This window comes from Oncorhynchus gorbuscha, linkage group LG03 (assembly GCF_021184085.1).
Source record: "Oncorhynchus gorbuscha isolate QuinsamMale2020 ecotype Even-year linkage group LG03, OgorEven_v1.0, whole genome shotgun sequence".
NCBI classification, from domain to species: domain Eukaryota; kingdom Metazoa; phylum Chordata; class Actinopteri; order Salmoniformes; family Salmonidae; genus Oncorhynchus; species Oncorhynchus gorbuscha.
In genome coordinates, this window is record NC_060175.1 from 50914984 (window position 1) to 51059162 (window position 144179).

Below are 144179 nucleotides of genomic sequence, written 5' to 3' on the forward strand. Positions count from 1 at the left end.
CAATGGACCACACTGAATAATGCTATGTTTCAGGACAACTTTCTCTTTGCCCCATTTGTACTTTCGTTTAATCTGTCTGGTAGGCTGACGCTGTTTTATTGACACCAGCATTTAAGCATGAAATATGAAATAGATTGGAAACCTTTGAAGTCCCTTTCAGACAGACAGACACACATCACATTGCTTTACAAAGAGTGCAGTGACATTTGACTTTGGGCATATAGACTCATCTCTGGTGAAAAGTGACATTTTGCCAGGAGACAAAAAAAAAGCCCACTCTTCCTCTCTGGCCTATTTCCCGAGAATAACTTGTCGGTGACCTGTCTGACTTTCAATCAAAACCCTCAATACAGCATGTCATCGAACTAAAATTTCACAATGCCATATTTCGCCTTTGAATGTGAAAAATAATGAAAATGAGTAGGCTTTCAAATCTCCACCCTCAGAAGACTCAAAGTCAGTCTTGTAACGTCCCTTACAGGAAATACCCAGACAGCATTATGCACAACTATATATTGTTCATATATATCTAATCTGCAGGTCACTCGCTTACTGCACTGTACTGCTCCAAAGGAGAGTGTTCACCAAACTTCCTAGATTTGGTCCACGTTTATACCTACATCTCTTAGAGGAACGGGACAACAAACCGCTTGAACTTTCAGAGCACCTCCCATAGTGTTTTATGTGTATTCATTAAAGATCTCTGTTGGGAGTGACAGCAGTGTAGCCTCATTGTGTCAGTGCACAGCAGCACACTGAACTGGGAAGTTGCTGAGTGAATCAGACAGTTTTCAGTCCTCATTAGAACAAAACGTTTACATTCATACCTTTGTACGTTTGAGTGTCTCCGACAGAAAGAAAGAAAAAACTTTTTCAGAAGACTGTGGATGTGGGTCATCGTATGATACAAGAACCTGGTAGATTTAGATGCTCTGCAACACCAGGTCACTGCTCCCCTTGTCGCGTTGTATTGTCTCAGTGATGGTTGGTATTACCTGGGGAAAGAGCACACCCTCTGGGTGAAACAGCACTTACCAACACCACTCACAATCTTAGTAGACACTGCCATGGGGAATGTTCCCACTCCTAGGGTCAATAGCTATTGTATAGAGTCTGTTGAAACATAGTACACGAAAAATGAACAAATTGTTTTCATGCCTCAAGCATTCCTTGACTACCCAAGTGGAAATACTTAGCATCTCTTTCTGCCCCTGGAGACACTAGAGGATTTTGTAAGTTTCTCCACATTATTGTCTCACTAAGAATTTCCAAGGAAATGCTTAGTCACTTACTAAACAACTTTCCATTAGTATGACCAAGTAGGCGACAACATGTATTATGTAGTTGTAGGCTAACTAGGCTAGCTCATTCAAATTAGCATGGGTGATATACAGTAGATAGGGTTCATCACATTGTCTTGTATCAAAACAGATATACAGTCGTGGCCAAACGTTTTCACAAAGTCTGCTGCCTCAGTGTCTTTAGATATTTTTGTCAGATGTTACTATGGAATTCTGAAGTATAATTTCAAGCATTTTGTGAGTGTCAAAGGCTTTTATTGACAATTACATGAAGTTGATGCAAAGAGTCAATATTTGCAGTGTTGACCCTTCAATACGCCCTGGCATGCTGTCAATTAACTTCTGGGCCACATCCTGACTGATGGCAGCCCATTCTTGCATAATCAATGCTTGGAGTTTGTCAGAATCTGTGGGTTTTTGTTTGTCCACCCGCCTCTTGAAGATTGACCTCAAGTTCTCAATGGGATTAAGGTCTGGGAGATTCCTGGCCATGGACTCAAAATATCAATGTTTTGTTCCCCAAGCCTCTTACTTTTGCCTTATGGCAAGGTGCTCCATCATTCTGGAAAAAGGCATTGTTCGTCACCAAACTGTTCCTGGATGGTTGGGAGGAGTTGCTCTCGGAGGATGTGTTGGTACCATTCTTTATTAATGGCTGTGTTCTTAGGCAAAATTGTGAGTGAGCCCACTCCCTTGGCTGAGAAGCAACCCCACACATGAATGGTCTCAGGATGCTTTACTGTTGGCATGACACAGGACTGATGGTAGAGCTCACCTTGTCTTCTCCAGACAAGCTTTTTTCCGAATGCTCCAAACAATCGTAAAGGGGATTCATCAGAGAAAATGACTTTACCCCAGTCCTCACACCTGCCTGCTGCCAATCCTGAGCAAGCTCTGTACTGGTGGTGCCCCGATCCCGCAGCTGAATCAATTTTAGGAGATGGTCCTGGCGCTTGCTGGACATTCTTGGGTGCCCTGAAGCCTTCGTCACAACAATTGAACCGCTCTCCTTGAAGTTCTTGATGATCCGATAAATGGTTGATTTAGGTGCAATCTTACTGGCAGCAATATCCTTGCCTATGAAGCCCTTTTTTCCTTGCAGGAAACCATGGTTGAACAAGGAAGAACAATGATTCCAAGCACCACCCTCCTTTTGAAGCTTCCAGTCTGTTATTCAAACTCAATCAGCATGACAGAGTGATCTCCAGACTTGTCCTCGTCAACACTCACACCTGTGTTAACGAGAGAATCACTGACATGATGTCAGCTGGTCCTTTTGTGGCAGGGCTGAAATGCAGTGGAAATGTTTTTTTGAGATTCAGTTCATTTGCATGGCAAAGAGGAACTTTGTAATTAATTGCAATTCATCTGATCACTCTTCATAATCTTCTGGAGTATATGCAAATTGCCATCATACAAACTGAGGCAGCAGACTTTGTGAAAATTAACATTTGTGTCATTCTCAAAACTTTTGGCCACGACTGTATTTGCCTTCTGCTTTTGTGGTCCGCTTTTAAAAATGGGAGACTTTGGGGTTAATATGTAAGACTAAATAAATGTATGTAACAATTCTTTAAATGTATTATGGCATTTCATATTTTCTCCTTCTTTACACAATGACTATACACAGTAGAGAGAGGTCAGGTGTGTGCGCTTGTGTTGGAGTAGCATCTATTTCTGACCATCTCTGCGCTTGACGTTAATAATTCATTGCAGCTCCATGTTTCCACTCCACAGGCCTCAAACTAAAGCCAAGGTACAAAGATCAGGTTTAGTTCTAGAGCCAGTGAATTCTGTGTCAGTGATTCATATGTGGTGGCTAGGGACTGTTTCATATACAGAATGAATGGCTGTGCTATTCAGCACCACTCCTCCTGAATCCCACGGCCCTCTCCGGCTTGGCAGTAGACTTCAGACTTGAACAGACATATTGACAGAGATTGAAAAATGAAAGATATTTATGGGGGAAAGTCAAAGTGGTGTGGGTTAATAAGATTTGATGCTGCTGCTGTGTCAAAACAGAACGCTGGTTAGAGGAGTAATGTGACTAACTTAAATGAAGTAGCCTAATCTAGTTTTATGAAAAATAACACATGTGGAGTTTAGAAAACAGGATCAATCTGGTAGATATTTGATCGATTTACTTTTGTGATGGATATCCATCATAGGGGTGAGTTCATTCAATCCAAATGGAGTCAGGAGGCTGAAGATCTTGTCCTTACTGGCAGCCAAGCAGGACAGCTTCCAGAGGACAGAACCACACAATGGCCTGGATAAGCCTATAGCTCAGTATCTATCCTGGACATACGACATGTGCAGGAAGGACACTGTATGTCTGCTTGGAACAAACAACACATTGTTTCCACAGCAGCAAACCATAATCATAACATCTGTAAATGCCATGATTGAAAAATAGCGTAAAGTCTGTAGGTGGGTGGCTAGGAGTTGCCACAATGGAGAGGGTATAGCCTTTTATTGAATATAAGTTGTATCTTTGATCTTTGTAGGCTTCAGACCGCATAACAGGTAACGGATGATGGTTCAAATAAGGTACAAACAGAAACAAGACACTGTTAGTAGAAAGCAGTTACAACTGTTACTAAGTGCTACACAAATAGCAGTCTGCACCGCAACAACAATGGGCTTTGAATACAGCCTTCAATTAGCAGTAAATCACATAGTATTAATAGTTAATATACAGGGTGAATACAATAGGATTTGAATATAGCCTTCAATTACTGTAGCACTCTAAATCATACAGTATTAATAGTTAATATAGAGGGTGAATACAATGGGCTTTGAATACAGCCTTCAATTAGCAGTAAATCACACAGTATTAATAGTTAATTTTCCACGGTGAATACAACCAATGTATACACACTAAAGGGATACAATTTAACTGCCACATACCACATGCAGACAATACTCACTGTCAGTAACAGGTTCCATCTGAGCATATTCCTAGAACCATATTCGTAGAACCATATACATAATACAATACAATATTCCCCGAATTCAAATCAAATCAAATCAAATCAAATGGTATTGGTCACATACACATGGTTAGCAGTTGTTAAGGCGAGTGTAGCGAAATGCTTCTGCTTCTAGTTCCAACAGTGCAGCAATATCTAACAACTCATCTAACAATTTCCAACAACTACCTAATACACACAAATCGAACAAGTAATCTAACAATTCCCCAACAACCACCTAATACACACAAATCTAAAGGGGTGAATGAGAATATGTACATAAATATATGGATGAGCGATGGCTGAGCGGCATAGACAAGGTGCAATAGATGGTATAAAATACAGTATATCCATGTGATATGAGTAATGTAAGTTATGTAGACATGATTAAAGTGGCATTATTTAAAGTGTCATTGTTTAAAGTGACTAGTGATCCATTTATTAAAGTGTCCAGTGACTGGGTCTCAATACAATATATACATGTGATATGAGCAATGTAAGATATGTAGACATGATTAAAGTGGCATTATTGAAGTGGCATTAACTAGAGTGGCATTGTTTAAAGTTTAGAATTGGGATAACACTAAAATGTTCAAATTCAATGCTAGTTACACTGAGGCACAACTAAAAGGCAATGTGGTATTTTCTGTTGTTTTAAAAGTGTCCCACAACTCCTTGTAATGTAGAACAATCTCAGAACATAAAGCCAACTCTAACCTTTATTGGTGTGCAGAAAAGTACTCTGTGCCACTTTCCCAGTAAATGTAGATCACACTATATTGGATTGGAAACGGATAGGAACAGGCTGTGTGGGAGTGTTTGCCTCAGACAACATGCCAATAGTAAAGACTTGTGTTTCTAACTAATGAGATTATAGCATATCAGCTATAGGCATGCTTCTCTCACCCCTCTACCTCCACGGGGCTCTTAGAGCAATCCTGATTACGCGCAGTAAGACAGATAGGATTCTCCATACCGCACATATTCACATTCTCTCGCTCTCCCTCCTCTCCCTCACTTTACAGATCCGTCCCTTGTGTAATGCACACACACTTAGACTCATTTCTTTGCAGTCAACCCACAGCATTTACAAAATCCGGCAGCAAAGCAACTCGGCCGAGCTCATCACACAGATAACTACTCTTTCAATTGATGTTCCTACATGAGCACCATATAGTGGGCATATGCCTGGCTGGCCCATTTCCATTCGAACAAATAGGCTTGCATGAACACATGTCGTGGAACTGAATCCAAGAAATGACGACCATGACCTGTTTGGAACCACTTAATGTTTACTGTAAATGGAAGCATATTAAATGCTTTGAACTTCAATGCTACACAATGACATCCATCCGGGGCACACTGAAATACATGGAGCAAACAGCAACGGAAAGCGAAGAGCCTACACTATCTATCCATACGGATTTGAGCTGGGTCTGTCAAGGACTGGTGCTTCTTTTATATTTCTACCTTCAGTCCTATGAGTCTGGTATATTGTGTGGGGCTCCGTTGGCAGTAGTTTGGTGTCTGTGTGGGCATGTGAACTTGGCAGGGCAGGGGGTGAGAGAATGCACAGCCTGATACCATTGTTTCTTCACTCCCAAGACTGTGCTCGGCGGTTCAGCTTGGGTGGTATGTGTTTCTAAGCTCTGCTGTGTACTTATCATCCGAAGGCAGGATTAGAGAAGAACATGCAACCGGATTTGGATTTCTTTGAATGGCTCATTTTCCTATATCTCTTAGACCAAGACATCAGTCCCAGGGTTCATTACAAGGCACAGAGAACAAATATACACATTGATTCCTGGGGACTTGTCTATCCCACAGGGATTGTTTTTGGAATATATATTTATTTGGCACTGTAGCCTATACTGTAGGCTACTTAAGCTTGACAACAATATTTGTCAAAGAAAAGTGTGTTTTCAAGATGCCGATACAGTATGCCCATTGATTTATGTCCTCCCAGAATCATTGCTCAAATGTATTAGCACTTACAGAAATATGAGAGGGATATAAAACATGCATAGACTAGAAACAACTCCAAAGAGAACCTGGGTTCATTACTCCCATTGTGGGGTTTTTCACACGTGTGTGTCAACCAGCCAGGCTACACAGAGTTACTGTAGCCTACGTACTGCACAACAACTCTGGGATAGATCAGGGGCAAGGGGGATGGGGGGGACGGACTGATGTACACGAGGCTCCTTCAGGTCTCCGTAATTCACATTGTCAGCTGAAGAGCCAGTACCCAGCGCCAACCCCTAGCTGTCTCTCATCATCACACACAGTCAAGGGCCTGGCCTGTCGCTGCAGATGAAGCCACCAGCTCACCACTGTCCAGGAACATTGAGCCCTATTTTACATTCTCGTGTAGAGACAGGGCTCACTAAGTCCAGGCCCTGCCACAAAGCACATACACTGGATCAGGGATCCCACATACAAGCCTAGAGACCCAAATAACTAACTTGATTAGCAATGATCAACTGTATTGGCAGTGTTCAAGTGATAATTCAAATGTATGCTCAGATGTTTTTTTTGTTGTGTATTCAGTATGCATACATGCATACATTCTCCCCCATATATCCATTGTACATGCATACATTCTCCCATATCCATTGTACATGCATACATTCTCCCCCATATATCCATTGTACATGCATACATTCTCCCCCATATATCCATTGTACATGCATACATTCTCCCATATAAATCCATTGAACATGCATACATTCTCCCACATATATATATATACATTGCATATGCATACATTCTCCCACATATATACATTGCACATGCATACATTCTCCCGCATATATACATTGCACATGCATACATTCTCCCACATATATACATTGCACATGCATACATTCTCCCACATATATACATTGCACATGCATACATTCTCCCACATATATACATTGCACATGCATACATTCTCCCGCATATATACATTGAGCGTCCCAGAAAAAAAGGCATTTCAGTTCAAATGCATGAGTCCAATGCATAGTCTCACTGTAATAAATGTATCTGCTCACGCTCATGCAAACTATCTTTAGAAGTCTTTAGGTTATTAAAACAATACGGAGCGTAACACACTGCAGCATATGCTCTATGGTCTACAGTGGCACAAGGTCATGTGACGTACTGTCGCTGAATCTCAGAAAATGATCTACAGCACCAGCTTGAAAAGCCATCAAAGCCCCAAGCCCTTCATACTACCTGAAGTCCTGTGAGTATATTTTTTCAGAATCCCAGTCCACAGCAGCAGTTACACTACCATTCAAAAGTTTGGGGTCACTTAGAAATGTCCTTGTTTTTGAAAAGAAAAGCTTTTTTTTTTTGTCCATTAAAATAACATCAAATTGATCAGAAATACAGTATTCGAACCCACAAATGCTGATGCTCCAGATACTCAACAAGTCTAAAGATGGCCAATTTTACTGCTTCTTTAATCAGGACAACAGTTTTCAGCTGTGCTAGCATAATTGCAAAAGGGTTTTCTAATGATCAATTAGCCTTTTAAAATGATAAACTTTGATTAGCTAACACAAGGTACCATTGGAACACAGGAGTGATGGTTGCTGATAACGGGCCTCTGTACGCCTATGTAGATATTCCATTAAAAATCTGTCGTTTCCAGCTACAATGGTCATTTACAACATTAACAATGTCTACACTGTATTTCTGATCAATTTGATGTTATTTTAATGGACAAAAAAAGTGCTTTTCTTTCAAAAACAAGGACATTTCTAAGTGACCCCAAACGTTTGAATGGTAGTGTACATCATAGTGATCAGCATTCACGATCCACATTTGCTTTTAATGGCTTAATGAAGCCACAATGAAAGGCAACATCCAGCCCAGGGAGTCATGGTGCCCAGAGCCACAACTCATTCACACCACCGAGCTCCAGCTCCTCCATATGAATGGCACATCACACTGTGCTGTAAGCACAGCTCATCATTACAAAGGCGTGCGACACCACCACCAGACAAAATAAATATAATCTGTGATAAATGTTTTATTTCACTCTGTGACACTATGAACGGAAGAAGATCCCTAACTACACAACAACTACCGAAAACACATGGAATGGCCCTCTGTCAGATTATGGTAATGTCACTGGACAACATTTTGTGTTGGACATACGTGACCTTTATAGAACTCTGAATGAAACGGGTTCGTGTGGACGACCGACATTATTCTCCTTGAAATGCTGTGGTTGATGACTCCATGTGGCAGTGGGGCATGAATGTTAATAACCTCACAATTCATTGCTTTATTTTCCTCCTAATACACATGTATAATTCAAGTGCAAGTTTAATTTGCTTGAGGGTTATGTGCAGAATAGCAGATTAGAGTGTAGCCAAAGAATATATTAACATATGTCATCCCCTAGGCCACAGGTTTTATGCTATTCATTTAAATGTGGTGGCCTAGTATTCCCTTCAATTCACAACAAACACTAATTGTCCTGCCTGTTTACATCCATTGGACACTTTAAATGCATCTGCAGCATTTAACCATGTTTAGCACCTAGGTCCAAAGAACAGTTGAAGGTGGGAGGTTGATTATTTGATTTTTGGAGCACGCCACTGAGAGCATTTTTAACAGGAAACTGTTATGGGCAAATTCATGAAATTAGCACATTTCCTGTAACACCCCTTCTACCAATGTCTTGGACGGCACCGAGTTCCTTCTAATTCTTAATTATGTGTCAGTAATGCCATAGGGATGTATGAGAATGACTGCAAACTTTTAAATTAAAAAAAGATTTGCTGAAATGTCATTTGCTGAAAAACCTCTCCCCAGTTGCAAAAACCTAAAATAGGTTGTTAGGAATGGCAGATTTTTTTATTACCCCACTCATTATTAAAGGGAAGAGAACAGCTGCTGTTGCTAACACCCTGAAGTCCTACATAGAAGAGCTGATACTAACTCCACTGGGACTGAAAGAAAAAGTTGGCTTTTTAACAAAATATTTAAATGCTTGTGCTAAGCAATTGAAAATGTAAGTAGCTAAGCCAAACCTGCTTGCTTTAAAATTGAACGCAAGATATTGGGTTGTGGTGTTCGAATGACACGTTTGTACATCTGGGGTCTCCAACCCTGGTCCTGGAGATCTATCCTCCTGTAGGTTTTTCGCTCCAACCCCAGTTGTAACCAACCTGGTTCAGCTGATCAACCAGCTAACTACTAGAATCAGGCGCGCTAGATTAGGTTTGGAGTGGAAACCTACAGGACGGTAGCTCTCCAGGAACACGGTTGGCGAGCTCTGTTGTAGATGATGTCTATTGGTGGAGATTTTACTGGATCAACTCAACTGTTGTTACGCATGTAAAGGATGGCACACTGCTTGCTTAGCGAGTACCGCTTCCTCTTGATTCCGCTCATACTTGGGCTCAAACCCAGGACCTCTGCCTCGCAGAACACACCTGACGCCCCCCCTGAAGCACCTCACCCAGTCGCACAACCAGAAAGCTAGCTATTCGAAAGCGGAAGTGGAGACACTTCAGGCTGAGATCCCAATCTGCTACACAGATAAGGTCATCAGCTGATGTTGGAAACAGAGCCGGTTGGTTGTTTGACAGGAGTTTACGAAGATACTCTATAAGGTCACGTTTTGGAGTATATTCAAATCCAGCTGCATCTATCAGTCAACGAAAGTTTTCAAGGTGGAATGTTGAAAGAGTGCATCTGTTGGCCTTTGATGCCTCCCCCATGACAATGTCTTCTGTAACACCAGATTATTATGAATAGTGTTCAGTGCTGTTATTATTATTGAATTCTCCCAGACACAACACTTCCACAATCACACTTCAAAGCAGCCAGATAAATGGCAACTTCTGTGAAGAAGGTGATACTACCGTCTACTAAATACACTTCTTCTAAATTCCCGGCAGAACAGCCATATTATATATTCCTAGCCTGCAGTGATGAATCAATAACCCCCAGCATGATGTTTTCGTATTGCTGCACTAATCACATTGTTTATCCATTGCTAACTGGCAGAAGACTTTTGTAACATCGAAAGATTCAAGAAGTCCTAATATGAACCCACTCACTGATGAAGACATAAAAAAGAAAAAATGCAAAATCACTACTTGTAAAGCAAATAGACCCATCTCAGGGACAGGTGCATTTTTAATAATTCACTGGCAAAAACAAACAGCAAAGAAAAAGGGTTGGCAAACTGCTGAGGGCTCTTGAATATACGAGGCTGATCCAATTTGTGACTTATCGATGTGCATATTCCCTCTCTGGCACAATGCTTTCGTTTTTTATCGATCCATGATTTGGATACGTTCCCTTAAGGTCATAGATATGTCAAATTCCGCCATAATTTGACTCGTAGCCTACGACTCAGTGCCAAGGGCTCAATATTCACTGTCAAAAGCTTCTTTGTTCCACATTACATTTCGCTCTTTATTCAAGTTACCATGACGTGCAACACCTATCTGTCTGACCACAATGATTTTGTTGAAGAGAAGCAGTAAAAATGTATTACAATGCCAATGCTAGTATAAAGCCAACAGTTCTTCATAAAAGTGGTCTTTATTTGTCTTGTCATAGAGGGTCAGAGAAGTCCTTTGTTGTACTGCACGTCAAATGCAGTGTTCTGTTTTGTCCTATGATACTGTAGCTCACATTATAACACAAACATAATAGTATTCGGTGTAGATGTTAAGTGATCCTTATGTTCTACATGGCCCAAAGGCATTTGAACAGTCATGTGCTCAACATGGGATTATTATTATTATTTTTTTTACAGTTCTATAAAACACATCATTCATGATGACTGATTCAGTTGGAATACCAACTTCATACAATCATTGTTTGTTGAGAGTGCTCGTATTTATCAGTTTTGACATGCCCCTCAAGAGCTGGGTTTACCTCATCACCCATATGGGTTCCGGGGCACCTGAGCAATCAAACACATTAATCTTAAGTCGACTAGAAGCTCCACAACCCTACCTTAGAGGTGAATGCTACAGGCAACAGTTTAAAGTGGGTATCATAAGTATTCACCCCCATTGGATTTCTTCATATGTGATTGTTTTACAAAATGGGGTTAAACTGTATTTCATTGTGTGTTCTTTTTATACACAAAATACTCTGTAATAATCTGTAAAAAAAAATAATTAGATAAGTATTCGCCCCCCTGAGTCAATACATGTTAGAAACACCTTTGCCAGCGATTACAGTTGTGAGTCTTCTTGAGTTAGTCTGTAACAGCTTTGCACACCTGAATTGTGCAATATTTTCCCAGTATTCATTTAAAAATTCTTCAAGCTCTGTGAAAGTGTTGTGTGTCAAGGTTACACAGCAATTTCCAAGTCTTGCCATAGATTTTCAAGATGATTTAAGTCAAAACTGTACCTCGGCCACTCCGGAACATTCACTGTCTCCTTGGTAAGTAACTCTGGTGTAGATTTGGCCTTGTGCTTTTGGTTATGGTCCTTCTGGAAGTTGAATTAATCTCCCAGTGTCCGGTGTAAAGCAGACTGTGAAGCAGGTTTTCCTCTAGGATTTTGCCTGTGCTTAGCTCCATCTCATTTATTTTTATAGTGAAAAACTCCCCAGTCTTTGCTGATGTCAAGCATACCAATACCATGATGCAGCCACCACCAAGCTTGATAATAAAGAGGCAGTTATGCAGTGACGTCTTGTGTTTGATTTGTTTTGTCTTGTTGCATACAGGATGCACGTTTTGTAGTAGTATTATTCTGTATATTCGCGTTCTTATTTTCACCCTGTCATCTAAATCATTACTGTGGAGTAACTACAATGTTGTTGAGCCATACTCTGCTTGATATTCAGCACTTGACTGAGGGACTTTATAGATGTTGTATGTACAGGGGGACAGAAGAAGGGTAGTCATTAAAAGATCATGTCAATCCCAAGTTATTTACAGTCCGTGTGATTTGATTTGTAAAGCCAAATGTTACTCCTGGTTTTGCAGACTATATTTGAGTTTTTACATTTTGTATTACTTTGAAAACTTTGACATTACGGAGTATTTTTGCGTAGATCAATGACAACAACAAAAAATCACAATGAAATCCATTTCATTCCAACTTTGTAACGCAACAAAATTCGAAGAAAGAAAATCAAGAGGGGTGAAAGTGTATTTATACCCACTGGATAGGCATCTGTGAGGGTTCCTGTCAAAATGCCACTCAAACTAGTCACAAGGACAAACAGAGAAAAAGCCTGTGCTTACTAAGATCACAGAGCCACAGTTATTGCAAAGAACTACATAAAATGAGCAGTCTGCTAGAATAATTTGGTTCCATCAGGTCTGCAGAGCAATGAGGTATTGAGTACCTTCCACACTTAATCAGCTGAGACATGTCCTTGGACTGTTTTATTGAGTTAGGTCTTTGCATGTCATTGTTAAGGACAAAAACATGTTGCATGCTGTGTAACTGCCCCATTGGTTTTATCCATTGAGTATCACACCTGGAACATCACATTTTCAGAACATGAATTAAGGACCGGCATATAGCCACATAAGGACACTATCACAGTTAGGTCATTAAATAATCATTTGAATATCAAATTTGACCCCTGTTTAGTTGTAATCTATTTGGAGATGGGTGACATATTAGAATAGTAGAACAAATAAACTCAAATAAAAATGGAAAAAAACAAAAAGTAAAAGTAAAGTAAAAAATCATTTTTCCAGGATTTGTCGACCTCATCGATGTAGCCTAGTTATGGTGTAAATGAAATTCATACAGCACTATATTGATTTATTAGTGCCTGGATGCTGTAAGCGGGAAAGGGAATCAGGAGTCCTGTGGAAGGCAGTCTCAGACAAAATGATCCTGGTTTGGAAGTGACATTGTTCTCAGTATGTTAAACTGCCTACACACATCAAGAGAAATCACAGAAAAAGTGTCCACTGAAAGAAGATGGAATTCAACTAGGGACACGTGCTCATTGTGTACATCGGAATCAAACTACTGCCTGTGGAACTGTTTTACTTGTTATAATAGTTCATGTTATTGTTCTTAATATGACTCACAGCCTTAATGAGCTGACCACGTACTGTAGACCCCCCCCCCCTCTTAATTAACATAATTGTATTACCATTACCTGCAAGTGCAGCGTGAAGATTGATACCTTCACTTATAAAATGTATGTCTTTCAAATCGACCTCATTGTCTTTAATTATGTACTGTATGTGTTACGTACATACCTCGTTGTACTTTATCTGTACTTTATCTATCTTAGGCACACATTGACTCTGTACCGGTACCCTCCTGTATGTCGTCTCACTCTTGTTATTTCACTGCTGCTCTTTAATTACTTGTTACTTTTATTTCTTATTCTTATTCGTATTTTTCCTCTTTATTTTTACTGCATTGTTGGTTATTGGGCTCGTAAGTAAGCATTTCACTGTAAGGTTGTATTCGGCGCATGTGACTAATAACATTTGATTTGATTTGATTTTGACCTAGTGAGCTCCCGAGTGGTGCTGCAGTCTAAGGCACCGCATCTCAGTGCGAGAGGTGTCACTACAGTCTCTGGTTCGAAACTGAGCTGTATCACAACCGGCTGTGATTGGCCCAGTGTCTTCCAGGTTTGGCCGGGGTAGGAAATCACTGTAAATAGAGCTCCCGAGTGACTTAAAAATAACTGATGCATACCTATTTGAGATCCATAACTGGGTTCAATATTTATTCCATTCTTCAGTTCCCACAAATAACGATGGTTTCCAAAAGCCGGGCCCAATTGATGTCTACAGTTTAGCCCATGATTGATGGAGCTAGCCTCTGATAGTTCACGTCTCATATTGTTGTCTGGCGATACGGAGCACATTCCCTATTAATAAACCCGAGTGATTAATTGCAAAACCTCCCTCCTGTCTCCCCTCCCTTGTCATGTGTTGAAAAGGTGCCCTCCTAATTAGTCAAGCCTGATGGAGTGTCCATCCTCCCAGGGTCAAAACCAAGGATTCATATTCAGCCTTTTGTGTCAGGAAAATTGTCTATTCAAACGAGAGGGAAATGCAGGGAACTCAAATCAAATCCAATCAAATTTGAGTTGTCACATACACATGGTTAGCAGATGTTAATTGGAGTGTAGCGAAATGCTTGTGCTTCTAGTTCCGACAGTGCGGTAATATCTAACAAGTAATCTAACAGATTCCCAACTACCTTATACACACAAATGTTAAGGGATGGGCGACGGCCGTCTGGCAAAGGCAAGATGCAATAAATGGTATGAAATACAGTATATACATATGAGATGAGTAATGTAGGATATGTAAACATTATTAAAGTGGCATAACTTAAAGTGACTAGTGATACCTTTGTTAAATCCATTTACTAAAATGGCCAGTGATTTGGGTCTATTTGTTGGCTGCAGCCTCTCTATGTTAGTGATGGCTGTTTACATTTACATTACATTTACATTTAAGTCATTTAGCAGACGCTCTTATCCAGAGCGACTTACAAATTGGTGCATTCACCTTAAGACATCCAGTGGAACAGTCACTTTACAATAGTGCATCTAAATCTTAAAGGGGGGGGGGGGGGGGTGAGAGGGATACTTATCCTATCCTAGGTATTCCTTAAAGAGGTGGGGTTTCAGGTGTCTCCGGAAGGTGGTGATTGACTCCGCTGTCCTGGCGTCGTGAGGGAGTTTGTTCCACCATTGGGGGGGCCAGAGCAGCGAACAGTTTTGGTGGATGAACGCAGTGCCCTTGTTTGGGTGTAGGGCCTGATCAGAGCCTGGAGGTACTGAGGTGCCGTTCCCCTCACAGCTCCGTAGGCAAGCACCATGGTCTTGTAGCGGATGCGAGCTTCAACTGGAAGCCAGTGGGGAGAGCGGAGGAGCGGGGTGACGTGAGAGAACTTGGGAAGGTTGAACACCAGACGGGCTGCGGCGTTCTAGATGAGTTGTAGGGGTTTAATGGCACAGGCAGGGAGCCCAGCCAACAGCGAGTTGCAGTAATCCAGACGGGAGATGACAAGTGCCTGGATTAGGACCTGCGCCGCTTCCTGTGTGAGGCAGTCTGATTGCCTTGAGATAGCTGTTTTTCAGTCTCTTAGTCCTAGCTTTGATGCACCTGTACTGACCTCGCCTTCTGGATGAAAGTGGGGTGAACAGGCAGTGGCTTGGGTGGTTGTTGTCCTTGATGTCCTTTATGGCCTTCCTGTGATATCAGGTGCTGTAGATGTCCTGGAGGGCATGTAGTTTGCCCAGGTGATGCATTGTGCAGACCGCACTACCCTCTGGAGAGCCTTGTGGTTGAGGGTGGTGCAGTTGATACAGCCCGACAGGATACTCTTGATTGTGCATCTGTAAAAGTTTGTGAGGGTTTTAGGTGACAAGCCAAATTTCTTCAGCCCCTTCGTCACCCTTCGTGGCCACGCAGTCATGGGTGAACAGGGAGCCCCAGTGTTGAGGATCAGCGAAGTGGAGATGCTGTTTCATACCTTCACCACCTGGGGGGGCGTTAGAAAGTCCAGGACCCAATTGTCCCAGGCGAGGTTGAGACCAAGGGCCTTAAGCTTAATGGTGAGCTTGAAGGGTACTATGATGTTGAATGCTGAGCTGTAGTCAGTGAACAGCATTCTTACATAGGTATTCCTCTTGTACCGATGGAATAAAGCAGTGTGCAGTGTGATTGAGATTGCATCATCTGTGGACCTGTTGTGGCGGCAGCCTTACGAGGGTTAACACGTTTAAATGTCTTACTCACGTCGGCCAAGGAGAAGGAGAGGGGGAGCCTGAGGTCCTTGATAGTGGGCCGCGTCAGTGGAACTGTGTTGTCCTCAAAGCGGGTGTTTAGCTTGTCTGCAAATCACGGATAAACCAGATTTGTAATTTAACTAGTTTAAGTTATAACTAGTATAATACTGCCTAGCTAATGTTTTAACAACCTATCTACAGTACATGGCAATATGCTGGGAAAGTCCCGCCTATTTCCTGGATCATGTCCTGTATGGTTTTTGAATGGGCTTCAAGATTAAATAATTCAATTGAAAAAACGGTCATTTGAGATGTACAGTATGTGAAAATCTATTCATAATTGTGGATTAATTGACTTCACCTGATGCCTTTCATAAAGGTTTCTGATTGCCTTGTCTTTTTCGTAATCGAAAACCTTCATAAAGGTTGAATACAAATACAATTTTACATATATCTTTTTGTCACGCCCTGACCTTAGAGAGCCTTTTTTATTCCCTATTTGGTTAGGTCAGGGTGTGACTTGGGTGGGGAAATCTATGTGTTTATTTCTTTGTTGGCCTGGTATGGTTCCCAATCAGAGGCAGCTGTCTATCGTTGTCTCTGATTGGGGATCATACTTAGGCAGCCTGTTTTCCACCTGAGTTTGTGGGATTTTGTTTTTGTTAGTTGCTGTATAGCCTGCAGAACTTTACGGTCATTTTGTCTTTTGGTGTCCAGCCAATTAAAGAAAGATGTACGCTTACCACACTGTGCCTTGGTCTCAATCTAACGATGGACGTGACACTTTTAAAAGGACTTTCCCAGCATATTAGTCTTAGATAATGTAAGCAGACGTGATCTATGAGAAAATGTTAGCTAGATGCTGCTAAAAATACTAGCTAGTTAGCTAAGTTCAGTTAGTCAGCTAGATGTGCCTGTATAACTAAAGTTGCCTGTATAACTGCCAAATCAGGAAAAAATGTAGTTTTAGCAAGCCAAAACTACTTTATAGTCACTTTCTCAGACAGCTCTCCAATTCTTAGTTCGTTAGTTGTCAGTTCATCCATTGCACAATCATGTCTGTTGGCACCAAAATCAAAACAACCTTTGAAGTGCGAGCCCGCTCACAGCTCCATCGCTATTGGTCGATAGATCAATCAATCAATCAGAAAATAAATAAGCCAAACAATCAAACATGTGCCCTTACAAAGTACCAATCAGTATGATGAGAGATTCCATGTGTACTTCTGTAAAACATTATGTATACCTTTTACATTTTCATACCCAGGGAACAGTCTTGTGTTGACATTAAATTAAGATAAAACAGAATAATTCTAAATAAATTGCTTATGCCATAAGCGAAAGCTAAAGCTAAAGCTAAAGCTGTGAACATGTCTGTGTGAAGAAATGAGAGGCTCACTTAACTTTACTGACAATGTTTACAAATAGAAGCAGTTGTTGGCATTCAGACTCTACGTTGGCCACTGTCTGACGAGCTTGGCATTTCTACTTAATTAGGAAAATGCACAGTGCCTACCTCTAATTACACAATATTGAGAGGAAGCACAGGCTGCCAATATTAATGACCTGATCCCAAGCCCAGTTCAAAATTGTCTGGAATCTCCCAAAGCCCTCGAAATGTCACAGGGAAAACAATGCACCAAATTCTAATTTTCACAATCAAGTGCAAGCTTTTTTTTGGAACTGTGGTTAAATGTACCGACAGTATGTCAGAACAGCAATGATCAAATGCCTTAAATATGTTTGCAGAATGTCAGATCATTTTCTAACCTTTGTACCTTGATTGCATATCTTAGACCAACTTTTCAGAAGCGTTAATTAAATACAATTGTCATCAATGAATACAAAATTCACTCAACGTAAAGTGTTTTGTTCACCGAACATCAACACGTTGTTCTAATCAGGAGAGAAAATATTGCAAATATGTTCAGTAAATAACACTGCACAAAATTGCAAATGGCTTTATCAGGTAGAACATAGAACAAAGATCTAGGCAATGTTTTTTTAAAATATTTTTTACATTGCTTAGATGTAGAGCAGGGGTGTCAAAGTCAAATGGACGGAGGGCCAAATAAAAAAATTTAGCTACAAGCCGAGGGCCGGACTGTTCGAATGTTCATTGAAAATTTTTTAAATGACGCATATAGTCTAGTGAACCTAATTGAACCTACTGAAAACCTAACAAATATATTCCAATATGATCAGATAAATAAAGCAATATTTTCTTATGGCTCTGTCAGTAATCTTTCATTTTCAACAGACACAAAAGACAAATTTCCTTTATATAAAAATCCCCATAACATGAACATTAAATGAAAGAAACCGGTATTCCATGCACCATCAGTAGCCTATATTTTCTATTTTAGCAAAAGTGGGCTAAATTTACTTCAAAGAAAAAAACAATAATAGCAATTTTCTATCATCCACTCAACTGAAATATTTTAAAAATATAATTGGATTGAAATACAATAAAATAAAGTGCAAAAATCTATTAATCAAAAACAACACTTTGTTTAAGGAGAAGTAACATGCAGTGAAAACAAATATTAAACTTTAACTTTTAAACTTGAACTGAGTAAAAACTCTAAATATGTGATTGCACAGTAATGTTCACTTGTTTGAGGTTGAGGGTGATACTTGGTGGTGTCCCATCTTTTCCACAAGTTCATCAATGTTCGGGGTAAGGCTCTGAGCTGAGGAAATCCTCAGAATTGAGTGGAGGTGTTCAGCAGTAAGTCGACTTCTGTGTGATGTTTTGTTCAAGTTCATCAAAGAAAACAGTTGTTCACACAGGTATGTGCTGCCAAACATAGACAACGTTTGAGCAGCCTGGATGCGCAGCTGGGGCATTGTGTCGGGAGGAAACGGGCGAACTCCGCAGCACCCACTGCCGCATATTTTGCCCTCAGTGCATCATTGCATTGGAGGTCAATCAACTCCATTTGGAGGTTTGGTGGTGAGCTTTCCACGTCAACAGCAAATGGGTTACCGAGCAGTTCCAACCTGCTTTTTTGTGCTTCAAAGTCAGCAAATCGGCGTCGAAAGTCAGCGGCAAGCATACCTATTTTATCAGCCAACTGTGCGCTCGGGAAAGTGGGAAAGTGGCTCAAATTTTCTTTCCGCATCTGCGTCTCCCACAGAGTCAGTTTGGTTTTAAATGCCTTCACTGTACTGTACATATCAGAGATGACACGATCCCGACCCTGCAGCTGCAAGTTCATTGCATTCAGATGACTCGTAATGTCACACAGAAAAGCCATTTCACACAGAAACATTTCGTCTCGGAGTTGTGTTGTGTCTTTCCCTTTGCTGTCCAAGAACAGACAAATCTCCTCACGAAGCTCGAAACATCTTTGAAGCACCTTTCCCTGGCTTAGCCATCGCACCTCTGTGTGATAAGGCAAATCACCATGCTCCGCTTCTAACTCCGTCAGAAATGCCTTGAACTGGCGGTGATTCAAACCTTTGGCTCTGATAAAGTTAACTGTGCGCGTGATGATGCTCATTACATGCTCCATTTTCAAGGCTTTACCGCACAACGCTTCCTGGTGTATGATACAATGATAAGCTGTCAGCTCACCTGTCGCGTTTTCCTCTTGCATCTTTTCCCGTATCTTCCCCACCAGTCCGCTCCTGTGTTCGCAGGTGCTCCGTCGGTTGTCAAACCCACAAGTTTTTCCCAAGGCAGCTCCATCTCATTTACACATCTTGACACCTCTTCATACAAATCATGTAGTTGTGCCATGCATAGGACGTAAAGCCAAAAACTCCTCTGTCACGCTTAGGCTGGAGTCCACTCCGCGGATGAAAATTGACAACTGGGCAATGTCAGAAATGTCGGTGCTCTCATCCACAGCCAAGGAATATGCAATGAAATCTTTTCCCTTTTTCACAAGCTGCTCTTTTAGATTGATGGACAACTGGTCTACTCTCTCGGCAATGGTGTTTCTGCTCAGACTCACATTTAAAAAGAGTTGCCTTTTTTCTGGGCAAACTTCGTCACAAACTTTAATCATGCAGTTTTTGATGAAATCCCCCTCCGTAAATGGCCGGGCTGATTTAGCGATCTCTTCTGCCAAAATAAAACTGGCCTTGACAGCAGCCTGGCCTTGTGATTTGGCTTTTTTGAACAGAGCCTGTCGAGATTAGAGGCCTCGTTTTAATTCCTCTGCCTTTTGTAGCCTTTGTTCCATGTCCATATTCTTGTTTTTGTCCGCGTGTTTCGTTTCATAATGTCGTCTCAGATTATACTCTTTCAGTTGCCACACTTTCTCCACACAGAAGACACACAGGTTTTCCAGCTACCTCCGTGAACAAATACTCCGACTCCCACCTTGTTTGAAACCCCGGTTCTCAGTGTCCACCTTCCGTTTTGCCATTTTTGATGGGTATCTGAAAGTTAATTTTACTGTGATGCTGACAACTGCTGTGCCAATAAATATTGAAATGAAGCAGCCTATATCGGTGCGTCACCGTTGCATTGTGGGAAATGTAGTATTGGTGCGTGTAAAAGATCTGCGGGCTGCCGGCTTGCTGCGGTCTGCGGGCCGGTTCTAATAATAAATCAAGATCATCCCAGGGGCCGTAAAAAACCTTCTCGCGGGCCGGATGTGGCCCGCGGGCCTTGACTCTGACATATGTGATGTAGAGGATGAAGTTGAATGACTTCTAAGTAAACTTTGGTTACTCCTAAATCATCATCTCCCAAATGTTGACTTTCTATTAGAGAGCATTGCTATGGCGTGGACTGAAGCCTAGAAAGTATATTCATACCAGTTGTGTTCCTCCACTTTACGTATTCACCTTTCCTTATTTCTATTGGGGATTGTGTTTCTGCTTGCCGATGGAAAGTCTACTGATATCTTAGCAGACCAGCCTTTGTATTGAATATATGGAATTGCATTGTGATGATACTGATGAACACATCCTGCACACAATACGCTTATTTTCTTTTTCTTTTTGATCAGGAATTATATTTGATTTGATGTGTATAAAATTGTCTGGTGACATTTGCATGAAAGCAGAGTAATTTTGCACAATTCTGCACCTTTGATAGTTGTATTCCGTCATAATTTAGTGACTGCTAAGAAAATATATTGATCTACTGGATATTTTTTGTTTTTTAAAGACTAACTTTCTGTTTTGTCGGCTTAGACTGTATGTTTGTATTAATCTTTTTGCAGTGATTTTTTGTAGGAATGTATTTGCAATTATTTTGACAGTATCATTTAGTTTTGATGAATTTATTTATTTTTTAAGGACACGTTTTAATACATTAAAACGTTTTAAGGGCAAAGAGATTCAAACGCAATGTATATAGCTAGTTTGTACAGATGTCCATTAGGTTAGGACAATCTAAAAATGAAGATGCATACAGTGTCTGGTGAATTGCATTAGTTCACATTTAAATTCAAAGTAATTAAGTGATTAAGCAATATATTGGGTGTGTGTGTGTGTGTGTGTAGGTGTGTGTGTGTGTTGATCTACAGTAGTTAATATGGGCAGAAATGAAAGCTATTGAACACTGTACTCACTCCCTGATGGTGAACAGTGATTACATGCAGAAGCACTACTTTGTTCTATAATTTGCTATGGCAAAAGTAATCCTATTTGGATCCCACTGACTAAAAAGCCTAGCTTATCATTGATGTGTGAATCCCTGGAGCACAGCTTCCCCAAGATTTATTGAACTTTGCGATCCCTGAATTAGATTACATGAGGGAACTGCCTTCGACCCAATTAGGCATTCATATGCGTTACCAGTGCATGTAAAAAAAAACACTGCATAATCCAGCACTTACATATCAGTAATTCTATCACCACTCTGAAATTGTGCCAAGATATCAAATTGATTTACAATGGCTATGTTAACAGCACTGAATGGGGCTGCTGAAGACGATCAAACCTCAAATGGGTGCCAAATAATAAATCCCTGCTGTTTTCATACTAAACGTCCCTTCTGATGAATATTAAAAGGTCAAATGGTGCTGGAAAACCATTAACTGTCTAATGTGGAAGTGGAAAAGACCACGCTGTCACAGATGCAGTGCTTTAAAGAAAGAAGGGGATCTTGAACGCAAACAACTTGCCGCAGTAAACATTTGAACAGTTTATTAACTTACAATTTTAGAAAATTCAACACAAACTCACAAAACAATGATTCACATGCACAATTTTAGTATACAAGACAAAACAGTTAGTTTTCAATATGAAAACGCAGTTCTATAGGTCAGTTATCTCATGGAGATCATGGATTAAATATCAGTATTAAAATCAAGGGCCACAAGTTGTATAAAATATCAGTAGGTTGTCTTTGTAGGCCAGCTTTAAAAATATATATGCAAGCTATTTACATTAGACCAAGTACATTTGTCAGAACTAAAGCGAATATTTGAGTAACCATAATCAGTGTTTATCATATCAAGTTGAATCCTTTAAAATCAAACTCAGTTGACCCGATGGCTAACATAACGGTCTTCGATTGCATTTAGAATTAATTAACAAAGTACAAGGCCAGAAAAGGTACAGCATTTCCCCCTCTATTTTACAGTCAGCAAGGAAAAAGTACTTAGAACTATAGCTACGTAGATTATAGGATAGTCTGGCCAAGTTTGATAAAGGACTCATTTGTAAATCCACATACTCTAGCACTGTGTGAGGGATGTGTACTGGTAAGTATACACTATTCTACTAACCAGCATACAGAAATAATGATCAGGTGATGGGTACAGGAATGAGGATAAGGTCTACGAGTTACACTATTTGTATTATACACTGTGTTACAAGGTTTTATCCTTGAAATGAACTGACATTGCACTGTACTTTTTTTATAGTAGTATTATTACACAGGCTTAATCCACAGACAGTTTGACACCTAAAAAGCCTATTGTTCATCATTTGGAGAAAAAGCAAAGGCTATCACTGCAATATCAATGCATATCTTCAGCGTAGGATGGACATTTTTTTTTCAAAAAAGGGCTGAAGAGTCAAAAAGACAAAGGAAAATGACTAGCTCCCTTTCTTAACCAACACATGACCTTTAAACCTGGAATCCGTAATGATGAAACTGCCATGTCCATTTGCGATAAAACGACAACAAAGTTACTTCAAACAACGAACACCGTTTTCTCATTGCACCTCGCTGCACGCACAATAGAACAGCAGAGTATGTGTTTCGATATGTTTTACCACGATGCTGGATGCTCCTCTCCTCCGTTTCAAAAGCAAAACAATAACAAATGTGCCGGGGGCGAACAGGGGTGCTGTTTTCCCTTATGCGGATTTCAGCTTTAACGAGGAACAAAATGCTGTTCATTTTCACATGAAAGTCAGTAAGATCACTTATGAACGTGGAGCCGTTTGAATCCGTTAAAAGTTCTTAGTAGGGGGATGTTACCTAAAACACCAGTTTCTCATAGCAGCTCTTATTTAAAAAACAAACAAACATGCTGTATATTACATTGTGTTCTTATGATTTTAACTTTGAGTGGGGAAGGACATCTCCAACATCTCCAACTGTACCCAACCAAAAACATGCGCAACAGGAAGCCTCGGCATCAGTCAATCAAGCATCTGAATTGTGACAGCTGCAATAACGGGGCAGGAAAATCAATATCCTATTGACTGGGCTGCAGCAGTCTAATCAAAGAGCACAGGCCTTTATGAAACCACTGAAGGAGCAGATAGGCTGATTGTGTCCGCTGCTTGGGCTTTACGGGCCTCTAGGGACTGCACACCTGTTCTGGTGGCTGAGCAGGGACACAGTCACACAGTCACCTTGGATCAGTTCCTTGTGCTTTCAGTCGACTTTGGGAAATGAGTGCAAACGCAGACGACGGGGACAGTCTCACAACAATGTAATCATAGCTCAGCCAGCCCTAATCAGTCCCAAGTTCAGTGAAGGCACGGTTCTTTATAGCAGTAGTCGAGTGTTTACTGCAAGTCCAAACTTACACCAGTGGAACCAGAATGATGACTTATGATGGAGGACCCATCAGACAACAACATGAACAGGAACCAGTTTCTCACTCAACATCAGGCTAATCGAAGTACTTTAGCAGTTACTGTGTCTAGTCTAGCAGCTCAGGATGTACTTCATTGTGTGCAGAGAGGGACATTATGACAGCAGCCAACCTTTTTCCTCTATTTCCAGTCAAAGCTCCTTTAACGTTACATCATTTATTTAGAGGCTTTAATAGCTGCTAAATTGTGCTGCAGATCCAATCATAGATGTATTATTCACAGGATCTCACCAGGCCATAAACGTAGACCAAACTTCCACACTACATACAGTCAGATCCATCTCTACTTCTATAAAGTTTTCAACCCATTTTTATATCAGGTGTTCCAGTATATAATTAAAATTGGAATCATCAACCCATTTCCATGAATGGGGTTTCACATTCACCCCACTCAGTTACTTCGTTTCTATCCGTCTGATAATTCATTTCCAAAAACGGATCCAGAAATAATGGGTATGTCCCTCAATTTGTAATATGAAAGATATGCATGTGCAGTGAAGGCACTAATATGTCCTGTACTCAAACATGTATACTTTATATATATTTTGCAGACCGGTAATCTGAATTCTGGATAATCGGTAAGACTTATTTCGCATTTAGAGGTCATTTGAATGCAGAATATTACAAGTGGCAACACCACATGATTCTATTCCTTCTGGGACCTTAACATTTCACCGAATTCATTGTGATTTGCATCAATTATTTAGAGGAGCTTGAGATACAGACCAAAATGCCAAGTCCCATCAGCTTGTTGTAGAGAGGGGGTCTAAAGCTCAATAGCCAGCAGCTCTGTAAGATGCCTAATACTATTTCACTATGCAGAGATGAGTGGGCTAGAGGCACAAGTAATCGATCTAGTATCCAGCCCTGGTCCTGATTAGTTAACAAAGCTCAAAACACAAAACATACAGGGTAAGGTTCTAGCTGCAGTTACAAAAATCACTTGATAGAATATTTTTTGATTCGGTTCACCAAGTAAAACTGGTTTTATATTCTATAGTAGCCAATTTACAATAAGACTGGGCATGTTGTCAGCTGCGTAACTTAGTTAGTCTATATTTTTTTACTTTTTGAAGTTCTACTTCTTCAACTTCTTATAATAATAATCCAAAATGCCATCTACAGTTAACTACTACATCAAAGGCCATCTGACCCATATAAACCAAAACACATCTCTCCTTTGAGCAGCTAACCCTAGAATTACAAATGTATGTGAACATACTGTACCTCCACCTGGTAAAAACCATTTTTTTAAACCTCAGATTACCTTTGAAAGACCAATAAATGAATGAAATAAAGACAATGAAACCTTTTTTTTCGTCAACTACTTTGGTATCTACATGGATTTAAGGCATTAGTATTCTTCAAGGATCAGTATCAAACATATAGAATGTAGACATCACTACTCCCAAATTGAAGTATATTCCATTGGCAAAAACAAAATAACACTTCCAAAATGTTTTTACAGCATGACGGCACTTATGACATGAGAGGAAATACTGTAAAATATAATGCACACAAATTCACGTTCTCTATCTCGGCCCATTATTGAAATCCTCAATGCATGGCCCTTTTAAAATTCCTGTTCTGTCCAGCACTGCCACAGAGAGTTTTCACCCGTTGCCCCTTCCGACTGAGGGTGAATGCAGGAGCATCCTCCTAGAGGAGAGGGAGAGAGAGGAGGGTCGGTAGGAGGGCTGTGACCAGACATCACCAGGAGGAGCTGAGGAGGATGAGAGCACTGACGAGGACTGCAGAGAGATGAGACGGCGACAGCAGACTAAGCCGAGACGCTCCCGAGCCCTGTGCGCCCATGCCTGAAACCATAAACCACCAGTTAGAGAGAAGCTCTTCAAGAACTTAAGATTCCCCCCCCCCCCTTTTTTTTAAAGCAAAAAGCGGGGCATTTTCTGTCTCTATCTGCAAAATTGGCTGACAAGTCGTCATAAATCAAAGAGTAACTGTGAATTATATAGTGCTTCCATATCTCCATTATTAATGACTTTCAACAGGATAGGCCATTAAAGTATACAGAGATGATAAGGCTTATATCACATTAGAGCAGATCTCTTTAGAGAAAACTGAACCCTGTTTCAATTTTGCACAGCGGGAGGGGCATTCAACTATTTTAGACACAGCCGAGCTGTGCAGTCAACAAGGAATAATAACCCAATGGCAGAGATGGATTGCACCGTACATGCATTTTTAAAAAGGTTGCCTTTCTTGCACCCCAAAAAAAGTATATTACACATGGTCGAAGAGGGGTGCAACGAGGCCAAAATAAATGTTCTGTTCGGCTGGTTGAATCATCGCCAAAACCTGATCAATGGACACAGGAAGAGGAGATGGCAAGCGTACTTAATTTGTGGATGTGGATGGGTTCGCTGCCCACACCTTCACCGCCCTCACTCAGGGCCTTGATCTGGATCAGGTAGTTGTCGTTGGAAGACAGCGTCAGCTCCAACCTGGTTTTGTTTGTCATGATGCTGTTTACCTCATTATCCCGGTGTCTTCTCAACAGCACCTAGAAAAAGCAATGCAAAACCCCCAAAATACAAAAATGTAGCAACACACAGTAACTTTGCAAAAACAGACAACCTCAAAATGAAAGACTGGCTAAAATGAGCGGTGAGGAGTGGGGGAATTCAAACTAGGAGAGTGACTAGATTTAGCTGATTGCATGATAAGATGAATCCTGATGCTTTGTGACAGTACAGTGCGGCTGGCTGATTGAAGCTGTGGATGTTCTGTCCCTGTGGACAACCCTACCAATATGAGCCACTAATTATCAATACGGCTGAGTTGACCAGAGGCGATGGTATTGAATACACTTCTTTCATTACACCCCCGACCAACTACCTGCTCTTTGCTTCTTCCTTTTTTCAAATCAAACAACCCACACAAAGCAGCACTAATTGAAAGATTGCGTTTGAGATGGTTGTGTTGTATTTTACAAAATAATAGAGTTAGAGTGACATGAGACGTACAAGATATCCGATGACCTTTGCCTCCGTCTCCATGGCTGTGACAGGATCCCAGTGCAGAGTGAGCAGAGAGCCAATCATGGTCCACTCTACGTTCAGAGGAGGCTGGCCAGGTGCTGCGAGAGGGTAGTGATGAAGAAAGAGAGAAGAAAAGAGAGATGCTCATATACAGCAATGTGTGTATGCTTGGAAAAAAACGAAAGAGTTTCAGTTCTGCTTACATTTTGAAGTTGAATGTACAATAGACACAAAACCCACTGACGAGATTCACTCACGTGGCTTCTTGGTGGTGGCGTTTATGGGTGTAGACTGTGGCCCTGTCCCAGCAGTGTTAAAGGTACACAAAGCCAAGTAATACTGTGTGTTGGCTTTCAGTCCAGTCACGTTGACTGCTGAGTAGTTAGCAGAGATTCTCACTTTGCCTACTGTGTCAGGCTTGGTGTCATCTTCCCAATACACCACCTGTTTACCAATGGAAAGAAAACAAAAAGAGGTTGAGACATCAGACAGGAAGAATTCAATCCTGGTAGCCATGGGGACTTTTATTAACTCACACAAGTGATTAATTTCATCACATTATTAGAACTCACTCCTCCTCATCTAATCTGTAATGCCATTTAGTGTGCAGTAGGGGACTGGCTTCCCACTGAATAATACATTTTTCAATATCTAGGTCCTCAATTGCTGATACACCATCCTCTCTACCCTATGGCCATTCTACAAAGGCACCAATAGTAACCCTAAAAGTAGAATATGACAAAGTGCTTGTGTGACAAAGTATAGGGATATTCTGTCAATACTATGTTTTAGATCTCCTCTTTTTGGTAAAAGAAAATATATTCCCCTCACGGGGAATATGTACTTTCAATGATTAAAATACAGTTTCTGTACTTAGAAATGAACACATCCAGCAACAGCATGGATGAATATTGTATTCTCTCTAACACGAGGCACAGTGCTTAATTAGTTCCCGTGAGGGTATTAACTTTCAATTAACGATGCAGGTGAAGAGATTTTTGATTAAGCAAATGAAATAATCCAATGCTAGTTTAGGGTCATATACAATATTCAAGTCTCTGGTATTAAGTGACAGAGTTAAGTCAATACATAATTAGAGAGAAAAAGTGAAGTTTACCCGCACTCCTATATTCCTGGTATTGTTATGAAACTAAATGAATCTATTAGATACTATTTTTCACCCCAAAACAATATACTGTTCTGGAGTTAAAAGCTACCTCCATACTGTAGATGATGGGCCTATTATTGTGCAAATCAGTTTAGACCTATCCTGCCAGTTTGGATACTAAAACAAACAACACTAATGCATCTGTCTAGGATGTCTTTCAGAATCCTATGACCTCCACTGTACCCAATGGCTAAGGTTTAAGATGCATAACAACAGCTTTCCTCCGTAAAAGCGCCTCTCTCTCAAATCCTTTTTGGTGACATGATAACACTATTGTATCTACACAATATAGCCATTGCCATGGCAACCATGGGTTTTGTGCCAAGGGGCAGGGGTGAGAGGGATTGAAAGAGCACTGGGAAAAAATGTGTTCTTAAATGGATGGATGATAGCTATCCTCATCAGGGTTCAGAAGCCTCTGGTGGGTGGTCTTCAGAGCAGCAGTGTATAAAGCGTAAATCATAGTCCGCAGGAAGCTGAGACGCGATAGTCTGGTTTCCCAATGTGACATAGTTAGGCGGCTCTGAGGACACTATCCGAGCGAGACGCACAGCTGAACGGGCACCTCCCCATAATTCCCAACCAATGCGGCTTTGGTACACATCCTCCATTCATTTGAATGTGTTGACACTAGTTGGAGAAATTGCTTGAGTAGTCGAAAAGTATGAAAGCCAACGGTCCAATATTCTAGAACACTGCTGTGTGTTTTGGACTATGATAAACCCTTAAGCAACACCCACTCTCTGAGGGTGTCTCAGGGGGAGTGGGATATACACAGAAAATAACATTTCCAGTTCACCAAACACTGTACACATTACACACATGTACATTTGTGAAACTTGCCAAAATAAAGGAAACACCAACATAAAGTGGCTTAATAGTATGTTGGACCACCACCAGCCAGAACAGCTTCAATGCACCTTGGCATAGATTCTACAAGTGTCTGGAACTCTATTGGAGCAGTGTGACACCAGAAATTCCATAATTTGCTGTTTTGTCGATGGTGGTGGAAAACGCTGTCTTAGGCGCCGCTCCAGAATCTCAAATAAGCGTTCTATTTGGTTAACATCTGGTGACTGAGATGGCCATGCCATATGGTTTACATCGTTTTCATGCGCATAAAACCATTCAGTGACTACTCGTGCCCTGTGGATGGGGGCATTGTCATGAGGCATAGCCATGGCCTGCCCAGCATTTTTGACCTTATGCATGATGTGATGTTAATTTCTTAATTAACTTAGGAACCACATCTGTGTGGAAGTGCTGTCAATATTCTCTGTATCCCTAATTTACTCAAGTGTTTCCATTATTTTTGTAGTTACCTATAGGTACAGGAGTGAACATACTATACTATTTACAAGCTGTTGTCAACGTTATAGAAGTTCTCATGATATCTTATTCAGTGAAATGTTACATTTACACAGCACTCCAGGGAATATTTCAAGAATCGTCTTAAAATAGTTGAAATAAAGCTACTGATTTGCATATAAATATTAGAAATGGCATCAGAACGTGTCTGGCCGTGTCCGAAATCTGTCTTGCCTACTACTTACTACAACTACATAATGTGTACTATTCATACCATATACTATTCAGTCAAAACGGATGCAGTAAGCAACAAATACCAAGCTACTAGGCTCACCCATCCTGAGAATGCGTCATCTAATGCGCAATTGCATTGATTTACGCCATTTGTTCATTTGGTATAGCGCGTATCATCTTATTTCATTATCGGCTGATTATCAGTTTTTGTCAAACACATGTGAGTCGGGAGAGATGATTCTCTTCCTCAAAAGTGTTCAGCAAATTCTACCCGATGAAAAGCCTAAATGAGTAATAACCTGGCATTTAAAGAATACTTGAAATTTCACATACTATAAACCGTTATATTTTCACATGCCTAAAATGCCTACTATTTAGAATGCAAGTATGGTTATTTATTGAGCAAATTGAGAGAATCCTACCTCATAACCCAGCACTCTTTCAGGGGTGGCAGGGAGGGCTGCCCAGATCACTTCAATTTGAGCTGCAGACACACTCCTGCCCCAAACCCTCTTAGGAGCCTCACTGGGGACTGCAGAAATAGAGAGCTGGTGAGCACCACTCACTCAACACCATCAAACACACTAATAGGAAGCAGAAGCAGGCAGAGAATAGACCTGTAGTTTCACTGGAGAGAGCTATATTGCTTGGGCTTGGTTTTTAATGGGATCTGTGACTGACATTAGGGAAGACTATCTTCACGGCAAATTCAATTAACACAGTACCTCACTGACAGCCCAGTGTAGTAAGTGTCAGCTAGGATTTCCTGTAATCTACCTCTGCAATAACAATAACTAATATCAAGTTGAAACTCCCAGCTTGAGCGGGGGAAAAGTGTCTGAACCAACTTATTTCATCATTACTATTCAAGGTCGTGCCTCCAGAATACAAAAGATTAGGAGCTGTTTGAGCGTGGTTCCACTGGCTGCCATTGCCTTTACCTTCCTCTGCTGAAAACACTGTGGCTATGGAACTGAAAGGCCCCTCCCCGCGGTTGTTGTACGCCCCAACCTTCACATCGAACGGAGAGAAGGCCGGGATGGTGTCGTTGCGGAAGACGTATCGGGCGACCCCAGACGTGGAGATGACCACTCGCGTCCAAGTGACAGCACCCAGTGGCCGGAAGGCGATGATGTAACCAAAGCCCTCTCCATTCTGCAGTTCCTCAGGCACGGGCTGGGAGCGAAACACAAAACTATAGTGATATTAAAACGCATACAGACAAAGACACAGACACCCCTGCCTTTGTCCTCAAGCACCCGCCAAAGAGGGCTTCAACACGAGCTGCAATGATTAGATGCGGCGTTTTCCCCCCTACACCACAACCCACAGATCCTTTTCTCCATGCATTGGTACATCATTGTGGATGAAGTGGGCTTCAAAGAAACAATCTCTTTCCCGGAGTTGAATCACGTTGGGGGCTGGCACTCCGAGGCCAGACCCCAGAACGGAGGGGCTGGCTCTAGTGCAGGTCATGAAATTGCTCCATTCAATTCTGCACAATTAAGCAAAACCATTACCAGGCTATGGAGAGAGCAGTAAAACCTGACAGATGACTTACCTCCCAAGTTATCACTAATTCAGATTTTGTGCCGCCTCCGCCTCCAACATCAGTGGGAGCTGTATCAGGCACTGTAAGGCAAAGCCCAAAGGAAAGCAATTAGAAGGCAGTTAACATAGCTGAACTACAGGTCTATAAGTCTAGCCCCACGACAGTTTTAAAATGCATCCAGAATATTTTTTCATTTTACAAACCACAACTTCTCCCTTGATACGAGCGACCCAACATGTTTCGGAGTATATCCACCTACTCGAATAGCAAGTCTCACAATGAATAAACAACTTCGTTTTTGATTTAGCTGTTGAGTTTAATAGTCAGAAAATGCCATTTTACTTGACAACTGTTTTGTGCATGGCTCTGCACAAAAGATTTGCGGATCACTCATGTGCATCCTGATGTGTATTTACCCAAAGTAAATGGTCCATCACATTTAATCTGTCACATTAGCAACTGTCAGATGTGTATATCACTTTGTGTGTGTGTGTGTGTGTGTCTACATATGTATTTTAGAGAGAGTATAGGAGTGACACTCACTGGCATCCTCTGTCCTGGTCTTGGCTGAGGCTGGACTAGGCTCTCCCATGCCCACACTGTTGCGGGCCACCACCCGGAACTCATACTCCACCCAGGCATTCAGACCCACTACAGTGGCTGTCAACGTGTTGCCATTGATTTCCTCGGGAACTGGAAAGGAGAGCGTTCAACATTACCATCTACATAAGCATGGCTAAGGTGTGCTCTGTTCTGTACTGTATGCTAGGTGTATTAGCTACCTGTGTCTACAGCTTGCCAGCCCACAGTGAAGGGTGTCCTGGCCTGGATGATGTAGCCGATGATAGGGCTGCCATTGTCCCTACCAGGTTTCCAGGAGAGCTGGGCTGTGCTATCTGTGATCTCCTCCACCGCTACAGTGTCCGGGGGCCCGGGGGGACCTGACTCAATCAGACAATTAGCAAAGTGAGCCTCCACACCAGGCTCACAACACCACCACCACCCCTCCCATTCCCAACTCATTATGCTCTTGCCTTTACTGCAGACCCTGTTACATATCAAGGCCATTACACTCCATCCAATTAAGGGCTGTGTCCTTGGTCTGGCTTCACAGGGGCCTTTAATTCAGACGTGTGATATGTGAGGCTGAGAAGTGATTATGAACACAGGATCACTAACACCGAACAGGGACATGGGAGGGGTACATTTGTGAAGAGAGAAAGAGCGAGAGAAATAGTTAGAGATTGATAGAGAGACAGTGAGTTAGAGAGAGACTGTGAGTGAGATAGAGATGCAGCAAGATTGAGAAGTACAGCAAATATGTGACCCAATTCAGGAAGCTAGGCATTTGTCACACGTCACTACTTCACAGGAGAGGCATTTGAACATATACTAGTGTTCAAAAGTTTTGGGTCACTTAGAAATGTCCTTGTTTTTAAAGAAAATGTTTTTAAAAATTGTCCATTAAAATAACATCAAATTGATCAGAAATACAGTGTAGACATTGTTAATGTTGTAAATGACTATCTATTGTAATTGGAAGCGGCTGATTTTTAATGGAATATCTACTTAGGCGTACATAGGCCCACTATCAGCAACCATCACTCCTGTGTTCCAACAGCACCTTGTGTTAACTAATCCAAGTTTATCATTTTGAAAGGTTAACTGATCATATGAAAACACTTTTGCAATTATGTTTTCCTGTTTTCCAGTTTAAAGAAGCAATAAAACTGGCCTTCTTTAGACTTGTTGAGTATCTGGAGCATCAGCATTTGTGGATTCGATTACAGGCTCGAAATGGCCAGAAACATAGAACTTTCTTCTGAAACTCGTCAGTCTATTTACATCATTAACAATGTCTACACTGTATTTATGATTAATTTGATGTTATTTTAATGGACAAAAAAATATATATTTCGAGAATGGTAGTGTATATTTTTATCAAAGTGCGCTTTTTGCGCTTTTTGGCAGAAATGCCTTCTGTTGCATGTGAACTTTAATGTGCCTCAATAACAAACTTGTACTCCATCTGTAAATATGAATACAATTGCTAAATTACGAGCCTAGTTGGATTAGCCAAGGAAAAAGTGAGAACTGTCTGCTAGCCATGATTATCTGAGATAATGGTAGGGCTGGACATGCCGGAAGATGAGTTTGGATTGGTCTGCCATGTAGCATGGCTCTGTCTATAACGTGAGCTGCTCAGTACATGTTGATAGTCCTTTCGCTCACAGTGTTTTTAAAGATATTATGTTAGCCATCGAGAATTACAAAAGTTTTGCTACTTTTCTCAACAACATTGATGTTTTGAATTTACCAGGTGCTATCAACAGATCAGTTGGAAAAAGTTGTGATGGACTACTTTCTGCACACGCCATGGTCAGTGTGAACCGGAGTGACTTGACAACCTTGGCCAAACAAGATGTAGCTACAAACAAAACAGAGTTAAAGTTCCAGTTTGCCATGAAGCATTCATCCATGTACACTGGTAAGAGTTTAGCTACATTTTCAGATATTATACGTGTCTAATTTTGTTAAAGAGTACTTAAAGAGTACTGTTAGCTAGCTAGCCAACGTTAGCATGCTGGCTTGGTAGCTAGCTAACAGTACGTGTATGATTTGTGTAGTGATATTATTTGAACCAGAAATCCCTTTGCATTGCAATTTACTGCCTAATGTTAGCTAGCTAACATTGAACCTGGTTGACTAGCTTTAGCTACTTGCAGATTCATACTACAGCTATGACAATGTTTGTATTGGTAGTAGTATGAGTTGGGATTATGCCGGGTTCATTGTTTAGCTGGCTAGCTATCTAGCTACATGTCTAAATGAAAGGCTACACTTCACCAGATGATTACATGACCCATCAAGTCAGCCAGGTGTGTCGGGGTGACTGTGGCCATCTATTGTATTTCATGAACATGTGTACATGTCTAGACAATAGTGACCCATTCATTTAGCTAGATGTGGCTGGGGGGTGGTTATAGCATTTCTTTCACGTGACAATTCATTTATACACGTGTGTCTGGGTAAACGTCATCTAATAATTATAACAAATGTATACAATATCTGTATAAATCTGGACAATTTCTGTTTTTGATATTGCTACTATGCAAGTGACCATTTCACTGTACCGTTTACACCTTCTGTATCCTGTGCATGTCACAAATACATTTGATTTGATATAGTGTGTTTATACCATTGAAGGCAATGTGAAGAACAACATGACCTGCACCAAAGTCAGATTAGGATGTAGGCCAAGGACTAGATAAAGTGAGTTTTTACTTATTGTAGGCTACTACTTTTACCACTTTCAGTATTGAAAACGTTGGATATTTACTACACTACTCACTCTGTTTAGCACATGCCCTCACATGTGAATCCTTAAAGAGATGGGTGGGACTAAGGTTTAAGAGGGTGTGAACGATGTTGAATGGGTGTAGACAAAGAAGAGCTCTCCATTAGGTGTATAAAACAATTCAAGGGCCATTTTCTTAACAGTGTGGTTACAAGTGTATCCACTTTCAAAGCAGAATTCCTTTCAAATTGTTCCTTAACTGCAGTTTATGAGATAACATTTTCTAGCGCTGTGTGTCTTTTATCCAATATAAAAAAACACCATACATTTTTTTTGCTACCAAATCTAAAAGTGGTTGGTCACATATATGCTCCAAAAGATGTTGTTGTTTGCTCCTCTGTTTCATTATTCAGATGCTTCTATGTTTTTTTTGTCAATGTGTAAATGACCCAATTAAAGCAATTCTCTGTAACAAACAATGGCTTTCCAAAACACCGGGACAGCTATTACAGGGTGTTATGGGCATGCAATGCATGCCAATGTAAATCACTAGAGATAAGTTACAATGATGAGATATGATACACTGCGCTTAACAGATATTAACTGCTGCTGTGGAAGCTCCTGTCACAAATGTACCAGAGTCACATTATGTGCCATTTTTACATTTTAGCAATGCCAAATATTGTCTTTCAAAAACATGTCATACAAATGTTCTCATTACACCAACATCACACATCGTCACATTTGTATACCATGTCATGTCATGAAGAAATTGGTGTAAGATAATTATATTTGTCTGCAGAGTTCTCACCAAACTATGAATATATTTATGGTTAAATTTGACATTTTAGTCTTTCAGCAGATGCTCTTATCCAGAGTAATTTACAGGAGCAATTAGGATTAAGTGCCTTGCTCAAGGGCACATTGACAGATAGTTGGCTCGGGGATTTGCACTAGCGACCTTTCAGTTACTGGCCCAAAGCTCTTAACCGCTAGGCTACCTGCCGCCCCACAGGTAGCATGGCAGCAAGTTTAATTCACCAATATTATTCATATAGGTCTATAAAATGATAGTCTGGTTGCCAGTCTGTTTAGATCACATTCCACTCCTTGTACTCCATGGCATGTGCCACATTTTTAGCACATGACATGGAGAACAATGACTGGAATGTAAGTTAAACAGACTGGTACCCAGACTAATAAAATTAACTATGTCATATAGATTGCAATTCCAGCACCAATTTATTGCATGAATCAATTTGAATTCTGTCAAAGTGCTTACAAGATTTTGCATTGGAAGCTCTATGATCAAACATTCACAGCCGGATCTATATTGTATTTCGACACTCAAACTTTTCTGAAGAAGCTAAAATGTAAATCACTTCTGAGAAATAAGTCTCTGTACACATGTGAATCTCATAGCCAGAGTGAACATGAATTCCATAGAGGCAGATTTTACAACCTTAACAGTTGGTTCTTTTACCTTTCACAACCAAGATGGCTGAAGCAGACAAGCTCTCCACGTCGGTGTTGATAACACAGACATACTTTCCCCCGTGATTCAACTGGATGTTACGAATCATCAGATCTCCTGAGATGCTCTACAAGGGAAAACAACAACACACAAGAAAATCTGATGTAAAATCGTGAAATTAAAAAGGAAATACACTCTGAAACTGTTTTATAATGATTTTTGCGCGACTGCCTGTGTGATCCTACAGTAGGTTGATTAATAAATACATGTATCACATCGGAGCAATATCATGTGCTGCTATCTTCTTTTTCTTTCCAAGTGTGACTGTAGCTTTAAAATTGAGAAAGCTCTGTGTACGGAGCTGCATGTGGTCCCCTCAGGTCACAGAGTCTTGTGACACACGGAAACCAGCAAGAACGTGAGCTGTGTTCTAAACAAACATTCCTGTTGGCTACGCTTCAGGCACTGCATGCTCCCCTACTCAGCCTCGCACAGGACCACCAAAACAAACACACAACGGCTAATTGGCAAGATGATCCTAATTATTCAAGAATTACATAAGCAGGGATGGATGAGAAATTAGAACAACTTACAGACTAAGAGCTAATATTGTTCTAAATAAAACAGTATGCTCTTTGACGCCATGGGGAAACTAAAGCTGATGAACTATTGAAAAACCTAAAGAGGAGTGAGATGTGATGAAATAGCTTCAGTTCATCTTCCCATCTGCCATGGAGCCTTAAGTGGAGCTACAGAAGTCAATGTGGAAGAGCTATCAAATTGAAATGTCTTCATATTTTAAAGTGAGTGAAATGGGATCATCTTTATCTGTAGTTAACTATTCGGTGCATAGCAATGGTACCCATCACTCTATCTGGGGAGTGGGACTCACATTCTAAAAATTCAGAGCCAATGTTCACTTAGTAGTGGTCTGTCACACAAACACAGCATGTCATCCTCCAGGACTCCTTTTAAAATAGAGTTTGCTTGTCTGGAGAGGATTCACCTGAGGGCTAGCCAGGTTAGACACACTCAAGCCACGCCAAATTTCATCAACTCACTGGGTAGTGACCATGGCTCAGCTAGGCTCGGTTGCAATTGGGCATGAACGCCCCGAGGATCCTCACCTCTCGGAGGCAAAGACAAAGTGGAGCAGAGTGGCACTTATGTGTGGCTGAGGGACGGCATGGCACTCCTCTCCTCTGAAAGGCTAACATGCTCATGCCATGTCTGCCTCTGACATGCCAGCCAGCAGCTGCCTGACTGGAGAGCGAGGGGTTAAATTCCATGCCTTGGCAGGCAGGAAGCTATGAGGCAGATCTGGTTTAATTATGTTAATTAATTCATCAGACGCTGTTGAGAGGAGCTGGTAATCTCCCTGGGCATGGGGAAACGGAATATGTGAAAACTGTATCTCATTATTTGTGTGTCCACATGTCAATGTCATTTGTAATTGCCATTTGTCTATCCACGCAGGCGTGAACTTAGCATGACCACGACGTGGGAGGGGTTCAACTCTGATATCAACTTCAACTTTGATCCATTAATTATTATTTTTTCAGCTATAGCCATACAATGAACCTTGGGTGAATAATGAATCCATAAAACAGTGATAAATGATTCTCTAAAACAATTTGGCAGAGACGAGCGCAGAACAAATGACAGTGCTCGTCTATCAAAAGGAACACGTATTTTTGCCAAAGAGTAGTCAGTCTCTTATCGTTAATTGAAGGCATGAGGAATTCAGATGAACATTTTACTGGTGCGAAGGCTTGCCCTTGGTTAATGCCAGCCAACTCACTACAAATGATTTCAGGGCACAAGATTCATAAATAGGTATGCAAATTAAATTAACGCAAAGAGAGATGATGAAAAAAAAGATCTCCCTTGGGGTGTAGAAATTAGAAGTTTAAGGGATGAAAAGTAAAAACACTTAATTTATCAGGCTTCTTCCACCATTGAAACAGCTCTTCACCTTTATGTTGTCTTACGAATAAGATCACAATTCTTATGGGCTGTCTGATAGACAGGGAGTTAAAAGATAAATGGAAGAGTAAACATAACTTGAAGCAATGGCAGTTAAATACAGCCTACTGAAGCATCGCTTCAATGTTAAAACTGCCGCTAAGGTTTGATCCCAACAGTACTCTTCTTGAATACACATTTAATAAAGTAGCCTACAGTGTGAGGGTAGGGCGTTTAGGAGGTAGCTAACCTATTATACAGAGATTATACAGAGTTTCCAAATGAGGCATATTATTTTGCAGTCTGACACACTGTGTGAAACAATCAATCCTAGAATATCCTCACAGCAGTTGTCCACTGCCCCTGATGACTCACCCCTCCTACTCTGTCGAAATGGTCGGCATCCCCATGGAAGTCTATGAGCTGCCCGTTGAAGGCCCAGGAGAAAGACACATCCAAGGCTGGATCGCTGGCTATCTGGCAGGGCAGCACGATACTTTCGCCAACAATGATCTCCATGTTAGCAGGCCGCTGGGTGATTCTGGTGGGCTCTGTCCAGACAATGACAGCTTAGTATGCATCTTAATACTCTCTGGGTGGGAACCATTACACTCAAACAACTCTAGTGTAACTATATCGTACTATCATTACGACAAGGATCATCATAGCTACGTGTATCTTGGTTCTAGCACTTAGCTTTCAAAACATTTCTGGTTGACTCTTTGTATTTGCATGGTCAATTTGGGGGGAGATGTTTGAAGTAGGATTATGCAAGCAGAATGCATTTCCAATGCTGGCTGTAGAGAATTGGATGCAGTGGACTATGGGAGCCTTGTAAGGGAAAGGTCAGGATAATTACATTCCATTAGATTAAAGGGATCAGCTGTCGGAGTAAAACTTTAAATAAGCAAATGAGAAAAACAAGGGAGGTGGAGACAGACGTTTACAACACATGTACCAGATATATGCATCTGTACGTTAGGTCTCCGCATCCATAAGTAATGACCGTTACTTAATTGCAGTACAATAAATGATTGCCTATTTGAGCACCATTACAATTGCTTTAATTCGAAAATAACAACTGTGACTGTGTTAAGTTGTACAGAAAAAATAGTCAGGATCACTTTCATTAGATGTTAGGCTGGAATTATTAGTACATTTATTATAAAGACGTACATACAAATATCAGACAGTACACTCTAAAAAATGCTGGGTTGTTGGATGACCCAACTACTGGGTTGCAGTCAGTGGGCCACTGGGTTGTTTTCTTTAAAAAGTGCAAGGTTGGGTTGTTGATGCTGGGTTAATAATGCTGGGTAATTGAGATATGGGGCAGAAAACAGAAGGTGTGGCTTAGTAGGGGCCAACTTGTAAAAGTAAATGTCATTCCTGTTCATCCGTTGTGATGTACTGTTGTCACGTTAAGGTGAAACACTAACAGTTTTGTAGCTTCACTGAAGCTTACTGAAGTGTAGGCTGTAGGGAGCCTAGTGGTTAGAGCGTTAGGCCAGTATCCGAAAAGTCGCTGGTTTGAATACCCGAGCCTGCAAGGTGAAAAATCCGTCGACGTTCCCTAGTTTTGGGGGCGATGCCTCAGGGATTATTGGGAGAATATGTTATGAGAGCTCACCTGTGATAAACAGCCTTCCAGTGGTGCTTGCAGTTCCAAACGGATTCTTAGCGATGCACGTGTAGCTTCCCGCATCCCTCCTGGTTACATTGGCAATCTTCAGTGTCCCGTTGGGGAGCAGAGTAATCCTGGGGGATGAGTAGCAGAGATTCAGAGCTTGTGCTTGGGTAGAGAACAGAAGTGCCGTGTCTAAATCTAGTCCAAGTGCTAGGACGCATCATCGCCTTCCTTTCAACACCATTTACATGTTTCTTTCTATTCCAGAGGAAAGTCCAACTGTCATTTCAGAAAATGGACTTTGCATTTTTCAATTTCCTATGAAGATTGGTGTCCTAATGCCAATCCTTCCACCCAGGCTTGTCATCCAAGAGACTAAATGACTGAAATCTAAGTCTTCGCATATACTAAGCATTCAACATGCACAGATGCTGCATACTACTTTACTGGGCTTTGTTGTCTTCTCATTAGCCTGTACTCCTATTCATCCACACATCTGAAAATATTCTAATCACACATAACCACACTTTGTGAATGGGTGAGAATTCATGCTGAGTTCCACACTACCTCTCGTTTCTCTGCACAATCTCATTGCCTTTCTTCCACAGGCTAATTGCCCGGGGCGAGGCTTGGGGCTTGCAATCCAAAGCCACATCACTGCCTGAGCGAGCTTTTAGCAGGGCCTTCAGTGGATTCTTGGAGAAACTGGGAGGTGATGCTAGAGAAGATGCAGGGGGTGAAAAAAAATGCAAAGAAGACAACTTGAACCAACTCCCAGATCAAATGTGTTGAGCTGAGATTGACTCTCATTCCCTCCCTCCTTCCCCTACCCTCTGGCATAAAAGCCATTATTTCCATAGGAACTGCTCCAGGGCAGACCCCCCCCCCCCCCCCCCCCAGTCATACACAGTATGAGATTCTCTAAACTTTCGGCTTCATCTGTCATCATCATGTTTTGTCAGCCATCATCTGAGACCCCCAGTGTCATTAAATATCAAGACAGAATTGGATTTCTCATCCAGTAGGTCAGATAGAACTCATCAAAGCTCTCCAAATAAATCGATATGTCATCTACATGAGAAAGCCCTCTGACGCCACTATGCAACGTATCTGTAGCATCAAAATCAATATAATGAAATGATTGAAACTAAAATGAGACACTCCATCAGATTCAGATTTTCTTTTCTGGAGCCGAAGTGGCATTAAATGAGGCAGCAGAGTGATTTTTGAAAAGGGTAATCGCAGGATGCTAGTTGTACCTTTAAGAATATGATCAAACACACAGCAAGATAGACACAGATAAAAAGCGGAGAGGAAAGCAATCTTACCTAACACCATTAGCTCAGCGCTGGAATAAATAATGCCATGTTTGTTTTCAGCCACACACTGATACATCCCGGTGTCTGACAGGTTTAATGCTGCTATGGAGAGAGCCCCGTTTTCAATTTGTCTCCGGCCCTGTGTATGAGAAAGCAGGCAGATCTGTATACGTATTGCTGGAGCAGTCTAATATGTCCACAGGCGCAAATGCAATTACTTGTACACTATGAAGAGACGAAGAAAGCAAGAGAGAAGAATACTTTTTTTTATATCCCTCTGTTGCAGTATGTATGCTCAGATTGGGGCTAAAAAATGCTGACCTGCAGCTTCAATGAAAAGGGAAAAAAAGCAATGTTGACAATACCAGTAGAACACTAATAAGCAATTTATTTTCCATGGCCATCCAGTTGGAAAAGCCACTAAGACAGGTCTGATTTTTTTGCTGATGTCTTACTCAGACTGAATTTTAACCCCATCAGCTGTTAAGAGAGCCTGAACTACGGCACATTATGGTGGAGATGTTGATGTGATGTGTCTGTGGGACAGGTCCCTCAGATCGGATCCATCACAGTGCTGTGAAGGGGGGGGGGGGGGGGGGGGGGTTGAACGATCTGCATGCTCAGAGCTGGTGGTTGCCAGGGCTCCATACATACCTCTGCCATTAGGTTGTCTCCATTCTTCAGCCAGCTGTAGGAGGGCTTGGGCTTCCCGTTAGCCTTACACTCCCAGAACAGATTCTCCTCAATGGACAGGGCCCCGTCGATCATTGTCTGGAGCCAATGGGGCTTCGCTATGAAAAGAGGGAATATGCAAATGCCAGGGACATGGATTCAAAAGACATAATGACGATAAAAAGGACAACTGAGTCAAGACTGAAAATGAATTGTTATCACGGACCACTGAAATAATATAAGCATTGAATGAATATTCCATCATTTCACACAATTACTATGCTAATCTCACTGAGCATTCCAAACAGCCAGGTTTTCTATCAGACGTCCAAGGCCATAAAAAATGGGGATATCTATTACAACAGCACGTTGACTCATAAGTCTCTCTGGATTTGAAATGGATCACTTACCATGGAAGGAGATACGACCTCGTGCAGCGTTTTTGCCTCTGCTATTTTCTGCCACACACTCATACGTCCCAGTGTCTTCCTGCTGGAAATTTTGAATTTCAAGGACTGCGTTGGAGTTCTTCATCTTCACCTTACTGGGAAACGGGACGCCACTGGTTCTTCTCCAACTTATTTCTGGGACTGGGCTGCAATATTAGGAATTTAAAAAAAGCCCTAATGACGACGACTGTCTGAGGTGGAAAGAATGTGATTAACTGTACAGAAGCTTCTACTGTGTAATGGAATTCAATTATTCTCTAAGGATGAGGCTGCCAAAACCTTTACAATTACTGTAACCATACAAATGTGTCTCTCATCCATTTTTCACTGTCTCAAATTTCTACGGCTTTGCCTTCCTGGGAGATGTATGAAAGGACATTTGATTTTCACATCCTTACGATGTGATATTGCTTTCTGTAGCCCCTTGGGAATCTGTGATATTTGTTTGTTTATCCCCATTAGCTTTTGCAGAGGCAGTAGCTATTCTTCCTGGGGTAAAAAATCCCACAAAACATGACAAGTAACAAAGTACTGATAAACTGACAGACAAGAGCAGTCACATACATTTTAAATACAATGATATGCAAACAATTCAAAAAGACCAAACTAAAAAAGACAAATACCACAAAAATGTGTGTTAGATCGTGTCTGTGTGTGCGTGTGTTTGTGTGTCACCTGACAGTCCCCGCCGTTCCATGAGATGTTGTTTAATATATTTTTTAAAGGTAATTTTTCTGTTTTCTTCAATAATTGGAGATAGAAGGGAGTTCCACGCGATCATGGCTCTGTATAATACTGTGTGTTGCCGTGGATTTGTTTTGGAGCCAAATCAAATCAAATTTTATTTGTCACATACACATGGTTAGCAGATGTTAATGCGAGTGTAGCGAAATGCCCGGGTGGCACATCTTGTGGGTGTCTGAGCTGAATGTTATTTGATTATGCAGAAAATCTGGAATGTTCATTACATTAATACTTCTCATAAAAACATGAAGAGAAGCAGTTAATCTCTCGTCAACCCTCAACCAGGAAAGACAGGCATACATGTTGTTGATGTTAGTTCTGTGTGTGCAGTTAAGGGAAAGCCCTTTTGCTGCTCAGTTTTGATTCAGCTGCAGCTTTGCTGGTTCTTTATTTGCTGCACTTGACCATATTACCGGGCATTAATCAAAATGGAACAAGACTAGAGCCTGAACAACTAGTACAGTTGATTTTCTTCACAACAACTGATAATTAAAAACTGATTATTAACCATCCAATGTTACACCTAGGAGTTCAGCTTCCTCAACTTGCTCAATGGTCACACCATTTGTACACAACTCCAGTTGAGGTTTAGGTCTTAGAGAATGCTTTGAACCAAATAAAATTGTTTTAGTTTTAGATGTATTTAAGACCAGTTTATTATTAATCACCCATTCTGATACGGACTGTAAATCCTTATTTGGAATTTCAGTGAGCTCACTCGCTTCGAGTGCTGACATGTAGAGTGTGGAATCATCCGCATGCATAGTCATTCTAGCTTTGTGTAAGACCAGTGGCAAATCATTTGTAAAAATAGAAAAGATTAACAGCCTAAGGCAACTGCCTTGAGGGACTCCGTACTGTACATATCTGATGTTAGAGAAGCTTCCATTGAAGAACTCTCTCTGGGTTCTATTGGATACATAACTCTCCAACCATGTCATGGCAGGTGATGTAAAGCCATAGCAAGTCAGTTTCTTCGATAAAAATGTATAATAAAATCACATCCTGCACTGAAATCCATGTATTTTAAACAATCATCTGTCATTGGAGTCAGTGCAGTACAAGTGCATGCCCTTCTCTACAGTATATGCATGCTGAACGTTAGCAGCTAACTTGTTCTCAGAAAAATAGCATTGTATTTGGTCACACAAATGATTTCCATTAGTTTACAAAGAGTAGGCAGCAAACTGATTGGGTGTCTGTTAGAGCTGGCAAGGGTGCTTTACTATTTTTAGGCAGTGGAATGACTTTAGCTTCCTCCCACGGCTATGTACACACACCTCTTTAGGTTTTGGTTAAAGATATAGCAAATAGGGGTAGCAATACAGTCTGCTACCATTCTCAATAGTGTCCAATCAAGGTTGTCTATATCTGGTGGCTTATCATTATTGATGGATACCAATAGTTTTTCCAGCTCTACCACACTAAGTTGACCAAATTCAAAACAGCACTCCTTCTCTTTCATTATTAGATATTTTATACAAAAATATGATGGTTCACTGTTCAATGTTTTCATTTCACTTAAGTTTTTCCACTTTACTAGTGAAATAGTAATTGAAATGATTGGCAATATCAAAAGTTTAAAAAAATAAATAAATGACCCATCAACTTTAATGAACGATGGAGATTATTGTTTTTTCTGCCCATGATATAACTTAAAGTACGCCGAAGTTTTTACCCATTGTGTTTTATGTAATTTATCTTGGTTTGGTAATATAGTGTACAGAAATGTCTCAATTTAAACTATGTCAACTAATCAGCTGAGCAGCTTGACTTGTTTGCTATCTCTTTTGCATAATTCCTTTGAACCATAATATTTTTCTATTAATCATCAATCCAGACGGTTCCAACAGCTCTCACAGTTCATTTATTAACAGGTGCATGAATCATGTTGCACGTACTTCCAGTGTTGCATCTGGGTTCACTTCCTCATACACATCAGGCCAACAGACATGTTATACATCTTCAACAAAAAGAGTCATGAGAAAACATTTTGTATCATCTCTTGTAAATTACTTTAGGCTCAATCTTTGACACTTAGGCTTTCCTTCTTATTGCCACAATGTTATGGGAACGGATATTGTTTTCGAGCAAAGCTCTGCAGCATGAGTGAAGATCTGATCAATACAAGTGGATGTCACAGATCCAACACTATTGATATGCACTCTAGTTGTTTGAGTGATAACCTGGGTCATATTGCAGGCGTGAGTCACAGTCAGAAAGATTTCTCATGAGAGGACAGCTAGTTGCTAACCAGTCAATATTCAGGTCAACCAGAAAATAGACCTCTGTGCAACATCACACACATTATCAAACATTGCACCAAAATACTGACTGTTATGACTTGGTGGCTTATAGCAGCACCCCAAAAGAAGAGGCTTTAGATGAGGCAGGTGAACTTGCAACCACAAAACTTCAACATTTGACTTGAGCTCTCTAAGCTTTATAGGAATATGGCTCTGAATTTACACTGAGTGTACAAAACATTAGGAACTCTTTCCGTGACAAGATTGACCGGGTGAATCCAGGTGAAAGCTATGATCCCTTATTGATGTCACTTGTTAAACCACTTCAATCAGTGTAGATGAAGGGGAAGAAACAGGTTAAAGAAGGATTTTTAAGCCTTGAGACAATTGAGACATGGATTAAGTATGTGTGCCATGGGCAAGAATGGGCAAGACAAAATAATGCCTTTGAACAGGTTGTGCCAGGCGCACCAGTTTGACTGTGTCAAGAAATGCAACGCTGCTGGGTCTTTCACGCTCAACAGTTTCCTGGGTGTATTAAGAATAGTCCAGGCAACTTGACACAACTGTTGGAAACGTTGGAGTCAACATGGGCCAGCATCCCTGTAGGACGCTTCAGAATTGTAAAACTTCGTTTCCATTGAACATTCCATACAAATAAAATCATTTGAGTTAATTATATGAAGTGTGCCTTGGTCCTCCTTTCTTTTTAATAACCAATTTACCCCTTTTACAAGAGCACCTTCTGCCTACCAAAATCTACTATTACCTTAGCAGCGCTTCCCTTCCTCCTTTGTCTACAAGTTAATCACAGCACTTGTGTAGTGCTTAGAGGAAGCAGCTCCACAGTCATTTTTTTCTGTGTTTTGGGGACATTTTACAACTCATACTATGGATTTTACCCAAGAGGCTACAAGATTGTCCTATTCCCATGAAGAAGGGTCAAAATATTATTACCACTGCCTTGTGAATTTAGAGATAAATGGGAGGCTATTCTCAACATGTGTTCTTTTGACCCAATGCTACTTCTGATAGAGGAAGTGATAAAGGACATGTAGTCCAAACAGAAGTTGAAGAAGTAAAAAGGAAAATTACAGAACACAGTGACAATTCTAACAAAGCACAATGTGATGAGATTTTGAAAGAGGAAATAGACACATTCACTCTGACATTGAAGCAAGACAAGCTAAGGACATTTAGAAGAGATGCAGTAGACTACAGAGATGGCAAGGTCTTTTCCTGGAGAAAACCAACCCACAATATCTGTTTATTTCAACTTTATGAGCAGTGGCGATGAGGCTCACCCCAGACACTCAGAGGCCGGATCCTCCAGGAAGAGGAGCCACACAGGATCCCCAACAAGAGAGGGAGAGGTCGCGGAAGAGGTCAACACGGAGGGGGAGGAAGAAATCAAGTCTATCCAACCACACGGAGCAGGACCAGAACAAGGCTGTGATCAACACTTCTGGAGAACCCCTTTCTGATGATTGTGTAAGGGTCGTCTGAAGGACTGTCCTTTGCCCCCATATACTCAACAAATTAATTAAATACAAAGATAGACATATTTTGATTCTACATCTGAAGGCCTGGTATAAGCAAAACAACTCTCCAACTACAGACACCAGTGTTTCAGGTCAGGCAGTTGCTGTGCCCTCAAAAACACATTTGAAGCCCAAGTCCACCTTTTGTCCCATTGTCCAGAATGCCACACTAAATACACTTGCCAAAAAGATGGATTTTGATGTGGAGAGTCCGTTTAAGGGTAAAATTGACTCTAACCAAACGCAACATAATCCAAGACAGAGAGGGATGCAGTTGAATTGTCCAAAAATGTATGGATTGTGGTTTAAAAAGCAGAGCAAGGTGGCGCTATAGTAGTGTGGAGTAAAGACAAATGTGACAGAAGCCTACCGTCAATTAGACAATGATGAATTCTACCAATCTCTTACCTTGAACCATACAGAGGACCTAAAAACTGAATTGAAAGGGATCCTCACAGAGGCTTAGGAGAATGGCTACATTTCAGACACTGAGTTCAAATGTATTTACCATGGCAGTCCTCGTATGGATTCTTTTTTTATCTCCTTCCAAAAATCCACAAGAATCTTGAAACCCTCTATGCACCATTTCTTGAGTACCCGGCCTGAGACTGAGATGCCTCCCACATGATTCATTGTCTCACTGACTGAATGGACTCTTAATCATAACATCTTCATCTTTCAGGACCGTATTCTTAAACACGTCAAAGGATGTGCCATGGGAGCTTGCTAGCAGCCTTTCCTATGCCGGTTTGTACTGTGGGGAAATTACTTCATTTTGACCGGATTATACAGTGGGGACGCTATATTGATGATGCTTGGCTGTTCTGGTCTGGCTCAGAAGATAGAACTTATTTCCTTCCACCAATACCTTGGGTTACAGCAAGGATAACATACATTTTTTTGGACCTTGACATTAGTAAAAATGACAAAGGTTGTTTGCACACATCAATCTTTAGGAAACCTTCAGATGGGAAAACCATTCTGAGGGCAGACAGCTTTCAAAAAAAGGCTAAAAGAGAATATTCCAATTCCAAAGAGTCAGAATTTGCCATCAGGAAAAAGATTACAGTGTCAAATCTGCTGAATTCGATAATCGCTTCTTGAATCGGGGCTACAGCGCTCAGGTCCTGAAAGATGCAGGTATAAGGGACGTGCGACTTGACAGAAATAACTTGTTGCAATGGGAGTGCCTCCTGATGCATCAGAGAGAGTGTACTTTGTTACAAAATACAGCACTGAAGCAGAGAACAAATCATTCAAAATAATTGTGGAATCATCCAAAGTGATACGCTACTGTCCTCCCCTAAATGACAAATGAGTCCACATCCATCTTCCTGTTGACTCTCAACAAACTTGGCTAAACCACAAACCTATTGGTTCTTTTAAATGCAACCAGTGCAACCACTGCAGAAATATTGCACAGAAAAAATATTTTGTTGACACATCTTGGAGTATCAAGTCAAGCATTTCATTAACTGCAAAACCACTCATGTCACCTACAGATTGGAATGTCCAATAGTGCAAGGTGTTCTACATTGGATGGACAACGAGACACCTTCAAGACCACTTAGCGGAACACAAGTACGCCATATGGGTAGGCAATGAAGTCTACCCCATGGCAAGGCACTACAAGTCCTTACACTATGGCAACCCTGCCTCCCTACAAGCTATGGGTATTGAACATGTTCCGACCTCAATTAGATAAGGAGACCATCTTAAACAGCTAAACCAAAGGGAACATTTTTGGATTGACAAACTATAGGCTACTAAGTACCCTGGTTTAAATGAGGATATGGATTTCTCACCTTTCAGTATCTGGGGTGACCACCATTTGCCTCATGAAACGCAACATTCGCATAGAGCTGATCAGGCTGTTGATTGTGGCCTGTGAAATGTTGTACCACACCTCTTCAATGGCTGTGCTAAGTTGCTGGTTATGGGCGGGAAATGGAACATGATGTTGTACATGTTGATTCAGAGCATCCCAAACATGCTCAATGGGTGACATGTCTGGTGAGTATACAGGCCATGGAACAACAGGGACATTTTCAGCTTCCAGGAATTGTGTACAGATCCTTGCGACATGGGGCTGTGCATTATCTTGCTGAAACTTGAGGTGATGGTGGCGGATTAATGGCACGAAAGTGGGTATCAGGATCCCGTCATGGTATCTCTGTGCATTCAAATTGCCATCAGCAAACCTCTCTCCCACATGGTGCGACATGGTCTGCGGTTGTGAGGCCAGTTGGATATACTGCCAAATTCTCTAAAACAACGTTGGAGGCGGCTAATGGTAGAGAAATGAACATTCAATTCTCTGGCAACAGCTCATGTGGACATTCCTGCAGGCAGCATGCCAATAGCACGCTCCCTCAAAACTTGAGACGTCTCTGTTATTGTGACGTTAGAAAACTGCACATTTTAGAGAGGCCTTTAATTGTCCTCAGCACAAGGTGCACCTGTGTAATGAGCATGCTGTTTAATCAGCTTCTTGATACGCCACACCTGTCAGGTGGATGGATTACCTTGGCAAAGAGTAAATGCTCACTAACAGGGATGTAAACTAACTTGTGCATTTGAGAGAAATACACTTTTTGTGCATATGGAACATTTCTGGGATCTTTAATTTCAGCTCATGAAACCAACACTTTACATGTTGAGTGTATATTGTCAGTATATATAAAACCTTGTTTAGCTAACAGTCAATCAATCAGGCGCTTGTGAGTGTCAGTTGGTGTATGTGTGCTTGTGCATATGTGATGTCGGGCTGAAGCTACTGATCCAGAAGCTTGGCTCTCTAACTCCTCCCAGGCTTTTGGGAGGGTGGACAATGAGCTTATGGTAGCTAATGTAAGCAATGCCCCCACGCTCTCTGGCAGCTTTCATAGCTGGGATAAGTTCTTTCCTCTGGCGAACAGCTTCAGAGAAGTCCTCGTTGAGGAAGATGTTGGTTTCTCTCGAGTTCTTGGCTCTCTCCTGAACAGACATCTTGTCATTGAACCTTAGGAACTTGACCATTATTGGCCTGGGTAGGTCACCTGGGCTCGAAACAGGTTTTTCAGACGGTAGAAACGTAGGCTAACACAGGTACTCCACGCAATTCCAGCCTGCACAGCTCACAGTGCCGATGGAAACAGCAGGGATTTAAACAGCCACAAGCACGGGACTATATGCAGCCCCAGCCACAAGGGCTAACTGCGTCTCGGGCTGTGTTCAAACGTTCAAGGAAACCTGGCTAGTTTGAAAGCTAGGCTAGCTGATTCACCAATCAGCAGCTCTTCAGCCTTTAGGGTTTAGCAGTATCCCGGGACAGATAGTAGCAGTCCCAGCAACTGAGGCTAACTGCGTCGCGGGATCCAAACTAAACAGGTAAACAAACATTTTCAAACTTTCAAAAACAACAAACCAAATTCTCTACTGTTCCGCTCTCAGCATGAGTCGCGCACTGTTGACGTCACTGTGTAATGTGAGTTGGTTGCAGGATAAGGTTGTGGTTTGTGATACTACTACCGCATTGCAAGTGGTACCGGAGTGCCAAGTCTAGGACAAAAATGCTTCTCAACAGTTTTTACCCCTAAGCCATAAGACTCCTGAACAGGTAATCAAATGGCTACCCGGACTATTTGCACTGTGTGCCCCCCAACCCCCCAAACCCCTCTTTTTACGCTGCTGCTACTCTCTGTTTATCATATATGCATAGTCACTTTAACTATACATTCATGTACATACTACCTCAATTGGGCCAACCAACCAGTGCTCCCGCACATTGGCTAACCGGGCTATCTGCATTGTGTCCCACCCGACAACCCCTCTTTTACACTACTGCTACTCTCTGTTCATCATATATGCATAGTCACTTTAACCATATCTACATGTACATACTACCTCAACCAGCCTGACTAACCGGTATGTAACCTCGCTACTTTTATAGCCTCGCTACTATATATAGCCTGTCTTTTTACTGTTGTTTTTATTTCTTCACCTACCTATTGTTCACCTAATACCTTTTTTTGCACTATTGGTTAGAGCCTGTAAGTAAGCATTTCACTGTCAGGTCTACATTGTATGTATTCGGCGTAAGTGACAAATAAACTTTGATTTGATTTGATTACAATGATATGTCTGACATATGCACAAACTTGCACATTCACTCCAACTTACTTTCCCAGAGCGAAACATTCCAGTTTCACCGTGGATCCCTTCGCAGCTGGAACAGTGTCAGGGAAATGAACTTCTATTTTGGGTTCATATTCACCCATTGCTCCTATGAAAGAGAGACAGTACACAAACCAAGTTTTGGCATCAATGATTAATGGCACACTCGCTTTACGCCCTGAAAAACAACAATAACATGGGCCCAGAAACACAAAGGTATTTGTGTGTGGAACAGAAGCGATCACTGAGAGGTTGGTAAGATGGAGAGAAACAGAAAAGGTTTGCAAAAGGTTCAAAGAAGGACACACCTGGGTGAAGGCAGGGATTAATCTCCTTTTCAGACTGAATCTCATATTCAAGCTGCTAGCAGGGCAACAGCTTCACCCTTTGACTTGACCTTTTGAGGGGGTAAGATTACTCTTGCTCTTTGACCACTTATAATCAGCATTACAGAATATCTGGACAGAATGGTCTATTGTAGACTGCATAGACTGCCAATGTTTTGTAAATTGGGGCTTAATCTGGGCAGTTTTTTAAAAATCGGGTCAGTTCTTTGTGGTTGTGCTGTTTGATCAGTGTGTCTGTTTAAAGGATGGGATCTTACCATCATTCCTCAGGACCAGTGGTGTAGGAGAGCTGAGGACTTTCCCCTTAGTGATGCTGTTGTTGACCACACAGGTATAGTTTCCCACATCAGACGGCTCCACTTTAGCAATGTACAGACTTCCTGTCTCCTGGGAGATGAATCGACGACTGTCTTGCTGAACAAAGTATGGGTACTCATTGAAGATCCATGCAAATGTCAGCTCTAGGAGGGAGAGGAATATGACAGTGGTAAATACAGTACAGTAGTATTAATATATTACAACACAGTAATGTGCTTGTAGGAGTCTACATTGAAAAATTCCCTTTTGAAAACATAATTTAGCATGTATGCTAAATAGCTCACAGTATCGGTATTGCCCATTGATGAAATACTGTATTAGAAAACAAAAAGAAAAGCACATTGTAAGCAGATCATGTTGGCATTCCACACAATTTCCTTTTCCTTATTTCAGTTTCCTTCCAAGAAGATACCAGGGCAAATATATTAGAACAGCTATTGGTGCACAAAAAAAAAAGAGTGTCCAAAGGAAAGAGAGCGAAACAAAACGGATTACAGCGCCTCACTGACACTCTCATGACACATGCCCTGTCCTCTACCCTGAGTAACTGGGGACAGGGCTTTTTTTCCAGGCTTGACTCATGCATGCCACACTTCTCCTCAGCCAACAGGCCTAGCTAGAGAACACAGAGCGCTGCCACACAGCAATACTGGGTCATCTTGAAAAGAGCCAGTGCACAGATTCATAGGAGCGAGGTACCGTAGCGAAAGCCTATCTACCGTGGCGTGGAGGCGAGAGCGCGTACGGAACTACAAAGGTGTGTATGCAGCGTACTGTCGCTCATCTCCTGTCCCCCTGGGAGGAGAACGCCTCGCAAACCTTGGCTCCTGGGATCACATCTTTGCAGTTGGTTCACTGAAGCCGAAACCAATTCATTCTGACGAAGCAAAGCAAGACCGGGGATCCCTGACTCTGAGCTATGTGGCCGTAATGAATAGTGATAGCATTCGTCAAGAAAATACAAATCAAGAGGAAAATGAAAATATAGTGCAACAACCTCTTTTCTTATTGAACACAATGGCTATTTATGTAACAAGCACAACGCTACAAACATGCAAGAGCTATGACACAAAAAGAAACATAATTGAGCCCTGGAGAATAAACACATATTTATGATGGCTCAGAGCCCTAATGCAGTCACTTTAGCTAGCATCGATATTTATTTTGTGGCCATGTCGATGTAACGTGAGATATAATGTGTCATTTGAGAGAGCCTCTATTCCAGCAGTTGAAGCCGCTGTGGCAGAGTAAAAACCTGCAGAGATGTCTTACAGTCAGTGGATAGTGATGGGTCCAACGAGTTCCATGTTTGTGTGTGGCATATTCATGCTTCACAATGCAATGAGCACAGTGCCACACCTACTTGGTCTTATTCACTTGTTCAAATAGGGAAACAAACAAAAAATACTGTTATGGTGACAACAACATGCCTGGCAGAAGCTCATTTCTGAGTGAGAGGCTGTCGCATTGTGTTTCACACTTGCTACCCCAGGCCATTATCGCCTCCTCCAGCTGTACAAGACTGTATACACACACCTACTGTAGGCACACTTTAGGCCTATACATTAGAGAAGAACCAGCCACTCTACAATGTCATGTTAAAAGTGAGTGGTCCTGCCACAGGGTCAGCCTGTATGTAGGCAAAGTCCGTTATTCAATACTAAGCTAACTGGAATTGAGTAGTGTCGCGATCACACACACATCAAATAGCCGTCTCGCATGTGCCGAGTCACTTCCTCTGTACAAGTTGAAAACAGTATGGAAGATAAATAAGATATTCCAGAAAGTGATTCTGTTTGTTTTCCCTCTATAGGTTGTAGAGTAAATTAGTTTACAAAATCCCTTTGAATTCTGCATTTCATTTAAGTTAGGATAAGTTACTATTGATTATCTAATACAGGTTTTAAAAGCACTTTACTCAGACCGTATTGCCTAATGATCAGGTTAAGACTCGAATTTGAGGAATATTTTTTCAATTGCCACCAGATTTGGCACTAATTGTAAGAAAGTTCAGAATGAAAAAGAAGCATTTCTTTAGTCTGCAAATATCTGTGTGAAATACGTTCATTTGAGGCTGCTCGCAAGAATCCATGCTTTGAGGCTCTAACAAATAATGTTTTATGAAAAAACTGATTAGGTTAGGAATGTGAGCACACCAAATAGCGCCTGTATATTCACTCATATACCGCATCAAAGATTTTAATTGGATACAGAGGAGAGGCATCTTCAGGTATTCATCAATATCTCTAATATGGAATAAAAACCTACCTCCAGAATGCATGGGTGGTCCACATAACAAAACCACTCCTTGGCCCTCTCGGACACTGACAGCACTCCGTGTCGTTTGGGTCTTGAAGTTATCTAGGTCTTATCAACACACAAATCAAGGGTAAGCTTTAGTGTTATTACAGAAGACAGAACGGATAGATATAAAGCACAAACCTTAATATTACTCTATGTCTAAATGCAGCTGATAACTCAATCCGTATCAGCTAATGTGTTTCCCAGTTTGTATCAGTTATCTTGGTTTCTTTAAAGCGCTAAAATCCATGTACTGTAGGAAGACCATTTACAGGTACAGTAATGGATTGCTTTAGAACACCCCCAATGCTATCCAATACTTAGAAAGGCAACTGTAACATTACATATTACTGATGGACTTATGGTATGTGATGGATACCTCACAACACACAGTCGTTGTGATAGCAGCAGGAGATTCAATTGCAAAGGGATAAAAAGAGGGGAGGAAGTTGGAGGGGCTGCACAAACACGGAGCACATGACGAATAACAGGAATCAGTGCCAAGAGCAATAACCAACATCATTATTAAATGCAGTGTAATCTCGCCCTTAAAAGCACTAGCTTCCCTGTCGATACTCTGGGAGCAATTCATCCCTGCAAATGAAAGAGGAAAAGCTGCCTGACTGAGCTTGTACCTGGGCTGATGAAATGCTACTCTAGTTTAGTGTGTGATGGGTGAACTACTGTACCCCTGTCCCTACTGACTCTGCACCCTCGGGTTGGGCAGCGCTACAGTCGGGCCCCGAACACAAACAAAATAAAGTCAATGGGACCGATGAAAGGAATTGGGAAAAGAGGAGGATTACAGAGGGGGGGTGGGAGAGTGAATGGAAGATTAATGAGCCAGTCTCTGATGACCGTGGTGAAATCCAACACAGCCAAGGCATAGCAGGATTCTGTCCAGGCCACACAGTGAGTCGCCATCTTCTAATAGAGCCACAGAGAACTTCAACTCGCAGACATGGTGCCGAATCTAAAGCGCTGGAGGAGTTAGGCTAGGCTATCTAGACGAGGGAAAGGTGGTGCAGGCTGGTTGGAAAGCATCACCAAAACAGCAGCTGATCATTATGAAAATATTCCTTACCTCCTAAGAGGTAGGAATCAGTTCTCTTACTCCTCTCTCCCACACACAGAAATGTTCAGTGTAAGGAGAGACAGTAGGGACTGCTGTCAGTAGGGACTGCTGCACTCTATAAGCTGGCTCTGCCTTGTCTATAGCAGAACGACGGCTTTCTGTGTAAGATGTCTCCTCTACACAGACTCCAACTCTGAGAGGCAATAAGAATGTGTCAGGAGGGAAGCCAGGAAAAACATATAAAGGCATCCTATCTAACACCATGCAAGCTCTTCATTCTATTTTTACCACAAAGGAATAGCAACTCAAGTCACAAGTACAGAGGGAATGTCATTTTAAATGCATTTCATTCTCTCTCCCTGGTGTGTATTATACCAGTGTTTGTACATTTGTATAACAGTTGCGTTACAGTTGTTCAGAAATTCAATGTAAATTTGGATGAAGTTGATGGCCGTAACACATCGCAAAAAAATATATAATTGAAATGACAGTTGAATTGTGTAGACAGGAAATGGGTGCGGTAAGCCATCCCTGTCTATGGAAGAGTCTTTATTACGAAGAAAATCTAGCCGTGTATGCAGCAATCCCCATCTATCTCCAAGGCCTCCCCTGAGCATTCAAATAGACAATAAATGTCAAGCAGTTCCCTCCTCACCCAGGCCCCACAAGTGAGATTCATTATCCAGCCCATAAGGGTAATGGCAGTCCTTCTCTTAAGAGGAAGGAAATGCTCTCTATCCCTGGGACGTGATCAATGATCAGTGAGAGGTGTCTCTCTACACCATCTATTGGTCTGCTCTCTATGTGGTAGAGACCAACACCAAAGCTTCATATTCACCAGTGGAGGCTGTTGCGGGGAGGACGGCTCATAATAATGGCTGGAACGGAGATTATGGAATAGCATCACACCGTGTATTTGATGCATTTGATACCATTCTACCTATTCCGCTCCAGCCATTACTACAAGCCCGTCCTCCCCAATTAAGGTGCCACCAACCTCCTGTGATATTCAGATCTCCCTCTCTAGAATACCAGACTGGCTGTTCAACCAAGTCTGATCTATCTGCAACGGCAAACAATTCCACAGTAAAAAATGATTGTGTCTGGTTTGCAAAGTTTAAGCTTTATTTGAGTAGGTTTCCTTTCAAGTCCAGATCACAGAGGCTTGCATAGATTGGCAAAGTATCAGTCAGTACCGAGGTTGCACAGACGCTGTCAAAGCTGGAAACACAGAGACTAATGAGAATCAATGGAGTTCAGAGGCAGTCAGAAGCTGCCTCACCCACTGTGGTTGTTGCATCTGACATTTCATTCGATTACCATTTCCCTTTAAAAAAATCTATTTGAAGCATACCGAGCAAGAAATCGGAATGCTAAAGACACAGAGGCCACAGACACACAACACAAGTGCACACACACACACACACACACACACACACACACACACACACACACACACACACACACACACACACACACACACACACACACACACACACACACACACACACACACACACACACACACACACACACACACACACACACACACACACACACACACACACACACACACACACAAACATGCGTGCACAATTGCAAGTGTAATACTCTTGTTAAAACCAAGTATTGAGTTTATTCTTGTTAAAACCAAGTATTGAGTTTATTTGCTATAATTAATTTGGTATTATATTTAAAAGGTGATTGAATTGCTCCCGAATTGTAATGTTGTTAATGCACTTCTTTTGAATAAATATTTATTTAATGTATAAGTGAATAGGTTGGTTTACTTTTAAGTATAAGTTTTGACCAATAAGGTCACTTGATAAGCTGTGGCCAATGGGAGAATGGACCTGGTTAGCGGGAGGCCTGGGAAAAAAGAGAGGGAGAGAGACGTTGAGAAAAGGATGAACATTACATTATGACCGTTGGTGAAGAAGAATTCTAAAAGAATACGATAAAAATAGAACAAAACCCATACCTACCGAGTTTGAAGGGAAATACCGATTTTATTTTATAAGAGAGTTGTTATAATTTTGTTAAGAAAAACTTAGTAAAGACTGAAGCTACAGTCTCATCGTGGAGGTATTTGACAGCCTTGAGGTTAGCCAAGCATCGTGTGAAACCGAGAGAGAATTGCTTGGGAAAGTATAACGAGTTCATGTTCCCATGGGATATCGGTTACTGCTAAAGAGTACTGTCTGCATTGATAGCTGTGCTTGCTGTGGATCTTGTGAGGAAACCTGAAAGGAACTGCCATACTTCACTGAGGGAATATCTACGAGTAGTGAGTAACCACTGTGGGTTGCTTTGGGCCTTTATGTGTGCCGTCATATTTTTTGAGCTCCAACGCGCACCAACGGGTTAAACAAGCTTGAAATAATTTGGACATGGGTTGTGCACGACTCATTGGGGTTCATTATTTTTTATTTATTTTGATGTGGTGCTTTGCATATGTAATAATACACATTTTGAACCTTATGTATGTTGCCTTGGTGGAGTCATTTACTGTTTCACTGTAATTGAATGCATGGGATGGCCTATCCTGATACAATAACAGAAACCTATAATCTGAAGTTATTACCCAAATTGTCATCACCCTAGATACTTTACAATAGGGACTCTTATTGGAGATGTCCTTCTCACCTAACATCCCATGCTGTTGAGATATTCTATGTAAGGTAATATCGTGAGAGTCAAATTGGAGCCTGGTGAGAGGGTTACACATGCACACAAACACATACATACACACACCCCTCCCCTATAACGTGCTAGAGATAGCCCGGTCACTTACATGCAAATTTCAGAGTGGCTCTGCGGCTGAGGATGGTCCCCCATGTGTTGGAGGCAGTGCACTGGTATATCCCCGTGTCTTGGTCCCTGTCCAGACGGTTAACGATCAGGTTGCCCCCAGACATGTGACGCCGGTAGTCACTCCCCAGATCAATAAGTGTTCCGTTAAGCGACCATCTGGAAAGACGTAAACACAATCAGCAGCCGGGCCTCTGGAGATGCACAAACATTTATCACATGGATCGATTTGATAAAGACAATTGAATCAAATGAAGATATGGGATATAATCACGCTGCAATTGTTTGGTATTTTGAGCGTGAAACTTTTCATTGTGTATTGGGTTAGCTAGTTGCCTTTGAAACACTGTGTAGTCTATTTGTTAATATTGTACATAATTGTATTATGTAAAAAACAAAATCACATCTATCTTATATTACTGATCTAAAATACGTTGCATGTGAAGTTATGGGTTGAGCATAATAATTCCTATTTCTAACTTCTTTAAAAACATCCATCAGCAGCTAAGTTAAATTCCCAGATAGCATGAAGTCAAAGAATGCAAAACAATCAAATGATTTGGACTATTTACTACTCTAATGATTTGGACTATTTACTACTCTAATGATTTGGACTATTTACTACTCTAATGATTTGGACTATTTACTACTCTAATGATTTGGACTATTTACTACTCTAATGATTTGGACTATTTACTACTCTAATGATTTGGACTATTTACTACTCTAATGATTTGGACTATTTACTACTCTAATGATTTGGACTATTTACTACTCTAATGATTTGGACTATTTACTACTCTAATGATTTGGACTATTTACTACTCTAATGATTTGGACTATTTACTACTCTAATGATTTGGACTATTTACTACTCTAATGATTTGGACTATTTACTACTCTAATGATTTGTTGCAATAAACAATTTACAAAATGGGGAAATGATTTTTTTGTTTTTCCAAAGTTAACAAAGCTGAGAGGCATGATAAGTATAGATTATTTTCCACTTAAGAATGCAAGAAATTAGGCATGATTCGGATAAGACTTGGAGACAGCTAGCTTGAGCAATGCAATTTGGGACCGTGAAATGACAATTCAATGATGGGGGGGGGGATCAATATTTTTTTATTTTCAGCAAACTAACGAGCAGGGAAAGTGGTGCTCCACACAGCCTTAAAACCAGCCATGACTTTCCCCAGACTCCCGTCTGACAGACTACAAAAGATATAGCTGTCTTTCATGTTGTCGCCTGCATTATTCATCTATCTCAGTGCGGCTTTCACTTAATCAAACTTATTTTGTCACCATTCCAGACACCAAAATAATTGTTTAAATGTTTGAAGTTATGTGATGAAAACTATGTTTCCTGGGCGCACACATACAAACATTTCAAACAAGGCAATTTGATGCCATATTCAATCTCAATTGCCTTTAAAAGAGCATCTTGTTTATGCATGTTCCAAATGGCTGATATTATCCATTTTGTTATCGTATGTAAACCAGTGTTTCCCTCCGGATTTTTTTCCTAGCAGAGGTGACACTGCGTATACAGCCTAGCCGAAGGATCGGACGTGTAAAATAATAAAGGAGAGCGGGAGAGGGGGGGTTGGGTTGCTGGATGTATTCGCAGCCACCCCAGCATATCTGAACTTAATGGGAGAGGACGGTAGGCAGGCTGAGCAGATCAGACACCCCTGGAGCAGATGGCTGGGCTCTGCCTCTGCTGGGTGTGAGCGTGTCTACGCACGACACAGCCAGCCATCCCATCTAGCAGAAGCAGCAGAAGCAGCCGCAACACCTCGAACAGCAAGCCTCAGCTCCATTTGAACAGTGGGACAAGCTGTCAGAGACACCTCTCACCTGCCAACACTAAGTAGCCACCAGAAAAGGCCTGGTATGAATCCCCGCTGGGGATGAAGGCTAGGTGATAGAGCATCAAATACCAGTCACATACATAGCACCCATTCCATGAGAGTAGGAGCAAACAACGAGGGCAAACCACAGTGCTGCTGCTGGTGTAAATTCACCCATAAGCAGATGTGGAGTTATTAAACCTGAACCAATATAACTGATATTCCACATTGTCCTCATAATAAATGATCACGCCACCAATTAAGGCCCATGCGGACATAACGATCCTTTACTATCAACTATGCAAACTATAATTATCCATGGGAGCCTAGTCATATTGTATTTGAGTCATCACCATCATCATCACCATCATCGTCATATGCAGTGATGTGTATCCTTCTCTCTAACAGTCAATAAAATGCTTCTTACCAGCTGTGAGGTTGTGAGCAAAGCCTCAAATATGGTGTCAAAAACATGAACTAAGACAGCTGGCGCCAATTATATTGTATTGTGAGAGTATATGATTATTGCAAACTGCATGCTCTGACCTGTATAGGAGTCTGTGCCCTCAAACCTGTTGCCAGCACAGGACTAATGAGGAACTGAATGAGCACTCCAACACCATGGAAATCTTTCTGCATTCTAAACAGTAGTGGTCTCATCTCCTTTTCATTGCCCCCTCAGGTCTTAACTCATCCACAGATGAGGACTCCAACTGAAGTGTTTCACAAAAATGGAAAAACAGCACTTCGAAAAAGCACAATTTCTCTGGGGCCATGGCATTAGTGGAGCCTTATAGAGTGAATGGGGGGAATTTAACACACCAGACAGTAGGGTTCCTAAACAACAACAAAGACTAATGGCTCCCTTATTTCCTCTAGCTTTCCTAGCCTGTTACAGCCTCCAGGCCGTGGGCTGCTCATGGCATGGTCTGGATGAACTCTGGCCGACCTTGAGGTTCACATCAATGTTGCATGAGGCCTCTTCATCAAATACAGGCAGGGAATGGTGCCGCACTCAGCGCTGTCTCCAGCCACGCACCTCACCTGTTTTCCCCTGAGGACAAACACACACACAGCTAATATTGGCCCTTAAAAAAAACCCATTGCTGACCAGGAGAAAGAGGGCCCTTGGTCTCAACCCGGAAGGTTGGCAGAGAATAAGACTAACAGCTCATCAGATATTACTGAATATCATCATTGAACATGGTTGTATTTGAAATGGAAGAATTAATATTTCAGTAGTCTGCGACTTTGTCAGGGCAGGAGATGCAAAGTTCTCTCCTCAGGCTCCATGCTGTGATAGCTTCCAGACTAAATGAGAAACTCAAATTGCCTAACGTGTCCTCGGAGCGCTATTACATAAATTAAGAGACGTGACAACATCTCCCAGATTTCACATTAGAGGGCAGGGAACATCACAAATGAATGCTTGATGTCCATTGGCCACTATGCCCTTGGTTCTACAGTACATTACTGTAAGTTCAGAACACACTGCCCAATGTAGTGTTCATTATGGGTCACTGTCAAGGAAGAAAATCAAATGTGACAACCATATTGAGAAAAACTACCCCTACTGTAACAGATCAAGTACTAATATCTTTAACATGCGCTGTGGTGTGGAGTGATGTCAAGTGTGGAGTTGTGTGGGACTGCTTATGAAAGATAAAGAAGAAAGACAGTACTAAGGAGCATTGTTTGAGTGATATGAGCTGGTTACTTTGACATTAATTGAAAAAAGTGAAGCTCTTGAAAAAAACTCACAAATCTTGTGATTCCAGTATAATTTCACTAGAAATTGACTGATGTTCGTTGATGCCTCCCTGTGGGAGATCAAAGCTTGTCCCTTTGCGGCTCTGAGGGACAGCGCGGGCAGCTCATTGGGGGCATTTGAGGTCGTGAGTTCTTTTTGCGTTTGGGAAATGTATTGCTAAACATTTCTGTTTCACTTTTAATCATCAAGACAAAAGTCCTCTCCTTGCCGGAGGGGACACAAGTCAAGAGCAGTCAGTGTCAAACATACACTCTGGTGCAACCCAAATCAATCCACAAATGATCCCTTTACTTGCAGTGAGTCCAAGGACTAAACGATGCAGTGTCTTTAAAAGTATTCCCATAAACGTCAATCCCCTGCCATGGGAGTTTATTTCAATAAAGTGATTCACTTCAATTCTACTCAGATATGTGCTCTGCATTCATACTTATCTTACGTAAAATGGGTGCTTGAAGTCCAACTTTTCAATTTGATCGACTTGGTTCTATCCATTTCACAACGAAAGCTTGGATTGTCTTTAATTAGTCTTGGATTGGACTTTACAAATAACATTAATCGTGTGAAATAGCTCATTAGACACACTTAAATGGAGTGTTATTAGCCTGCATGAAAACAATCATAATATTTGCAATTGCTTATGATGACTAATGTGTTATCCGTTCCAATACATCCAATATTAATCAAGAGAAAACATATCACTGTTACTTTACTAATGTAGGAAACTTTTGCGCAGCACTTAAAAATCTAGAGGCTTCTACTTACAGCATTCGAGGGTTATTCCAATTTGTGGCACAGATGACTAGACCACATTTTATCACACATAATCATAACCCACGATCTATGCTTTCCCTGTACACTTAAGTAAAAAAGAAAAAGAATAAAAAAGAACAATCCTAATTGTTCAGTTTGATGGTGAGAACACGTCCACTCTGCTTCTTTTTCATAGTTAGTGCAAGTTGTAATGGTGCAGCTCATCCTTGGATTGCTCAGCTTGCACAACAAGTATAATGATACCCCCTGCTGCTGCTCTAAGACCCATGTTTTCAGCACATACGCATTAGAGGAAATGTAAGCATTTAACAGAATGTCACTCACAAGGTTATTACCTCTCTCGACTGCCTGCTGTGCATTTACATGATGCTGACCAAGCTACGAAACACAATCTACCACCAAAACAACGCGGGCTGCCATTTTCAGGCAGACTTACCACCGGGGAATAACCGGGGGGATATCAGAGAATCTAGAGTAGAATTAGTAACTGAAATCTCCCTACATTCCTAATGATTTCCTAAGCAGTGCAGCACATTATAAAACATTTGCTTCAATCCTAGAGCAACCAAAATAAGATCTGTAATAAAGATAACTAGACTCATATCTCTGAAGTATTTATAAGCTAATGGTTGTCTGACTTCCCATCTAAATCTAAATCATAGCTCAAAGCCTGCATTATTTTACAGCTTTTAGTTTTTTTTTGGAATGAGCATACCATATGAATCAGTTTCTCTGTCTGGTTAAATGTCTGCGTACCCCTTTCCTGCAGTCAAATGACCCAGTGTCCTCATGGGTGGAATGTTATTCATATGTCATAATTGAATCATTAATAAACATATTATACTTTTTTTTACGCAGAAAATCTGGTGTTTCTATGTCAAATGGTTTGTTATATTTCAGTATTCTGTAATGTATATAAAGTGTAATATTGGGATGCAAACTCAAAATGGAATACATTTTTACAACTCCATATCTGACATGGAACAGGTGTCTTCTTATTTTTGGCCCATACCCTGTGAGGTGTGTACTTTTGTTTCAAAGTAGATTTGTTTAAGACTACCAAGAAACACTATATGTAACCTTGATTTAGCCAACTGCAGTGAAAGGTGAATCTTGTTTCTTGGTTGTTACAGTATCTCTACTGCTACTATGGTAAGCCCAATGTGTATCGCTCTCCACCAAATCAATACCAATCAATGCTCTCAGTATCCTGTTTGATTGCCTTGAGAGAGAGCGACTGAATATTTGGTTAAACATCCATGTTAAATGGTAGCTAACGGCAGTTCCACACTGAATTGTGGAATTATAGTGTAGATTGGTGGAATCATTTACCTGTACTGTGGGGTGGGGTTCCCCTCTGCCTCACATCTAATGGTAGCTTCCTGGTCAGGGAAGTTGATGGGGAGAATGAGGTCACTGGGCTCTGTCCTCCATCTTGGCCCTTGGAACAGGACATCTTGTGCATGAGCTGGAGAACAAAAGCAACACAGGCTGTAATACTCAGGCCTTTAACAATTGACATTTGTCAATGTGTGACATTTCAGCCATCTAACACGGAATTAATAAATTAGTCTGAACAAACAGGTAGACAGTGAAAACTTGTGAATCCTGACAAAAAACTAGTGACAATTTAGCATTTTTTAAAATCATGTCTATGATTGCAACATGGTAATACACGGTACGACTGAGACAGGGCCATTCAAATATTTGATTTGGAATAGACATAAGGAAACCATTATTTGATTAAATAGTGTGCTACTAACCCAAATAATTATAATAGCTAATCCATGAAAAACTTCAATGTTGGCCTAACTATTCAATGTTGGCACAAATCTGAGCACTGCAAAAATCTCGGTGACGTTGAAACGTTAGTCACATGATTGCACCTGTGTGAATCCAGCAAACCAGGAACATTCACAGGACATTAGCTAACATATACCTATTAAGTTCTTGTTAGGGTTTGAGACAACATTTTTGATCACCAAAAAAAAAAAAAATCCAAACATTTTGGAAATGAAAATATCATTGGAATGTTCTGCTAACATTCACAAATATATTGTTCACAAAATCTGTAAAAACTACCATAGAACATTCTCTTAAGGTTAAGGTAATAACACAATGTTCCAGTAATGTTCTTAGAACATACTGCTGTAACAAAATCAATTGACCCTTTGCTATGCCCAGCCCCCCTTGGTTGCTGTTGCAAACCTGGACAACATTTTTCCAGGAAGACCAATTCCCCATTCAACCATTGGCGAAATCCCCTCACAATAACCTCAAACTGTGTTTTTTTTCTTCTTTTGAGACCAATGAAACGGTTTCTAATTAAACAAATAATTGAACACAGATCAATCACCCTTTGCTAAATCTGGAAACTCTTGGGTATGTTGTGGTGGACTGTCATTACAAATGCTTTATGGGAACCTGGTCAAATTATGTTTGTAGTGTAGCTAGCCATTGAATGTCTCTGAATTCATTGTTAGCATGCAGTCAAAGCTATAACCACTTTTGGAACTATTGCACAAAAACCGTATCCTGATGTCGACAGCAGATGGGAGTTGTATTAATAACATTCCTAACTTAGCTAGCTAACATACATTTTGAGAAAACAAACTATAATAAGTGGCTAGCTAGCTACATTTGGTGGTCAGAGACTGAGAGTTGGCTAACGAGCTGAGCTGGCAAACAATGTAACAAAAGTATAATTTCGGATTTAAAAAAAATAATGCATCTCAGGAATCACATTAATAATTACTCCTGGTGCATTGTTCAATTATTTATCAATTTAAACATGTATTTTTAAAAGAAAACTCTCAGTTTTTGCCATAGCCCTCATTTGCCTTCAGACGATTTAAAGATGAGCTGTCAGAGGTGTCAGACTCGAAAACAATTGCTATCCATTGGAGCACTGCGATTGGTTGCCAAAACTTATGGGTGGGACTTAGCGACGGGTCAATCGAAGTGGCTACGAGGAAACATTACAGGAACGTTCTGCTAATGTAGATGGATATTTATGTTATATTCAAAACACTCATAAAAACAAGCAGGGAATATTCCTACAATGGTCTAATAAAGTTCCAGTGTGACGTTATGACATAATGATGTTCCAAAAATATTCCCTCAACATATTTCAGCAATTATGTCTGGATTCAATGAAATTGGTTCTGAGAAAACAGTGCAGGAATGTTCTTTTAATGTTCATGGAGACATCATCCAAAACATTCAAAACAACACGCAGTGAACATTTCTGCATAACTCTCATATGCACTACCGGTCAAAAGTTTTAGAACACCTATTCATTAAAGTTCCACATTGTAGAATAATAGTGAAGATAACAAAACTATGAAATAACAGATATGGAATCATGTAGTAACCAAAAAAGTGTTTATCAAATCAAAATATATGTTATATTTGAGATTCTTTAAATTGCCACCCTTTGCCTTGACAGCTTTGCACACTCTTAGCATTCTCTCAACTAGCTTAATGAGGTAGTCACCTGGAATGCATTTCCATTAGCAGGTGTGCCTTGTTAAAAGTTAATTTGTGGAATTTATTTCCTTCTCAATGCATTTGAGTCAATCAATTGTGTTGTGACAAGGTAGGGGAGGTATACAGAAGATAGCCCTTTTTGGTAAAATACCACGTCCATATTATGCCAAGAACAGCTCAAATAAGCAAAGAGAAATGACAGTCCATCATTACTTTAAGACATGAAGGTCAGTCAATCTGGAAAAATGTAATAACATTTTACGTTTCTTCAAGTGCAGTCGCAAAAACCATAAAACACTATGATGAAACTGGCTCTCATGAGGACCCCCACAGGAATGCTGCAGGGGATAAGTTCATTAGCGTTACCAGCCTCAGAAATTGCAGCCCAAAATAAGTGCCTCACATAGTTCAAGTAACAGACACATCTCAACATCAACTGTTCAGAGGAGACTGTGTGAAGCAATCCTTCATGGTCAAATTGTTGCAAAGAAACCCCTAGTAAAGTACACCAATAATAAGAAGAGACTTGCTAGGGCCAAGAAACACGAGCAATGGACATTAGACTAATGGAAATGTGTCTTTTGGTTTGGAGTCCAAATTGCAAATATTTGGTTCCAACCTCTGTGTCTTTGTGAGATGCGTTGTGGGTGAACGGATGATCTCCGCATGTGTATTTCCCACCGTAAATAAATCAAATTCAGCTAATGTTGATATCAATGCACTAATACCTACACTACATGACCAACGTATGTGAACACCTGCTCGTCGAACATCTTATTCCAAAATCATGGGCATGAGTTGGTCCTCCCTTTGCTGCTATAACAGCCTCCACTCTTCTGGCCACTCTTCTGAAAAAGCTTTCCACTAGATTTTGGATCATTGCTGCGGTGACATGCTGCCACAAGAGAATTAATGTTGTCGGGTGCTGATGATGAACGATTAGGCTTGGCTCTCAGTCGGTTTTCCAATTCATCCCAAATGTGTTCAATGGGGTTGAGGTCAGGGCTCTGTGCAGGCCAGTCAAGTTCTTCCCCAACAATCTCAACAAACATTTCTGTATGGACCTCGCTTTGTCCACGGGGGCATTGTCATGCTGAAACAGGAAAGAGCCTTCCCCAAACTGTTGCCACAAAGTAGGAAGCACAGAATCGTCTAGAATGTCATTGCTGTAGCGTTAAGATTTCCCTTCACTGAAACTAAGGGGCCTAACTTGAACCATGCAAAATAGCCCCAGACCATTATTCCTCCTCCACCAAACTTTACAGTGGCACTTTGCATTTGAGAAGGTAGCGTTCTCCTGGCATCCGCCAAACCCAAATTTGTTGGTTCGACTGCCAGATGGTGAAGCGTGTTTCATCACTCCAGGGAATGCTTTTCCAACTGTGGTGAGCTTTACACCTCTCCAGCCGACATTGCACATGGTGATCTTAAGCTTTTGTACGGCTGCTCGGCCATGGAAACCCATTTCATGAAGCTCCCGACAAACAGTTATTGTGCTGACGCTGCTTCCAGAGGGAGTTTGGAACTCGGTAGTGAGTGTTGCAACCGACAGATGATTTTTACGTGCTACAGTACTCGGCAGGCCTGTTCTGTGAGCTTGTGTGGTCTACCGTTTCGCGGCTGAGCTGTTGTTGCTCCTAGATGTTTCCACTTCATAATAACAGCACTTACAGTCGACCATGGAAGCTCTAGCAGGGCAGAAATTTCATGAACTAACTTGTTGGAAAGGTAGTATCCTATGATGGTGCCACGTTGAAAGTGACTGAAGACAGTAAGGCCATTCTACTGCCAATGTTTGTCTTTGGAGATTGCATGGCTGTGTGCTGGATTTTATGCACCTGTCAGTAACAGGTGTGGCCGGAAAAGCTAAATCCACTAATTTGAAGGGGTGGCCACATACTTTTATATATATAGTGTATAGCAACAAACAACAAACATTTCTGTGAGATTCTTATAAAGTTATATTGTAATGTTATGACATGACGTTCCAATAATGTTCTAAAAACATACTTTAACAATCATGGAAGTAGTTCTTAAAACATTGCTGCAACGATCCACTAATATTAATGTATAGTATTATACAAAGTTGCCAAACTTTGAAACAAATTTCAACCCTCTTAAATCATGATATTTTATAAGGGTATTGTTCAAACATAGTTTTACATTTTTTTAATACAAAAAGGAAGGTCATTAAGTAAGTGTTAACCTGCTATCTGCCATCTTCCAATCCAGTAGGCTGTGGATTCCACAAACTATGATTCGAAGTCCTTAAACTTAGATTCAAACTATGGCTTTATGTCTTTGTACATACTGTATGCACATCGATGTACATACATCTCACCACAATCTGTCAGGCAATAATTTGACATGATTTCTGAAATCAAGTAGTGAGAATATAAGGTAAAAACATTCCAACTTTACAGTGTGTCAGAAATAGAGAAAACAAATTCCTCAACAGTAAGATAGCACTAACACATCAAATAAATCTCCATGGACTATTCAAAACGGTTTTGAATACTTGTTGAGCCCCTTAAAGCACACACCTATTGTATACTGCATTATATGTACATTCAAAGTCTGCTTTGCTGTGGTTGTCTTACGAGAGAGAGAGAGAGAGAGAGAGAGAGAGAGAGAGAGAGAGAGAGAGAGAGAGAGAGAGAGAGAGAGAGAGAGAGAGAGAGAGAGAGAGAGAGAGAGAGAGAGAGAGAGAGAGAGAGAGAGTGGATTTCTGTCCCAATCCCAGGCGACCACAAGGGCATAACGAGCCAGTGTAGCAGGAGGTTTGTTCTAAAATGCAGGCGCAGTTCCATCCCAAGGATCCTGATAATGATCTCTGACATGTCATACACAGGAATAGGAATGGAATCGCAGATGTCCCTGGAGGTGCAAATGCAGTAGGCTGCTCAAGGGATGGCTGAAGGGCAACAGTAGCCTACCGTATCTGAAAAACTGCATTTTAATCAATTTAACCTTGTCACTATGAAATATAATACGGTTGCTTGCAAATACTGTGTGGGTGTCTCTATCACTTTCTTATCAACAGCAAAAGAGAAGATTAGATCTAGGCTAATGCAATGTAATGCAATACAGATTCTGTAGAATTGTGTAGTCAGTGCACAGTATGGTTCATTTCAGTTCATAACGTCAAGCAGAATCTAGAGAATATCCAAAGCACTTCAAAATGATGTAGGGAATACTGTAAGCATTAGATTTCCTACATTTCCATATGAGACAAAAGAGACAACATAGCGCACACACATCAGTGTAATACTGGCGGCTTCAAACTAGTGCTCTATTGAGAGGTATTGCAGTACTGTTGCCTAAAAGGTATACCACCCAGCAAACTGGGAACATTCCCAGAACATTAGCTAAGATTCTCATTAAGTTATAGTTAGGGTTGTATCTAACACTAGGATGACAACATTAAGAGAATGTTTTTCAGAACCAAATATTTGAATTAATATATATATATTTTTAAATTAAATATCCTTGGAATGTTCTCCTAACATTCATTAAACTGTTGTGCAGAACATCTGTAACAACAACCACAGAACATTACCCCAAAGTTCTCATTAGGTTTCCAGGTAATGTAATAACACAATGTACCAGTAATGTTTTCCCAGCAAACCAAAAATGGTTCTGTGAAAGTTCCCGGAACATTCCTTAGCTCACAGCAAATGTTCTCATAACATACCTGTATATAAAAGATTTGTCTGATGTTGTAAGAACGTTCCTAAAACACATTTAATCTGTTCTTTAAAGGTTCCCAGAATGCTTCATTAGTTTGTGGGAGCAGTTTTGTGAGATCGTTGTGGGGACAAAAGAAAATGTGAAATTAAGGCTCAGGTATACTCTACTAAAAGAGAGGATGTCTTTATTTCATCCAGATTTATAAATCTAGAAAGACATGTAGAATTTAGACTACCTGTAAAAAAATATATAAAAAACATTGTGTAAAAATGGGCTGTTCAACTTTTTAAAAACGCACCCGATATAATTCCTATTTTGAAGTTCTTGATATGGTCCTCCTGTCTTATTTTTCATGATCTGAAAAGCAAAAGTGAACCTAGATCAGTACTCATAGTCTATATATGGGCCTAGGGGTACGCAGCATATAAAGAGTGTGATGGTTAATAACCAAGTTACCAGTATTCCACTGGGTTAGTTATATCTAAGAATGCAGAAAAGGAAGCATGGAACTCCTGTGTGACCATACTGCCATGGCTATATATTGTCAACATATGAAGTGTAAAAAATATGGTTGTGTTTGGATGATTAAATGCTGTTCAAATGTCCTATGAATGAAATTAAAATGCCATGTGTCTCTACAATATAGTCTTCAAATGCAAATTACCGTTAAATCTGTAGAGAAACATAATGGGGATGTATTCCAATCTGCTTTTTTATGCTTTAATTTGCATACTGAGAATGTTGTGGTAATATTAGGTAAAACTTAAACGTAACATTTTCTAAGTGTACTTGTACTATTCTGTGTATATTGCATGAATATCAATGGAATATTACGTCCCCTCCCCAATTTTATGATATCCAATTGGTAGTTACAGTCTCGTCCGATAGCTGCATCTCCCGTACAGACTCGGAAGAGGTGAAGGTCGAAAGCCATGCGTCCTCCGAAATACGAACCCGCCAAGCTGCAGTGCTTCTTGACATAAGGCTTGCTTAACCCGGAAGTCAACCGCTCCAATGTGTAGGAGGAAACAACATACACCTGGCGACTGTGTCAGCCTGCATTGCGCACAGCCTGCCACAGGAGATGCTAGAGCGCGAAGGGACATGGACAACCCGGCTGGCCAAACCCTCCCTTAACCCGGAAGACACTGGGCCAATTGTGCGCAGCCTCAAGGGTCTCCCAGTCGTAGCTGGCTGCGACACAGCCTGGGATCAAACCAGGATCTGGAGTGATTTAGCTAGCACTGCGTAGCAGTGCGTTAGACCGCTGTGCCACTCGGGAGGCCCTGGAATATTAAGCTAAACCTAAAACAAACATGTTATGAACATCATAAAAATGGTCTTATTGAATTCTTACAACATTTTCCTGTACAACCTAACTTAAACATTGTATGAGTGTCATCACAACTGAGCATATTTTGTGTTTTGGAAACCTCTCTCATGTACTGTACCTACACTTTCCCCACAACCTAATCACAACCTAATTTCATGTTCTGGGAACCTTTAAAGAACTCAGGAAGGCTGTTCTGTCAACATTCTTGCAACATTAAAGGAATGTTTTCTGCACCCTGATACAAACATTATCTGAATGTCAGCACAACCAGACAGTTTTTGTGTTTTTGGGAACAAATCTGTTGTTATCGCCCCACAATGTTACCACAACCTAATGAAACATTCTGTGAGCAGTTAAAGAACAGACGAAATGTGTTCTGGGAACGTTTTTGTAATACCAGGTGAAATTTTTGCACCCCAAAATATTATCTCTTTTATACAATGGGTTACTAACATATTTATTCATACTATTTCATCCTTCCCCAAGATATAGTCCCGACACAAATCTAGGGTTGCAACACAAGCTGGCTGGTCACTCGTTCTTTCTGTTCGGTTGCCAGAGAAGCGACCTAGTCGTTCTGTCTTTTTGTTCTACATCTATGGATGTAGGGTCGTTGGTTCTAAAAGTTCCATTGCAATACTAGCTGGCATGCAACTGGACAGTTTTTGTGTTTTGGGAACATATATTATGTGATGTTCTCACAATTTTCCCACCGGACTGTTCCCACAACCTAATTAGACATTCTGGGAACCTTTAAAAGAGCAGATCATCCGTGTTCTGGGAACATTCCTGTAACATCAGTTGAATGTTTTTGTACACTAACAAAACATTGTACAATCATCCACGCAACTGGACAGTTTTTGTGTTATGGGAACATCTTTTGTGATGTCCATACATTGTTCGCACCAGACTTTACCCAAAACTTAATGAAACATTCTGGGACACTTTAAAGAACAGATGAAATGTGTTTTAGTAACGTTCTTGCAACACCAGGCAAATGTTTTATAGGTCAAAAAGGCTCCTTAGCCGCTTCTACTCCCAAACCTAAGACTGCTGAACAATTAATCAAATGGACACCCGGACTATTTACATTGACCTCTGCTGCTACTCACTGTTTATTATCTATGCATAGTCACTTTACACCTACCTACATGTACATATTACCTCGACTAACCTGTACCCCCGCACATTGACTCGGTACCAGTTCCCCCTGTATGTAGCCCTTTTCTTGTTATTTTATTGTGTTACTATTTTTTTTACTTTAGTTTATTTAGCAAATACTTTCTTAACTCTATTTCTTGAACTGCATTGTTGGTTAAGGGCTTGTGAGCAAGCATTTCACCGTAAGGTCTACACCTGTTGTATTCGGCGTGCGACAAATGCAATTTAATTTGATTTTATACAAACATACTACAATCATCACCACAACTGGACAGTATTTGTGTTATGAGAACTTTTGCCACGACCTAACAAATGTTCTGGGAACTTTCACAGAACCGATTTTGGTTTGCTGAGCAGTTTCTCGTTTGTAACAAAGAGAGCATTTAGGCCTAGTAACATTGTTACATGCACAATGTTAATGTAAACATAAATCATCCTTCGAATGAAAAGTCATATTGGAGCTTGTAGAATTATAATAGTAAATACCTCTTCCTGAATAAAATGTGTTGTAAAACATCTTACCTGCAAGGCAACCAATGATTGATAGCAGCACAAGTTGTTTCCATAGTAACATCATCTTCCGTTGCCAAGGGCAAATAAGACTCTCATCCAATTGCTTGTGAATGGAATGTTCTCCCCTGAATACGAGAATCTTTGATCTGAGGGGAAAGTAATTAAACAAATAAGTAAAATAAGATATTTTGAGCCAAATATTACAAGCATTCAACATCAATATATGATTACAGTATTACAACAGTTTCACTATTCATGTTCTTTCACAGTTTTTAGAAGGCTTGAAGTAAAAATGAAAATAAAAAAACTCTGAAAGCAATGTAAATGAAATCCACTCACGAGACAACACATGCATATGATTTCAGCCATTAGGCAACGGTTGATTAATTATTTTATGAATTATACTGTATGCCTTTTGATGACTGCATGATGCCTAAATGTAATGGAATATAAAGCTGTTGACACATTGGGGGTAAATAAGGACATAGAGTGCATAAAATATATATATATATACACTAACTGTTCAAAAGTTTGGAGTAACTTAGAAATGTCCTTGTTTTTGAAAGAAAAGCACATTTTTGGTCCATTAAAATAACATCAAATTGATCAGAAATACAGTGTAGACATTGTTAATACTGTAAATTACTATTGTAGCTGGAACCGGTTGATTTTTAATGGAATATCTACATAAACGTACAGAGGCCCATTAACAGCAACCATCACTCCAATGGCACGTTAAGTTAGCTAATCCAAGTTGATCATTTTAAAAGGCTAATTGATCATTAGAAAACCCTTTTGCAATTATGTTAGCACAGCTGAAAACTATTGTCCTGATTAAAGAAGTAATACAACTGGCCTTCTTTAGATTAATTGAGTATCTGTAGCATCAGCATTTGTGGGTTCGAATACAGGCTCAAAATGGCCAGAAACAAAGAACTTTCTTCTGAAACTCGTCAGTCTATTCTTGTTCTGACAAATGAAGGCTATTCCAAGAGAGAAATTGCCAAGAAACTGAAGATCTCATACAACTCTGTGTACTACTCTCTTCACAGAACAGAGCAAACTGTCTCTAACCAGAATAGAAAGAGGAGTGGGAGGCCCCGGTGCGCAACTGAGCAAGAGGACAAGTACATTAGAGTGTCTAGTTTGAGAAACAAGTGCCTCACAAGTCCTCAACTGGCAGCTTCATTAAATAGTACCCACAAAACACCAGTCTCAAGGTCAACAGTGAAGAGGCGACTCCAGGATGATGGACTTCTAGGCAGATTTCCTCTGTCCAGTGTCTGTGTTCTTTTGCTCAACTTAATCTTTTATTTTTATTGGCCAGTCTGAGATATGGCTTTTTCTTTGCAACTCTACCTAGAAGGTCAGCATCCCAGAGTAGCCTCATCACTGTTGACGTTGAGACTGTTTTTTTGCAGTTGCTATTTAATGAAGCTGCCAGTTGAGGACTTGTGAGGCGTCTGTTTCTCAAACTAGACACTCTTGCTCAGTTGTACACATTTCAATACCAGGTATAGATGCAAAGCCAGTGATCACTATTCCATCATCTGTGACAATGTCAAATGTTCACCATAAAACCTGGTCCAGACAAACTCTTAGGAAGATACTACATATCAAACATGGAAGAAGTTTAAATATTATTCAGCTGCAATGACTCACAGGTTCCCAACAGTACCTAATTCTATGGAACTACATATTGGACAATGTTATGGAATAGTGACACAAATAATTGCTAAGTGAGCTTGTTTTTTCATTACCAAACCATCATAGTAAATGTCCTGTCAACCTGAGCAACAATCACAAATCTGCTACATCGGAGGAAAGAGGCGGTTTCGAAATAATTGACCTCAAAAGCTACTTTCCTATTAATAGGAACTGGCAGACAACCTAAATACATTTAGCAGTATACTAATATATAGCCTAATGTGCAGCACAATGCCCATACAATGAGAAAAGCTTAGAGTGCCTTCAGAAAGTATTCATACCCCTTGACTTATTGCACATTTTGTTGTTTTACAGCTTGAATTCAAAATTGATTCAATGGGTTCTCACCCATCTACACACAATATCCCATAATGACAAAGTGAAAAAATGATTTTAGAAGTGTTTGCAAATGTATTGAAAAATTAAATACAGAAATATATATTCACACCCCTGAGTCAATACTTTGTAGAAGCACCTTTGGAAGTGAACACAGCTGTGAGTCTTTCTGGGTAAGTCTCTAAGAGCTTTCCACACCTGGATCGTGCAATATTTGCCCATTATTCTTTTCAACATTCTGCAACCTCTGTCAAATTGGTTGTTGATCATTTCTAGACAACCATTTTCAGGTCTTGCTGTCGATTTTCATGTAGATTTAAATCAAAATTGTAACTCGACCACTCAGGAACATTCACTGTCTTCTTGGTAAGCAACTCCAGTGTAGATTTGGCCTTCTGTTTTAGGTTGTCCTGCTGAAAGGTGGATTTGTCTCCCAGTGTCTGGTGGAAAGCAGTCTGAACCAGGTTTTCCTCTAGGATATTGCCCGTACTTAGCTCCATTCTGTTTATATTTTTATCCTGAAAAACTCCCCAGTCCTTAACGATTACAAGCATACCCATAGCTGTACCAATAGCTGCCATTCTTTGTGAGGCATTGGAAAATATCCCTGGTCTTTGTGCTTGAATCTGTGTTTGAGATTCCTGCCTCGACTAAGGAACCTTACAGATTGTATTTGTGGGGTACATATAGCACTGGGCGATATGGACCAAATATCATATCCCTGTATTTTTATTTGGAATGGATGCTGTGACAGTATATTACGGTATTTTATGTTTTTTAATAATACAAGTAATACATTTGCTTCATGAGTAGTGTGTGACCCTATAGGGTGGCAACACATACATGCTAAGTGATTTCAATGAGTATTTCTCCATTCTGATTGTTTTATACCATTCAAATCAAATGTAACAAAATATTATCATATGTATTTTCATCAATTTCTGCATGTCCTGCACTCCTCCGAGATCATTTCCACACGGCCACGTAGGGCTACATGACATGGGCAAACAAGTTAGGCCTTATTTTTTTATCAAATTCTGATTTGACTTGCGATTTCGAGAAAAACACTTGGCTGAACTGTTGGAATCATGCAAATATAATGATAATTCTAATTATTCAGTTAGAATATAATAGTGGGCACTTTGAATACAGTGTTGTTTGACATGACAAAGAACGCAAATGCCAGGGAGGAGTTATTGTGACAGGGTAAGAACCTAAGTGTTGATAAGTGATTCCTAGGTGACTCTCATCTTTGGCTACACTGAATGTAGCTAACACAGTTTTAGTTATCTGTTATTTTACCAGGTAAGTTTACTGAGAACACATTCTCATTTACAGCAACAACCTAGAGAATAGTTACAGGGGAGAGGACAGGGGAGCCAATTGGAAGTTGGGGATGATTAGGTGTCCATGATATGAGGGCCAGACTGAGAATTTATCCAGGACACCGGGGTTACTCTTTACATTTTTATTTTTAGTATTTTTATTGAATATCCGAAACAGACAATATACTTGCAGTGAAGCCGCTCAACAACTCCACCCCACCAGTCATCCAACAGATTCCCATTCAGAGCGACACACAGAAGCATCCAGGGTCAATGCCCTTCTCAAGGGCACATTGACAGATATCCCACCAGACCAAAAAAACGTGAACCCGAACCCTCCAAGATCCCACCACAGTTCCTCAATAGCTGTCCCTCAACCATCCGAGACCCCTCCAACAGTACCCCACAAGAAGAAAAGATATATACAATTCCATTCCCCACCCCCAAGAACCCCAAATGCACCAACAACCAAGAAATTGAACTAAAGAGGAAAAATAAAAAGACAAATGAAAAACAGCAAACAACGCAAAAAACAACAAAAACAACAAAAACACAAAGGACATCAAGGACAACTAAAATCATAACAGCAATGCCAACTGTATATGTTTGAGTGCATGTCTGGCACTATTCCATGTGTGTGTCCATGTATGCATGTATTTGACTGAGACTGTGTGTATATATGCACATTTTCAAACATATTTCCCATAAATAAAGGTATTTTATTAACCAGAACATTTGAGTTCATCCATAATATTTGTTCTATCTTTTCAGGGGGATGAATGTGAAATTGTTTGAAAATGACAGATACTTTATTTAAACTATCATTCTCCATTAATCGAAAATGAAACATGACAATCTACACAAAGGCAAAAAGGCCAGTTTTAAACAAAGGATGAGCTTTTCTTAGCAATCTACTTGAGAACCATATAGGGATCAAGTAAACTTTTGAATAAGTGAAGCTATTAGAGAGAGGTTTAGTGCTTTTATATTTAATAATCTCGAACCCACCCAAGTCATATTCATTATATAAACTCAGCAAAAAAAGAAACGTCTTCTCACTGTCAACTCTGTTTATTTCCAGCAAACTTAACATGTGTAAATATTTGTATGAACATAACAAGATTCAACAACTGAGACATAAACTGAACATGTTCCACAGACATGTGACTAACAGAAATGGAATAATGTGTCCCTGAACAAAGGGGGGAGTCAAAATCAAAAGTAACAGTCAGTATCTGGTGTGGCCACCAGCTGCATTAAGTACTGCAGTGCATCTCCTCCTCATGGACTGCACCAGATTTGCCAGTTATTGCTGTGAGATGTTACCCCTCTCTTCCACCAAGCCACCTGCAAGTTCCCGTACATTTCTGGGGGGAATGGCCCTAATCCGCACCCTCCGATCCAACAGGTCCCAGACGTGCTCAATGCGATTGAGAACCGGGCTCTTCGCTGGCCATGGCAGAACACTGACATTCCTGTCTTGCAGGAAATCACACACAGACCGAGCAGTATGGCTGGATGACCATGCAGGAAGGGTACCACATGAGGGAGGGGGATGTCTTTCCTGTAACTCACAGCATTGAGATTGCCTGCAATGACACCAAGCTCTGTCGGATGATGCCGTGACACACTGCCCCAGACCATGACGGACCCTCCACCTCCAAATCGATCCCGCTCCGGAGTACAGGCCTCGGTGTAATGCTAATTCCTTCGACGATAAACAAAGAGACAAAACCTTGACTCATCAGTGAAGAGCACTTTTTGCCAGTCCTGTCTGATCCAGCAACGATGGGTTTGTGCCCATAGGCAACCGTTGTTGCCAGTGATGTCTGGTGAGGACCTGCCTTACAACAGGCCTACAAGCCCTCAGTCCAGGCTCTCTCAGCCTATTGCGGACAATCTGAGCACTAATGGAGAGATTGTGTGTTCCTGGTGTAACTCCGGCAATTGTTGTTGCCATCCTGTACCTGTCCTGCAGATGTGATGTTCGGATGTACCAATCCTGTGCAGATGTTGTTACACATGGTCTGCCACTGTGAGGACAATCGCTGTCTGGCATGTCTCCCTGTAGCGCTATCTTAGGCTTCTCACAGTACGGACATTGCAATTTATTACCCTGGCCACATTTGCAGTCCTCTTGCCTCCTTGCAGCATGCCTAAGGCACGTTCAGGCAGATGAGCAGGGACTCTGGGCATCTTCATTTTGGTGTTTTTCAGAGTCAGTAGAAAAGCCTCTTTAGTGTCCTAAGTTTTCAGAACTGTGACCTTAATTTCCTACCGTCTGTAAGCTGTTAGTGTTTTAATGACTGTTCCACAAGTGCATGTTCATTAATTGTTTATGATTAATTGACAAGCATGGGAAACAGTGTTTAAAAACATTACAATTAGGATCTGCGAAGTTATTTGGATTTTTACGAAAATATATTTGAAAGACAGGGTCCTGAAAAAGGGTTTAGATAGGCACGCTATATTTTGTCTGGTTTAGCATCCCAGATAAAGCAAAATATTTTTAGCTCATATAATTTGGAAAATGAATCATCAGAAGTAGGCAGCACCATAAGTAAGTGAGTAAACTGAGATTTGACTAAGGGGTGAATAAGGGCAATTTTTCCATAAATAGACAGTTATTTACCTCTCTATGGTTGCAGGAGTTTTCTATTGAAATTAATTGTGGAGAGCTTATTTATATATTTTGTGATATGAATACCAAGTATGTCTACTTCACCATCAGCCCATTGTAAAGGTAAACTGCAGGGTAATGTAAAAGTTGTATTTTTTAAAGATCCAATTTGTAATATTGTATCATCATTATGTTTTTTTTCTCCAGAAAGTACAGAAGAGTTATCTAGATCTTCAATGAGACATTGCAGGGATCTAGCTTGTGGACTTAATATAAAACTTGAGTCATCGGCATACATGGACACCTTTGTTTTTATGCCTTGGATTTCTAATCCTCTAATATTGTTATTGGATCTGATTTTAATAGTTTGCATTTCATTGGCCATAACAAATTGATATGGTGACAGCAGACACCCTTGCTTAACTCCTCTTGACAATTGAAAATTTTAGTAGTAACCGTTATTTACCATTTTTCACCTGGGGTTGCTATACATTATTTTTTACCCATTTTATAAGAGAATCACCGAAATTGAAAAACAACGCAGGCATTTATAAATAAAATCCAGTCTTACATCATTACATTTACATTTAAGTCATTTAGCAGACGCTCTTATCCAGAGCGACTTACAAATTGGTGCATTCACCTTATGACATCCAGTGGAACAGCCACTTTACAATAGTGCATCTAAATATTTTAAGGGGGGTGAGAAGGATTACTTTATCCTATCCTAAGTATTCCTTAAAGAGGTGGGGTTTCAGGTGTCTCCGGAAGGTGGTGATTGACTCCGCTGTCCTGGCGTCGTGAGGGAGTTTGTTCCACCATTGGGGAGCCAGAGCAGCGAACAGTTTTGACTGGGCTGAGCGGGAACTGTACTTCCTCAGTGGTAGGGAGACGAGCAGGCCAGAGGTGGATGAACGCAGTGCCCTTATTTGGGTGTAGGGCCTGATCAGAGCCTGGAGGTACTGAGGTGCCGTTCCCCTCACAGCTCCGTAGGCAAGCACCATGGTCTTGTAGCGTATGCGAGCTTCAACTGGAAGCCAGTGGAGAGAGCGGAGGAGCGGGGTGACGTGAGAGAACTTGGGAAGGTTGAACACTAGACGGGCTGCGGCGTTCTGAATGAGTTGTAGGGGTTTAATGGCACAGGCAGGGAGCCCAGCCAACAGCGAGTTGCAGTAATCCAGACGGGAGATGACAAGTGCCTGGATTAGGACCTGCGCCGCTTCCTGTGTGAGGCAGGGTCGTACTCTGCGGATGTTGTAGAGCATGAACCTACAGGAACGGGCCACCGCCTTGATGTTAGTTGAGAACGACAGGGTGTTGTCCAGGATCACACCAAGGTTCTTAGCGCTCTGGGAGGAGGACACAATGGAGTTGTCAACCGTGATGGCGAGATCATGGAACGGGCAGTCCTTCCCCGGGAGGAAGAGCAGCTCCGTCTTGCCGAAGTTCAGCTTGAGGTGGTGATCCGTCATCCACACTGATATGTCTGCCAGACATGCAGAGATGCGATTCGCCACCTGGTCATCAGAAGGGGGAAAGGAGAAGATTCATTGTGTGTCGTCTGCATAGCAATGATAGGAGAGACCATGTGAGGTTATGACAGAGCCAAGTGACTTGGTGTATAGCGAGAATAGGAGAGGGCCTAGAACAGAGCCCTGGGGGACACCAGTGGTGAGAGCGCGTGGTGAGGATCATCAAATGCCTTTTCGAAATCCGCTATAAATACCAGGCTTGGCTTCTTAGATGTTTCATGATGTTCAATTATTTCTAGTAGTTGTCATATATTATATCTAATGAATCGTCCATGTAAAAAAATCTGTTTGATCAAGATGAACAATACCTGGTAAAACTGTTTTAATTCTGAGTGTTACGCATTTTGCAGGTATTTTTGCCTCACAACATTGAAGTGTAAGGGGCCTCCAGTTTTTTTTAGATAGTCTGGATCTTTATATTTGCCATCTGGGTCTTGTTTTAATAGTGAAATCAGACCTTCCTGCTGAGTACCCGACAGACTACCATTTCTATAGGAGTAGTTAAAACAATCTAACAATAGAGCTTTTAGTATATCAAAAAGGCTTGATATACCTGCCTAAAATATTTAGCTTCCTCTTTTAAAATATAATTCAGAGAATCATAAATGACTCCGTTTTCAGTAACGAGTTTCTGCAAATGAATTTTGTTAGTGTTCCTGTATTGGAGATTCAGAAATATTTTTTTGCCTTTTTCTCCATATTCCATCCAGTTTGCTTTATTTTTGCAATAGATTACATTAGATCGTTCTTGAATAAGTTCCTCAAGTTCTTTTTCCTCGAATTTATTTTGTATCTCCGTAGGATCGTTTTTATTGCTATCTACCTGTACTATTAGTTCATGTATTTTCCTTGTTAGTCTTGTCTCTTTAGCCAGAAACTGCTTTTTTATTATTGATGGATATTGAATGACCTCTGAAGGTACATTTAAAGGTATCCCAAACAATGAGTGGATTTGCAGAACCTATTTTATAGTGGAAAAATTCAGTTATAAATTATTTTGTCTTAGTTAAAAATAAGTTGTCCTCCAGTAAACTTTGATTATATTATATTATCATCTTTACTAGATGCTGTTCTTCCACTAACCTCATTGCAACTCCCCTCCAAGTCTCCGACCACTACCTTGTATCCTTTTCCCTCTCGCTCTCATCCAACACTTCCCACACTGCCCCTACTCGGATGGTATCGCGCCGTCCCAACCTTCGCTCTCTCTCCCCCGCTACTCTCTCCTCTTCCATCCTATCATCTCTTCCCTCTGCTCAAACCTTCTCCAACCTATCTCCTGATTCTGCCTCCTCAACCCTCCTCTCCTCCCTTTCTGCATCCTTTGACTCTCTATGTCCCCTATCTTCCAGGCCGGCTCGGTCCTCCCTCCCGCTCCGTGGCTTGACGACTCAATGCGAGCTCACAGAACAGGGCTCCGGAAGGCCGAGCGGAAATGGAGGAAAACTCGCCTCCCTGCGGACCTGGCATCCTTTCACTCCCTCCTCTCTACATTTTCCTCCTCTGTCTCTGCTGCTAAAGCCACTTTCTACCACTCTAAATTCCAAGCATCTGCCTCTAACCCTAGGAAGCTCTTTGCCACATTCTCCTCCCTCCTGAATCCTCCTCCCCCTCCCCCCTCCTCCCTCTCTGCAGATGACTTCGTCAACCATTTTGAAAAGAAGATCGACGACATCCGATCCTCGTTTGCTAAGTCAAACAACACCGCTGGTTCTGCTCACACTGCCCTACCCTGTGCTCTGACCTCTTTCTCCCCTCTCTCTCCAGATGAAATCTCGCGTCTTGTGACGGCCGGCCGCCCAACAACCTGCCCGCTCGACCCTATCCCCTCCTCTCTTCTCCAGACCATTTCCGGAGACCTTCTCCCTTACCTCACCTCGCTCATCAACTTATCCCTGACCGCTGGCTACGTCCCTTCCGTCTTCAAGAGAGCGAGAGTTGCACCCCTTCTGAAAAAACCTACACTCGATCCCTCCGATGTCAACAACTACAGACCAGTATCCCTTCTTTCTTTTCTCTCCAAAACTCTTGAACGTGCCGTCCTTGGTCAGCTCTCCCGCTATCTCTCTCAGAATGACCTTCTTGATCCAAATCAGTCAGGTTTCAAGACTAGTCATTCAACTGAGACTGCTCTTCTCTGTATCACGGAGGCGCTCCGCACCGCTAAAGCTAACTCTCTCTCCTCTGCTCTCATCCTTCTAGACCTATCGGCTGCCTTCGATACTGTGAACCATCAGATCCTCCTCTCCACCCTCTCCGAGTTGGGCATCTCCGGCGCGGCCCACGCTTGGATTGCGTCCTACCTGACAGGTCGCTCCTACCAGGTGGCGTGGCGAGAATCTGTCTCCTCACCACGCGCTCTCACCACTGGTGTCCCCCAGGGCTCTGTTCTAGGCCCTCTCCTATTCTCGCTATACACCAAGTCACTTGGCTCTGTCATAACCTCACATGGTCTCTCCTATCATTGCTATGCAGACGACACACAATGAATCTTCTCCTTTCCCCCTTCTGATGACCAGGTGGCGAATCGCATCTCTGCATGTCTGGCAGACATATCAGTGTGGATGACGGATCACCACCTCAAGCTGAACTTCGGCAAGACGGAGCTGCTCTTCCTCCCAGGGAAGGACTGCCCGTTCCATGATCTCGCCATCACGGTTGACAACTCCATTGTGTCCTCCTCCCAGAGCGCTAAGAACCTTGGCGTGATCCTGGACAACAAACTGTCGTTCTCAACTAACATCAAGGCGGTGGCCCGTTCCTGTAGGTTCATGCTCTACAACATCCGCAGAGTACGACCCTGCCTCACACAGGAAGCGGCGCAGGTCCTAATCCAGGCACTTGTCATCTCCCGTCTGGATTACTGCAACTCGCTGTTGGCTGGGCTCCCTGCCTGTGCCATTAAACCCCTACAACTCATCCAGAACGCCGCAGCCCGTCTAGTGTTCAACCTTCCCAAGTTCTCTCACGTCACCCCGCTCCTCCGCTCTCTCCACTGGCTTCCAGTTGAAGCTCGCATCCGCTACAAGACCATGGTGCTTGCCTACGGAGCTGTGAGGGGAACGGCACCTCAGTACCTCCAGGCTCTGATCAGGCCCTACACCCAAATAAGGGCACTGCGTTCATCCACCTCTGGCCTGCTCGCCTCCCTACCACTGAGGAAGTACAGTTCCCGCTCAGCTCAGTCAAAACTGTTCGCTGCTCTGGCTCCCCAATGGTGGAACAAACTCCCTCACGACGCCAGGACAGCGGAGTCAATCACCACCTTCCGGAGACACCTGAAACCCCACCTCTTTAAGGAATACCTAGGATAGGATAAAGTAATCCTTCTCACCCCCCCCTTAAAATATTTAGATGCACTATTGTAAAGTGGTTGTTCCACTGGATGTCATAAGGTGAATGCACCAATTTGTAAGTCGCTCTGGATAAGAGCGTCTGCTAAATGACTTAAATGTAAATGTAAATGTAAATATTTCCAATATCCCCGACCACGTGGAAATTCCATAAGAGTTATGTGAAGGCCCATTAGATTATGATCCGATCGCATTCTGTCTCCTATTAAAACTTTTTGAACCTTTGATGCAAGAGAGAAAGAGACAAGAAAGTAGTCAAGATGACTAGCTTGATTAAGTTTCCTCCATGTATATCTCACTAGGTCTGGGTTTTTTAGTCTCCAAATATCCACTATTTCTCATGTGTCCATAATATTTGTGATTTCCTTAAGGGCACGGTGATGATAGTTTGAAGAGTGATTTCCTTTACGGTCAATTGAGGTACTTAACACTGTGTTATAGTCTCCTACCATAATGATTTGATAATTTGTTGCCTGTAAGTTCAATAAATTGGTATAAATATTTTCGAAGAAGTAGTGATCATCCTGATTTGGACCATATAGATTAATGAGCCAAAACTCTTTTTCGACCACGTTCATATCCAAAATGATCCACCTTACTTGCGAATCATTCCTGACTAATTAATATCACACCTTTTGAGTTCCTTTGAGTTCCTTTATTTCACCACCCCATTCCTTTTTCCACGCAACTTCATCTAAGGATGTAGAGTTTCCTGTAAACATTATATGTTATATTCCTTTTAGCCACATAGAGACTGATCTTCTTTCATAATCTGTTAAACCGTTACATTTCTAACTGGCTATTCTTATTTCAGCCCTTACCATAACTAGATACTATTCTCAGTCTAAATTGACCATAATTAGTGCTTGTAAAGTTACTGCCATCAGAGGTATTATGAGGGTAGATATTAGAGCTTTCAAATGTCTGATATTTAGAATTCAAGAGGGCTTGTAAGGCCTGTTGTAAGTCAGGTCCTGACCAGACATCACCAGCAACAACGTCGCCTATGGGCACTAACCCACTGTCTCAGGACCAGACCTGACTAGCAAAAAGTGCTCTTCACTGACGAGTCACGGTTTTGTCTCACCAGGGGTGATGGTCGGGATTCGCGTTTATCGTTGAAGGAATGAACGTTACACTGAGGCCTGTACTCTGGAGCGGGATCGATTTGGAGGTGGAGGGTCCGTCATGGTCTGGGGCGGTGAGTCACAGCATCATCGGACTGAGTTTGCTGTCATTGCAGCCAATCACAACGCTGTGCGTTATAGGGAAGACATCCTCCTCCCTCATGTGGTACCCTTCCTGCAGGCTCATCTTGACATGACCCTCCAGCATGAAAATGCCACCAGCTATACTGCTCGTTCTGTGCGTGATTTCCTGCAAGACAGGAATGTCAGTGTTCTGCCATGGCCAGCAAAGAGCCTGGATCTCAATCCCATTGAGCACGTCTGGGACCTGTCGTATTGGAGGGTGAGTGCTAGGGCCATTCTCCCCAGAAATGTCTGGGAACTTGCAGGTGCCTTGGTGGAGGAGTGGGGTAACATCTCACAGCAATAACTGGCAAATCTGGTGCAGGCCATGAGGAGGAGATGCACTGCAGTACTTAATGCAGCTGGTAGCCACACCAGATACTGACTGTTACTTTGATTTTGACTCCCCCCTTTGTTCACAGACACATTATTCAATTTCTGTTAGTCACATGTCTGTGGAACTTGTTCAGTTTATGTCTCAGTTGTTGAAACTTGTTATGTTCATACAAATATTTACACGTTATGTGTCACGACTTCTGCCGAAGTTGTTGCCTCTCCTTGTTCGGGCGGTGCTCGGCGTTCGACGTCACCGGTCTTCTAGCCATCATTGATCCTTTTTTCATTTTCCATTGGTTTTGTCTTGTCTTCCCACACACCTGTTTTCTATCCCATTCCTTACCTGTTGTGTATTTAACCCTCTGTTTCCCCTCATGTCTTTGTCAGAGATGGTTTTATTGTCAGTGTGGTGTGTTTGTTGTATTAGGTGAGCGTCGGGTCCCCGTACCCATGTTTGTTTGTTTATGTACGGTTAGTGTTATGGAGCACACTCCGTGGACTTTATTAAAATACTCCATTTTACACTCCATTTTACTCTCCTGCGCCTGACTTCCCTGCCACCTATTACACCTATGCATGACATTATGTTTGCTGAAAACAAATGCAGTTGACAGTGGGAGGACTTTTATTTTTTGCTGAGTTTATAAACATGTAGACACATACATAAAAAAAAGAGACAAACAAGAATCATATTAAATTATACACAAACAGTTTGACAAGAGAGAGAGGGAGAGAAGAGAAAACAGAGAGAGAGTGAGAGAAGAGCGCGAGATCAGGTGTGTATGTATAAATCCGTATGTGTAAGCGAGCATGTAATTGAGTACGTGTGTGTTTATAGCCACTTCATTGTGTTCAGATATTTTTAGTTCCAATACTTTTTTTTCTCGTAAGTCCCTGTAGATTTTAGTACATCCATGGTGTTATGGAGCTGTCTTGGAATAGCTGTCCATCTATAAAGAGTTTGTCCACAATGAGAAAGAAACGCTTACCCTTCTCCCTCTGTTGCCTCTGTACCAGATACAGTCTCTTACGATGTTTGTTGATCTCCCTTGGAAGTTGGTAATTGAGACTCAATTTGGTCCCTTTAGGCTCACATCCCCTGCTTTTGATCAGCTCTTTTTGTTGGTAGTGCTCAAATTTTGCGATGATCGGTCAGGAGCCTTGGTCTTGTTACTCCGAGCTCCAGGTCTGTGTACTCGGTGGAAAGCCACCTTGTTTACCGTCTCCATAGGAAGTTTCAAGGCGGATTGCATGAATTCTCTGATCACGCCCTCTGGATTATTGGACGAGGTAGCCATTAAAAAATCATGTTAAACACTATCCTTGCACACAGAGTCAGTCCATGCAACTTATTATGACTTGTTACGTACATTTTTACTCCTGAACTTATTTAGGCTTGCCAAAACAACGGGGTTGAATACTTATTGACTCAAGACATTTAATCTTTTTACTTATAATTCATTTGTAAACATTCTGAAACATAATTCCACTTTGACATTATGGGGTATTGACTGTCAAGATCAATACATTTTCATTTCAGTAACCATTTGAGTTCCAGATCCTTTGAAATTATACATTACATGAATGACTTGTTTAGATATGTGTGGTATGAACATCTAAGCAAATTACTACCCAGACTATTTGCATTGCCCCCCCCCCTTCACACTGCTGCTACTCTCTGTTATTATCTATGCATAAGTCACTTTAATAACTCTACCTACATGTATATATTACCTCAATTACCTCAACTAACCAGTGCCTCCGCACATTGACTCTGTACCGGTACCCCCTGTATATAGCCTCGCTATTGTTATTTTACTGCTGCTCTTGAATGATTTGTTACTTTTATTTCTTAATTTTCTTTTGGTATTTTTCTTAAACTGCATTGTTGGTTAAGGGCTTGTAAATAAGCATTTCACTGTAAGGTCTACAATTGTTGTATTCGGCACATGTGACAAAAAGCATTTTATTTTATTTGATACGTCTCTAAGGTTTTCAATTGTCAAAGCTTTGAAAGCCTGGTTCCACAGCCAGTAGATTGAGTGACGTTTTTCCATTGAGCCTGTGTCATGCTTGCAAAGTCTGTGAACTGAATTCACAATGCCTGGTACATAATATTGTCTGACAAGTAATGTAATGGGCCTTTAAAAAAATGTGGATCTGGAAGTGGTGCCTATTGTTATATAATTCCAATTCTATCATTATTTCAATGGTAAAAAGCTTTATTTCCTAATGCTTTGACCTACATCACTGTTACCACTGGTAACTGATATTCCTCTCAGGATTAAGATTCCTAACCCTTCTCCAGCTTCTTAAAACGTTACATTTTTTGTGGATTAACCCAGTAGGCTACTAACTTTGGTATTCTTAATATAGTAGTAAAATGGCACATAAAACTATTGTTTCGTCGTCTTACAAATGTTTACAAAACAAAACATGCAGTCATTTCAATAGCTACAGAATTGTGTATGTTTAGTTTGAAGGGGTGGAATATAGCTGTTATTCCATAACCATTGTTATGAGTCACATTCTGTGAGGAGCCCAAAGCACCAGCCTCCTGCAGCTACCTACTGTCGCCCAGTACACACTCTTCAGGGGAGTGATCTCATTTGGTTATAGATTACATAATCTTCCGGCCAGTGCTGGCTTAGCACCATGCTCCTGGTGCCAGTAATGGTTCCTCATCTGCTGTAATTGTGGGACACAGTGTGTCTCAGAGTGGATTTCCTGGTGTCTTTCAAGTTTTAGGGGGCATTTTGCCACTGTAAATCGTGTCACATTGGATTACATGCTTTGAGATCATACCCGGGTAGAAATGTGTGCAACATTCTCCAGTTTGTCTGGTTTGCTCTGCTCCATCCCAGTCATCCCATCCTATCATTCCCAGTCTAATGCTGGGACCCATAGGTATGCATTATCATTCAAGTCTGTCTTCTATTTGGCCGTGTACTGTAGAGGTAAGGGTGGCTGGTTATCACTATGCTCTGGCGGAAGTGAAGTGAAATTATGAACACGTGATTTCTCTGCCAAATGTAATGATGCATCACAGTTTCACCTCCACAATAGCCAAGCCTAATGAAAGTTGTTGGCTAAACGTACCCCTGAGTAAATGACATGACTTCTTGGTTAAAGGGGCTGTTGTTTGGTGCATAATTGATAGAAAAGGTGGTTAAAGGCGTCCGTTTCCCCCTGAAGGGACGCATAATAGCAAAGAATCTAATAAGGGTGGGAGAAAAGGAGAGAGGTTCTATCACAACATGAGAGGGAGGCTGAGCTGTTTTCAGATGCGACAAGACCTATGGCAAACAAAGCTGGACCAGCAAGGACTGTAGTGTACATCTCAAAAGGAGACACTGTTATTCAGTTAGTTAGAAAAACAGATAATAGGTAGGCCAGCGTTTCCCCTATATGCTTTCGTGCGTTGCTGCCACTGCACTGTTAGAGTTATAGAAGTATGCCCCAGGAAGAGCCCATCGGCCGCCCCCTGCAGGAAGACCCCATGATTCTGAAATAAATCCTAGGGGAAACACTGGGTAGGCTATTCACCATATCACAAGACAGCAGCATCTAAAACCTCATTCATATTGAAGATTATCTCTAATTCGAGAAAGGATACATATAATTACTGTAATCACTATTATTGCCCTCCACTAGAAAATCTCTAAGACCAGTATGAACAAGCGGAATGATTTAAGTTCTAACTTCCAACATGAGCTGTGATTTACCCAAGAAAGATAATGAGCCCATCTCATCTGTGCCTCACTATTTAGTTTATCCAGCGATCCAGCTGCTGAGTAAACTTAATTTCACATGGGCCAACGAGGACGCATAAACGTTAGTATATCAAAGTTAGGTATTAAAGACTTCGAACAAGGGCATTGAAAGATGTCTTTGAGATTGTTTCACAATTAAGGTCTAAATGCTCCGTGCTGAGAAACTGAATGATGTTTGTCCAAGACCAATTAAGTGTACTGACTTGGAATATTTTTTTGTAATCTCTTACTATACTGCCCCCTTTCCTCTCCGTACAGCTTTGTACCATTTTCATCCAATTAAAGAATGGTTTTACATAATCATATGAATAACTCTCCTGAGATGTCTCTGTCAGCCGTTTCAAGTGCGGCTGCCATGGAAGCACATCACATAACGCAGAACACTGAGTCACTCCATGAAGGTGTCTGATTGGCATGTTGTTATATACATGCGTGCATAAGATAAATGTGATTAGGACTGACAAACTGGCTGTGACGAAGACCAAACATACAGAGCACTAACATAGACTGAGCTCTAAGACAAGGGAGATGTTATTACGTTTCCCACTTTTGTCACTCAGAGAAACATCATAGTGACATTGAGTCACCATTGTTTTATGCATTATTCAGTACATTATAGTATAGCAAATACTGTACAGGATGAGTTGAAAACAACAAAAAATACTTTTTTTTTTGAGGCCAAACCTCAAAACATTTGAAGACACAATCAATGTCACAAATGTTATCTATTAAAATAAATGGCATGAAGCAAGATACTTTCATGAGGAGATATGAACTGTTTTCACACAGTGAGTGAGAGAGTTTGTTTAACACCCGAATAGCAGCTGTGCACAAACGGTGAAAGGATTGATAATTATCGGGTCGAAAATATTTCACCCAAAGAGGGAAGGATCTAGTAACTGAGAAAACAAGAGAATTCCTGGAAGGCCTCACTGTTCTAAAGACAACAGGAAGCTCCAGTGATTTCCTCAGATGTTAACCAAGGGGCCAATGCATCGGTGAACCCCACAGCTACTGCAAACCATGGGGCCAGAAAAGTAAGTGCACTTAACAGAGAGTGAGACAGGGAGCAGTGATCCGTTCCACCACCCTATCATCGTCGTGACATATCCCCAGACCCCCATCCCAATAGCCACAGATAAATCACTGGGTTGAAGGTGTGGGATGAAGAGAGGGACAGATGCTTTCTAGATTAGAGCTAGACCTCTGGATCTGTGCATCCATTTACAGCACTACAGTATTTTCGAACCGCCTAGATTTTTTCAAACAGAAATGCACTTTTTTTAACCAAGATTGCCACTCTGATGTTCTTCAGAAGGGATTTCAAAACCATTTGAGCTAAAATAGAAGGGCCACGGTCCTTTCCTCTGTAGCAATGTCAGCGGCATATTGCAGTGTTCAGGAATAATTCAGCACCTAGCTGCTTATGATGTTTTCACCTCTCATTTGGCTGTGCTTGTTAGCCACAAAACGAGATGAGCAAAGCATGCTAGAGAAATCTATAAATAAACATGAATAGAGGAGAGAGGGATCAAATTCCCCAATGAATAGCTCATACTTTGAAGATGTATATTGGCTGAGCATCTGCAATTCTGCTGCAGCTGGTGTTCTGTCTTTTTTAAGGGGTTCAAAATATGGTCCAACCAGAAGAGTTTTGAGACATGAATATATGTATCTATCTAAAGGAAATAGAACAAAGGAGAGACCGTTTTGGTCACAAAGGTCCCCCAGAGGGCAGCCACCTGGGATGCAGACAATCATTTTACACAGTCAGAGGAGTCAATGAGAAATACAATAGTGCCAGCAACATCATTAAAAGCATAATTGAATGATGTTGGATGACTAATCACAGCTTAAAATGAAAAGAAAAAAAAGCTAGAGAGCAAAAGATCCATATGGTGCTCCTGACTGAATTGTATGTAGAGGAAGGGGCTCTATTGCAACCAGCATTAGCCTATCTGCAGTCAGAGCTATGAAGGCTATACCTTCCCTGACTGCATGGCACAAAGCAGGCCCCATGTGGACTTGTGCCCTAGATGAAGAAAATGAGCCTGAGCAGCAAGATAAATCTCAGTAGCCTGGAAAAGCCATTCAAGGCTCCTGGTGGAGTACTATATCAGCATTATGCATGAGATGATCATGCACAACCATTATCTCGATAAATGTCTGCTACACACATCTTTTTTTTTGCTGTTGTTGAGGAAATAGCTTTTTCTGCAATTCAAAAGATAGAAAGTTGAATAAGTGCTTGAATCAGGGTGTTGTTTAAATGTGTCACCCTCGCCACTTCCCATATTTGGAAATGGGAACAAGCTAGAAAATCCAACTATAACCCTGGCCTAATAGGCTATACTATGGGCACCGTGTGAATTGCACTGTAGTTGCCATAACATGCTCAGTTATCAAATATTTTTTTATATTTCACACTGCCTGTTCGATTATTGAAACATAAAGAAAAACTTCTCAGCATGTCGAAAAATACTAGTAGGCTATAGCCTATGACACATTGTGGAATTGATAGACACTCAGACTCGCATGCAACGTAACCACTATTATGAAACATTAAAATAGCGTCTTACCTTATGTGGAAGCTTATCAAATCAACGTAAACTAATAAACACTTACCGAGTTATTAAACAGAATGCTGTTTTTCCTCTTCAAGGAATTGGACGACCAGAGAAAATAGTAGGCTAGTCTATTTAATTGATTCCACTGTCCAAATGACATACATCAGTGGTATTTATCGATTGTCTATATGTATTTTCCTAAAGAATAAACATTTTCATAAGAGCCGTGGCTCTCTTATTCAAGATCCCAACGAGAGTTTGCGGATAAACGCAGGTCCACGGAATCGCAGCACCACACTTCTCGTAAAGAGCCCCGCAAGTCCGTCTCTCCTCTTGGCTTGGAGGAGATGCTCCTCGTTGTAATCCCCGAAGCACCCACGCAATTAGCTCAGGAGTCACAGGGCTCCAGCTCCGACGTCGGGATGCCAACTGTACTCAATCACAGGTGCTTTGGTCTAGTCTTTCAACAACGAAGACACCCCAGGAAATGCTGCCAGTCTGGACGGAGAGTGAGACAGAGAGACCTCTGAGCTGAGATTTACATTCTGCGCATCCCCTTGCTCCAGACCCGTTGTACAGAGGCAGTGAAGCGCCCACTGTTGACACGTGAAAACACGCGCACAAATGAAATGCACCACTGGTCGGGAGCTCAATACTCACCCAACATGCTCTAATTTCCACGTATTCAAAGGCAAAAAGATGATCTGAAGTATCTTTTTTTATATGGCACACGGTCATTTATAGGCTATACGTTGCCCAATTGGAATTAGTCACAGCCATCCAGATAGAGGGAGTTACAGCAGTAGTTTCCTTTCACGACTGTCACGGTAATTTGAATACCTCGTGGTAATTGCATAGGGAATGTAATGAGCATCACATTGTCACTGATATGATTATGCCATTAAGACCAGTGTTCAAGTCAATAGGCCCAATTCAAATGTATTCCACTGTAGGGCTATTAGACTAGATCTATTTACAAGTATACAAGTATATGCAATAGTCTACTAAAATGTATCACAAATTGTGTTGATCTCTCAACGGTTTACATAACTGTATTTATCTAGGCTACATTCAACAAATACAGTCCTGTCTCGTCAGTGCACAAGCTACCTGTGACAAAACAGCACTCCCTACCGTTGGATCTATCTTTGTTCCTTCAGTATTATCATGCGGGGGTGTCAAGCAAACGTATGTGGGTGGTATCTTACACACCCATTGGTTGATCAATGTCACGGCGCTTTGCTCGATTGCATTTGCCTGGGGTGCGTTCAGTACGACAGAACTGTGTTCCACGTTTAATTAAACGGAAACGGTACTGTACTGATCGACCAGTTGAAATATGGTGTGATTATGGTGGCCCAGAGGGCGATTGTATATGGTGTGCTGTACCAGTACTCTCCGTTATCACCTGCACTCTGGTGAAATTGTTAAGTACTAACCGGTCCACCTCCGTGTTAGTTCCCTTACGAAAAAAGATTGCAGTCAGAGTGCAGTATAACTGCAGTGGTGGAAAAAGTACCCAACTGCCATACTTGAGTAAAATTTATATTAAAGACACCTTAATAGAAAGTGATTCAAGAAAAAGTAAAAGTCAGACAGTAAAATTCGACTTGAGTAAAAGTCTAAAAGTATTTGGTTTAAAATATACTTAAGTATCAAAAGTAAAAGTATAAATCATTTAAGATTCTTTATATTAAGCAGACCAGATGGTACCATTTTTTAAATGTATTTTATTTATGGAAAGCCAGGGTCACACTCCAACACTCAGACATCATTTACAAACAAAGCATTTGTGTTTAGTGAGTCCGCCAGATCAGAGGCAGTAGGGATGACCAGGGATCTTCTGTTGATAAGTGCATGAATTTGACTATTTTCCTGTCCTGCTAAGCATTCAAAATGTAACGAGTATTTTTAGGTGTCAAGGAAAATGTATGGAGTAAAAAGTAAAATATTTTCTTAAAGAATGTAGTGAAGTAAAAGTAGTCAAAAATATAAATAGTAAAGTAAAGTACAGAAACCTAAAAAAAACTAATTGAGTAGTACTTATTTTTACTTAAGTACTTTACACCACTGCAGTACACTGGAATTACTGCGTCCAAAATAGCACAGTCGACTGCAGTTACTGGACTTGTACTGTCTGTGAGTATAACAGAACTGATATGGCAGGCGAAAACCCGAGGACAATCGATCCAGTATTACATTTTTTCAGCTCACCACTGATTAGAATGGCTGTCAATTGGAATATAAAAAGAATACCTCCCAGATTTCAGATCCTATGGCTTCCAATAGATGTCAATAGTCTTTAGAAAGAGTTTCAGGCCTGTTTTTAACAAAAAATTGATAGAATTTGTAGTTTTTGTTAGTGGCTCCCATTGTGGCTGTAGTGTTTGTAACGCGTTCCGGTGAGGGTGCGCACTTCGTTATTTATCTCCGGTAATGAACATACTATTCTCCATCTTAAATGTTATTGTTTATTTACATATTAGGGTACTTGAGGATTGATTAGAAACGTTGTTTGACTTGTTTGGAAGAAGTTTATTGGTAACTTAAGTGATTCATTTGTATGCATTTTGAACGAGGGAAACCGGTGGATGACTGAATCAAGCGCGCCAACTAAACTGACATTTTTGGGATTTAAAGAAGGACTTCATCGAACAAAAGGACCATTTGTTATGTGGCTGGGACCCTTGTGATTGCAACGAGATTAAGATATTCAAAGGTTAGTGATATATTTTATTGCTATTTCTGACTTTCGTGACGCCTCTGCTTGGTTGGAAAATTAATGTAATGCTTTTGTGTGCAGGGCGCTGTCCTCAGATAATCGCATGGTGTGCTTTCGCCGTAACGCCTTTTTGAAATCTGACAAAGCGGCTGGATTAACAATAAATTATGCGTTTAAATTATGTATGACACTTTTATTTTCATGAATGTTTAATATTACGATTTTTGTCATTTGAATTTTACGCTCTGCAATGTCACCGGATGTTGGCCAGGTGGGATGGTAGCGTCCCACCCACCCCAAAGAGGTTCGAACTATAGTTTTGGCAAGTCGATTACGACTTCTACTTTGTGCATGACACAAGTAATTCTTCCTACAATTGTTTACAGACAGATTATTTCACTTATAATTCACTGTATCACAATTTCAGTGGGTCAGAAGTTTACATACACTAAATTGACTGTGCCTTTAAACAGCTTGGAAAATTCCAGAAAATGATGTCATGGCTTTAGAAGCTTCTGATAGGCTAATTTACATCATTTGAGTCAATTGGAGGTGTACCTGTGGATTTATTTCAAGGCCTACCTTCAAACTCAGTGCCTCTTTGCTTGACATCATTTGAAAATCAAAAGAAATCAGCCAAGACCTCAGAAAAATAATTGTAGACCTCCACAAGTCTGGTTCATCCTCGGAAGCAATTTCCAAATGCCTGAAGGTACCATGTTCATCTGTACAAACAATAGTACGCAAGTATTAACACCATGAGACCACGCAGCCGTCATACCGCTCAGGAAGGAGATGTATTCTGTCTCCTAGAGATGAACGTACTTTGTGCAAAAAGTGCAAATGAATCCCAGAACAACAGCAAAGGACCTTGTGAAGATGCTGGAGGAAACAGGTATAAAAGTATCTGTATCCACAGTAAAACTAGTCCTATATCGACATAACCTGAAGGACAGACTACGGTTTGCAGCTGCACATGGGGACAAAGATCGTACTTTTTAGAGAAATGTCCTCTGGTCTGATGAAACAAAATAGAACTGTTTGGCCATGATGACCATAGTGATGTTTGGAGGACAAAGGAGGAGGCTTGCAAGCCGAAGAACACCATCCCAACCGTGAAGCACGAGGGTGGCAGAATCATGTTGTGTGGGTGCTTTGCTGCAGGAGGGACTGGTGCACTTCACAAAATAGATGACTTCATGAGGAAGGAACATTTTGTGGATATATTGAAGCAACTCAAGACATCAGTCAGGAAGTTCAAGCTTGGTCACAAATGGTTCTTCCAAATGGACAATGACACTAAGCATACTTCCAAAGATGTTGCAAAATGGCTTAAGGACAACAATGTCAAGGTATTGGAGTGGCTATCACAAAGCCCTGACCTCAATCCCATAGAACATTTGTGGGCAGAACTGAAAAAGTGTGTGCGAGCAAGGAGGCCTACCTACCTGACTCAGTTACACCTGCTCTGTCAGGAGGAATGGGACAAAATCCACCCAACTTACTGTGAGAAGCTTGTGGAAGGCTACCCGAAACGTTTGACCCAAGTTAAACAATTTTAAGTCAATTCTACCAAATACTAATTGAGTGTAAGTAAACTTCTGACCCAGTGGGAATGTGGTGAATGAATTAAAAGCTGAAATAAATCATTCTCTCTACTATTATTCTGACATTTCACATTCTTAAAATAATGTGGTGACCCTAACTGACCTAAGACAGGTCATTTTTACTTGGATTAAATGTCAGCAATGATGAAAAACCGAGTTGAAATGTATTTGGCTATGTAAACTTCCGACTTGAGCTGAACATTAATTGAACCGTACTTCACCCAAAAGTAATAGAAACAAAGACCCACCATTACCAGCTCGGGTACGGCAAAGTTCACCACCCAGGTGGAAAAACCCTTTAATTCTGAAGTAAATCCCCATGTGATGATCATGTACAGACTATGACTGTAGCGCGCCATTCCCCCTACCTAAAATGTACTATAGGGCTGCAGACCAAGCATTTTATTTTTATCCCCTCAGCCCTTCCACTAGCCACTTTCCCTCGGGGAATCCCTGTCGAAACCAGATGCAGTTTGATTGCCATCTTAAGTGGAGGTACAATTCACAAACGTTTCCCCCTCGGCCTTGAAGACCTTTGGTCACTTGCGGGGTTGATATGACCCACAATTCAATGCAAACTGTCATCACATGTCAAACTCTGGTGGCCGTGAAGTGTCAAATTAAATCAACAAGGCTGCATGTTCGGCATGTCAGAAAAAAGTATGAAGCTAGCTTGCTAAAAAATATATAGATGCCATTGATCTCTAAATATTGTTTATATTTGCTTATAGTACTGATGGCAGTTTGTCTGTTAGTCAGACAGACAACTTTACCAGGCTGAGTGTTGACTCAACATATAGGCTACTTGCTGATGTTTAAAACCCTTTTTTTGACTAGCTACATGCCGAATGGATAGGCTACCCTCACACATCTGAAATTATGTTTACTAATCATGGAATGAATGCAGTTACTTGCTGCGTAACTGTGATATTGAGCTAAATGTGCTCAATTGTTTTTCATGGAATAATTGCTCTTCAAGAGGTGATCACATTACAACCAAATAATATTGGCATTTATTTGGCAATCGTTAACAATGGTTTTAGCTGGCGGTGCCTTGCCCCCACAGGCAAATCGAACGTTCTGCACCTTATTGTGACGTTTATTGATAACCTACTTGCAGTTACTATGACAAATAAAATTATCCCTTGTTATCTAGCCAACTACACAGAAATATACTTCAAACTGAAGATGGAAAGACAGCATGCTAGCTGCATTTAGTTTCCTTTCACCTGTTTTCTATTTGTATTTTTTTGTTGCATTTGTCCATAAAAATAATGCTGATCTTGATTTTGCCTCCCTTAAAAAAGCTGTATATATTGTCCAGACACATTCACTCTCTAGATGTTGGAGATCACGTTTCAAAACTAAAACAACGTCGCAGATGTCAGAAAGACAGACCAGACTGCAAGGTTTATACAAGTCCCTGCTGTTGCAAACCAAATGCTAGGTTAAAAGCAAGGGGAAATATTCTCTAACGGCCTTTTTACAATGTAGATCAAGTTTATGGGACAGTGGATGCAAAGTTATTTCTCTGATAGGTTTAAACTGCGTTCCAGCTGTTCTATCAGCATCCAGGAATAGACCCACCCATTGTATCATAAAAGCAATACATGTGACTTGCTCCATCATTATCAGTCATATTGACCCCAACAAACATTTTCAGCTGTTTATATTGTTGAAAAAGAGGAGATTCCTAGCTTCAAAATGTTGTTTAATTTAAGGATCGGCCCCTTTTTTCAATTTTCGTCTAAAAAGACATACCCAAATCTAACTGCCTGTAGCTCAGGCCCTGAATACACACAAATCTAAAGTAAAGGAATGTAATTGAGAATATATAAATATTTGGACGAGCAATGTAAGAGCGGCATAGACCAAGATACAGTAGAATAGGATAGAATACAGTATATACATATGAGATGAGTAATGCAAAATATGTAAACATTATTAAAGTGACTAGTGTTCAATTATTAAAGTGATTTCAAGTAATTTACATAGGGCAGTAGCCTCTAATGTGCTAGTGATTGCTATTTAACAGTCTGATGGCCTTGAGATAGAAGCTGTTTTTCAGTCTCTCAGTCCCAGCTTTGATGCACCTGTATTGACCTCGCCTTCTGGATGATAGCGGGGTGAACAGACAGTGGCTCGGGTGATTGTTGTTCTTGATGATCTTTTCGGCCTTAATGTGACATCGGGTGGTGTAGGTGTCCTGTAGGGCAGGTATTTTTGCCCCCTGGTGATGCGTTGGGCAGACCACACCACCCACTGGAGAGCCCTGCAGTTGCAGGTGGTGCAGTTGTCATACCAGGCAGTGATGCAGGATGCTCTCGCTTGCTCATCTGTAAAAGTTTGTGAGGGTTTTAGGTGCCAAGCTAAATTTCTTCAGGCTTCTGAGGTTTAAGAGGCCATGTTGCGCCTTCTTCACCACACTGTCTGAGTGGTTGGACCATTTCAGTGTGTCAGTGATGTGTATGTTGAGCAACTTGAAGCCTTCCACCTTCTCCATTAAGGTCCCGTCGATGGGTACGGGGGGATGCTCCTTCTGCTGTTTCCTAAAGTCCACGATCAGCTCCTTTGTTTTGTTGACGTTGGGAGAGAGGTTAACATTCATTACTTAAAGCTAAAATCCTGAGTTGCCACATCCATTGTTGGACTTATAAATGAATGATATATTGATTCTTGAAGACTACAACTTATAAATGCTCCATGAGCTTGGTTCAACTGTCATACCCCATGAGAACCCAAAATAAAAGCTTGGTTTATTTACTCCAATGTTTGTAATCAAACACTATTGTCTCAAAACATGGTTAAAACTAGATTCTTTTTTTTTATATATATATCATGGATGGTCCTTGCATCCATAGCTCTGTCTATGAATTTGAGATGGGCTACATTTCTCCAGGGCCCATCCCTCAGCTTTATACCAAAACAGAGGCTGAGTGTCTGGTTTGTTATTGTTTCAATTAAGAATTCTAGCTGTAGCCCTTTCCTGCAGTCGATGACCAAAAGGCCTCAATGACCAAAAGGCCTTTGGCCTCATGGGTGAAATGTTAATATTTTATTAAATTTTATTTTTACGACAGAAATCCGGTGTTTCTATGTCAAACAGTTTTATATTTCAGTCTTCTGTGATGTACTGTAAATAGCGTGTAATATTGGGATGCAAACTCAATGTAATACATACCCGACGTGGTACAGGTGTCTTCTTTTTTCAAGCCCATAATCATGTGTGTGTGTGTGAGGTGTATACTTTTGTTTCAAAGTAGATTTGTTTAAGACTACCAAGAATCACTGTGGCCAACTGCATTAAAAGCTTAAACTCTGAAAAAGTGCACAGCAAATGTACACAGAACACGTCATAAGCCATGACAAAATGTTTATAATAACATGAAATTAGCTTTACATATCACACCCTGGTCTGTTTCACCTGTCTTTGTGGTTGTCTCCCCCCTCCAGGTGTTACCCATCTTCTCCATTATCCCCAGTGTATTTATACCTGTGTTCCCTGTCTGTTGCCAGTTCGTCTTATTTTGTCAAGCCTACTAGCGTGTTTTTCTGTGTTCCTGTTTTTCCTAGTCTCTGTTTTCTAGCCCTCCCGGTTCCGACCTGTTCTGCCTGCCCTGACCTTGAGCCTGCCTGCCCCCTGTACCTTTCAGACACTGACATGGTTAATGAACTGCTTGTCCTCGACCTGCTTATTGCCTGCCCCTTGTAATTTTAATAAATAACAAGGGCTCGAATCATCTGCCTCCTGTGTTTGCATCCGAGTCTCATCCTGAGTGATCATATGAAAACTGCAACATTTTCTCTCTGCCCCGTTGCAAAATGATTAGAATTGCAGGAAATTAGCTTTAAAACAGCAACATTTTCTATCAGCCTCATGTAAAAAATGTGTAAATGGCATGAGATAGTCTATAAAACCACACATTTGTTCTCTGCCCCATGGCAGAATGTGTAGAAATACAGGAGGTTATCTGTTTTCCTAAAAAAATAAATGAAAATGTAAGAGCACTGAATTTAAGGGTATAAAGTTCATGCGTATGCTACAGTTAAGAGTGTATTAATGAACTTTGGGCAGCATTGTGGTTTGAGCATACAATTCCATTTTCGTTGGACACAGCTGCAATGAGCTTTAAAAGGCCCGAGGGTAGGCTATCCTCTAATCTCATGTCAGAGCAAGAGAGCAGGCTAGATAAGAGATGCGGCATGTTTGTGAAAGGGGGCAGTGGGTTAATAAAAACAGGGTGGTCAATACCACGGCCCTTACACCATGTGCACTCAACAGTATCTGTATGTCCTGGGGTGCTGTCTTGTAATCCAGCAAAGATGTTGCTTTCCAGGTCAACAATAAGCCTGTGAGCACTGCAATGCAATTTCCACCATGTACATGGTTGCTGCTTTCATTTATGATCTTATTACATCTATAAACATTCTAACAGAATTACTGACATACCAACCAGATGCTAACACACTAAAGACAATAGTATGAATGATTAGGATTCATATGTAGCCTACTGTCCCCCTCTCCCCTGTAACTATTCCCCAGGTCGTTGTAAATGAGAACGTGTTCTCAGTCAACGTACCTGGCAAAATAACGGATAAAGAAAGAAAATAATAATGATTCAGGAATAATTGTTATTACCATGTGAACTGGTAACACTGTAAAAACAACATTTAAACCAGCCTCATGTGAGCACTCAATTTCGAAATGTATGACCCATTAAAACAGATGGCTTGATGACATGATTTGAACCTGAATGTGGTGTCATAGTTGCAACTGTAGGTCATAAGCAGGTGCATGTGCAGAGAGGAATACTTCAAGCTTGGTTATGTGCTAGTCGGTGGCCCATCACAAAAACATGTCAGTGCATTGTTTTATGTTGCGATGCAGTGGTAGACAGCATCAAACAGAATTTGATCCCTCATTTGGGGGAATTTCCTGTTGGGATTTCTCACATCAAAGGCAGCAGGTGTGGAAGATCCCATTTGGTTTATCTGCTGCTTCAGGAGACCTTTTTGAAATGAATGGTAATGCCATATTCTCATTTGCCATAGCGTATTTGTGTCACTCGATTCTTTGTATGTATAATTCCTCATTTGTGTTTGATTCACTGTATGCATCGTAAATAACGATTCTCCAAACAGATTAGCAAATCTGAGTTGAGCATGAATATAAGGTCCTTCACTCCCTTTACTGATTGTCAAGTGCTGAGTTGCTGATTTTGAACATTGTAAAGACACACAATTGACAATTTTGCCTTTTCTAAACTCCGTTAATTGTCTTCGGAGCCAAGCTTTTGAAAATGACAGATGGCATTGCTTGGAAAACCCAGTGAAGTAGCCTGACACTTCTTCCTCAGTTCTTCTCAAGCATCATTAATGGCTCTTCATTCAGACATTATTGATAGAATATTACTGTGGAAATGTATTCATGCAATTTTAACAGAGCCACTTCGAGAGGAAACGCAGCCTCTAGGAATTTTGACTCAGCCCTCTGATAACAACAGGTACAGGATTCAGCCAGAGGCATCAACAATGTTGGGGTAGTAAATTCACACTTGGAATTGTATTATATTTCACAGGTGTTGTTGATCATTACTTATCTGTGGTAAAATTTATTGTAAGGTAAAGCCTTTCATTGTGGTCCACTGTCAATGTTCCAATAAAATGCATAATCATATCGTCTAAAGACAACTTTCATCAGCAAGCAAGTAATGTTTAATGTACGTATTAGGTGCATGTGTAGATACAGCACAATCTGAATGAAATTTGACTTTTAATACCCACATTGAACTATTTCTGAACTCAGTTTTTCCATATTCCCTTAGACGTTCAGTAATTACAGAAGCTACTCTAGGTACATCCCCCAAAGATGCCGAGAAAAAAAATCCAGAAAGCATCTGAGGTTAGAGAGGGAGAAAGACACAAGTTACAGATCTAATACAAACAAATTAGACTGCCTTGGAAATATTAGCCATCAGACACCTCCAGCAGTGTCTAACAAACAAATTCACTGCAGGTACCCATCAGAGATAGAAGGAGGAAATTGCATGGATGGAAAGCACAGACAAAACTCCCCCTGAAGTCAGGAAATTAGCTTAGATGTTTGCTTAGAGAGGTGTGGAAGATGGCCCTCTAGATATCCCTCAAAACCTCCATGGGCATCTCAATAAATACTGATGCTTGCAAGGACAACACAGATTGTTTTAAATTAGTACTCTGAACTTTTGCTCATACTGATACATTCAATTAATAATAATTACACTAACAATTCCACAAGATGCAATGAGTTTTCATTTATGATCGCCATGACTCTTGTTTTATCGTAACAATCCTGATGCAGTGAATGACGGCATATGCCATGTTGCATCGACTTCGTCAAAGATGATCTATAGACTGACGAGTAATGGGACTGGCAGCACTAACATTGGGAATAAATGCCCACATAGGCCGAAGGCAGGCAGGGGGAGGCGGCATCAGGCGGGGACATTCTAGCCAATGAGAGGACAGTTATGTGTGTGAACAACAGAGACAACTGATATAAAATAATTTTTCTCAAAGTTTCCGGAATGGCACCTATATCAGTACATTCGTAAGAACCTAAACATGACAACTTATATTTGATCAAATAAGCCTCACATCAAATTAGCTATTCAATTTTATGTTGACCGAATTCATCAATTTCTCATTGACCTCCAAACACAAAAATCCCCACTTGATTTGCTTCTATTTTCCACACAGACAGAGTTTGGTGCAGATTCAAGCATCTCGTTTCACCCCCTTCATCTCTGAATTCCCTCAACAAGTCAAATAATTTATCATATTTCTAGCTAACAGCTTGTAAAATGGATTGCAGCCCTTGAGCCCTCTAAACCTTCGTATAATTTCAGTCAGTAATTTTGAAAGTGGTGCCACGAGCCAAAACATGTCCCTGTTTTTTGTGTACTAAGCCATTCAATTGTGTACTACGTCATCCCATTTCATGTGATATGATATGAATTTTGCGTATGTTACAAATCCAATTTGTGCTGCTTAAGAACCAGGAGTGCATCTTTAATGAAGAAATTATGTGATAGAGTACAAAGCAGTCAGATGTCATCACACATCCAAAATTAAACTCCACATAGAGAGGTGGACACTTTTGTGAAAAGCTCAGAGCTTTTTCACAAGAGCACCTCCTCCTCCCAGCTGCCCACTGCACTGAGGCTAGGCGACACGGTCACCACCGATTAAATCCATGATAATCAAACATTTTAATAAGCATTTCTCTACGGCTGGCCATGCTTTCCTACTGGCTATCCCAACCCCGGCCAACAGCTATGCACCCCTCGCAGCTACTTGCCCGAGCCTCCCCAGCTTCTCCTTCACCCAAATCCAGATCGCAGATGTTCTGAAAGAGCTGCAAAACCTGGGCCCGTACAAATCAGCTGGTCTAGACAATCTGGACCCTCTCTTTCTAAAATTATCCGCCGCCATTGTTGTCACCCCTATTACCAGGCTGTTCAACCGCTTTCATTTCGTCCGAGATCCCTACAGATTGTAAAGCTGCTGCGGTCATCCCCCTCTTCAAAGGGGGTGACACTCTAGACCCAAACTGTTACAGACCTATATCTATCCTGCCCTGCCTTTCTAAAGTCTTTGAAAGCCAAGTTAATAAACAGATCACTGACCATTTCGAATCCCACCGTACCTTCTCCGCTGTGCAATCCAGTTACTGAGCTGGTCATGGGTGCACCTCAGCCACACTCAAGGTACTAAATGATATCATAACCCTCATCGATAAAAGACAGTACTGTACAGCCGTCTTCATCGACCTGGCCAAGGCTTTCGACTCTGTCAATCACCATATTCTTATTGGCAGACTTAATAGCCTTGGTTTCTCAAATGACTGCCTCGCCTGGTTCACCAACTACTTCCCAGATAGTAGAGTTCAGTGTGTAAATTCGGAGGGCCTGTTGTCCGGAACTCTTGCAGTCTCTATGGAGGTACCTCAGGGTTCAATTCCCGGGCCGACTCTTTTCTCTGTATATATCAACGATGTCGCTCTTGCTGCGGGTGATTCTCTCATCCACCTCTACGCAGATGACAGGATTCTGTATACATCCGGCCCTTCTTTGGACACTGTGTTAACTAACCTCCAATCGAGCTTCAATGCCATACAACACTCCTTCCGTGGCCTCCAACTGCTCTTAAACGCTAGCAAAACCAAATGCATGCTACAACAGTTTGGTGCCCGCACCCGCCCGCCCGCCCGACTAGCATCACTACTCTGGACGGTTCTAACCTAGAATACATGGCCAACTACAAATACTTAGGTATCTGGCTAGACTGTAAACTCTCCTTCCAGACTCATATCAAACATCTCCAATCCAAAATCAATCTAGAATCTGCTTTCTATTTCGCAACAAAGGCACTCACGCCACCAAACTTTCACTCCCGCCGCCAAACTTACCCTAGTAAAACTGACTATTTTACCGATTCTCGACTTCGGCAATGTCATCTACAAAATAGCTTCCAATACTCTACTCAGCAAATTGGATGCAGTCTATCACTGTCAGGATTTGGCCAGGGTTGTTCCGGTTTTTGGTCACTAGATGCCCCCATTGTGCCTTTTGACCTTTTGTTTTCCCTTGATCCCATTATTATTTGCACCTGTGCCTCGTTTCCCCTGATTGTATTTAAACCCTTTGTTTTCCTCTGTTCTTTTCTCTGTGTTTGTATGTTAGCATCCAGCCCTAGTTCTCTGAGAATTCTTGTTGATCCCGGTGGACTCTCTTGTGGAATTCTGTTTTTTGTTCTTGTTTGTTTGTTTTTTGAGTATCTTTTGAGGCTTTTTGTGCTTTACCTTCCACCTTGTGGATTTACCTTTTTTGTCTTGGAGGATTACCTTTGTTCTTGTAGGATTCCTTTTGAGGTTGTGGAGTTACATGTTTTCCTGAAGAACTTCATTTTTTACTTCATTAAATACGCCGTCTCAAGTACTGCTGTGTCTGCCTCATCTTCTGGGTTCTGCCGACTATTTGTGGCTCAGTTGGTTAAGTGACTGTTTCTCACTCCGGAGACCCGGGTTCGTAACCGGGTCCTGACAATCACAGTGCCGTCCGTTAAATTTTATTTTACCAAAGCGCCTTATACCACCCACCACCGCCGCGACCTGTATGCTCTAGTCGGCTGGCCTTCGGTACATATTCGTCGCCAGACCCAACGGCTCCATGTCATCTACAAGTCTATGCTAGGTAAAGCTCTTCCTTATCTCAGCTCACTGGTCACGATAACATCACCCACCCGTAGCACGCGCTCCTGCAGGCATATCTCACTGGTCATCCTCAAAGCCAACACCTCCTTTGGCCGCCTTTCCTCTCAGTTCTCTGCTGCCAGTGACTGGAACAAATTGCAAAAATTGCTGAAGCTGGAGACTTACATTTCCCTCACTAACTTTAAACATCAGCTATCTGAGCAGCTAACCGATCGCTGCAGCTGTACATAGTCCATCTGTAAATAGCCCACCCAATCTACCTACCTCATCCCCATATTGTTTTTATTTACTTTGCTGCTCTTTTGCACACCAGTATCACTACTTACACACCATCATCTGCTCATCTATCACTCCAATGTTAATCTGCTAAATTGTAATTACTTTGCTACTATGGCCTATTTATTGCCATACTTCCTCATGGCATTTTCACACACTGTATATAGACTTTCTTTTTTTCTATTGTGTTGACTGTACGCTTGTTTATTCCATGTTGTTTCTGTCGCACTGCTTTGCTTTATCTTGGCCAGGTCGCAGTTGTAAATGAGAACATACTGTAGTTCTCAACTAGCTTACCTGGTTAAATAAAGGTGAAATATTTTATTTGTATTTTTTCCGTTTAAGCACATCTGCTGTCATATTATATATATATTTGGAATAAAGGTATCTTTATATATTTGTTGTTTGTTCATTTATTAAGCATCCCAAGTATTTAATATTTTTTGAGAATTACTGTAAATTGCTGTAAATTGTGAGTTATTCATTTTGCCATTATTTAGTTTTTTTCAAAGGTAAATTTAGAACCTGATATTGTTTTAGTATTCTGAGAACATCTTTACTAAAGCGGGCATTGAGTTTTCAATATTGGTCAGGTATATAACGCGATCTGCAAATAAATTGAGTTTATATTAATGTTTACCATATCTGCTACATTTGACCGCTGCTCTCTTAGGCATGGCATCTCAGTGCAAGAGGCATCACTACAGTCCCTGGTTCGACTCCAGGGCTGTATCACATATGGCCGTGATTGGGAGTCCCATAGGATGCTATCACGGCTCAGGAGAAGACCCAGATGCAGACAGTTTGAAGTAACAAAGGTTTATTACCAAAACAGGGGGCAGCCAAATGACAGGTCAAGGACAGGCAGAGGTCAGTTATCCAGAGCAGAGTTAAAAAGGTACAGAACGGCTGGCAGGCTCAGGGTCAAGGCAGGTAGAGGACAGTAATCCAGGGCAGTGTCACAAGGTACAAAACAGCAGTCATGGTCAGGACAGGCAGAATGGTCAAAATCCAGGAAAACTAGAAAACAGGGAAACGGGAGACAAAGGGCTGTGAGACATAGGTTTAGTCCTAGACAGATGAAATGTGGGATGTACAGTATACAGAGGGTATGGGGCAACACAAGATGAACAGCAGAGAATTCTTGTCAGGCCATTAGACCGAGGATGGAACCCAGAGGACCCAATGGGTGTGCAGAACGTCTTCCAGAACCGGGACAAGAACTGAGGACCCCGGTAGGAGATCCATGGATCCAGAAGACATGCTATTGATGTTGCGCACAGATCGTGCATGTGGGGACAAATGCGGAGACATCAGGAACCATGGTAAGCCATCAAAAGTGTTGTCGCACAAAGACCAGGGTCCGATGGGAGCCCGGGTGGCAGGCAAGTCTGGAGGAGTGGGCCCATCTCAGGACCGAGGGACAGGCGGCACCAGGGACGGCTGAGTGCTGTCGCCAGGCATGAGGTGGGAAGGATGGTCTCAGGGTTTGAGGGTGTAGCCATGGGGCTATAGCGGCGTGACAGCGCATCCGGCTTGACATTCTTGGATCCCGGTCGGTAGGAGAGGGTGAACCGGGTGAAAGGCAGGGGCCACCTAGCTTGCCTGGAATTGAGATGCTTGGTGGTGTGGAGATATTCCAGGTTCTTGTGATCCGTCCACACATTTACATTTACATTTAAGTCATTTAGCAGACGCTCTTATCCAGAGCGACTTACAATGAAAGGATGTTCCGCCCCATCCAACCAGTGCCACCACTACTCCAACAGCATCTTCACGGCGAGAAGCTTACAATTCCCTACATCATCATTTCTCTCTGTGGCATTAAGACGATGAGAGAAGAACCTGAGGTCCCGTGCAGAACGCTGGGACAGGACAGCCCCCACTCCAACATCCGAAGTGTCGGCCTCCACCAGGAACTGACGGGACGAGACAGGATGCACCAATATGGGAGCTGTGGTGAAGTGGTGCTTGAGGTCCAGTCAGCAGCTGGGGACCACTTCAACGGGACATTGGGAGAGGTGATAGCAGACAGGGGGAAGCCAGGGTGCTGTAACCCTGGATAAAGTGGCGATAACATTTGGCAAATCCAAGCAAACTTTACAGCTTCACTCTGGACGTAGGCTGGGGCCAATCCACCACCCGTAGGCTGGGGCCAATCCATTCCCCGCAGCAATGATGGAACCAAGGAAGGGGATGGTGGAGCGATGGAATTCTCACTTTTCCACGTTCACAAAAAGCTTGTTCTCCAGGAGGCGCAGGAGGACCTGTCGGACATGGAGCACGTGAGTGGGAGAAAACGAGGATGCCATCGAGGTAGACGAAGATGGACCGGTTCAACATTTTGCCGAGAATGTCATTAACCAGGGCCCGGAACACAGCTGGAGCGTTGGTGAGACCAAATCGCACGACCAGATATCGTAGTGACTGCTGGCCATGTTGAAGGCAGTCTTCCACTTGTCCCCTTCCCGTATCCGCACCAGGTGGTAGGTGTTCTGCAGATCCAACTTGGAGAAAATGGTGGCCCCCTGGAGCAGCTCGAAGGCAGAGGCGATGAGTGGTAGGGGGTAACGTGTCTTAACCGTGATGTCATTGAGGCCCCTGCAGTCGATGCACAGTCGCAGGGTTTTGTCCTTCTTCTCCACAAAGAAGAACCCTGTGCCGGTTGGGTAGGGAGAAGGACGCCCTTCATACACCCTGCAGCTAGGGACGCCTCGCTGTAGGTCTCTATAGCCTTGGTCTCTGGCACCGACAGAGAGTATAGTTGCCCCCTGGGTGGTGTGGTGCCAGGGAGAAGGTTGACACCCGCAGTCATAGGGACTGTGCGGAGGAAGCAAAGTGGTCCGGGCCTTACTTAATACCTCCTGGATGTCCTGGTACTCTGTGGGAATCGCAGAGTGGTCTGGGGCAACTTCCGAGCCCACAGGAAGACTTCCCGGGGTTGCTTCAGAGTTGTTGAATCTTAAAAGGCTATGGGATCCATCCCACTGATTCATATACATTTTTATAGAAACTTTATCCCTACCTACATGTACATATTCTCTCATTTACCTTGACTAAACTGTACCCCCGCACATTGACTCGGTACCGGTACCCCCATATAGCCTCGTAATTGTTATTTTATTGTGTTACTTTTTTACATTTTTGTATATTTAGTACATATTTTCTTAACTGTTATTTTTCTTAAAACTGCATTATTGGTTAAGGTCTTTTAGTAAACGTTTCATGGTAAGGTGTGTATATATATATATATATATATATATATATATATACTATATACAAATACAATTTTATTTGATCTGCTGACCATCTCTTTCAGGTTTCGAGAACCATTTTTTCCCCCCATCATGGAGCCCGTGCACATTCCATGTGGTAAATTTGGATTTTGTTGGTCTTTACTTGTATAGAATCTAACTTAACCTTTTCCGTTCTGTCTGTCATTAAAGAACCAAGTAAAACATTTGAACAGACCTGACATATAAGGGTGGTGGGCATTACATATAATGGGAGGATCATAGTATAAATAGTTATTATTTACATTATATACTGTACAATACATGACAAAAAGTATGTGGACACCTGCTTGTAGAACATCTTATTCCAAAATGATGGGCATTAACATGGAGTTGCTCACCCCTTTGCTGCTATAATAGCCTCCACTCTTATGGGAAGGATTTCCACGAGATGTTGGAACATTGCTGCGGGGACTTGCTTCCATTCAGCCACAAGAGCATTAGTGAGGTCAGGCACTGATGATGGGCGTGATTAGGTCTGACTTGCAGTCAGCGTTTCAATTCATCCAAAGGTGTTCAATGGGGTTGAGGCCAGGGCTCTGTGCAGGCCAGTCAAGTTCTACCACACCAATCTCGAGAAACCATTTCTGTATGGAAATTGGAATTACAGAATCATCTAGAATGTCATTATATGCTGTAGCGTTAAGATTTCCTTTTGCTGGAACTAAGGGGCCTAGCACGAACCATGAAAAACAGCCACAGACCATTGTTCTTCCTTCACCACCAAACGTTACAGTGGGCACTATGCATTGGGGCATGTAGCGTTCTCCTGGCATCCGCCAAACCCAGATTTGTCCATCGAACTGTCAGATGGTGAAGCGTGATTCATCCCTCCAAAGAATGCTTTTCCACTGCCCCAGAGTCCAATGTCGGTGAGCTTTACACCACTCCAGCCGACACTTGGCATTGTGCATGGTGATCTTAGGCTTGTGTGCGGCTGCTCGGGCCATTGAAACCCACTTCATGAAGCTCCAGACGAACAGTTATTAAAAAAAAAATTAAATTGTTTTTATTTCACCTTTATTTAATCAGGTAGGCAAGTTGAGAATAAGTTCTCATTTACAATTGGGACCTGGCCAAGATAAAGCAAAGCAGTTCGACACATACAACGACACAGAGTTACACATGGAGTAAAACAAACATACAGTCAATAATACAGTATAAACAAGTCTATATACAATGTGAGCAAATGAGGTGAGATAAGGGAGGTAAAGGCAAAAAAAGCCCATGGTGGCAAAGTAAATACAATATAGCAAGTAAAACACTGGAATGGTAGATTTGCAGTGGAAGAATGTGCAAAGTAGAAATAAAATTAATGGGGTGCAAAATAAATAAATAAAATAAATAAATACAGTAGGGAAAGAGGTAGTTGTTTGGGCTAAATTATAGGTGGGCTATGTACAGGTGCAGTAATCTGTGAGCTGCTCTGACAGTTGGTGCTTAAAGCTAGTGAGGAGGATAAGTGTTTCCAGTTTCAGAGATTTTTGTAGTTCGTTCCAGTCATTGGCAGCAGAGAACTGGAAGGAGAGGCGGCCAAAGAAATAATTGGTTTTGGGGGTGACCAGAGAGATATACCTGCTGGAGCGCGTGCTACAGGTGGGTGATGCTATGGTGACCAGCGAGCTGAGATAAGGGGGGACTTTACCTAGCAGGGTCTTGTAGATGACATGGAGCCAGTGGGTTTGGCGACGAGTATGAAGCGAGGGCCAGCCAACGAGAGCGTACAGGTCACAATGGTGGGTAGTATATGGGGCTTTGGTGACAAAACGGATTGCACTGTGATAGACTACATCCAATTTGTTGAGTAGGGTATTGGAGGCAATTTTGTAAATGACATGGCCGAAGTCGAGGATTGGTAGGATGGTCAGTTTTACAAGGGTATGTTTGCAGCATGAGTGAATTGTGAGTAGTGAGTTGTAGTGAGTTGTGTGCTCAATTTTATACACCTGTCAGCAACGGGTGTGGCTGAAGTAGCCAAATTCACTAATTTGAAGTGTGTCCACATACCTTTGTATATATAGTGTGTATAGAGCGTGTGGGCATGTGGGCTGAGCAGACATAAAAAAACACACAACAAAATATAAAAGCAAACAATTCCTCTCCTAATGTACCAAAAATTAGACTGTGGATGCATACATTGTACTCATATTGTATAGACTTTTGATAATTGTGGTGGATATTATAACATAAGGATTTTCTGGTGTCCAAGTCAAACTAAGATTATTTATTTCTGAGCTCATAGGGAACAGAATTACACAGCACAGTGTAGACTGTCAATTCCAAAGCATTGGGTGATAAGCACATAACTTTATAGTTTCTTGTTCTTCGGCAGGACTTTATCTGTACAAGAACGCCGGTGCAAGCTACAATGTTATTCACATACTCAGTTACGTGGACACATACAATCAAAATGTCCCCATACAATAATATACCCAGAACTATAATTAATTTTACCATGGGTTTATAATTCATCAATAACAACAATATATAATCAAGTCCTCTCCCAAGCAAAATCTACCCCTCTCCACCACCCCTTCCCTGTTTCCCCCTTTATCCCACCCATGCCAAGCTTATCCCCACCTCCCATATTTACTCTCCCTTGCGCCCCCAAACTAAGCTTGTCCCACCCTACCATCCTTACTCTCCTTCATTAACCACCCCTCCCTTCTTCTCCATCTACTTTTTAACCGGTCTCTCCTCTCTGCATTGCTTGGGAGGAGGCAGTCACGGTTAGTCCTTTATTTAAATGGGGAGATCAAGCTGATCCTAACTGTTATAGGCCTATTTCTATTTTTTCCCAGTTCATCAAAAGTGTTGGAAAAACTTGTCAATAATCAATTGACTGGCTTTCTTGATGTCTATAGTGTTCTCTCTGGTATTCAATCTGGTTTATGGATGTGTCACTGCAACTTTAAAAGGTTGATTCTAAGCAAGGTTGTACTGCTATTTTATTGACTTGGCCAAAGCTTTTGATACGGTAGACCATTCCAATCTTGTTGGCCGGCTAAAGAGTATTGGTGTCTCTGATGGGTCTTTGGCCTAGTTTGCTAACTACCTCTCTCAAAGAGTGCAGTGTATAAAGTCAGAACATCTGCTGTCTCAGCCACTGCCTGTCTCCAAGGGTGTACCCCAAAGCTCGATCCTAGGCCCCACGCTCTTCTCAATTTACATCAACAACATAGCTCAGGCAGTTGGAAGCTCTGTCATCCATTTATATGTAGATGATACAGTCATATATTCAATTGGCCCCTCCCTGGATTTTGTGTTAAATGCTCTACAACAAAGCTTTCCTAGTGTCCAACAAGCTTTCTCTGCCCTTAAGCTTGTTCTGAACACCTCCAAAACAAAGGTCATGTGGTTTGGTAAGAAGAAAGGTGTGATTGCTTCCTCTGAGGGTTTAGAGCTTGAGGTAATAACCTCATACAAGTACTTGGGAGTATGGCTAGACAGTACACTGTCCATCTGTCAGCACATATCAAAGATGCAGGCTAAAGTTAAATCTATTTCCTCTATCGTAATCGCTCCTCTTTCACCCCAGCTGCCAAACTAACCCTGTTTCAGATGACCAACCTACCCATGCTCGATTAGGGAGAGGTAATTTATATATCGGCAGGTAAGGGTGCTCTCGAGAGGCTAGATGTTCTTTACCATTCGGCCATCAGATTTGCCACCAATGCTCTTTACAGGACACATCACTGCACTCTATACTCTTCTGTAAACTGGACATCTCTGTATACCCGTCACAAGACCCACTGGTTGTTGCTTATTTATAAAACCCTCTTAGGCCTCACTCCCCCCTATCTGTGATATCTACTGCAGCCCTCATCCTCCACATACAACACCCGTTCTGCCTGTCACATTCTGTTAAAGGTCCCTAAACACACACATCCCTGGGTCGCTCGTTTTTTCAGTTCGCTGCAGCTAGCGACTGGAACGAGCTGCAAACAAACACTCAAACTGGACAGTTCTATCTCAATCTCTTCATTCAAAGACTCAATCATGGACACTCTTACTGACATTTGTGGCTGCTTTGCGTGATGCATTGTTCTCTACCTTCTTGCCCTTTGTGCTGTTGTCTGTGTCCAACAATGTTTATACCCTGTTTTGTGCTGCTACCATGTTGTTCTCCTGCCATGTTGTGTTGCTACCATGCTGTTGTCATGTTGTGTTTACTCCATGCTGTGTTGTCATGTGTTGCTGCAATGCTATGTTGTGGTCTTATATCTCTCTTTATGTAGTGTTGTCTCTCTTATCGTGATGTGTGTTTTGTCCTATATTTTTATTTAATTAAAAAAACACATTTAATCCCTGCGCCCATCCCGGCAAGAGGTCTTTTGCCTTTTGGTAGGCCGTCATTGTAAATAAAAATGTGTTCTTAACTGACATGCCTAGTGAAATAAAGGTTAAATATATATATTTTAAACATCCCTTTATACCTCCACCCACTCATCCATTTACACACAACATAAACCCCCGTTCTCCTTCGCACACAGATCCCCATGCACCCTCCCTAACTCTCCCATTCATATACCCAGACACATACCCACACATACACCCACTCACACAGTAATTTCTTGCATCCTAGCCACATTTCTTCATGCGCTTCATGCACACCTCCCCTGTACAAAGGTGTTCTGGTACTTCCTTTATGCACTCACCAATTCCATGTGCTAACTTTTACTATACCACAGGTCAGTACAGTCTACCACTATATTGGTCTATCCTGCCCTCTATCCACCATTCATAGTGACAATAGTGGTAGGTGGATCGTTTGTCCAGATCTGCAATAAGCTAACTAGCAATCATACCACACATAAAAACATTCAAAGCTTCATACATTTTTTATATGAATCGACAAGAATGAATAGGAATAGCTGATAGGTAGCGGAGAGGCCAGGTGCATCACTGAGCATGATGTTGATATTGTTTAGGGACAATACAATTGTCTTGCCTAGACTGGCCTACAACGCTGCAATGCAATGAATATTGTATTATTGTTTTCAAGTGAGTACAACATTTCATTCTAGGATGCAGTGAAAATGTATTTTGAATTATGGCGCAAATGTCCTTTAATTTGAATGGTTCATTTCATTTGGATCAGTTGTGGGTCTACTCTCGACAGTCTATAAGGTCTAGAAAGTTACAGTAGCAGGCCGGTCTGGCTATATTTTTTACTTCTGATACTGAATGCGCTGTCTGTTGCAGATCATCATACTCCCAAGTCGTCCTATAATAACACGGACACATGCTCCCAGCAGGCCCAGTCACTCAGGAAAGCTTAGCACACGCTCTGCCTCCTCTCCAATCTGAGCAACTACAGTATTCCTCGCTCACCTCGAACCTAATGCTTCAATATAACCTAAATATTTAACATTGAACTTTTTGGCATAAACACAACCAGTCACAATGTTTTAATCTGATTAGGCTATTTAAAACGTATCCTCTAAGCATGTGCACGTTCATCCAAAATATAATTCCAGCACCCTCAAAAAGGCTTGACATGAACTAGGTCCATCCAACCTTTTAATGCGAGTAAAGTAGTCTACATGTCTGATAAAAATGTCACCACATTATGGGAAGAGGATGCAGTTCATTAGGCTGCCTAGAGATTAAATTAATTATGATGAACTTCACAGGGTGGTGAAAGTGTACAGGGATAAGGTTGATGCTCCTTTCAATAAATATTGAGGGTCTTATTCTGGTGACATGATTATCAATGCTTGGCAAATATAAATCATCCGGCACTTTTGTCCATAATAATCTCAACATGTAGTAGCACTGTATCTGCAAATTGTTGGCTAGACTGCACGTGCCAATACCAGAGTGGGCACATTTGCTATACCCATGCATCCCTTCACTATCCCTTGACTTTTTTGCCCTGACGGAGACATGGATCACCCCAGAGAACACTGCTACTCTAGCTGCTCTCTCTTCATCTGACTACGTTCTCTTTCGTAGTCCAAGAGCATCTGGTTATCACGGTGGTGGCACAGGCCTACTAATTGTTCCTAATTGAAGATGTTCTCTCTCACTCACCTGTCCATCTCCTCATTTGAATTCCGCGCTGTCCCTGTCACTTGTCCACTCAAGTTTAACATTGTTGTCATCTATCGCCCACCAGGTGTCCATGGAGAGTTCCTTAATGAGCTTGACACCTTGATAAGCTCATTTCCTGATGATGGCTCATCGCTCTTCGCACTTGGCGATTTCACTTATTTCCAACTCTCCTTTTCCCCTACTTGCATCTTTTGACCTCACCCTTTCCCAATCCCCTCCAGCTCACAAGACAGGCTATACGCTTGACCTCGTCTTTACTGGAGGCTGTTCGCCTACTAATATCACTGCAACCCCCCTCCAGGTCTCTGATCACTACTTTGTTTCCTTTTTTGTCTCCCTTTCCTCCAACCCTAGCCACTCAGCCCCTGCCCAGATGGTCATGCGATGTCGCAATCTTTGCTTTCTCTCTCCTAGTACTCTTTCCTATTGTATCTTCTCTCCCTTCTGCTAAATCCTTCTCCCTCTTGTCGCCTGATTTTGCCTCTTCAACCTTATTCTCCTCCCTTTCCGCATCCTTTGACTGATGTTGTCCTCTTACCTTGGCCCTCCCTTCCTGCTCCGTGGCTGAGTGACTCATTGCGAGCTTACCGAACAGGGCTGCAGGCAGCTGAGCCAAAATGGAGGAAAACTAAACTTCCAGAGGCCCTATCATCTTTTCACTCCCTCCTCTCTACCTTCTCCTCCTCTGTATCTGCTGCTAAAGCCACTTTCTATCATTCTAAATGTCAAGCTTCTGCCTATAACCATAAGAAACTCTTATCCACCTTCTCCTCCCTCCTTAATCCTCCACCCCCCTTGCTCCCACCTTTCTGTGGACGACTTTGTCAACCACTTTGAAAAGAAGGTTGATGACATCCGCTCCTCATTCACTCATTCTATTGAGTCCACTCATCCCACTCAGACAGAACTACCAAACACCTTGACCTCTTTCTTTCCTCTCTCCAGATGAAATCCCACGACTAGTGAGGTCTGGCCGCCCGACAACCTGCCTTCTCAGCCCATCCCCTCATCTCTTCTCCAGACCATCTCTGAAGACCTTCTCCCATTCCTCACTTCCCTCATCAACTCATCCGGACCACTGGCTGTGTCCCCTCTGACTTCAAAATGGCCCGAGTTTGCTCCCCCTCCTCAAGAAACCAACACTTGACTCATCTGACGTCAAAAACTATAGACCTGTATCCCTTCTTTCTTTTCATTCCAAAACACTTCAATGTGCGATCTCTGATCAACTCTCGTTATATCTCTCAGAACGATCCTCTTGAACAAAACCAATCAGGCTTCAAGACGGGTCACTCAACCGAGACTGCTCTTCTCTGTGCTATGGAGGCTCTCCGCACTGCCAAAGTTGACTCTCTCTCCTCTGTTCTTATCCTCCTAGATCTATTCGCTGCCTTCGACACTATGAACGCGCAGATCCTCCTCTCTACCCCGTCAGGACTGGGGCTCCTCTGCACACTCAGCTGGTTTCCAGTCGAAGCTTGCATCCACTACAAGACCATGGTATTTACCTATGGAGCAGCAAGAGTAATTGCCACTCCCTACCTTCAGGCTATGGTCAAACCTTACACCCCATTCTGCCACCTCTGGTCTCTTGGCCTTCATACCACTACTGGAGGGCAGCTCCCGCTCAGCCCAGTCCAAGCGCTTCTCTGTCCTGGTCCCCCAGTGGTAGAACCAGATTCCCCCTGAAGCTAGGACAGCGGAGTCCCTGCCTATCTTACGAAAGCATCTGAAACCCTACTTCAAAGAGTATCTTAAATAATCCCCCACCTCACCTTGAGCCCCCTCCACAAAACCAACACTTGCTCTTGACCTCTGTCACCCCCCTTCCTAGCTCTGACTTTTCTGATAGCCACATTGAGGGAAAGCATGCTTACTATGCCTGTGATATGCCTGTGATATGTGGTTGTCCCACCTTAAAATGAATGCACTAACTAAGTCGCTCTGCTAAATGACTTAGATGTAAAATGATAACCTAACCTGGTAGTAAGCACTGTATCTGCAAGCTGTTGGCTAGAGTGCACATGCCAATACCAGGGTGGGAACATTTTCTATACCTTTTTTTTCTATTTTTTTTGTAAAATCGTCAGTAGGCCTGGAGTTGAAAATGTGATGGAAACTCATTTAACTTGTATTTATATTCGGTACATGGGAATTTAAGTGTAACGGAGTCGCTGTGAGTCTGAAGCAAGTGCAGGTGAAACGTTTAATAAAACCAGGGACGCTGATGCACAGGAAGGAGTTTCCCTGCCGGAGCATGCCGGGGAGACTTAGACTTAGTTTGAGCACACACATAACAGGATTTGAAGTAGCGATCTACGTCCTGCACCAAGATGGGCCACCAATACCTTTCGGAGAGTGATTGTATAGTATGGATGATCCAAGGACAGCTGTGAGTGCCCAGGTCAACAGTCGCGCCCTTATTCCTGTGGAAACGTAGATGCGCTCAGGGGGACAGGTAGTGGGAGCGGGTTACCGCTCCAGAGCCTTAAGAATGTCCAAATCCACGTCCCAGACCACAGGGGCGACGACACAAGAGGGAGCAGGAAAACAGGTCCTCCGGCATTTGGGTGACCAGTCTGTGATTCTCATCCTCCATGAGATGGTAAGGTTAGGGCGTTGGAACCATGGGAGCCCAAGGATGATCTTTTGAGGTGGTGCACTATTGATGTAGGGGATGTTTTCCTGGTGAATGGACTCCACGGTGAGGGTGAGTGGTGTGGTGATGTGTGTGATCGTTCTGGATCATAGTGGGCGATTTATCAATGGCTTGAACCGGAAAGGAGAGCGGGTATGAGGGGGATGTTCTGAGAGAAGGCAAGGGTAATAAAGCACCGGAATACACTAGCGCTTTAGAAACAGTACATGCGGGACAGCCAGCTAGTGTGATCGACACTAAAATGGGTTTGGCCATCGCGATGTGTGCTTCCAAGAAGAGGTTGATGTCATGACTTGCCAGTTCCGTTTGGACCTCCTTGCGCAATCCTCTTCGGAATAACGTACGGAGCACTGGCTCATTCCATCTGCTGGATGCTGCTACTGTCCGGAAGGTGAAACGTACTCTGCAGTGGTCTGGTCATCCTGCCGTAGTTGTAATAGGCACTCACCCCCCTCTCTGCCCTTTGGTGGATGATCAAAAATAGAGCCATGAAACCCTCATACGAAGCCAGCTCCTCCTCTCTCCTCTCTCCCAGACAGAAGTAGCCCACTACAACGCCTGCCCAGTCAGCAGAGAAGTAACCGTGGCAAACTTGGACCTCTCGGCGGTTATGGCTCCTATTTGTTGCACAAAATAGAGGGAGCACTGGAGTAGGAAGCCATGGTATTTAGATGGGGTTCCGTCATATTTATCTGGGAGGAACAAACGAGCATAGCTGACCTGGGCGGACTGCTGAATGGACTGAGGTGCTGGCTCGGCTGGTGGCAGAGTATCCTTCGCTAGCGAAAGACAACGCCTCTCGGGCATGTTCGAGACATTGAAGTCTGCGAAGAACCTCTTTCATAGCCGTCCCCAGTTGCGCCAGCTGGTCGTGGTGCTTATGAAGTAGAAATCCCTGTTCGTCGACCGTCTGGGAGATTTTCTGATTTCCTGCTGCTTCCATTTCGTGAGGCAGAATTCTGTAATTGTGGAAGCTGGGAGTTGGGAAGCAAGTGCAGGTGGTGAGTGGAATCATAAACAGCACATGGACTACAACAAGAAACACAAGAAGCTACAATTCACATACCCTGGACACCATATGTGAATTGATTGCCCCCCATCTATCTTCAGAGTTTGTACTGTTAGGTGACCTAAACTGGGATATTCTTAACACCCCGGCAGTCCTACAATCTAAACTAGATTACCTCAATCTCACACATATTATCAAGGAACCTACCAGGTACAACCCCAAATCCATAAACATAGGCACCTTCATAGATATCATTGTCATGTTTGTCATTTATTATCATGTCTTGTCCCTGTGCTCCCCATTCTATTCGTTTCCCTCTGCTGGTCTTATTTGGTTCTTTCCCTCCTTCTATCCCTCTCTCCCCCTCCCTCTCTCACTCTCTCGCTCTCTCTTCTCTCTATCGTTCCGTTCCTGCTCCCAGCTGTTCCTATTCCCCTAATCATCATTTAGTCTTCCCACACCTGTTCCCGATCCTTTCCCCTGATTAGAGTCCCTATTTATTCCTTTGTGTTCCGTTCCTGTCCCGTCGGTTCCTTGTTTAGTATTCACCATGCTGTGATTGCGTTTCGCCCTGTCCTGTCGTGTTTTTGCTGTGATTGTGTATCGCCCTGTCCTGTCGTGTTTTTTGCCTTCATCAGATGCTGCATGTGAGCAGGTGTCTCTGTCTACTACGGCCTGCGCCTCAACCCGGCGACCTGCAGTCTGTGGCCGCTTCTCCAGTTATTCCCCTCTACAGACTAGAGGATTTCTGTTATTCCCTGTTTGGACTTAAATAAACTCTGTTTCTGTTAAGTCGCTTTTGGGTCCTCTTTCACCTGCATGACAGAAGGAACCGACCAAGGAATGGACCCAGCGACTTCAGACGCTCGTTACACTGCCGTCAAGATCCAAGGAGCCATGCTCGGCAGACACGAGCAGGAATTGTCTGCTGCTCGCCATGCCGTGGAGAACCTGGCCGCTCAGGTTTCCGACCTCTCTGGACAGTTCCAGAGTCTACGTCTCGTGCCACCTGTTACTTCCTGGCCTGCCGAGCCTCCAGAACCTAGGGTTAATAACCCACCTTGCTACTCCGGGCAGCCCACTGAGTGCCGCTCCTTTCTCACGCAGTGTGAGATTGTGTTCTCTCTCCAACCCAACACATACTCTAGAGAGAGAGCTCGGGTTGCTTACGTCATTTCACTCCTTACTGGCCGGGCTCGAGAATGGGGCACAGCTATCTGGGAGGCAAGGGCTGATTGCTCTAACAAGTTCCAGAACTTTAAAGAGGAGATGATTCGGGTTTTTGACCGTTCAGTTTTTGGTAGGGAGGCTTCTAGGGCCCTGGCTTCCTTATGCCAAGGTGAACGGTCCATAACGGATTATTCTATTGAGTTTCGCACTCTTGCTGCCTCTAGTGAGTGGAACGAGCCGGCGCTGCTCGCTCGTTTTCTGGAGGGACTCCACGCAGTGGTTAAGGATGAGATTCTCTCCCGGGAGGTTCCTTCAGATGTGGACTCTTTGATTGCTCTCGCCATCCGCATAGAACGACGGGTAGATCTTCGTCACCGGGCTCGTGGAAGAGAGCTCGCATCAACGGTGTTTCCCTGCTCCGCATCGCAACCATCTCCCTCCTCTGGCTTTGAGACTGAGCCCATGCAGCTGGGAGGGATTCGCATCTCGACTAAGGAGAGGGAACGGAGGATCACCAACCGCCTGTGCCTCTATTGCGGAGTTGCTGGACATTTTGTTAATTCATGTCCAGTAAGAGGCCAGAGCCCATCAGTAAGCGGAGGGCTACTGGTGAGCGCTACTACTCAGGCCTCTTCATCTAGATCTTGTACTACTATGTCGGTCCATCTACGCTGGACCGGTTCGGGTGCTACATGCAGTGCCTTGATTGACTCTGGGGCTGAGGGTTGTTTCATGGACGAAGCATGGGTTCGGAAACATAACATTCCTTTCAGACCGTTAGACAAGCCTACGCCCATGTTTGCCTTAGATGGTAGTCATCTTCCCAGTATCAAATTTGAGACACTACCTTTAACTCTCACAGTATCTGGTAACCACAGTGAGACCATTTCTTTTTTGATTTTCCGTTCACCGTTTACACCTGTTGTTTTGGGTCATCCCTGGCTAGTATGTCATAATCCTTCTATTAATTGGTCTAGTAATTCTATCCTATCCTGGAACGTTTCTTGTCATGTGAAGTGTTTAATGTCTGCCATCCCTCCCGTTTCTTCTGTCCCTACTTCTCAGGAGGAACCTGGCGATTTGACAGGAGTGCCGGAGGAATATCATGATCTGCGCACGGTCTTCAGTCGGTCCCGAGCCAACTCCCTTCCTCCTCACCGGTCGTATGATTGTAGTATTGATCTCCTTCCGGGGACCACTCCTCCTCGATGTAGACTATACTCTCTGTCGGCTCCCGAACGTAAGGCTCTCGAGGATTATTTGTCTGTGTCTCTTGACGCCGGTACCATAGTGCCTTCTTCCTCTCCGGCCGGGGCGGGGTTCTTTTTGTTAAGAAGAAGGACGGTACTCTGCGCCCCTGCGTGGATTATCGAGGGCTGAATGACATAACGGTTAAGAATCGTTATCCGCTTCCCCTTATGTCATCAGCCTTCGAGATTCTGCAGGGAGCCAGGTGCTTTACTAAGTTGGACCTTCGTAACGCTTACCATCTCGTGCGCATCAGAGAGGGGGACGAGTGGAAAACGGCGTTTAACACTCCGTTAGGGCATTTTGAGTACCGGGTTCTGCCGTTCGGTCTCGCCAATGCGCCAGCTGTTTTTCAGGCATTAGTTAATGATGTTCTGAGAGACATGCTGAACATCTTTGTTTTTGTCTATCTTGACGATATCCTGATTTTTTCTCCGTCACTCGAGATTCATGTTCAGCACGTTCGACGTGTTCTACAGCGCCTTTAGAGAATTGTCTCTACGTAAAGGCTGAGAAGTGCTCTTTTCATGTCTCCTCCGTTACTTTTCTCGGTTCCGTTATTTCCGCTGAAGGCATTCAGATGGATTCCGCTAAGGTCCAAGCTGTCAGTGATTGGCCCGTTCCAAGGTCACGTGTCGAGTTGCAGCGCTTTTTAGGTTTCGCTAATTTCTATCGGCGTTTCATTCGTAATTTCGGTCAAGTTGCTGCCCCTCTCACAGCTCTTACTTCTGTCAAGACGTGTTTTAAGTGGTCCGGTTCCGCCCAGGGAGCTTTTGATCTTCTAAAAGAACGTTTTACGTCCGCTCCTATCCTCGTTACTCCTGACGTCACTAGACAATTCATTGTCGAGGTTGACGCTTCAGAGGTAGGCGTGGGAGCCATTCTATCCCAGCGCTTCCAGTCTGACGATAAGGTTCATCCTTGCGCTTATTTTTCTCATCGCCTGTCGCCATCTGAGCGCAACTATGATGTGGGTAACCGTGAACTGCTCGCCATCCGCTTAGCCCTAGGCGAATGGCGACAGTGGTTGGGGGGCGACCGTTCCTTTTGTCGTTTGGACAGACCATAAGAACCTTGAGTACATCCGTTCTGCCAAACGACTTAATGCCCGTCAAGCTCGTTGGGCGTTGTTTTTCGCTCGTTTCGAGTTTGTGATTTCTTACCGTCCGGGTAGCAAGAACACCAAGCCTGATGCCTTATCCCGTCTGTTTAGTTCTTCTGTGGCTTCTACTGATCCCGAGGGGATTCTTCCTTATGGGCGTGTTGTCGGGTTAACAGTCTGGGAATTGAAAGACAGGTTAAGCAAGCACTCACGCACACTGCGTCGCCCGCGCTTGTCCTAGTAACCTCCTTTTCGTTCCTGTTTCCACTCGTCTGGCTGTTCTTCAGTGGGCTCACTCTGCCAAGTTAGCTGGTCATCCCGGTGTTCGAGGCACTCTTGCGTCTATTCGCCAGCGCTTTTGGTGGCCGACTCAGGAGCGTGACACGCGCCGTTTCGTGGCTGCTTGTTCGGACTGCGCGCAGACTAAGTCGGGTAACTCTCCTCCTGCCGGTCGTCTCAGACCGCTCCCATTCCTTCTCGACCATGGTCTCACATCGCCTTAGACTTCATTACCGGTCTGCCTTTGTCTGCGGGGAAGACTGTGAGAGCCGCCAATAAACGCAGGATTAAGAGTCCAAGGTATTGTTGCGGCCAGAGAGTGTGGCTTTCCACTCGCAACCTTCCTCTTACGACAGCTTCTCGTAAGTTGACTCCGCGGTTCATTGGTCCGTTCCGTGTCTCCCAGGTCGTCAATCCTGTCGCTGTGCGACTGCTTCTTCCGCGACATCTTCGTCGCGTCCATCCTGTCTTCCATGTCTCCTGTGTTAAGCCCTTTCTTCGCACCCCCGTTCGTCTTCCTCCCCCCTCCCGTCCTTGTCGAGAGCGCACCTATTTACAAGGTACATAAGATCATGGACATGCGTTCTCGGGACGGGGTCTCCAATACTTAGTGGATTGGGAGGGTTACGGTCCTGAGGAGAGGAGTTGGGTTCCGTCTCGGGACGTGCTGGACCGTTCACTCATCGATGATTTCCTCCGTTGCCGCCAGGATTCCTCCTCGAGTGCGCCAGGAGGCGCTCGGTGAGTGGGGGTACTGTCATGTTTGTCATTTATTATCATGTCTTGTCCCTGTGCTCCCCATTCTATTCGTTTCCCTCTGCTGGTCTTATTTGGTTCTTTCCCTCCTTCTATCCTCTCTCTCCCCCTCCCTCTCTCACTCTCTCGCTCTCTCTTCTCTCTATCGTTCCGTTCCTGCTCCCAGCTGTTCCTATTCCCCTAATCATCATTTAGTCTTCCCACACCTGTTCCCGATCCTTTCCCCTGATTAGAGTCCCTATTTATTCCTTTGTGTTCCGTTCCTGTCCCGTCGGTTCCTTGTTTAGTATTCACCATGCTGTGATTGCGTTTCGCCCTGTCCTGTCGTGTTTTTGCTGTGATTGTGTATCGCCCTGTCCTGTCGTGTTTTTTGCCTTCATCAGATGCTGCGTGTGAGCAGGTGTCTCTGTCTACTACGGCCTGCGCCTACCCGAAGCGACCTGCAGTCTGTGGCCGCTTCTCCAGTTATTCCCCTCTACAGACTAGAGGATTTCTGTTATTCCCTGTTTGGACTTAAATAAACTCTGTTTCTGTTAAGTCGCTTTTGGGTCCTCTTTCACCTGCATGACAATCATCCTGACCATCTTGCCATCTAAATACACCTGCACTGTTTTCAACCAGGATCTCAGTGATCACTGCCTCATTGCCTGCATCTGTTATGGGTCCGCGGTTAAATGACCACCCCTCATTTCTTTCTAATCGACCTGGCCCGGGTATCCAGGAAGGATATTAATATTATTCCATCAGTCGAGGATGTCTGGTTGTTCTTTAAAAGTGCTTTCCTCACCATCTTAAATAAGGATGCCCCTTTAAAAAAATTAGAACTAAGAACAGATATAGCTCTTGGTTCACTCCAGTCTTGACCAGCACAAAAACATCCTGTGGCGTACTGCACGAGCATCGAATAGTCGCCGTGATATGCAACTGTTCAGGGAAGTCAGGAACCAAAATACACATTCAGTTAGGAAAGCTTTTTTAAGTCACCCGCTTTTTCAAACAGAAATTTGCATCCTGCAGCACTAATTCCGAAATGTAAATCCCACCGTACCTTCTCCGATAGCCAACCGGTTTCCGAGCTGGTCACGGGTGCAACTCAGCCACGCTGATGGCGGATATGATGTCCTAAACGACATCATATCCGCCATCATTAAAAGACAGTACTGTGCAGCCGTCTTCATCGACCTGGCCAAGGCTTTCGACTCTGTCAATCACCGTATTTTTATCAGCAGACTCAACAGCCTTGGTTTCTCTAATGACTGCCTCGCCTGGTTCACTAACTACTTCTCAGATAGAGTTCCGTGTGTCAAATCAGAGGCCCTGTTGTCCGGACCTCTGGCAGTCTCTATGGGAATGCCACAGGGTTAAATTCTCGGGCCGACTCTTTTCTCTGTATATGTAAATGATGTCGCTCTTGGACAATCAGAGCCTTACAAGTGTGCCGCCAGAAATGCCCAAACAACTTTCCAAGGTGGCCCGGTTCCGAGAGATACAACCTTTCACGTAAATACATTGATATATAATAATATATATAATAATACATTCTTACGCCAAGCAAGCGGCGGTTTGTGTGCAAAGTATAAGTGAGTAGTTTCTAAATATATCAATGTTAAATATGTCTGTCCCTCTCTCTCTCTCCATTTATTTTGTAACACACATATATATGTTGTCAGTCCGCTAGGGACCTGTTTTTAATGTATTACGTGTGTATGTTTATCCTGTGTTACCACTTAGTTAGCTAGTAAATAAATAATTTTACCAATTTATGTAGTACTGAATCACAAGTAAGGCTCAGGTTTTTGCAGATGCAAAGAGGTTATGACTGTTTGGACGGCAGGGTAGCCTAGTGGTTAGAGTGTTGGACTAGTAACCGGAAGGTTGCAAGTTCAAACCCCCGAGCTGACAAGGTACAAATCTGTCGTTCTGCCCCTGAACAGGCAGTTAACCCACTAGGCTGACATTGAAAATAAGAATTTGTTCTTAACTGACTTGCCTAGTTAAATAAAGATAAAAAATAAATAAATAAAAAGTATGATATGGTATAAGGTTATGATTAATACGTTGACTGTTTTGGATGTAATAGGTAAAGAGTTTAATTCGGGAGATGGTACCTCTTTAACTTCTTTGGGATATTGGGCGGTATTCTGACATCCGGATGAAAAGCGTGCCCAAAGTAAATTGCCTGCTACTCAGGCCCAGAAGCTAAGATATGCATATAATTGGTAGATTTTGATAGAAAACACTCGAAAACTGTTCAAATAATGTCTGTGAGTATGACAGAACTGAAATGGCAGATGAAACCCCAAGGACAAACCATCGCCCCCCAAAATGTCATCCTACCACTGATTTCAATGACTGGCACTTTTATAATAGGGTGAAATTGTGCCCGATTGCAGTTCCTATGGCTTCCACTAGATGCCAACAGTCTTTAGAAAGAGTTTCAGGCTGGTTTTTGGAAAATTGAGCCAGAAATGTTAGTTTTTCTAGGTGGCTCCCATTTTGGCTGTAGTGTTTCCAATCGCGTGAATGAGAGCACGTTCTTTGGTATTTTTCTCTGGTAAAAACAATAACGATTCTCCATCTTAAATTTGATCATTTATTTGCGTATTAGGGTACCTAAGGTTTGATTATAATCATTGATTGACTTGATTGGATAAGTTTATTGGTAACATTTGGGATTCAATATGTATGCATTTTGAAGGAGGGATTATTGATTATGGATTATTGTGGATTATTGACTGAAGTGCGCCAGCTAAACTGAGTTTTTATGGATGTAAAGAAGGAGTTTATCGAACAAATGGACCATTTGTAATGTAACTGGGACCTTTTGGAGTGCCAACAGAAGAAGATCTTCAAAAGTAAGGCATTTATTACATCACTATTTCTGACTTTCGTGTTGCAACTCCCTGGTTGAAAATGATTTGTTATGCATTTGTGTCTTGGGCGCTATCCTCAGCTAATTGCATGATTTGCTTTCACCATAAAGCCTTTTTGAAATCTGACATGGCGGCTGGATTAACAAGTTAAGCATTATTTTGATGTATTGTACTTGTGACTTCATGAAAGTTTAATATTTATAGTAATTTGAATTTGGCACTTTCAATTTCACCGGAAGTTGTCAAAATGGGACGCTAGCATCCTACTGATCTGCAAGAGGTTTAAAGAACTGCTCTCATGGTGCCCCAAATCCTAATAAGTTAATTGTTGCATTATTCATTTAATTGGGTAACAATTAAACATAGTTAGTTGATTAGATAAATAACAGTGTTCAGATTAATGTTAAAAGTCAAATCACGACATATGACATCAAAAAGTTGAAAATCAGATTTCCCTCTTGTTGATCATTGGCAGCAACCGGCTCTGATCATGAAACAGGCATGGGGAATGAGCTCTTCCTCTGGTCGTCAGAACCCTCAAGTTTCTGGCTAGTTGCCTGTAGATATCCATGTTTATAAACACCTTGAGTTGGACCACCATTAACATAATATACCCAAGAGAATACAAGTCTTAATGCATTGCAGTTGTGTGTCCTGATGTATTAGGCTGACTCCTCCCATATGTATTATTTTTGTAAATATACAGTGCCTTCAGGAAGTATTCAGACCCCTTGACTTTTTCCATGTTATGTTTGCCTTATTCTAAAATGGATTAAAAATAAATAACAAATCTGCAATCTACGCATAATACCCCATAATGTTTTTTTTAGAATTGCAAGTGTATTAAAAATAAATAACAAATCTGCAATCTACGCATAATACCCCATAATGTTTTTTAGAATTGCAAGTGTATTAAAAATAAGAAACACCTTATTTACATAAGTATTCAGACCCTTTGCTATGAGACTCGAAATTGAGCTCATGTGCATTCTGTTTCCATTGATCATCCTTGAGATGTTTCTACAACTTGATTGGAGTCCACCTGTGGTAAATTCAATTGATTGGGCATGATTTGGAAAGGCACACGCCTGTCTATATAAGGTCCCACACTTGCCAGTTCATGTCAGAGCAAAAATGAAGCCATGAGGTTGAAGGAATTGTCTGTAGAGCTCCGAGACAGGATTGTGTTGAGTCACAGATCTGGGGAAGTGTACCAAAACATTTCTGCAGCATTGACAGTCCCCAAGAACACAGTGGCCTCCATCATTTTTAAATGGAAGAAATTTGGAATCACCAAGACTGTTCCTAGAGCTGTCCGCCTGGCCAAACTGAGCAATCGGAGGAGAAGGGCCTTGGTCAGGGTGGCGACCGCCCTGACCAAGCGCCAGAGTTCCTCTTATAAGGGTGCAAGGCGAGACCCAGATGCAGACACAGGAGGCAGATGGTTAGAGTCCAAGATGTTTATTAACAATCCAAAAGGGGTAGGCAAGAGAATGGCCGTGGACAGGCAAAAGGTCAAAACCAGTTCAGAGTTCCAGAGTGTATGTAAACTTCTGACCCACTGGGAATGTGATGAAAGAATTAAAAGCTGAAATAAATCATTTTCTCTTCTGTTACTCTGACATTCCATATCCTTAAAATAAAGTGGTGATCCTAACTGACCCAAGACAGGGAATTTGTAGTGGTATTAAATATCAGGAATTGTGAAAACCTGAGTTGAAATGTATTTGGCCAAAGTGTATGTAAACTTCCAATTTCAACTGTATGTCTTTACAAAGTGTTTTGTTTTTCCCAGGCGTCTTAAAACCTGCATTTCTTTTGCTATTTTTTTCAGAGCCTGTTAGTCAGCCATAACATGTTACCGTTTATACCTCCTATTCCGTACATGCAAAAATACTAGTTACCTTGTAGTATACTGCACACTGTACTATCTCTTGATCATGTGTGGTACTATAGAATGTTGTAGGAGATCATAGAATTCTACAGTATTATCTGCAAGTAAACACTGTGGTAAAAACTACAATAACGTCTGCAAAAACACTACACATTTTTTAACTATAGTAAATACTATAGTATTTCATTTGCATATATACTGCCCCTTCCACTACCCCATATCCCCATGAGTGAAAACCTACATGTCAAGTAAAGACCATATTGCCCACAAAGCTCATCACTAAGCAAAGGTCCCTCGGACTAAACACCTCCCTCTTCAACTGGCATCTGGACTTCCTGACGGGCCGCCCCCAGGTGGTAAGGGTAGGCAACAACACATCTGCCACACTGATCCTCAACACTGAGGCCCCTCAGGGGTGCGTGCTTAGTTCCCTCCTGTACTACCTGTTCAGCCACGACTGTGTGGCCAAGCATGACTCAAACACCATCATTAAGTTTGCTGACAACACAGCAGTGGTAGACCTGATCACCGACAATGATAATACAGCCTATAGGGAAGAGGTCAGAGATCTGGCAGTGTGGTTCCAGGACAAGCTGATCATGGACTATAGGAAAAGGAGGGCTGAACAGGACCCCCATTAACATCGGGGCTGTAGTGGAGCGGGTCGAGAGTTTCACGTTCCTTGGTGTCCACATAAGCAACAAACTATCATGGTCCAAACACACCAAGACAATCGCGAAGAGGGTACGATAACACCTTTCCCCCCTCAGGAGTCTGAAAAGATGTGGCATGGGTCCCCAGATCCTCAAAGTTTGACTTCTGCATCATCGAGAGCATCCTGACCGTTTGCATTACCGCCTGGTATGGCAACTGCTCGGCATCCGACCATAAGGGGCCAAGCTTCCTGCCATCCAGGAACTATATAATAGGCTGTGTCGGAAGAAGGCCCAAAAAATTGTCAGACTACAGTCACCCAAGTCATAGACTGTTCTCTCTGCTACTGCACTGCAAGCGGTACCGGAGCGCCAAGTCTAGGTCCAAAAGGATCCTTAACAGCTTCTACCCCCAAGCTATAAGACTGCTGAACAATTACTCAAATGCCCACCTGGACTATTTACATTGACCCCCGTTTTACAATGCTACTATTCTCTGTATATTCACTTTACCCCTACCTACATGTGCAAATTACCTCGACTAACCTGTACCCCCACACATTGACTCGGTACCGGTACCCCCTGTATATAGACTCGTTATTGTTATGTATTTTATTGTGTTACTTTATTTTGTTTATTTAGTAAATATTTTCTTAACTCTATTTCTTGAACTGCATTGTTGGTTAGGGCTTGTAAGTAAGCATTTCACTGTAAATTTGATTTGAGTTACATACATGTTATACAAAAGAGCAGAAGCTCTACCTACCTACCTCCCTACCTACCTACAGGTTATGGAAAATGTGTCCTTTAATTTTTTTCCAGTAGTTTCCTGAAGGAGAATGCCTCCACTTGTATGTCAGATATAATGAAACAAAAACAGTATAGTAATGTCCGCAAAACACTCCAGTTGTCACGCCCTGGCCTTAGAGAGCCTTTTTATTTCTCTATTTGGTTAGGTCAGGGTGTGATTTGGGTGGGCATTCTAGGTTTTCTGTTTCTTTGTTTTTGGCTGATTGTGGTACCCAATCAGAGGCAGCTGTCTGTAGTTGTCTCTAATTGGGGATCATACTTAGGCAGCCCTTTTTCCCACATTTAGGTTGTGGGATCTTGTCTTTGTTTGTTGTATTATGCACGACTAGCTTTAAGTTCTGTTTGTGTTCATTGTTTTTTCCCGGTGTTATGTTTTCAAATAAAGAAAGAATGTACGCCTACCACGCCGCACCTTGGTCCGGTCATTTATCATCAGACGATGAGCGTAGCAACAGTATACTACAGTCCACAAAAACACTACAGTAAATACTACTGTATACTACTGTATACTACTAAACACTAATTACTATAGTGTATATACTACAGTTATTTTACTACAGTATTTATTAAAAAACTACAGTTTTTTTATTTTACTAGGCAAGTCAGTTAAGAACAAATTCTGTTGACAGCCTAGGAACAGTGGGTTAACTGCCTGTTCAGGGGCAGAACGACAGATTTGTACCTTGTCAGCTCGGGGATTCAAACTTGCAACCTTTCGGTTACTAGTCCAACGCTCTAACCACTAGGCTACCCTGCCGCCCCAGTAATGTCTGCATAAACACTACAGTGAATACTATAGTATTTATACCATATTATACAATAATGTGTTTTTGTGTTGGTAATTACAGAAGCATTGAGAGTCTGGAAAGTAACGCATCTGGGTGTGTAAGATATACCTTCTCACCATCAGGAAGTCCATACCAAGTATAACGAGGGGAGAGTGAAGTTATGTTGTTGTAAATGTTCTTTATGGGTCCATTTAAATGGGCCCTTTCCAGAGGAAAATGAGATGCCCATGAAAGCAACAGATCTGATCCCTCCTCTCCTATTTCTATAAGGAATCATAAGGGTCTGCTCTGACCCCTGTGACCTATGCTTGTATGCGTTGAATGTAGGCAACAGGACATTTTACCCATGCATGTTTTTGTATGGATTGAAACATGCAACATTTGACACCATGGCACCATATTATCTAGAAACATACTTACATAAGCCCGATTCAGACACAACAGCTGACATAAGGAGAACCATGTGGTGTTATAGAACAGCTGCAGATGGGGCATTCAGGTCAAAAAGTTTCCACGGTAACGGTACCTCTTCAAAATGGCGTGGTGAAACTTTGAAACAAAGTTGCCACTTATTGAAGCAAGGTGTTGTAGCCAATTAGTATCATGAAATGCATGCACCAAAAACAGAGTGCACTTTGACTTGTCAGATAAATATCAGCAAGCTAGACTAGATAACTGCAGCACAATAGCTAGCAAGCTGTCTGCTTGGTTAACTAGCTAGCTGCCTGGCTAAACACACAACTTCAGTGCACTGTTCTCTGTCTCAATGGACCTGTCTCGTCTCAAATCTTTTGCTAAGATTTAACACGTTGAATCTTAAACTCCAGCAGCCAACATGAGACGTTCTAAAACGAGACTGTTGAGATCAAGCAAACTTCGTTTTAAAACAGCATAAAACCGTCTCGTCTTGGCTGTTCTATCTGAACTGGGCTATAGATGTTTCAAATCATATTTTGACACGTATTCTTTGAAATACTCTGAACTGTCAAACTGAGTGAGTCCTACCTCAGTGGATAGATCTCAGTTATGCAGGGTGCAAGCAAAATGTTCTAATCAATAGTCATTCTGACACATGCTAGCAATTCCGTGGATGGAGAATTATCTTCCCTCACGTAAAACACTCCCACATACTGACAATTATAATTGCTGATCATGTTTGGCTCATTTTAGATGTCCTCCGCTCAGCAGGTTGGCCCTTTTCAAAGTATCACTTCATCATCTCAGCAGAACAAAGCTTTTTCAAGCTGTTGGTTTCATACACAGGCTCATAGCAAGGGCTTCATAAAAAGGGCTGGTTCACATATGCCTACAGTACAAATCATTCCCTTCACAAGCTTTGGAAATGGAAAACAATGGTTTCGCTGTTTTACATTTGTAAATGTTCATGCATAATTTGACAGACTTAAATTAGTTGGTGGATTAATAGAGTTTGATTGGCGATAAGTGAACATGGTCTTCCTGCATGGCAAGGGAAAATGATATCACCAGCCATTCTGACATGGCATGTGGGAATTTCTTTGCAGATTTGATGTTCACAAACTCTTCCGAAGAAATTAAGGGAATACGATGTTGACTTTCAACCTGGAAGTGGTAGACCAAACCACACAAATCGACATCCCTTTCCAGTTTTAAGTAAAGTTAGGGAGAAATGTACTACATTTGGCAGATGATTTTCATCCTTGAGGCTGTCAATGCAACTTCATTCCACCCATGACAGTCACTTACTTTGCCTTTTTGCAACTAAATCAAAATTCAACACAGAACTAGGAATGACCTTTGACCCAAATGTGTGTTGCCATTTGCAGAGGTCACAGGCCCTCAGGGGCTGGTTATTTGGTTAATATGTTGGTGAAATATTAATGTAGTGGAAAATCTATATTCTCACATAGGCCTATATCTCTGCTGTGTGGCATATTCTCCCCGTTGTAGTTTTTCAGCTACAGAGAGAGATGTGATGACACGTCTCTGTGTACCTCTCCAGCTCTCTGAAGCTACAATGTGCTGTTTACACTGAGGCTGATTCCACTCTGTGAGAATGAGGAATATACTGTGGTTAGTCTCATATCTACACATTGACAGGTTCAACACACCCACTCCTCCTGGGACACCAATCATCCCTGATAGCACACCACTCGCTGCTCTCCTTTTTCACCCAGGCATCCCCCCTCTCACCGGGGCCTGCCACTCGCCTATTTATTTAAATGCGATAAATATTTAATTTGTGAACGTGTTGCGGAAGATCACACAGGCACTCACAAAGGACCCTCAGCTGAATATGCAATGCTCAGATAAATATTTCAGCATTCCATTTCCCCAGCCCCCTGTTGACTCGCCATGCGCCTCTAGCTGATCCTTGCAAGAATTAAACATGTTTTGCTTGCAATATTTATTCTTAAACAGTAAATGCCTTGCAGAATTGTTGGTTGCAAGAGGTGGCTGTGACTGGCTTGATCTGTGTGCATTTGCAGTTAAGAGCGTTGGGCCAGTAAACGAAAGGCCGCTGGTTTGAATCCCCGAGCCAAACAGGCAAAGCATCTGTCGATGTGCCCTTGAGCAAGGCACTGAAGCCTAATTGCTCCTCCAAGTCAGAATGACCATCTGCCGCGATGGATGCAATGACACAGGGCATCTCCACATACACCTCAGTGTAACTATATGCATGTCACAGTTTCTCACCAGGAACTCTCATAAATATATATATTTTTTAATCCAACAATACTATACACTCTTAGAAAAAAAGGGTTCCAAAATGATTCTCCGGCTGTCTCCATAGGATAACACTTTTTGGTTGCAAGTAGAACCATGTTCTACAATAAACACTCTCAATGTGAATGATCAACAAAAGGTAGGCAGAGTGTCATCTGAACAACTTCACAGAGGGTTTATGCTAATCCCTAATAAACACTGCAACTTAGTCTCTTTAAAAGACAGTCCTTTCAGAATAAGAGCTTTGCATATATTTTCAAGGAGCGGTGAGGTAAAAACACATTTAACACTAAATGTGCAGAAAATAGTTATTCAGTGACAGGTTGAAAATAGGATGAGCATTCCACGCCTCTCCATTATAGCAATAATTATAGGGAGAATGAAGCCTACTTTCCCACTAGCTGTGTCGCTCTGTCTATTAAGACTTTTAATTGACTTCACTGGCTAATGAAGCAGTCATTTCCTATCTGTAAACCAATCATGTGCAACAGGCTCTCATATTAAATATGAGCTATAGTATCAGAAATGTGATAGATATTGTTTGAACATGTACAATCTCTGATATCTAGCCTAGCAGTCTATCTGAACTCTACTTCATATGTATATTTCAGTGTACAGTGCCTTCAGATAGCACTCATACATACCCCTTGACTTATTCCACATTGATGTGTCACAGCCTGAATTCAGTGCCTTCAGATAGCACTCATACCCCTTGACTTATTCCACATTGATGTGTCACAGCCTGAATGCAGTGCCTTCAGATAGCACTCATACCCCTTGATTTATTCCACATTGATATGTCACAGCCTGAATTCAAATTGGATTAAATAAATAAAAAAATGATCATGTATCTACACACTACCCCATAACGACAGTGAAAACATGTTTTTAGACATTTTAGCAAATGTATTGAAAATGAAATACAGAAGTATCTAATTTACATAAGCATTCACACCCCTGAGTCAGTACATGATAGAATCATCTTTGGCAGTGATTACAGCTGTGAGTCTTTTTGCATAAGTCCCTGAGAGCTTTGCACACCTGGATTGTACAATATTTCTTCAAGCTCTGTCAAGTTGGTTGTTGATCATTGCTAGGCTGCCATTTTCAAGTAGATTTATATTTAAGTCAAAACTGCAACTCGGCCACTCAGGAAAATTCACTGTCTTCTTGGAAAGTAACTCACAATTACAAGGATACCCATAACATGATGCAGCTACCACTATGCTTGAAAATATGGAGAGTGGTACTCAGTAATGTTTTGTATTCGATATGCCCAAAACATAACACTTTCTTTCAGGACAAAAAGTGAATTGCTTTGCCACATTTTTTAAAGTATTACTTTAGTGCCTTGTTGCAGATGCGTGTTTTGGAATATTTTTTATTCTGTACAGGCTTCCTTCTTTTCACTCTCTCAATTACGTTAGTATTGTTGAGTAACTACAATGTTGTTGATCCATCCTCAGTTTTCACCTATCAGAGCCATTAAACTTTGTAACTGTTTTAATGTTACCGTTGGCCTCTTGGTGAAATCCCTGAGCAGTTCCTTTCCTCTCCAAAAACTAAAGACACCTGTATCTTTTTAGTGACTGGGCTTATTGATTGTCATGTTTTGTCATAGATTGTCATGTCTTGTCCCTGTGCTTTCTCTTCTATTCATTTCCCCCTGCTGGTCTTATTAGGTTCTTTCCCTCTCTCTATCTCTCTCTCTCTCTCTCTCTCTCTCTCTCTCTCTCTCTCTCTCTCTCTCTCTATCGTTCCGTTCCTGCTCCCAGCTGTTCCTCATTCTCCTAACTACCTCGTTTACTTATTCACACCTGTCCCCTATTTTGCCCTCTGATTAGAGTCCCTATTTCTCCCTCTGTTACCGCATCTGTCCTTGTCGGATCCTTGTTTGCTGTACTGTGTTCTTGTTCCGTCCTGTCGTGTTTTTGCCTTCATCAGATGCTGCGTGTGAGCAGGTGTCTCTGTCAGCTACGGCCTGCGCCTACCCGAAGCGACCTGCAGTCTGTGGCCGCTTCTCCTGTCCTTCCCCTCTACAGACTAGAGGATTTCTGTTATGGATTCAGGATTTGTCGTTTTCTGTTTTGGACTTGAATAAACTCTGTTTCTGTTAAGTCGCTTTTGGGTCCTCACTCACCTGCATAACAGAAGGATCCGACCAAGAATGGACCCAGCGACTACGGATCCTCGCAACTCAGCCGTCGAGATCCAGGGAGCGATGCTCGGCAGACACGAGCAGGAATTGTCTGCTGCTCATCATGCCGTTGAGACCCTGGCCGCTCAGGTCTCCGATCTCTCAAGACAGTTTCACAATCTCCGTCTTGAGCCACCAGCTACTTCCTGGTCTTCCGAGTCTCCGGAACCAAGAATTAATAACCCACCGTGTTACTCTGGGCAGCCCACTGAATGCCGCTCCTTTCTCACCCAGTGTGATATTGTGTTCTCTCTCCAGCCCAACACATACTCTAGGGATAGAGCTCGTATTGCCTACGTCATATCTCTCCTTACTGGACGGGCTCGTGAGTGGGGCACGGCTATCTGGGAGGCAAGGGGAGATGATACGGGTTTTTGATCGTTCAGTTTTTGGGAAGGAGGCTTCCAGGGCCCTGGCTTCCCTATGTCAAGGTGATCGATCCATAACGGATTACTCTATAGAGTTTCGCATTCTTGCTGCCTCCAGTGACTGGAACGAGCCGGCGTTGCTCGCTCGTTTTCTGGAGGGACTCCACGCTGAGGTTAAGGATGAGATTCTCTCCCGGGAGGTTCCTTCCAGCGTGGATTCTTTGATTGAACTCGCCATCCGCATAGAACGACGGGTAGATCTTCGTCACCGAGCTCGTGGAAGAGAGCTCGCGTTAACGGTGTTTCCCCTCTCCGCATCACAACCATCTCTTCCCACTGGCCCAGGTGTTGAGCCCATGCAGCTGGGAGGTATTCGCATCTCGACTAAGGAGAGGGAACAGAGAATCACCAACCGCCTCTGTCTCTATTGCGGTTCTGCTGGACATTTTGTCTTTTCATGTCCAGTAAAAGGCCAGAGCTCATCAGTAAGCGGAGGGCTACTGGTGAGCGCTACTACTCAGGTCTCTCCATCAAGATCCTGTACTACCTTGGCGGTCCATCTACGCTGGACCGGTTCGGCAGCTTCCTGCAGTGCCTTGATAGACTCTGGGGCTGAGGGCTGTTTTATGGACGAAGCATGGGCTCGGAAACATGACATTCCTCTCAGACAGTTAGGGGAGCCCACGCCCATGTTCGCCTTGGATGGTAGTCCCCTCCCCAGTATAATATGTGAAACACTACCTCTAACCCTCACAGTATCTGGTAACCACAGTGAGACCATTTCTTTTTTGATTTTTCGTTCACCTTTTACACCTGTTGTTTTGGGTCATCCCTGGCTAGTGTGTCATAATCCTTCTATTAATTGGTCTTGTAATTCTATCCTATCCTGGAACGCTTCTTGTCATGTGAAATGTTTAATGTCTGCTATCCCTCCTGTTTCTTCTGTCCCCTCTTCACAGGAGGAACCTGGTGATTTGACAGGGGTGCCGGAGGAATATCATGATCTGCGCACAGTCTTCAGTCGGTCCAGAGCCACCTCCCTTCCTCCTCACCGGTCGTATGATTGTAGTATTGATCTCCTTCCGGGGACCAATTCCCCCCCGGGGTAGACTATACTCTCTGCCGGCTCCCGAACGTAAGGCTCTCGAAGATTATCTGTCTGTTTCTCTCGACGCCGGTACCGTTGTGCCTTCTTCCTCTCCCGCCAGAGCGGGGTTTTTTTTTTGTTAAGAAGAAGGACGGTACTCTGCGCCCCTGCGTGGATTATCGAGGGCTGAACGACATAACGGTTAAGAATCGTTATCCGCTTCCCCTTATGTCGTCAGCCTTCGAGATTCTGCAGGGAGCCAGGTTCTTTACTAAGTTGGACCTTCGTAACGCTTACCATCTCGTGCGCATCAGGGAGGGGGACGAGTGGAAACGGCGTTTAACACTCCGTTAGGGCATTTTGAATACCGGGTTCTGCCGTTCGGTCTCGCTAATGCTCCAGCTGTCTTTCAGGCATTAGTGAATGATGTACTGAGAGACATGCTGAACATCTTTGTTTTCGTTTACCTTGACGATATCCTGATTTTTTCACCGTCACTCCAGATTCATGTTCAGCACGTTCGACGTGTTCTCCAGCGCCTTTTAGAGAATAGTATTTATGTGAAGGCTGAGAAGTGCGCTTTTCATGTCTCCTCCGTCACTTTTCTCGGTTCTGTTATTTCCGCTGAAGGCATTCAGATGGATCCCGCTAAGGTCCATGCTGTCAGCGATTGGCCCGTCCCTAAGTCACGTGTCGAGTTGCAGCGTTTTCTCGGTTTCGCGAATTTCTATCGGCGTTTCATTCGTAATTTCGGTCAAGTGGCAGCTCCTCTCACAGCCCTTACTTCTGTCAAGACGTGCTTTAAGTGGTCCGGTTCCGCCCAGGGAGCTTTTGATCTCCTCAAGAAGCGTTTTACATCCGCTCCTATCCTTGTTACTCCTGACGTCACTAAACAATTCATTGTCGAGGTTGACGCGTCAGAGGTGGGCGTGGGAGCCATTCTGTCCCAGCGCTCCCATTCTGATGATAAGGTCCATCGTTGCGCGTATTTTTCTCATCGCCTGTCGCCGTCGGAACGTAACTATGATGTGGGAAACCGCGAACTGCTCGCCATCCGCTTAGCCCTAGGCGAATGGCGACAGTGGTTGGAGGGAGCGACCGTTCCTTTTGTCGTTTGGACTGACCATAAGAACCTTGAGTACATCCGTTCTGCCAAACGACTCAATGCGCGTCAGGCTCGTTGGGCGTTGTTTTTCGCTCGTTTCGAGTTCGTGATTTCTTATCGTCCGGTTACTAAGAACACCGAGCCTGATGCTTTATCCCGTCTCTTCAGTTCTTCTGTAGCCTCTACCGACCCCGAGGGGATTCTCCCTGAAGGGCGTGTTGTCGGGTTGACTGTCTGGGGAATTGAGAGACAGGTAAAGCAAGCATTCACTCACACTCCGTCACCGCGCGCTTGTCCTAGTAACCTTCTTTTCGTTCCTGTTTCTACTCGTCTGGCCGTTCTTCAGTTGGCTCACTCTGCCAAGTTAGCTGGCCACCCCGGCGTTCGGGGTACGCTTGCTTCTATTCGCCAGCGGTTTTGGTGGCCTACTCAGGAGCGTGACACGCGCCGTTTCGTGGCTGCTTGTTCGGACTGCGCGCAGACTAAGTCTGGTAACTCTCCTCCTGCCGGTCGTCTCAGACCGCTTCCCATTCCTTCTCGACCATGGTCTCACATCGCCTTAGACTTCATTACCGGTCTGCCTTCGTCAGCGGGGAAGACTGTTATTCTAACGGTTGTCGATAGGTTCTCTAAGGCGGCTCATTTTATTCCCTCGCTAAGCTTCCTTCCGCTAAAGAGACGGCACAGATCATCATTGAGAATGTGTTCAGAATTCATGGCCTTCCGTTAGACGCCGTTTCGGACAGAGGTCCGCAATTCATGTCTCAGTTTTGGAGGGAGTTTTGTCGCTTGATTGGTGCTTCCGTCAGTCTCTCTTCCGGTTTTCATCCCCAGTCTAACGGTCAAGCAGAACGGGCCAATCAGACTATTGGTCGCATCTTACGCAGTCTTTCTTTTCGAAACCCTGCGTCTTGGGCAGAACAGCTCCCCTGGGCAGAATACGCTCACAACTCGCTTCCTTCGTCTGCAACCGGGCTATCTCCTTTTCAGAGTAGCCTTGGGTACCAGCCCCCTCTGTTCTCGTCCCAGCTCGCCGAGTCCAGCGTTCCCTCCGCTCAGGCTTTTGTCCAACGTTGTGAGCGCACCTGGAGGAGGGTCAGGTCTGCACTTTGCCGTTATAGGGCGCAGACTGTGAGAGCCGCCAATAAACGTAGGATTAAGAGTCCTAGGTATTGTCGCGGTCAGAGAGTATGGCTTTCTACTCGTAACCTTCCCCTTACGACAACTTCTCGCAAGTTGACTCCGCGGTTCATTGGTCCGTTCCGTATTTCTCAGGTCGTTAATCCTGTCGCAGTGCTACTTCTTCTTCCGCGACATCTTCGTCGCGTCCACCCAGTCTTCCATGTCTCCTGTGTCAAGCCCTTTCTTCGCGCCCCGTTCGTCTCCCCCCGTCCTTGTCGAGGGCGCACCTATCTACAGGGTACGGAAGATCATGGACATGCGTTCTCGGGGACGTGGTCACCAGTACTTAGTGGATTGGGAGGGGTACGGTCCTGAGGAGAGGAGTTGGGTTCCATCTCGGGACGTGCTGGACCGTTCGTTGATCGATGATTTCCTCCGTTGCCGCCAGGGTTCCTCCTCGAGTGCGCCAGGAGGCGCTCGGTGAGTGGGGGGGTACTGTCATGTTTTGTCATAGATTGTCATGTCTTGTCCCTGTGCTTTCTCTTCTATTCATTTCCCCCTGCTGGTCTTATTAGGTTCTTTCCCTCTCTCTATCTCTCTCTCTCTCTATCGTTCCGTTCCTGCTCCCAGCTGTTCCTCATTCTCCTAACTACCTCGTTTACTCATTCACACCTGTCCCCTATTTTGCCCTCTGATTAGAGTCCCTATTTCTCCCTCTGTTTCCGCTTCTGTCCTTGTCGGATCCTTGTTTGCTGTACTCGAAGCGACCTGCAGTCTGTGGCCGCTTCTCCTGTCCTTCCCCTCTACAGACTAGAGGATTTCTGTTATGGATTCAGGATTTGTCGTTTTCTGTTTTGGACTTGAATAAACTCTGTTTCTGTTAAGTCGCTTTTGGGTCCTCACTCACCTGCATAACATTGATACACCATCGAAAGTGTAATTAATCATTCACCATGCTCAAAGGGATATTTAATGGCTGCTTTAAAAAAAAACCTGTCTACCAATAGGTACCCTTCTTTGTAAGGCATTGGAAAACATCCCTGGACTTAGTGGTTGAATCTGTGTTTAAAATCCGCTGCTCAACAGAGGGACCTTACATGTGTGGGGTACAGAGATGAGTTAGTCTTTAAGAAATCATGTTAAACACAATTATTTCAAACAATTGTTAAGCACATTTTGAATCCTGATTTTATTTGGGCCGGCCATGACAAAGGGGTCAAAGGAATACTTATTGGCTCCAGACATTTCAGCTTTTCATTTAGAATTAATTTGTAAATATGTGAACAACATAATTCCACTTTGACATTATGAAGTATTGTGTGTAGGTCAGTGACAAAAAAAAACTCAATTTAATCCATTCAGGCTGTAACACACCAAAAGTCAAAGGGTGGGAAGACATTCTGAAGGTTCTGAAGGTTATTACAGACTGACTCCTATTCTGTCACTAATCAAGGACAACACAATACCTGATGTAGTACATACAGTTTATAACTGCTATTCTTAACTTTAAAGGACAATGCTCAGAACTAAATAAATGCAAACATTTACTTCTGCTCAAACAATGACAGTTAAAAAATAGATGCTTGTGGCGTCAAGTCTCATTCTGCGCTGTGGTGCTCTTCCTTGTATGAGGGAATTCATCAATAAAGCAATTGTTTAAGCTCCCAGCAGGTCCCAGTGCAGCTGTAAAATTTATGAGCAGCAGTACAAACAGACAGTGGATGGATCGAAAAGAGTCCCGGAGGCCGCCGGAAGAGAGTCCTTAGCAATAACAACACAATCAATCACATCTCACACACGTCACACACAACCCTAAGTTCCCTAGCAATGCATTCCAAGTGCATTCTCACATTCACATGTTCTCTGCTCCATCATTAAATCTCATCCGAGGAGGCTGGAGAGAGGTGGACGGGCTCATAGTAATGCATGGAATGGAGTCAATGGAACGGTATCAAACACATGGAAACCAGGCGTTTGATGTGTTTGAGACCATTCCATTCATTCCCTTCCAGCTACTACTATGAGCCCGTCCTCCCCATTTGAAGTGCCACCAGCCACCACCGTATATCACAGTGTTAGTAGGTTGTTCCATCATGGGGGGATGGATGGTATACTGCCGGCTCAATCTCAGAGCCTCTCTGTGTAAAATCCTGTTCTGTTAAGACTGCGATACACTTCAGGCTTTTTAGAAATCCTATGACCACACTACTTTTCACATAACAAGCCTTGGAGAGAGATCTGAGAATGGAGTAGTATGATGCTGGCATTCCGCTAACAATAAGGACATCACAGCAGAATGGTGGATGTTCTTTGGAGTGTGCAGCAACGAGGGCAATTAAGATACCAAATATGTTGACATTTTGTTTGGGAGTTTGCTGACAGTACCGTTTCATGTCTTGTTCCTTTAATTCCACTATGATGTCCCCAACTTCTATGAAAGCCTTGGATATATTTGGAATGCCTTGCAGATATCAATCGTGTTATCTGTTAAAGGCTTTAGAAATGGCAATCGTGAACGAATCTGTACAGTGTTGAAAAACAACATTTTTTAATATATATATATATTTTTTACATTGCACTACTTTTAGTTACTAGCTGAGATTTGAAGTGCAGAAGAAATGTCTGCCTATTGGAGTACATTTTCTTTCCACTGTTAATTTGTCCATCTAAGCCCTGAATGATTGTGACAGAGGACTGTCATCAGGCTCTAAATCATGGGGAAGTACTGTTCTTCCTCCAAACAAAACCAGAGGATGTCAGTCTGTGTTCCATCAAGTTTGCTTACTCACATAGCCCCTCCGAACAAGTGTAGAGTTTTTTTTTTGGAGCCTACCCGTCCATAGTTTTTATGCTTGGAGAACCACATGGATAGCAGATTTGGCATTGGCATGCTCACAGCACCAGCAAGTCTGCCCATTATTCTCCACACATTGCAAACGCGATGGCTGGAGTGGGGTCGGGCTGCATCCTCAGGGCCGGACAACAATCTCAGCCTGCAGAGCTGGGGACAAATAGTCCTCTGATCTATGCACATTAATTTACAGTGGAAGTGGAAATAGAGACAGCCTTGCCATGCTAAAGGGATTGCAGCAAAGGCTAAGTGTATACAAGGGTACATCCTTGCTATTCTCTGGAGAAGTGCAGGGTGAAATGAACAAGTGCAGAAGTTGTGTGAAACCTGACTGGGAAGCAGGGCAGAGTCTGGCAGTGTTAATCAGGCTTTCTAGTTCATCTGTAAGAAGCATACTTAGCCACAACTGAGGCCATGCGATAGTGCAGAGATGGTAGTCTTAGGGGTGCATTTGTGGTTGCACTTTACTTGAACCCTCCATCACAAAGGTGCTTGGTATAGAGATAACATTTTTTTAAGAGGAGAAGATTGCATCCCACCTCTAACATGGAAAAATAAAGAGGATATATGTGTGCAAGTACAAAAGGAGTAATTTGTTGAGATTTGATGATACTCTCAGCAGGGTTTACGTTTAATCATCATTTATGTAATCTGCTTGTATATGCTCCTGGGTAAATACAATGTCTGAAAAATTAAACACCTGTGATCCCTCTTCCTAGAGGCACATCTTCATTATTGACAGTGAACATGACACCACATCATGTTATTAGGGAAGATGAATTGTTAAGTTTTAAAAACGGGACTTTGAGAGTGCCTAGTGGTATAGTTTAATAGCATGCTTCACACTCATCAACATTTCCCACCCACACAATATTCAAGTGATCCCCCCCCCCCCCAGAGCTGACTCCCTAAAAGCTTACAGGAGAAGTAACTTGAAACATGTTGTGTGTACCTGAGTTGTTGCTTATACTGTACCATGATTATGCAGTATGCCTTCAGGGACCAGGACAGTGCCCACTGTCTAATATAATTATGAATTCACTCGATGATGCTCACCAAGGTGCCTTCGGGAATAACTTTGGTGGAACACAGATCACATATTTCAATAACTTCAGATAAGCTAGCAAGTAAACAGAAAACAAGTCTTGGCAATGGCTTGCACTACACCCCATTGTCTTACGTCAGATTGCTCCAATGTTGTCACTGTCTTATCTGATATAAGACAATGACAACACCCCTGAGTTAGAGTTGCTACTGGAAAGATCATTTCTCCACATGTCAGATAATTATGTTGCTTTTGATATTGAAATGCAAACCCCTTGATTGGTTTCTATGGCAACTGGTTTGACTACTGTAAGAGCCTTACTCCAGTTTCTGAAGTGCAGTTGGAGATCTGTAGCCCTAGGAGGAAATTTCATAGACAGACTGTCACCCCTAAATTGTACCATAGTAATAGCCCCATCTCCACACCAGACTTAGTGCTTAGTTTTATGATTCTATGGGCAGCTCCTTTCAGATCCTGACTCAACGTACTCTGGCTGTCACAATCACCCTGGGTAAAGGTCAGCCATGCACCAGACAATCAAAAACAAGAGAATAACCAGCTCACTTCATTATATCAATGGGGATGTGGTTTGTTACCACAACAGGTTCAGAAACATGCCGGGTTCTCGTCCAAAGCATAGGTTAATATCCTTCATCGGATACACAAAGGTCTGCTCCCACATAGCAAACTGTCAAGGTTTGGCCTTTCTTGTCGCAAGGCACCTTGACTGAATCATCACTGTGAACTGTGATTTCTGCCCAGTTCTGTAAGAGTCGGGAAGCAAGTACAGGGGGGAGAGGGAGTAGACATGAAAGTACCCCCTCTCTGATGCGTGGCTCCGGCTGCAGGACAGCGACCAGAGGGACGGTCCCGAGGACCAGGAGCGGGCCAGTCACTTCTGCTGAGGCACGGGAGCCTGACGAGCCAACCGAGGCTTGGAAACCTGTCGAACCAGCTGAGGTTTGGGAGCCTGAAGAGCCAGCTGAGGCATCCCCGGTCGCTTCGGCAGCGGCACTTGGAACCGACGTCAACAGTAAAAAAAAAAAATACATGTAAAAAAATCCCATTTGCTTCCCTTTGGTGAGGCGTTATTCTGTAACATGTACGCTAAGAATCAGGAAGCAAGTACAGGGAGTGAATTTAAGAAATGACGGCACATAGACCAAAACAAGAAACACGAGTAGCGTACAGACATGAAACACAGAAACAGAGTCAATAACACCTGAGGAAAGAACCAAAGGGAGTGACAGATATAGATGTGGTAATCAGGAAGGTGATGGAGTCCAGGTGAGTCTAAAGAGGCGCAGGTGCGCTTAACGATGGTGGCAGGTCTGCGTAAGAATGAATAAACTGCCGACGTCGAGCGCCGGAGAGGGGGAGCGGGTGTAACAAGTTCGCCAGATAGTTAGGCTTAGGACACTCTCAAATCTTCAGATGGAGCATTCACAACAACAGACAACCCAGTGTCTTTTGATGAGAGGAATGTGTGAGTTGAAGGTGCAAAAGAATAGTTAAGAGTCCTAAGTTACTATGTAGTAAGAAGTATTTGTTGAACTTAGATTTCCTTTCACCATTACCAATGTGTATTCTGCAAGTATTCAGCAAAACTCGCATCTAAATGAGAAAAACAAAGGCAATTTGCACACAAACCTCTTTGTTCCTTTTAGATGGTTTAAAAGCATAGACTGGGACTGTAACCCAAAGCGCACATCAAAAATGGATAACCCATGGGAATTAACAGCACTTTAAACTGCGAAAAAAGCTGAAAAGCACATTTTCTGGATATTTATAAATGGACATACAATATATTAAATGAAAAACAGAAAATACATGAAACTAAATCTCAGTGCATACAAAGCCTCTACCTTAGTATGCCTTATCATACAACGTAAGACCGCTCCTATACTGTTCAGGGTGTGTTGGAAACTCCATCAACTCCATTTCATTTCATTAGAGGAAAACGTTGTAGAATTCACTCACTTCCATACCCAGGGCCACGCAGTCAACATAAATAATGAGAAATGGGAATTGAAGCCCTCTGTTGCAATTAGTCATTTCATTTCCAGATCGAATTTGGCTTATTTCAAATGGTGTATCTGGGATCCTCTAGACATGTCTCTAAAGGTCAAATCTGTTTCCCTCCCCTAACAATAATTTGGATTCTCTTTCAAAGGACACACCCCCACAGAGATGTCTCCAAGGACAGCTATTTCTATCTGATATTCACATGATGAAGTAACGGCGCCATAAATGTCCGTACTGCA

General features: G+C 42.3%; 1 protein-coding gene across 1 annotated transcript; it reads right to left on the bottom strand.

Moving 5' to 3' along the window:
* Positions 1-22068: 22068 nt before the first annotated feature.
* On the bottom strand, positions 22069-91645 carry cntn3b (contactin 3b). The gene is made up of 23 exons (XM_046342817.1): positions 91044-91645; positions 72196-72332; positions 63333-63468; positions 57589-57764; positions 53688-53786; positions 51359-51562; positions 50761-50863; positions 42030-42214; positions 41602-41738; positions 40957-41086; positions 40196-40346; positions 39632-39759; positions 38377-38552; positions 36046-36163; positions 32047-32205; positions 31808-31957; positions 31274-31344; positions 30654-30888; positions 30135-30244; positions 27260-27446; positions 26988-27100; positions 26359-26524; positions 22069-25817 (listed from the first exon to the last, which is right to left on the bottom strand). The coding sequence occupies exons 2-23, from the start codon at positions 72248-72250 to the stop codon at positions 25711-25713; spliced, it is 3096 nt and encodes a 1031-aa protein (XP_046198773.1). The 5' UTR covers positions 72251-72332; positions 91044-91645; the 3' UTR covers positions 22069-25710.
* Between the last annotated feature and the right edge of the window lie 52534 nt (positions 91646-144179).

Excerpts from the sequence above, each read along its gene's own strand:
- cntn3b (XM_046342817.1), bottom strand. The coding sequence starts at position 72,250 with ATGATGTTACTATGGAAACAACTTGTGCTGCTATCAATCATTGGTTGC. Across the intron at positions 30,245-30,653 it reads AGTGTTTTCAGCAGAGGAAG|TCCCCAGTGAGGCTCCTAAG; the intron begins GTAAAGGCAATG and ends CTATTTCTGCAG. Across the intron at positions 27,447-30,134 it reads AAAGAGTGCTGGGTTATGAG|GTGGTGTATTGGGAAGATGA; the intron begins GTAGGATTCTCT and ends ATTGGTAAACAG.